The sequence below is a fragment of the Heptranchias perlo genome, chromosome 7 (genome assembly GCF_035084215.1).
Source record: "Heptranchias perlo isolate sHepPer1 chromosome 7, sHepPer1.hap1, whole genome shotgun sequence".
Taxonomy (NCBI): domain Eukaryota; kingdom Metazoa; phylum Chordata; class Chondrichthyes; order Hexanchiformes; family Hexanchidae; genus Heptranchias; species Heptranchias perlo.
Genome location: NC_090331.1, coordinates 36,754,736 through 36,876,631, shown reverse-complemented (window position 1 = coordinate 36,876,631; position 121,896 = coordinate 36,754,736). Strand labels below are relative to the sequence as shown.

The following is a 121,896-nucleotide window of genomic DNA, read 5'->3' as shown; positions in this document are numbered from 1 at the left end:
AAAAGGAGGGAGGATGCACAAGAGGCACGAGTTAGAGGAATGGAGAAAGTTGTAGGGCTGGAGGAGGCGAAAGAGGTAGGGAGGGCTGAGGCCATTAAGGGAATGAAACTTTGGATGACGTTACCAAGGGGCAGCATGTAGATGAGTAAGAGGATGGGGCCAAGGATAGATATACAGGGGACTCCAGAGGCAATGCGGTAGGAAGAGAAGCCATCGCTGGAGATGCTCTGCCTACGATCGGGTAGGTAAGATTGGAAGCAAGCATAGGTCCCACTGAATGGACAACAAAGGAGAAGAGTTGGAGGAGGATGGTGTGGTTGACCATGTCAAAGGCTGCAGTGAGAATGAGGAGGGAAAGCGCACCATGGTTACTGTCATTTGTGACTTTGATTAAAGCCATTTTAGTACTGTGGCAGGTGTGGAAACCTAATTGGAGCCATTAGAATATGCAAATATAGTATAATTATTTTTTATGTCCTGCTTTGAAAAGGAGGTTTAAATCAAAGTAAGAAACTTCCATTCTTAAGTTTATGGAATTATAATTCCTTCTAGTGCATTTTCTTTAAATATGGTAAACAGTGAGGATAGTAACAGACTTCAGGAGGACATAGACAGGTGAAATGGTCTGTCCAGAGGGCTGTGGATGCTCAATCGTTGAGGATATTCAAGACTGAGATAGATTTTTGGACACTAAGGGAATCAAGGGATATTGGGATAGGGTGGGAAAGTGGAATTGAGATCAACCATGATCTTATTGAATAGCAGAGTAGGTTCGAGGGGCCATATGGCCTACTCCTGTTCCTATTTCTTATGTTCTTATGGGCAGACACAAGGCAGATGCAATTTAATGCAGAGAAGTGTGAAGTGGTGCATTTTGATAGAAAGAGGAGAGGCAATATAAACTAAATGGTACAATTTTAAAGGGGATGAAGGAACAGGGAGACCTGGAGGTGCACATACACAAATCTTTGAAGGTGGCAGGACAGGTTGAGAAGGCTGTTAAAAAAGCATATGGTATTCTTGGCTTTATAAACAGAGGCATAGAGTACACTAGCAAGGAAGTTATGCTAAACCTTCATAAATCACTGGTTAGGCCCTAGCTGGAGTACTGTGTCCAATTCTGGGCACCACACTTTAGGAAGGATGTCAGGGCCTTAGAGAGGGTGCAGAAGAGATTTACTAGAATGTTTCCAGGGATGAGGGACTTCAGTTGTGTGGAGAGACTAGAGAAGCTGGGTTTGTTCTCCTTGGAGCAGAGAAGATTAAGGGGAAATTTAATAGAGGTGTTCAAAATCGTGAATTCTTTTGATAGAGTAAATGAGAAACTGTTTCCAGTGGTAGAAGAGTCAATAACCAGAGGACACAGATTTAAAGTAATTAGGAAAAGAACCAGAGGTGAGATGAGGAGAATTTTTTTTTATGTAGAGAGTTATTATGATCTGGAAAGCAATGACTGACAGGGTTGTGGAAGCAGATTCAATAGTAACTTTCAAAAGGGAATTGGATTAAATACTTGAAGGGGAAAATTTTGCTGGGCTATGGGGAAAGGGCAGGGGAATGGGATTAATTGGATAGCTCTTTCAAAGAGCCAGCACAGGCACGATGGGCTGAATGGCCTCCTTCTTTGCTGTATCATTCTATGATTCTATGATACTATTGCTTAATATATTTATCAGTTTGCCTAGTGGAACATGCCACATTGAGCTTCGTACCATTCAATAGTATGTTTCAGGACAGAAGCAAGCTTTTGCATTTTATTTTTGGCAACTACTGTTCCAGTATAATGTTTGATGCACCTTTAGCTGAGTTATTATTCTTAGGAATATGAATTATTATTCTGTAGGAAATGCAACAGATTGTTGCAAATCAGTCTCTAAGACTTTGATATTTTACTGACAGAGCTGAATGCCTTCTGTTGCTAGTCAGTGTTTTGTCTGCTTTCTAGTACAGGTACAGCATCACTGCTGTAAACCATCCAGCTACACTGACAGAATGATACTTGATTTTTGCAGAATTATAAAATTAACAGCCAAAAGGAAGCTTTCAAGTATAAGCGAGAGAATGGGAAATGGGATTAGGACGGAGTGCCCTAGGTAAGGGAAAAGGGCGGGCGCAAACAGATGTTCCCTATTGAAATACTGTATCATACATGTCAGAAAGCTAAACAATTAGTACCATTAACCTGTGGAAATCTTTGTTCTCCAGCTTGTAATGAACACAATAAACATCATACAAACAGTTTTTAATAATATTGCTCTGCTTTATTATTTATTTTCCAGAGAATTTCAGTTATTTGGTAATGGAGATATTGTACTTAGAGGTGATGCAAAACTTCATACATTTGTAGCCACTCCCATTCATTTAATGTGGACTTTCTCTGTGGTGCCCACACAATAAAATGAAAAGGATTTTTTGAAACATAACATCCACAGTTAATAGTTTCACTGCAATTCTGAAATGTATTCTCTCTATGTACAATGCAAAAGTAAATATTTTTACATGGTATAGATTTTTAAAAATTAATTCTTTCGCAAGCTGTTCAAAGCATTTGTTGAGTCTTGTGGTGTCAATAGCCTCCAGTCACTTCCTCCCTGTAGCATATCAATACTATTTTTTCCAAAATGTAATAAAGTAAAGGGAATTTTCTGAGAGGAGCATATTAGAGATTATTGCTGAAGAAAAATAGTTACATTTCCAACTTCATCTAGTCTTCAGTTCCAAGTGTAAAGAACCTATTTGAATATTTTCTTTTGTGGCATCAGATATTCTCACATCGGAGAGGAAAAATATTGCTAACAGGTCACGAAAGAGGAGAGCCAGCCCAGGAGCAATGTACAGGCAGAAAAACATTTTGACAGGAAGGGTTCCCTGCGCCCAAACTGGCATGAATACATGTTGCTAGAGCCCCACCCCAAATGACATGAATTCAGACATTTTTGTAAAAAAGAATTCTTGAAACTGCAATACTAAGATCTGCTTTATTTTGGCTCCCATCATTGCACTAAATTTCAACCCAGGAAATCAGGAGTGGCCAGCAATCCCGCTAAAATTCCCCAAATTAACGTAATGCGCCCACTTTAGCAGTATGTCGACTTCCACTCATAGCATAGTAGGCAGAGACCATAGAAAAATATCACATAGTGTTTCGATTCATATCATTCCAAATATCTTAGCAAAAACCTTAATTTAATTACAATAGTATATTGTTTTTTTAAGGAAAACCCCATGTAAAATAACATATAAAAACATTCATACGTTCACAGTTGTTAAAAGATTTACAAATAGCTGCTTTTCCTATGTAATCATTTTGTAGCTAATCTAATATTTTTATTTATTCTGTTCTTACTCATGTTACTTGAGAAAATTGTACTTCCACATTTTTAATTTGTGCAAGCTTTCAGAAAGGTTTTACAGTAGGATTTTAATGGCCTTCAAGACCTGTTGGTCAAAGATAGAGTTAACAAAAGTACACAGTTAAATGAAAGCCAATATTCAGCGCAATTGATGACTGAGATCTTCTCTACTTATAATTGAGGAATGGTGGTAGCGGTCTCGTGAGGCAAAGTCAGCATTCTCTTCAGTTAGTTGGGTTGTTGCCATGCCAACTGTTGTAAATGAGGGTGTCACTATAATCTGTTTTTCATGTGCTGGTCCTTTCCTAAAACCATGAAAGAAGTTGTATTAAACATTTGATTATAAAATGTAAACACAATACTCCAAACTACAAAGTAAAATCTGATTGAACTGATTTATATACAGGGTGAGGAACAGCAATCTGGCCTCGAATAATAAAAAAAAAGCTGCAAAGGAGTGACCACATTTTACCATGGTGGTTGAGGAGATAGGGTCAACCCTTCAGGTATTTAAGTTACCAATTTTAATGTGCACTTCATAACATCCCACAGAGGGAGGGAAAAATCAGAGGGAATGTTGCGCCCATGAGCATTGTAGCAGCCATTTTAAAGTGGCATTAGCAGAGGCTTGAAAATAGGTCATCCACCTGCTTGCTTGCTTGGTGGTTCATAGCTCAAGGAAACCAAGATAACGGAGGAGAAAATGGAAACAATAAACAAGGGAAACATTTTAAAATTATTTTTAGAAATAGCGACACAATAAGTATCCAGTAAAGAGACCAATCTATTAACAGAGGTCAATAACCCTCAGTGATCAAAATAGGCACATGAATAAGTTTCAGACATTTGAAGCCCAGTGGCCTATTTATGTTTTATAAACACACAGAGATGAATACTGTATTGTACATGTTCTGACGGCCACACAGCAAAAAAAAATGTCAAAACTGTTTCACCTTATAAGGGAGGGAGATTGGATGGAATAGGGTTTTGTGATTCCGGCTACAATTTCTTTTTAACTAGGAGATATCCTGTGGCGTTGAGTCGGAGGATACACAGTTTTATGACAATAGGGTGTTTATGCCACAAGAATAAAACGCATTGATTTCTAGTGACAGAATAAGTCAAAAAATTCAATATTTATTAAATGCTATTCTGGGATTTTTGCTGGTGCTTTGGAGATTGAATTCCACAACTCTCTCCATTATTCTGTGAAAACTGTAAATGCCTTTACCTATGTATTTAGCTTTCAGCCCTTGCCAGTTTTAAAGATGAGAATACACAGCAAGATATAATAGTTGGAGTTAGATATCTGGGGGTCAAAAAATCTGCAGTGGCTGTATCCTGGCATAAGTAGGCCTTAAACTGCAGTACTGGTTGCCAGTTTTAGGAGAGGGTACCAGATGTCTTTTCACTACAGGGATGAAGGAGGAAGTGATCTCTTATCCCCCAAAATTTGTCGCTTCTTTGGATTCAGGCAATGACCCAGGCCTGGATCCCCCAGGTGAGGCGCACATTTGCCATTCGTCAGCCTGATACTTGGTTTCACTGGTTGCCAATGATCTGCGTAGCTATCGAAAGGCCGGAGACACAGGAACTCCCTTTATTGGGAGTTCCCGGCTCTGACCCTGGCCCTGTCCCCTACTACATTAATGGCCTCGTTTGAGACTGGGCAGGCTCCAATCCTATTAGTGTCCAGAGGATACATCCGAGAATGGTTGGGACCCAGCATATCTGGGTCCTGGTCTACATTCCAGCCCTTCCACTACACTCCCATCAGAGTTACAGTAGGTGTGCTGTAGAGTTCCTGGTATGGGTCAGTACTGGGTGGGGCAGTGGGTTTAGCTGCACTGTAGATAGTACTGCACTTTGGGAGGAGGTCGTGGGCTTTGCAAAAATGGGATAGGGGGTCCAGCATTCGGGTGGGGCTGCTGAGGCTTTGCAACATGAATGGATCCTTTGGTCTGGCAATACTGTGGGGGGGGTACCTGAAATTTGACAGAACTGGGGGCTGGTATATGGGGTTTGACTCACTGGTGGACATCTGGTCAGGAAGTGTGCACCATATACAAGGTTTAATAATATACTTATCAGCATTGGGGATGGTCCTGGGGTGTGGTAGTACTGGGATGGGATCTCAGGATTTAGCAGTACTAAAATTTGTGAGCACTGAGAGGGGGTCCTGGGATCTGGGAGTAGGGGGAGGGCAGAGAAAGGGATGTCTAAGGAAGGGAGAGTGGGAGGGAGGGAGGGAGGGTTCCTGAGACCTGGTAATATTGGGGATGCAGGCTTTAACAATTTTTGGAAAGGGGTGCCCAGAAGAATGGACCCAAACTGCCCTTGGCCCCTTTTGAACCATTGTTGCCACCATTTTGAAATCCATCAGCAGCCCCCTTTTGTGTCTCTACCGCTTTCACCATTGTCAGTAGTTGCTCTCTTTAAGTTTCTTCCTTAAAGCATTTAAAAGGTAAATTTTCTGCTTCTGTGCTCCAAGTACACAAAAAGAATGGATATTAGGAAATTGTGTGCCTGCAACCTTTGATTTGCCATCTATTAAAATTAATAGGCAAAATGTTTACCTTGAAAACTGTAACATCTTTTATAGGGGTTTCCCATTATAAATGTTTACACGATGGTTTGCAATGTTAAGCATTGACATAAAAAAGTGTGATTCAAAATTGTGACAAAGGAAGTAAGGTTTGAGGACAGGAAGTGTGTTCCATATGAAAGATGTTTTAATATAGGTTGATATTCAACCAAATTTCATGGGCAGATAGTGCAATTAGCTAACTCAAAAATTAAAAATTCTCACCCTGTATCAGGACTACACTCTCGTTGATGGAATACAGTATTTTTTAAACTTTGGGTTTCAGCATACTTGGTGATTTGTTGTTTGAAAATTGCACCCATCATCAAATATGTGTTTTTGATTATGTGCATCAGAGTGTGGGGAAGTATTTCAACAACTAACAGAATTGTGCAAATACTCAATATTTGTGGTGTTCAAAATATGTAAATTTTCTGATGAATGAATCTCACCAAATCAAACTGTGTTTGATTTCAATTAAGCCACAGGGTAATCTGTCGAAAAGACTTGGCAAGATAATAAATATGCAATGACAGCATTCTGTAGGGGTTACTATGCATTGGAAAATCCTACAGGAAATCTTCACATTAAAGTCCAAATTCTAATCAATTCAGTGTGTATTTTAATGAAGCTGTGGCATAATTTATTTATCAGCTGATACCTGCTGCAGCACCATCTGGCACATAGAAATGGCAGAATGAGAAGTTATAGGGAGGTAAAGTGATTAACTCGCATTGTGAAAATGCTCAGGAACGCAATCACTGCATATTATCATTGCTGGATGATTTGAAGTCTAAAAATCCAGACTAACTCCAAAGGAGCCAATGATGATGATCTATGGTGCCCAGTTGTTCATGTGCACCTCTCTTTTAATCTACACATCGGCTGGAAAGGCTAGAGAATTTAACAGCAAAATGTGGTGCAGTATTTGAAGTGTAAAATAAGATTCAACATAGTCTGAGTTGGGTCACAGTATGTTCTGAGTAGGTTCAGTTGTCATATGATTATTATGAAAATATTACAAACCTCCTTGAGTCACTGAAGACTGTCCGAATCCAACGTAAAAAGTTGAAGTTATTGGCCAGCCCTGTGGGGAAAACATGTAAGTATTGTTATCCAGAAAAACTATTACAACTGCAGAGGAGATTAGATGAAAAAATTATCAAAAGCTGAAAAATTATAAAGGTTAAGATTACTCTCAGCAGAAATAAAAATGGATGTTAGTTCAATCTTAAGAAATTCCTCTCTGCCATTTCACCACATTCATTTAAAGTAACCAGATTAACAAATGCGTTAAAATAGTACACAGAGAATTTCATGCAAATAACCTCATTAACTTCATTATTAAGGCTAAGAGTAATTTCAACCTTATAGTCAATGTAACTTTATTGCAGACTAATTAATTTAGGAAGATAATGAATATAGAATAACAGCTGCGGTGCATGCAAGACAGAAACACATCCCTTGAGTTCAGAACAAACCACAAGAACAAAACTCAAGTGTTATCTCAACTATAGGTTGTGTTACATCCTTCAAACTCCCTCCAGTTTGAGTTATTTGAGGTAATACATGAAAGTCAAGGGGAGATGTGCTCAGTCTATTTTGCAAGCTTCTTTTCCTGATGCTGGTGGTGGATCTCACAGGGGGTCAATGATACAAACAGCAGGATTTCAATCCTAGACACATCAAATTCATTAGTAGAATTTGAAAATGAATTGGAGGTGGTGGGGGGGAGGTGTGATTACAAACCAATCGGCATGATTCTTTGCGAATATAACCAGTTATTACTAAGCCCCAGTCTTGCTAATCTTGTTTATTCAGCAGGGTAAAAGGTAATCTTCTGATCTAATTTTATGTGTTACAATTTAGTCTGAGATCATATCAGAATTTTACATTTTTTTTTACAGGCAACAAACTGCACATACACAGCAGGTTATTACAGGGCCACTCATGCTGGTTAAACAAGGTCATAAGGATGTAAGCACAGCAGTTAATACATGATTTGTTATATGCAGGTGGCCATTCAAGAGAGGCAATAATCTTTTATAATATTTTTCTGTTATTAATTGGACTAAGAAGCACCAAAAGCAAATGCCACATTTGCTGACTGTTTCCATCTACTTATTTGGTAATTTCTAGCAATCAAGCTTACAGTTTTGATTGAATGTATTTCTAACGCAGTTTGAAAGTTCCAAATGTTATCTTAGTTAAGTACTTAAATAGCATTAGCCTGCAGTATAGTTTAAAATTTTACTAGATGTGAAATTTCAACGTTATAGAAAATGTTGGTTATATTTTCCCTTTTTTTTTGCTCACATTTATATTCAGTGGAAAATATATTATTTAGGTTTTCATGTTTTACGCCCCTAGTATGAAATGATCATGTGATTTCTTTCAAAGTCTTTTGAATGCAGGTACAGGCTCTGGTTTTAAAGCAATTGGCACATCTGAATCTAGACTGCTCTGAAATGAGCTCATTTCATTTCATATATTCCTTGTGTTTTATATCTCTGTCACATCAATTGTTGCCAGATTTGGGGGCGGGTAGGTGTCCTTCCACTACAGGAATGAAGGGGGAAGTGCTCTTTCAGTCCCCAAGATTTGCCCCTTTGCCTTTCTATAGTAACACAGCTGAGATTGGGAACTCAATAGTATGGGAATAAATAACAACATCAACAACTTGCATTTATATAGTGCCTTTAATATAGTAAAACATCCCAAGGCACTTCACAGGACCGTTATCAAACAAAATTTGACACCAAGCCACATGAGGAGGTATTAGGACGGGTGAGTAGGAATAAACGGGTCATTTTCGGGTTGGCAGGTTGTAACTAGTGGAGTGCCGCAGGGATCGGTGCTTGGGCCTCAGCTATTTACAATCTACATTAATGACTTAGATGAAGGGACCGAGTGTAATGTATCCAAGTTTGCTGATGATACAAAGCTAGGTGGGAAAGTAAACTGTGAGGAGGACGCAACGGTCTGCAACGGGATATCAACAGGTTAAATGAGTGGGCAAGAAGGTGGCAGATGGAGTATAATGTGGGGAAATGTGAGGTTATTCACTATGGTAGGAAAAAATGGAAAAACTGAATATTTTTTAAATGTTAGTGTTCAGGGGGATTTAGATGTCCTTGTACACGAAACACAGAAAGTTAACATGCAGGTACAGCAAGCAATTATGAAGGCAAATGGTATGTTGGCCTTAATTGCAAGGGGGTTGGAGTACAAGAGTAAGGAAGTCTTGCTCCAACTGAACAGGGCTTTAGTGAGACCACACCTGGAGTACTGTGTGCAGTTTTGGTCTCCTTACCTAAGGAAGGATATACTTGCCACAGAGGAGGTGCAACAAAGGTTCACTAGATTAATTCCTGGGATAAGAGGGTTGTCCTATGAAGAGAGGTTGAGTAGATTGCGCCTATACTCTCTGGAGTTTAGAAGAATGAAAGGTGATGTCATTGAAACATACAAGATTCTAAGAGGGCTTGACAGCATAGATGCTGAGAGGTCGTTTCCCCTTGCTGGTGAGTCTAGAACTAGGGGACATAATCTCAGAATAAGGGGTCGGACACTTAGGACTGAGATGAGGAGGAACTTCTTCACTCAGGAGGGTCATGAATATTTGGAATTCTCCATGAGAGAGGGCTGTGGATGCTCTGTCGTTGAGTATATTCAAGACTGAAATCGATAGATTTTTGGACTCTAAGGGAATCAGGGATTTGGGTAAGAGGAGTTGAGGTCAAAGATCAGCCATGATCTTATTGAATGGCAGAGCAGGCTCAAGGGGCCATATGGCCTACACCTTCTCCTATTTCTTATGTCCTTATGTGACCAAAAGCTTGGTCAAAGAGGTAGGCTTTAAGGAACGTCTTAAAGGAGGAGAGGTAGAGAGGCGGAGAGGTTTAGGGAGGGAATTTCAGAGCATAGGGCCTAGGCACCTGAAAGCAGGGCCGCCAACGATGGAGCAATTAAAATCGCAGCTGCACAAGACGCAAGAATTGGGGGAACGTAGAGATCTTGGAGGGTTGTAGGGCTGGAGGACGTTACAGAGATCGGGAGGGGCGAAGCATGGAGGGATTTGAAAACAAGGATGAGAATTTTAAAATCAAGGCGTTCCCAGACCGGGAGCCAATGTAGGTCAGCGAGCACGGAGTGATGGCTGAATGGGACTTGGTGCGAGTTAGGAAACAGGCAGCAGAGTTTTGGATGAGCTCAAGTTTATGGAGGGTGGAAGAGCACTGGAATAGTCATGTCTAGAGGTAACAGAGGCATGGTCGAGGGTTTCAGCAGCAGATGAGCTGAGACAGGGGCGGAGACGGGCAATGTTATGGAGGTGGAAGTAGGCAGTCTTGGTGATAGAGTGGATATGTGATCAGAAGCTCATCTCACGGTCAAATAGTATGCTACGGTTACGAACTGTCTGGTTCAGCCTCAGACAGTAGCTAGGGAGAGGGATGGAGTCGGAGGCTAGGGATCGAAGTTTGTGGCTGGGAAAAAGACAATGGCTTCGGTCTTCCCAATATTTAGTTGTAGGAAAATTTTGCTCATCGTACAAGCAGTGTGCCAAATGAGAGACAGTGGGTGTGGGTCGAGAGCAGTGGTGGTGAGGTAGAGCTGGGTGGCATCAGCGTACATGTGGAACCTGACATTGTGTTTTCCGATGATGTCGCCAAGGGGCAGCATGTAGATGAGAAATAGGAGGGGGCCAAGGATAGATCCTTGGGGGACTTCAGCGGTAATGGTGCGGGAGCAGGAAGAGAAGCCATTGCAGGTGATTCTCTGGCTAGGACTGGATAAATAAGAATGGAACCAGGCCTGCACAGTCCCACCCAGCTGGACGATGGAGGAGAGGCATTGTAGGAGGATGGTGTGGTCAACCGTGTCAAAGGCTGCAGACAGGTTGAGAAGGATGAGGAGGGATAGTTTACCATGGTCACATCACAGTTTGAATCGCACACTGCTGAGTTCCCAATCTCAACTTTGCCAGTATAGATAGGCAATGAGCAGAGGCCAGGTACTTCCTCACAAGAAAGAGGGAAAGTTAGGCATAGAGCTAATCTTTCTTCCCAGCAATCTGTTGTGTCTCTATGCAGCCTGTTCAAAGTGGTAGTGGCAGAGGCCTGAAACAATACTTGCCTTTCACCTCTAATATCTTGGGCTACTTCCATTTTACCTCTAATACTTAGAATCATAGAAAGGTTACAGCACGGAAGGAGGCCATTCAGCCCATCGGGACCGCGCCGGCTCTATGCAAGAGCAATCCAGCTAGTCCCCCTCCCCCCCCCCCCAACCCCATAGCCCTGCAAATTTTTTCCTTTCAAGTACTTATCCAGTTCCCTTTTGAAGACCATGATTGAATCTGCCTCCACCACCCCCTCAGGCAGTGCATTCCAGATCCTAACCACTCGCTGTGTTAAAAAGCTTTTCCTCATGTCATTTTTGGTTCTTTTGCCAATCACCTTAAATTTATGCCCTCTGGTTCTTGAACCTTCCACCAATGGGAACAGTTTCTCTCTATCTACTCTGTCTGGACCCTTCATGATTTTGAATAACTTTATCAAATCTCCTCTCAACCTTCTCTGTTCCAAGGAGAACAACCACAGCTTCTCCAGTCTATCCACATAACTAAAGTCCTTCATCCCAGGAATCATTCTAGTAAATCTCTGCTGCACCTTCTCTAAGGCCTTCACATCTTTCCTAAAGTCCGGTGCCCAGAACTGGACATAATACTCCAGCTTTGGCCGAGCCATTGTTTTATAAAGGTTCATCATGACTTCCTTGCTTTTGTACTTTATTAATAAAGCCCAGGATCCCGTATGCTTTTTTAACCACTTTCTCAACCTGCCCTGTCATCTTCAACAATTTGTGTACATATACCCCCTGATCGCTCTGTTCCTTTACCCCTTTTAGAATTGTGAGCTTTAGTTTATATTGCCTCTCCTCATTCTTCCTACCGAAATATATCACCTCGCATTTTTCTGTGTTAAATTTCATCTGCCATGTGTCCACCCATGCCACCAGCCTGTCTATATCCTCTTGAATGCTACTTCTCTTTCACCTCTAATAACCAAGTCCTGCCTGGTCCAAAGAGATGAAAGTCTCCTTTCTGCTGGCTGTAAAGAGTCTTACAAGAAATGAGATTGAAGCAGTCTCAACCTACTTTCTTGTGGGATCAGGTTCACAATCACAACACAAAACTGTGCACAACTCAATACAGAAATGCTGCTATGGGAAAAATCAAAAAATTCATACTGATGCAGTTAGGGTTTCTCCTGTGTGGTTGGGCTAAAGCACATTGATAACGCAAAGTAGAAGGAGTTTCACTTTGCAAATGGCCACATTTCTTCCATCACGGGAATGCTTGACTTTGGGGGTTACACCGAGTGTAATGTGAAAAAGTTTTCCATTCTCCAGCATGGACAATCCCTACCTTGATGCACCCAAAAATTTCCACCTTAAACATAAATTTTAAAATATTTTCACTGGTTCAAAATATTGTTGCATATAGAGTTCAGTTCTTACAGTGGCAGAATGATTAGTTACAAATGGGGTCAATTTTCAGATGTCCGAGTAGGTGCGTTCATGGCGGGGGGGCTGCTAAAATTGGGGATTCCCGGGGCGGGTCCGGAGCCCGGCTCCAACCCGCCCACTTCCGGGTTAGATGCGCGCGCAGCCCCCGCATGCGGGACTCCCACCGGCAATTACAGCCGGCGGGATCCCACTTAAACCAATTCATTAAATAGTTCAGGTCATTTGCAGATCTGATTGGGAGGATATTTTAGGAGGGGTGGGATTTTCATCTCAACTGAGCATGTTTCCCGTACTGGGGGAAACACTCCCAGTTGAAACACACGTGTTGCAGCCACCAGCCTGTGGGAGCTGCAAAGATCCATTTGACAGGTGGGGGGACGGGGTGGGGAGACCCTCACTCATTGCAGGAGGCCACTCTGTCACTTTGGACAAATGTACGGAGTCGTACAACACCAGGTTATAGTCCAACAGCTTTATTTGAAATCACAAGCTTTCAGAGCTTTGCTCCTTCGTCAAAGCTCCGAAAGCTTGTGATTTCAAATAAAGCTGTTGGACTATAACCTGGTGTTGTACGACTCCGTACATTTGTCCACCCCAGTCCATCACCGGCATCTCCGCACCTTGGACAAAGTTTGGCCTGCACCACCCTCCTCCTAACAATAAAATTCACAAACTTGGAACCTCAACTCCGGTGTGCAGACACATTTGTACATCTTGCGGATGGGGGCCGCCATAGCTGCAGTCATGACTTCATCGGAGGATGAACAGCATCACCAGCCTTGCCGGCCACGCCGTCCACCTCTGACACGTGGAGCTCCACAACACAGTGTTGTGACACATCCACCTGCACAGCAGGAGGGAGGGCAACTGCAGAGAGAGATGCATCGCAGAAGGCACTACCCTCGCCACAGGGTCTACAGACTGAGGCTCAGCTTCCTGGACCTCTCTGAGGAGCAGTGCATATGGAGGCTCAGAGTCACTCGACATGTAGTCGTGGACATCTGCAGCCTCCTTGATGCCGAGCTGCTCCCGACTGTCACCACTGCCCTCAACAACTTCTCCTACAGATCCTTCCAGGGTGCCACCGGGGACATCGCCTGCGTCGCTCAGTCGTCTGCACAAAAGAGCCCTGCAAATACACCTACACTCACTCTGCAGTGACACAATGGGTGGCATCAGGTGTGGGTCTTCATGGTGATCCTCAGGAAAGGGAATTATTGCACAAATCAGACAAGATTTGCAAAGACGTGGCAGTAGTGGTGATAACAAATTTTAATCTGCTTGGCAAAACAAACAAAACTAAATGAAAAACATGACATTCTGTCATACACCCTTGTGCATTCCCTTTGTGCTCACAAAAACTTAGCCTTATGTTTACGGGAACCCTTATGTGGTGTTACCCCTGTGGCTTCAGCAGAGGTGGTGGCAGGTTGCTCTTGTCCATGCCCTGACCGATGAGATGCTTTGCGCAGACACCCTCTGGGTTTCGGTGACCGTGAGGGCCCCTCCAAAGACTGCTCCACCTGCACCTGTGCAGGGGCAGACTCGGCCACCTGGAGAGGAGGCAGCATTGCGGGTACTGATCGAGAGGGGGGCAATGGGCGAGACGCAGGAGTGCTTTGAGTGGCATCCCCACTTCCATGTCCCATTTTGCATTCATCCCTCTCTTGGGCCTTCTGGCATCTCTTCTCCTATCAAGGCAAAACACAGAGAGGCATGATTGAGTGATGGTTGTATAGTGACCCGCTGCATGCATTGGTGTGGGTGGGGATGACCGTGAGGGAGATGCATGGGAGGGTCCGTGTGAGACATAGCCATGAGATTGTATGAGGATTGGGTTGCGTGGTAGTGTTCGAATGGGAACTGGGGTGACGAGTACTTGCAGGCAAGGTGAGGATGATGGTTGAGTGGATGTGAGGAGTGATGCGAGAGTGTTGTGTTGGCAGTGCAGAAGGAGTTGTGTGGTGGTGGAGGTGATGTGGAAGACGGAGTGTGGGAGAATGCGTAAGTATACTCATTTTGGCTGACCTGGTGAGGTCATTAAAGCACTTCCTGCACTAGACCCAGGTTCGGGAGATGTTACTGCTGCTGCTGACCTCCTCTGCCACCTCAAGCCAGACCTTCTTGGTGACAGAGGCAGGCCACTTCCTCCCGTCCACTGGGAAAAACATTTCCCTCCACATCCTGGCCCCATCGAGCAGCACCTGGAGTGAGGAGTCTGAGAACCTTGCAGCAGCCATGCCTCTGGGCTGCTCCATGCTGCCAATTTGGTTCTTTGCTGCAGGAGGAGCATTGGAGGACTGCCCCTTTAAATAGGGCACCTCCTGCTGACAGCCTGTGGTGCAGGTACGCAGTGCGCCCGCTGCGCAGGTCTGGAACGGGAAACCCGGAAGCACACGTAAGTACATTCAATTAGGCTGCGATCGCGTGCGGAGCACCCCGATTTCACTGGGCGCGTTACCCACGTGCCCAGTCGACCCCCCGCTGCCAACCTGCCTCCCTCCTAATATCGGGCCCAATATTTCTTTGCTTGGATTAGAATTTCTATGAACTCCTGTTAAAAAGACACAATTTCCAAAGGTTTATACCATAATCCATTAAATAATTTACTCAACCATCAATATAAACAGAAGCATTTAAAAAAGCAGGTATTTTACACAAAAGTAATTGGACTGTAAAACATGCTGTGATCTAAGCTGAAACTTGAGTCAATTTATTGTATTAGTATGCAGAGTACTGAATAAAATGGACAATTGAGTGGATCACTTTTTTATCTAAAGTTATTTACATTATGAATTTTATATAATGGAAGTAAATGGGTTTGTATCTTAAACTTAGATTATATGCTTATTCAGAGTCAACTGCAATCATTTATAGGACATGTCGCCTCAGAACTGTAGAAATATTTTCATATATTGGCCAAAATATTTTAGCTTCAGGAGTGACACAACTTTTCTGTTGTTTCTCAGCCCCATAACTAGAGCCCCTCCTTTGTGGTAACGATTATAGATGGAGCTTCCTCAGCCTCAATTACAGTTTGTTCCAGAAGTGAGTTAACAGAACTTGCACATCTCTACTATTATATACTATAAAGCCACTGCACATAAAAACTATACTTATCCCTTCAATTCTACAGGACGAACAATTTTGTGATAAGATGAAATTTGAGGGTGTACACTTTGTAGCATGGGGGAGCATGTGGATCAAATTTTGCAATACAAGACCATCCCTTATTTGCCTAGGCTCTTTGCACATGGAAAACATGCATAGGGGGCCAGTAGCTATATTTAAAGGGAGGATGCTCGCCTTTTAAGGGGAGACATGTTTCAGCTGCGTTGAAGCTTCAGAATCATGGCTGTAACTAGCAACAATGGATAAAACTGTCCCATTCAGTGAAGAAGTGCTGGGGGTCCTACTACAAGAGGTGCAGCAAAAGAGTTTGGCTTTCTTTGAGTCAAAGGATTGTCATCCTCCACCAAAAGGTCAAGCTGTATGGAAGGAAGTGGCAGAGCAGGTCAACACAGCCTCCCTGGGCCAGTGGATCGGAAAACAGATATGGAAAAAGTTTTCAGGAATCCATTCTCTTTTACATGCCTTCAAGCAAGAGTTAATGTAAGAGCGCAAGGTGTCCACCATGAGTAACATGCAGCACTTGTCCAAGACTAAGTTGCAGAGCACATCAGACGTTGATGCGGGAGGATTTTCTCACATGCAGAGTTCTCTGGAGCAAGTGGCATCTTCATAGCCGTCCACAGGGGAGTCCCAAAGCAGTGAGTCAGCAAGTCAGAGCAACTTTCTTTCACAGCCACTGCCATTGAGACATTGGACACCGACTTATGAGAGTCTGTCTGTCAGATTGAAAAGATTAGATCATCTAGAAACAGTGGGCTTCATCAACATTGGAGAAATCCTATGGATTGTTCTCATGTAGCCCACAGGGCCTCCACCTGCATTGCCTATCACCAGTGACATGATTACAGAAAGTTGCAATGAGGTAGCTTCCTCTCAAAGTAACTGCACATCGTCCCACTGCAGCCTGACTCCACCAAGGAATGAGCAAGTGCCTGAGTGAGGGATGGTGATGGCAGATGCAGCATTGTGACATGTGGCTCCAGCTGTTGCAGGGATATCTGTGGCCCCTGCATCCAGAGGATCACAGCCATGACCGTCCCAACAGGCTTGCAGCACCTACCTCCCCTTCCACCACAGTTGGGGAGCACTTTAAATACAAGTGCAGTAGTGTCAGAAATAGAATAATGCAGGAGGTCAGCATTATGGAGCATAAAAAAATGATGCAGAAAAGTATACAACTTTGCAAGTGCTTGTAGTTAAAATCCAGCATTTTAATGCAGCCAAAACTACAACATGGCAGCTTTAAGAAGGCCTACTAAGCAGGCCTCACTGGCTACAGCCCCAGTGCACATAGTTTTAATGGGCAAGCCTAGTGCTATGGGCAGAGCCTTGCCCAAACTTATGAAATTTGGTATGGTTCATTTACTATGTAAGAGGCCTGCATTTGCTGGTAGTGCAACGTCCTCGAAATAGCCCAAATTGTACCTCATAATTGGATGTGGATAGTATAAGGCACATGAGGTCCAGCATCTGATTTTACAACCTTCATCCCAGAATGGAAGACCCCAGTGGCAGAATGGGGCCTCACAAAATGTATCCTAATAACTTCAGTGCCATTGGAAATCTGCTCTACTCAACACTTTTAAACAGTAGTCGGTACTGTGGCAGAGATCAGGTACGGAGGGTCCATCATGTAACAGGACATGTGACTCAGATTCTAATGCGCTTTAAGGTAAGAGCATTTGAAGAGATTATAATGCAGTTATTCATGGGCCAAAATTAACTAGAATGTTTCACAATAAACTAACTGTTGCAGCTAACCGTTTAATAGTTTTAACAAGCAATTACACACTTGTGGTAGATCGTAATCCTCTATTTTCTGGAAGTTAAATCAGTTTTATCGACTGAAACAATGACAATTGTTCTTTGCATGCACATTTTGGTAAAACAACATCCTCCCCCTAAATCCTACAAAATAAATAAAACCTTAATTTGAAGTCACCTTGAATTGATTTGGTGATAAAAGGAGGAACAAAGAAAAAAATGTAAAGAAAATGAAGGTGATATAAGCTTAGCCATTTAACCTCATTAATAAATAATAACACTTTATGTTAAATGCATCAACTTGGCATAATAAATGTTATGATACTTTCCATATAGAAGGATAATTTTAGCGAGGAACTTTGTGTGCAAGGAGCACATATGGGAAATTCCGCACATGATTTTCCAACCATTTAAAATTAGCACGTGCCTAAATTTCTGATGCGTGTTCCCAGCAGGTGAGGCTTTCCACCGAGAGTGCCAAGTCGGAAAATAACCCCAAGCATATTGACACGAGCAAGGCTATCTGCATCGTTGCTTCTGATCATGTAATTTTTTAACTTACTGTAGCATATTTTTGGTTGTGTAACAGACCCAATTACACTCAGAACATAGCCTAGCTTTTGTTATAATGCCATGAGAAACACAAAAAGTAAGAAGATATACATAAGAAAATAACAAACCTGTAATATGTTACAAAACAATGCATACAATTTATTAAATATACTCACCAGGGGGGAGTCCTGGACTCATTTGTCCAATGTAAAAGTAGGTGAACAATGCCACAGCAATATTAATTAAGGCATAAATCCAGTGAATCACAAACATGATTACAATAGATACCATTGCCTATGAAAAAAAAGAAATTAATCAGTTAAGAAAATGTTATGTTTTAAGCTGAATTTGGCTAATTCTGTACTCAAAGAGCAATCTTGGTATATCTTGTACAATTTTCCTTGGAGGTATTTCCAGAGGCATCACTAGTATTGACCAGAAACTTAACTGGACCAGCCATATAAATACTGTGGCTACAAGAGCAGGTCAGAGGCTGGGTATTCTGCGGCAAGTGACTCACCTCCTGACTCCACAAAGCCTTTCCACCATCTACAAGGCACAAGTCAGGAGTGTGATGGAATACTCTCCACTTGCCTGGATGAGTGCAGCTCCAACAACACTCAAGAAGCTCGACACCATCCAGGACAAAGCAGCCCGCTTGATTGGCACCCCATCCACCACACTAAACATTCACTCCCTTCACCACCGGCGCACAGTGGCTGCAGTGTGTAGCATCCACAGGATGCACTGCAGCAACTCGCCAAGGCTTCTTCGACAGCACCTCCCAAACCCGCGACCTCTACCACCTAGAAGGACAAGGGCAGCAGGTACATGGGAACAACACCACCTGCACGTTCCCCTCCAAGTCACACACCATCCCGGCTTGGAAATATATCACCGTTCCTTCATCGTCGCTGGGTCAAAATCCTGGAACTCCCTTCCTAACAGCACTGTGGGAGAACCTTCACCACACGGACTGCAGCGGTTCAAGAAGGTGGCTCACCACCACCACCACCTTCTCAAGGGCAATTAGGGATGGGCAATAAATGCCAGCCTCGCCAGCGACGCCCACATCCCACGAATGAATAAAAAAAATTTCTGTGGATATTGAAATTATGTGTGGATACTAAACACGTGATTATAATTTTTGTTCAAATTAATCCTCGATAGCAACAGATGAGCCAATTAAGCAATGCTTTTTGTTGGGAATAATTATAAAAGAATTGAAGATATGCAAAAGCTGTATTCAAATAAAAATGAGACTGATCTTTTTTATATTCAATGCAGTGCATTTTCAGAGAAAGTATATAAATACAGAGTTTATAAATAAAATCACTTTAACAAGGCCAAATCCCAACAAAAACAGTCCTCCTGGTATTGATGGGAATACGCCTTTTTATATTTAACCAAGTTAGTTTAGATTTTGTGTTGCAACACTTCTAAATGTTAACAATAACAATGCACATGACAAGATCAATATTCAATTAACACCCAGCACTGAAATTGGGTATGCAAGTAATTTTATATTATTTTCTTTGAAAGGATTATACCAACAGAACTTGTTCAGCAGACATACAAAATAAATCTAAAAATTTCTGATCGACTTTGTACATGACATAATGGGTGTAATTTCCAGGACAGGCTGGGGGTCGGGGGTGGGGGGGAGGTAAAAAATTTTAAAATGGGAAACCCGTCTCCAACGCACCCACTTCCGGTTTTAACGGAGGTGGGTTGGGCGACGAACCTGCTCTCTAGAGGCGGGCCCGTTATTTAAATATTTTAATGAGGCTGCTTGGCTCAAATTTTAACCTTTGTTTCAGGTTTAACTCCTGCTAGCCAGGTTTCCCAGGCTTCAGGAAACCCGTCAGCTGAAGGGAGATGAGAACGTCTGGATCCAACAGGTAATGCCTTCCCGGCACTGTTTGTGGGCCAGGAGGGGCAGGAGTGCTTCCCCCCAGCCCACCAAACAAACTTGTTAACATCCCCACGATTGGTCGGAACCATCACTCACAGCCCCACCCCACCCCCCACCGGCAATCGAACCACCCTCCAACGATCAGACGCCCAACCGATCTCGTCAGCACCCCAATCCCCCCTGCCCAGTCCACCCCGACCCACAATCTCTCCACACTCCTCCCCCCACCACCGATGTTCTCTCCGGATGGGGCCTTACCAGATCTCTGTACAGCTGTAATATAACTTCCAACCCTTTGTATTCCAACCCTCTTGCAAAAAAGGGCAACATTCCATTAACCTTTCAAATAATTTTTTGTACCTGTCCACTAGCTTTTAGTAGTTTTGGTACTTGGAACTCTAACTCTCTGCCCATCCACAGTTCCTAGCTTCTTGCCATTTAGAAAATACACTGATCTATCTTTCTTAGGTCCAAAGTGGATGCCCTCACACTTTCTTACATTGAACTCCACCTGCCACAGTTTTGCCCACTCATTTAGTCTATCAATGTTCCTTTGCAACTTTCTGCTCCCATTTACACTACTTATTGTGTCACCTAACTTAGTGTCATCATCAAACTTAGATATACGGCTCTCTATTCCTTCATCCAAGTCATTTATAAATATAGTGAAAAGCTGTGGCCCCAGTACAGATTCCTGGGGGACACCACTAGTCACATCCTGCCAATTTGAGTACATAGCCATTATCCCTCCTCTCTGTGTCCTACCTCCTAACCAATTCCCTATCCAAGCCAATATGTTGCCATCAATTCCATGCACTCTCATTTTTATTATGTCTCTTATGTGGAACCTTGATGAATGTCTTCTGGAAGTCCATATAAATAACATCCATAGACATTCCCTACCTACCACATTAGTTACCTCCTCAAAAAATTCAAGTGGGTTCATTAGACATGATTTACCCTTTACAAATCCATTCCGACTCTCCTTGATCAGCTCATATTTGTCCAAATGCTCAGTCACTCTGTCTCTAATAACAGATTCTAGTAACTTCCCCACAACTGACATTAGACTAAGAGGCATATAATTTCTTAGTTTATCTCTCTTACCCTTCTTAAATAGTGCAGTATAGAGATAAGTTGAAGGCAAGCAAAAATAGTCAATGAAATTAGAATTGCAGGGAATATACAAATAATATAAAAGGCTTTTATAAGTGAATCTGGAGTAACAGAGTGACAAGGGAACAGTAGGTCCTTTGTAAGGTACTGATGGGGTGTGGTATTGAGCAACTGAGAAATGGCACATATCTTGAACAATTTTGTGTTGACACAAGAAGTCAGTGATTTTGCCTTGGAAATGAGGATTGTTTTTCCAGGAAATTATGAGGAAATTTTAAGGATAATAGTAATTATTGATAAGGAAGTGATGGAAACATTGAAGGCACCGAAAAATGCCCTGGGCAACCTGTACAAAGGGGTACTTAAGGAAATGGCTGGCAAAATTGGTCATGTTCAGATGGGGATCTTTAGAGAATCATTAATATCAGGACTTCTACCAAACAGCTGGAGAAAAGGGAACATAACACCTATCTTTAAAAAAGGACAAAAAGATTGTCCTGAAAATTACAGGCTAGTGAACCTGACATCTTTCATAGGTAAAATGCTAGAGGCTATCCTGAAGAAGTGCATCATGAAACATCTGGGGAAGTAGAAAGTCATTAGTGCAAGATCATGCTTGACAAACCTACTGGAATTGTTTGAGGAGTTATCAGAGTTTGTGAATAAAGGAAACTAGCTGGATATTGTTTATCTAGACTTCTGCAAAACTTTTGATACAGGACCACGTGGGAGGTTGATCCATAAGATAGAAAAGCATAGAATACAAGGCAGTTGTTGGAATGGTTTGGCATCTGGCTACAAAGGAGATGGAAGATGGACAAGCATGGAGCTATGGCAGAGTGGCAGAATATGTCTAATGGGGTGCCCCAAGGATCAGCGCTGGGACCTTTGCTATTCAATACAAATCAATGGTTTGGAGATGGGGTCAGAGATAAAACTGTCAAAATGTGCTAATAACACCAAGGTAGGGGGTAAGAGGGATCTAGATAGATTGGGAAGTTGATCTGGAAAATGGCAAAGTAAATAAGTCAAATTGAATTTTGGGTTGTATAGCGCATGGAATAAAACACAAATCACAGGATACGATACTAAGTCTATACATGGCATTGGTTCATCCCTATCTGGAGTACTGTGTGCAGTTCTGGTCATCGTGTTACAAGAAGGACATACTGGCACTGGAAAAGTTGCAGCAAAAGCCTACCCATCTGATATTTTGCAACTCCCCATTAAAATGAATAGTTGAAAATTGTAGGCAGTGCACACCCGAATTTTCGACATGCACTCCCAGCAGGTGAGGCTCCTCGCCAATAGCGCAGACTTGTAAAATTTCCCCCATAAGCTAAACCTCCCCTTGTTTGACCCCAACAAGGCACCTTCATCATGCAGTTTTACCAGAACGCTAGAACAGCATCCCTCACTGAACCATCATGGTATTTCTATTCATGAATAATATTTCTATTTGTTATATTAGTCATCTTTGTGACTAACAATTGCTGCAGAGCTATTAGTAATTTTATGTCATGACTCACACCCTGAGGCGAGCCTACCAAAAGGCATACTATTTAGGAAACTTTCATCCCAATCTGGGCTGGATTCAAACTGAGGTCCCTAAGGTGAAAAGGGTAGTGTGCTGGCTAAGCCATTGAACCACCAAAGACAATTATACATATTTTTCAAAAAAGGTTCATAAAAAGATTTTGAAAGATTTGACCCTGTGAACAATCTTGCAGAAGTAAAATAAAGGTTAAAGTTAGCCATTAATCTACCTAACAAATTAAAATCTAAGAGCACCAGCTTGTTCAAAATCTATGGACAAGGATGGGCATTAAAATAGCTAACTTTGGAATGTATAAAAAGAACATTCAACAGAAACACAGCTCCAACATTCAACAAGAAGGTAGCCGACATGCTTTTGAGATTTTGCGGGGTGATAAATACGCTTGATATAAACAGGCAAATGTGCCTTCCATAAAAGTGAAATTTGCATATAAACCGTTTGTTAACAATGTTACATAAGTGCTGTTGTACTGCACCATAGAACAGTTTCTATCAATTACTTACACCAATAAATGAAAGCCAGCGGTTGCAGAGTTTGGAATAAAATGACCTTGGCATTGTGTAAATTTCTGCTTCCTGAGACTTTTGCCTTTCAATGGAACCTGCAGATGGGGAGTAACAATATAAAGATAATATTTTACAAGGTCGTAATTACTGATATGCAGCATCTGTAGTTAGTCTCTAACATTAGTAATTCAATTTAACTGCATGTATAACCTTCAGTATAATAAAGCATAATATTTTCATTTACCCACTGTAAAATAAATAGTTCTTCCTTTTTCAATTACAGGAATAGACAAAAGCTATAACATTATCATTTTCATTTTCAATGAGAAACAGGTGTCAGGATTGTCAACCAGTTAATAAAAATCAGGAAACTTAATTTTTATTGTCATATAAACATGATTTCCAAAATATAACTGCATTGAAGTATTTTCTTTTTTTTAACCATTTGTGCTGATCAGTACAGGTCAGTTGCATTGTTCAGTTTGCACTAGGGTCCCTATTAGTTCTGTATCTCTTTATCTAATAATTCTGTCATTAATGACAACTGGAACTATAAAGCAGCAGTTCCCCCATACTCTGCACCAGCCTGTCAGTGAGCTCTTAGTGTCAGATCATTTTCCACAGTAGCTCTACACATAAACAGCGCCAAGCTGAGAAACACTGTAACAAGCCCGAGCAGCGAGGAGTGCGTTATCGACCCTGAGTGACCATAGTGCATTCTGAATGGCTTCTGTTACCTCTTGATGCTATGCTGCCAATCTTCCACTTCTGTGATTCAGTGCCCAAATCAAAAATGGCCCCATCACTAAGGCTAATGCCAAGTGACAAAGAAACATTATGAGAGCGGATTCAACTGGTTCAAAACTGCTTGAAATTTTCAGATACCTTCCAAACTGGAGTTGGGTACACCATGAAATGAAATGTGAACCATGAAACAACACATCAGGAAGTCACCTTCTGCTCTACTGATCATTATCAACCACAACTTACATTTATTATAACGCCTTTAACACTTAAATTGTCTAAAGGCATTTTACAGAATCGTAGTAAAAGGAACAGAGCTGGGAAGAAAGTTTAGGAGGGGTGATTGAAGGCATGGGTGAAAAGGGTTTTTTTTAAAAAGAAGTTCCAGAGAGCAGGACCTGGGTGGCTGAAAGCTCTGTCACCAGCGGTTGGGAAAAGGGAGTATTGATGCACAGGAAGCCAGAGTCTGAAGACCAGTGGATATGACAAGGAAAGTAATCATGAGGTTACAGAGATTGCAGAGGTAGATGAGAATGACGACAGGATTTTTAATTTATTACACTGGGGACAGGGAGCCAATGTAGTCCACAATGTCAGGAATGATAGACAGATGGATCTTAGTATGGGACTGGATAAGGACAGTTACATTTTACACATATTGGAGTTTATGGAAGTGGATGAAGCATTGGAATAATAAAGTCTATTGGTGACAAAGGCATGGGTTTTCATGGCAAAGCAACTAAGGTTAGGGGAGGGGAGGACAGAGGAGAAAGGCAATTCTGCATAGGTTAAAGTGATCATTTGGGATACTGTCTGAATCATCACTAGGACTGGATTCCATTGCATTGTGAATCTTGAGAACCCCAACTCAATATTAAGCTCGAATTTCCACATCGTTCCACAACGAATTTCCACATCGTTCACCTGAGGAAGGAGGTAGCCTCCGAAAGCTTGTGAATTTAAAATAAAATTGCTGGACTATAACTTGGTGTTGTAAAATTGTTTACAATATTAAGCTATAACTACTGGAGGATAATGACCTAGGTCTCAATGCACAGAAACTGAATTTGATTAATCAGTCACCTGCTGCATACTCAATGCACTGAGTTGCTCAGTCTAGGAATGGGAAGGAGAAGAGAAGTTTTTACGAAAGTGTTGATTATATATTGTATTTATTAGTAACCACTGGAAGTCTACAAGAGGATTTAGTATAGTTCACTAGATGGAAAGGAAGAGTCATTAATCTCCTTAGCAATGGAATAAACTGAACCAAACTGACCACTATTCACCACAAGTATTCTAACATAAATTCAAAACCAAATTTAAAAAAAGGACACTTAGGGGGTATCCCAATGGTCCCAGTAGTAGTGGGACACGGATTTATATCCATGACTCTTCAGATGAACTTCGAATGTCAATGTCCATCACCAAGAGTGGCTCGGTAGCACCACTACTGACCGAGCTGGCCGAGTCCTGAAGGAAATAGCTGCCAGACTGGGCCTGCGGCAGTTGGTCAGTGAAACAACACGAGGGAAAAACCTACTTGACCTCGTCCTCACCAATCTACCTGTCGCAGATGCATCTGTTCATGACAGTATTGGGAGTGACCACCGTATAGTCCTCGTGGAGACGAAGTCCCGTCTTCACACTGAGGACACCATCCAACATGTTGTGTGGCACTATCACCATGCTAAATGGGATGGATACAGAACAGATCTAGCAGCTCAAAACTGGGATCCATGAGGCGCTGTGGGCCATCAGCAGCAGTAGAATTGTATTCCAGCACAATCTGTAACCTCATGGCCTGGCATATTCCTCACTCTACCATTACCAACAAGCCATGGGAGCAACCCTGCTTCAATGAGGAGTATAGAAGAGCATGCCAGGAGCAGCACCAGGCATACCTCAAAATGAGGTGCCAACCTGGTGAAGCTACAACTCAGGACTACATGCATGCTAAACAGCGGAAGCAACATGCAATAGACAGAGCTAAGCGATTCCACAACCAACAGATCAGATCAAAGCTCTGCAGTCCTGCCACATCCAGTCGTGAATGGTGGTGGACAATTAAACAACTAACAGGAGAAGACGACTCTGTAAACAACCCCATCCTCAATGATGGCGGAGTCCAGCATGTGAGTGCAAAAGACAAGACTGAAGCATTTGCAACCATCTTCAGCCAGAAGTGCCGAGTGGATGATCCATCTCGGCCTCCTCCCGATATCCCCACCATCACAGAAGCCAGTCTTCAGCCAATTCGATTCACTCCATATGATATCAAGAAACGGCTGAGTGCACAGAATACAGCAAAGGCTATGGGCCCTGACAACATCCCGGCTGCACTGTTGAAGACTTGTGCTCCAGAACTAGCCGGACCTCTAGCCAAAATGTTCCAGTACAGCTACAACACTGGCATCTATCCGACAATGTGGAAAATTGCGCATGTACGTCCTGTCCACAAAAAGCAGGACAAATCCAATCCAGCCAATTACCGCCCCATAAGTCTACTCTCAATCATCAGCAAAGTGATGGAAGGTGTCGTCGACAGTGCTATCAAGCGGCACTTACTCACCAATAACCGATGCTCAGTTTGGGTTCCGCCAGGACCACTCGGCTCCAGACCTCATTACAGCCTTGGTCCAAACATGGACGAAGAGCTGAATTCCAGAGGTGAGATGAGAGTGACTGCCCTCAACATCAAGGCAGCATTTGACCGAGTGTGGCACCAAGGAGCCCTAGTAAAATTGAAGTCAATGGGAATCAGGGGGAAAACTCTCCAGTGGCTGGAGTCATACCTAGCACAAAGGAAGATGGTAGTGGTTGTTGGAGGCCAATCATCTCAGCCCCAGCACATTGCTGCAGGAGTTCCTCAGGGCAGTGTCCTAGGCCCAACCATCTTCAGCTACTTCATCAATTACTTTCCCTCCATCATAAGGTCAGAAATGGGGATGATCGCTAATGATTGCACAGTGTTCAGTTCCATTCGCAACCCCTCAGATAATGAAGCAGTCCAAGCCCGCATGCAGCAAGACCTGGACAACAACCAGGCTTGGGCTCATAAGTGGCAAGTAACATTCGCGCCAAACATGTGCCAGGCAATGACCATCTCCAATAAGAGAGAGTCTAACCACCTCCCCTTGACATTCAAAGGCATTACCATTGCCGAAACCCCCACCATCAACATCCTGTGGGTCACCAGTGACCAGAAACTTAACCAGACCAGCCATATAAATACAGTGGCTACAAAAGCAGGTCAGAGGCTGGGTATTCTGTGGCGAGTAACTCAGCTCCTGACTCCCCAAAGCCTTTCCACCATCTACAAGGCACAAGTCAGGAATGTAATGGAATACTTTCCACTTGCCTGGATGATTGCAGCTCCAACAACACTCAAGAAGCTTGACACCATCCAGGACAAAGCAGCCCGCTTGATTGGCACCCCATCCACCACCCTAAACATTCACTCCCTTCACCACCACGCACTGTGGCTGCAGTGTTTACCATCCACAGGATGCACTGCAGCGACTCGCCAAGGCTTCTTCGACAGCACCTCCCAAACCCGCGACCTCTACCACCTAGATGGACAAGGGCAGCAGGCACATGGGAACACCACCAACTACATGTTCCCCTCCAAGTCACACACCTTCCCGAATTGGAAATATATCGGCGTTCCTTCATCGTCGATGGGTCAAAATCCTGGAATTCCCTCCCTAACTGCACTGTGGGAGAACCTTCACCACATGGACTGCAGCGGTTCAAGAAGGCGGCTCACCACCACCTTCTCAAGGGCGATTATGGATGAGCAATAAATGCCGGCCTCGCCAGCGACGCCCACATCCCTTAAACGAATAAAAAAAGAATTGGTTTGTCAGAGGAAAGTGTGAAGCAAAGGGTTCAACCTAGGAAGGGAGACAGAAATATCAAAAATATGTCAACTCATGCACTGCTTGGTAGCTGGCATAAGAGCAGCTTTAACAGAGATCTAGGAGCAAATCACCTGCCCACCTTTTATTCTTGAAAATGCTGCATGGAATGTGGCAGAAATTTAAGAAAGTGGGGCAAAATCTCAATTTAAAATTGAAGAACGGAAGAGATCGGAACAGGAGTAGGCCATTCGGCCACTCGAGCCTGCTCCGCCGTTCAATAAGATCATGGCTGATCTTTTACCTCAACTCCACTTTCCCGCCCTATCCCCATTATCCCTTGATTCCCTTAGTGTTCAAAAATCTATCGATCTCAGTCTTGAATATACTCAACGACTCAGCATCCACAGCCCTTTGGGGTGAGAATTCCAAAGATTCACAACCCTCTAAGTGAAGAAATTTCCCACCCTCCTCCAATTTTCTCTCCTGAAAGCAGAGTCTCTTGTACTTGGTAAGCTTCTGCGAGTGCAAGCTGACTTTTGTTAAGCTGACCTTCGTTATATCACCCAATTGGTTATTCCTCATGTGTGAGCCTAGACAATAGTGTGAGCAAGCTATTTAACTATGGGGGCATTACAGCTGATGCTATCCTTACCTGACATCCACACATCACTGGAGTCACTGTATAGTAATCAGGAGTCGGAACCCCAGCCCACTTTCTCTCCCCCTACCCCAGGGGCATTGAAGCCAACTGTGACACTCCTACCACCACACTGGCTGAAATCAGTTAACACGGCACAAACCAGAGATCCCACAAACCTGGCATTTTCTGGACCATATGGCTCAGTTTGACTTTAAGCAACTGAAGCTCCAACATTCCTCCTCCAACCAGCACTACCAAAAGAGATTAACTGATCATTTATCTTACTTGATGCTCATAGGACCTTGCTTTGTAAACTAGCTGCCATATTTGCCTACATACAAGAGTGACTGCATTCAAAAAGTAATTGACTGTTAAGGGATATGGGCCAAAGGCATGTATATGGAGTTAGATCACAGATCAGCCATGATCTTATCAAATGGCGGAGCAGGCACGAGGGGCTGAATGGCCTACTCCTGTTCCTATGTTCCTAAGTGCTTTGAGAGGTCCTGAGGATATAAGGTGCTACATAAATGTAAGTTTTTTCTTTTCCATCTTGTAGCATATTTGACTTCTACAAACAAAAATTCACTGGAGCCATGTGTAATAACCTCTGTCCACAACCTTACTTTGGGCAGCAGCTAGATGACTAAAATCAATCATTCATTGATGCAGCCATTAGAGAAGCTTTAATTGATCTGAACCAAGAGAAGGCAGAGGTTATTCAGAACACAAGAAAAACTGAAAGATCAACTACTCCAATAACAATTACCATATCCTCTTGCTTCTGTTGAATCCTCCGTGTCTGTAAACTGGTGTTCTGTAGATTCAATTATTCCGTTGTCATCATTGTGATGGGCTTCCACAGATTGAGGTACAAAAGGATTTTCAAGGTGCTGATGGACTCCTACATCCTGTTCTAACAGATCACCTGCAAGCCCAGTCTCTGAGACCTGACTGATGTCCTCTTTAAACTTTGTATTTGAGTTGTCAAGATTCAACATAAAACTGTCCTGCAGTGTCTGCTTTGCGGGTTTTTTCACCTTTTTTCCTTTTTTCTTATTTTTTTTCACCTCTTCTTCCCTGTCATGAGGCATTGTTTGAAAGATCTGGTTCATGTCCTTGGTGAACTCAAGCAAAGAACCATTTGTTCTGCCTTTAATTGGGCCATCAGTCCCATATTTAAGTGGGTCATCTAAATTCAGCAGTTGTGAAGATTTAGAAGTTCTAGCATTTTCTTTACTCCTGTTTTTTTCACTCTGCTGAATATCATAGCTCATACAAACTGAGAAGTAGGAGTAATCTACAACACTGTATGTCAACATAAAGTTTATGGTGACTATTGGGGCAAGAACGTTCACTTGCCCAACGAAGATAAATGCCATAGTCACAAGTCCCACAAGACATATTGCAGCCACTGGGGTTTTGTTTGGCCCTTTCTGAGAAGAAAAATGTATAATGACAGAATTAGTTTTGTACATAACAAGGAAAGCAGCACTTCATACTTATCATGTGAAAAGACACCAAGAATAACATACAGCAGTTAAGGTTATATTGATTAACACTTTTAAAAATAAGAAAGTATGGAGAACACCTCTAAAGATGGAGGTTTATCATTCTGACATCTCAGAAGGGTAATACCACCCTCCCACAGGAAGGCAAAACAACTAGTTCATCCACGCCAGTTAATAAGGACAGGTTGTGTAAGTTCTGGAAACATTACTAACTATAATCATATAGACTTTAATCTATTCAACAGACAAATGAGCATAGGAACTGTTAACCTTTCAGCTATCTAAGGAGTGTAATCCCAAAATATTCTCACCAATTTTTATCAATCTCAGCCACTGATCTCAACAGTAAATTTTTAATTAGCATGCAGTTATTGAACGTAAGAAATAGGAACAGGAACAAGCTATTCGGCCCCTCGAGCCTGCTGCGCCATTCAATAAGATCATGGCTGATCTTTGACCTCAACTCCACTTTCCCGCCCAATCCCCATATGCCTTGATTCCCCTAGAGTCCAAAAATCTACCGATCTCTGTCTTGAATATATTCAACCACTGAGCATCCACAGCCCTCTAGGGTAGAGAATTCCAAAGATTCACAACCCTCTGAGTGAAGGAATTCCTTATCTCAGTCCTAAATGGCCAACCCCTTATCCTGAGGCCAAGTCCCCTAGTTCTAGACTCTCCAGCCAGGGGAAACAGCCTCTCAGCATCTACCCTGTCAAGTCCTCTCAGAATCTTATATGTTTTAATGAGATCACCTCTCATTCCTCGAAACACCAGAGAATATAGGCCCACTCTACTCAATCTCTCCTCACAGGACAACCCTTTCATCCCAGGAACCAATCAAGTGAATCTTCGTTGCACCCCCTCTAAGGCAAGTATATCATTCCTTAGGTAAGGAGACCAAAACAGTATACAGTACGGTACTTAATGTTGAATTACTGCGACATAACTGAACTGCCTTTGAAACCATTTATTTATTTTGTTAAGTAACCGTGTCCACTAACTATTTACATACTCATGTTTCAGTGGTGCTAACTATAATTCTAAGATTAATAAGCAATTGCTAGTTCATGACTTTGTTGTCTGACGACTTCTTTGATAATTGGCAAGAAAGGGTTCGTTCATTCATTCAGTAGGTTGTGCGGATCCTGATGGGAGGTTGGCAGTGTAAATGCTAATATAATTTGACCTGGTTACTGTAAGACAGTTCGGCGAGCCAAGATCTTTGACGAGGGTTTACAAAAGGTGCCCTTGATGAATATTCTTGTCAGGGTATTCATCCCACTGTTCTTAAAACACTGAGATGAGAAGTGACTGCTAAAATAGAGTGAACAATCCTAATGTGTGATTTTATGACTACCAATGTCAAATAAATTTAGGAGTCATACATTTGGAAATTTAAAAAGTGCATTGGAACCGACAGCAGTGTAACGAGGGTGGTGTCTTTCTAAAGAAAATCACTTCATTGCAATTATTTTCACTGTAATCTCAGTGTTTGGAAGGAACTATCGTTTAAAATTTTAAAAGTGCATCAACATGCAGCTTTACCATTTAATGTTGAATTATACAGACTCAGATTTATCGAATTGTAACTTTTAAACCTGGAAAGAAATTAGTCCTGCTGGGGCACAGTTGATGCTTATTGGGTGATTAACAAATACCCAATGTCATTAACCATGAAATTATGGGATCATCATCTTAGACTCTTCATTAAATGAACTATACAGAGCCTCGATTCTGAATGTCCAAGGATAGATATTTGATTTTAGTTAATTAGTTCCTTTTATGATGATCCTGACCTAAATACTAATGGTTTCTGCAGACTAAGTAGAAGTAGATCAATAATTATGATTCATATGTCAAGAGATTTAAATAATAAACATTAGCATGTTTTACTGTATTAGTTACAAAGGCAAATTACATTGCGTTATAATGAATTGAGATTCAACCAGGTCATTTCCAGGTAAGATCAGCCTTCTTGATATATATTAATGACTTGGACTTGGGTGTACAGGGCACAATTTCCAAATTTGCAGATGACACAAAACTTGGAAGTGTAGTAAACAGTGAGGAGGATAGTGATAGACTTCAAGAGGATATAGACAGGCTGGTGGCATGGGTGGACATGTGCCAGATGAAATTTAACGCAGAAAAATGCGAGTTGATACGTTTTGGTAGGAAGAATGAGGAGAGGCAATATAAACTAGAGAGCACAATTCTAAAAGGGGTAAAGGAACAAAGAGATCTAAGAGTACATGTACACAAATCGGTGAAGGTGGCAGGGCAAGTTGAGAAAGCGGTTAAAAAAGTATATGGGATCCTGGGCTTTAAAAATAGAGGCATAAAGTACAAAAGCAAGGAAGTCATGATGAACCTTTATAAAACACTGGTTCGGCCACAACTGGAGTATTGTGTCCAGTTCTGGGCACCGCACTTTAGGAAAGATGTGAAGGCCTTCGAGAGATTGCAGAAGAGATTTACTGGAATGATTCCAGGGATGAGGGACTTTAGTTATGTGGATAGACTGGAGGAGCTGGGCTTGTTCTGCTTGGAACAGAGAAATTTGAGAGGAGATTTGATAGAGGTATTCAAAATCATGAAGGGTCTAGACAGAGTAGATGGAGAGAAACTGTTCCCATTGGCAGAAGGGTCAAGAACCAGAGGACATAGATTTAAGGTGATTGGCAAAAGAACCAAAATTGACATGAGGAAAAACTTTTTTACACAGCGAGTGGTTAGGATCTAGAATGCACTGCCAGAGGGGGTGGTGGAGGCAGATTCAATCATGGCCTTCAAAAGGGAACTGGATAAGTACTTGAAAGTAAAAAATTTACAGGGCTACAGGGATAGGGCGGGGGAGTGGGACCAGCTGGATTGTTGTTGTATAGAGCTGGAACGGACTCAATGGGCCAAATGTCCTCCTCCTTTTTTTTTATTCGTTCACGGGATGTGGGCGTCGCTGGCAAGGCCGGCATTTATTGCCCATCCCTAATTGCCCTCGAGAAGGTGGTGGTGAGCCGCCTTCTTGAACCGCTGCAGTCCGTGTGGTGACGGTTCTCCCACAGTGCTGTTAGGAAGGGAGTTCCAGGATTTTGACCCAGCGACAATGAAGGAACGGCGATATATTTCCAAGTCGGGATGGTGTGTGACTTGGAGGGGAACGTGCAGGTGGTGTTGTTCCCATGCGCCTGCTGCCCTTGTCATTCTAGGTAGTAGAGGTCGCGGGTTTGGGAGGTGCTGTCGAAGAAGCCTTGGCGAGTTGCTGCAGTGCATCCTGTGGATGGTGCACACTGCAGCCACAGTGCGCCGGTGGTGAAGGGAGTGAATGTTTAGGGTGGTGGATGGGGTGCCAATCAAGCGGGCTGCTTTATCTTGGATGGTGTCGAGCTTCTTGAGTGTTGTTGGAGCTGCACTCATCCAGGCAAGTGGAGAGTATTCCATCACACTCCTGACTTGTGCCTTGTAGATGGTGGAAAGGCTTTGGGGAGTCAGGAGGTGAGTCACTCGCCGCAGAATACCCAGCCTCTGACCTGCTCTCGTAGCCACAGTATTTATATGGCTGGTCCAGTTAAGTTTCTGGTCAATGGTGACCCCCAGGATGTTGATGGTGGGGGATTCGGCGATGGTAATGCCGTTGAATGTCAAGGGGAGGTGTTTGGACTCTCTCTTGTTGGAGATGGTCATTGCCTGGCACTTATCTGGCGCGAATGTTACTTGCCACTTATGAGCCCAAGCCTGGATGTTGTCCAGGTCTTGCTGCATGCAGGCTCAGACTGCTTCATTATCTGAGGGGTTGCGAATGGAACTGAACACTGTGCAGTCATCAGCGAACATCCCCATTTCTGACCTTATGATGGAGGGAAGGTCATTGATGAAGCAGCTGAAGATGGTTGGGCCTAGGACACTGCCCTGAGGAACTCCTGCAGCAATGCCCTGGGGCTGAGATGATTGGCCTCCAACAACCACTACCATCTTCCTTTGTGCTAGGTATGATTCCAGCCACTGGAGAGTTTTCCCCCTGATTCCCATTGACTTCAATTTTACTCGGGCTCCTTGGTGCCACACTCGGTCAAATGCTGCCTTGATGTCAAGGGCAGTCACTCTCACCTCACCTCTGGAATTCAGCTCTTTTGTCCATGTTTGGACCAAGGCTGTAATGAGGTCTGGAGCCGAGTGGTCCTGGCGGAACCCAAACTGAGCGTCGGTGAGCAGGTTATTGGTGAGTAAGTGCCGCTTGATAGCACTGTCGACGACACCTTCCATCACTTTGCTGATGATTGAGAGTAGACTGATGGGGCGGTAATTGGCCGGATTGGATTTGTCCTGCTTTTTGTGGACAGGACATACCTGGGCAATTTTCCACATTGTCGGGTGGATGCCAGTGTTGTAGCTGTACTGGAACAGCTTGGCTAGAGGCGCAGCTAGTTCTGGAGCACAAGTCTTCAGCACTACAGCTGGGATGTTGTCGGGGCCCATAGCCTTTGCTGTATCCAGTGCACTCAGCCGTTTCTTGATATCACGTGGAGTGAATCGAATTGGCCGAAGACTGGCTTCCGTGATGGTGGGGATATCGGGAGGAGGCTGAGATGGATTATCCACTCGGCACTTCTGGCTGAAGATGGTTGCAAACGCTTCAGCCTTGTCTTTTGCACTCATGTGCTGGACTCCGCCATCATTGAGAATGGGGATGTTTGCAGAGCCTCCTCCTCCCGTTAGTTGTTTAATTGTCCACCACCATTCACGACTGGATGTGTCAGGACTGCAGAGCTTTGATCTGATCCGTTGGTTGTGGAATCGCTTAGCTCTGCCTATAGCATGTTGCTTCCGCTGTTTAGCATGCATGTAGTCCTGAGTTGTAGCTTCACCAGGTTGGCACCTCATTTTCAGGTACGCCTGGTGCTGCTCCTGGCATGCTCTTCTACACTCCTCATTGAACCAGGGTTGATCCCCTGGCTTGTTGGTAATGGTAGAGTGAGGAATATGCCGGGCCATGAGGTTACAGATTGTGCTGGAATACAATTCTGCTGCTGCTGTGCTGTCAACTGTCCACGATTCTATGATTCAGTTGAAGCTTTAATTTTAAATCCACAGTTGTTTATATAATGGTTTTGAACTTATAAATGCCTTAGTCATATTGGTTAAGATTCACACCCTATTACTATATTTCCAGAAATTTGTAGAGACAATAGGCTATATTTATTTTTCTGGCAGTACCAGGAATTATTTAACATCAACCCTTACCATCAGCCTACACACCACAAATTTACATAACCAAAAATCGATGTAACCACCTTATTTAAAGAATTATCTTCTTCCAAACTTCAACTTTTGTGCAAAATATCTTCCCAATGCTGCATTAAAACATTTCCAATATTTATAACTATCATTCAAATTACTTCTAAAAGATATTTTGATTTAAAATGATGTCAACATGGGTGATTTGAATTGCAAGAATACAAACAGACATGTTAAAATCATCTGATCCATACTGCTGATTTGTTCTGATTACCATGCCTGGATATCATTGAATCATAGGATGATACAGCACAGAAGGAGGCCATTTGGCCCATCGTGTCTGTGCCAGCTCTTTGAAAGAGCTATCCAATTAGTCCCACTCCCCTTTCACCATAGCCCTGAAATGTTTTCCCCTTCAAGTGTTTATTCAATTACTTTTGGAAAGTTAATATTGAATCTGCTTCCACCACCCTTTCAGGCAGTGCATTCCAGATCATCATAACTCGCTGCGTAAAAAATATTCTCCTCATCTTGCCTCTGGTTCTTTTGCCAATTACCTTAAATCTGTGTCCTCTGGCAAACACTCCTTCTGCCACTGGAAACAGTTTCTCCTTATTTAATCTATCAAAACCATTCATGATTTTGAACACCACGATTAAATCCCCCCTTGAACCTTCTCTGCCCCAAGGAGAACAACCCCAGCTTCTCTAGTCTCTCCAAAGATAAAGACTCTTTAATGCATTGGAAGCTCTAATTTGTTGTATTTAAGACATGATGAAGGAGAATAGTATATTTTCCTCCAGACAAATGAGTTATTTTACATTTAACGGGCCTTTTGGACACTTCAACTGAAATTGGAATTGTAGTTACTATGGATATCTGATTGTCACATACTAAAAAAACTTGGTCACGTATTAAATGTTAGTTTGCTAGTTGAACTATTATTATTGCCTTATGTTTTCTCCCTTTGATTTCCTCTGCATCTTGCATGATTCCACACCAGGAGGACGTTTGTTGACCTGTTCCCAGACTTTTGCAACCAATCATTAGAGGAGAATAGATTCTCCCGATGTCTTAGTGATCAGGAAAATCCCAGGTTCAATTCAATCTGAGGCAAATTAGTTGATCTCAGCCGGGGCGATGGTTGAGCACTACAACGGGCCTCAGTCCCCCAGGATTGGGGAGAGAAAAGTATGATAGGGCTCCAGCTCTGATTGTTATTCAGTTTCCCTGCTGGAAGTGTACATGTGCATGGATGACAGGTAGGACAAGAGGGTGAGGGTCTGTACCGTCAAGTAGCCTTCTGTGACAAGCTGTTAAGGCTCACATGTGAATAATAGCCACAGTGAGTTTTTGCATGTTTTGGCACCCACTGTGAAACTGTATCCAGCAAGGGCTCAATGCCTTGAAGAGAGGAGTGAAAATTGATGAGATGAACAAAATAAAAAAAACAGGTGACGCACTCATCCTGTGAGGAAGTACCTGGTATCTGTCACTACCCCTCCCCGTTAGCATGATCAAACACTCACTGCATACTGATTTTAGCTGTAACCCAGCATCATGTTCTGCAGCTACACAGACCTTTGGCAAACAGCATTTCTTTTTAAAAGTTGCTTTTGGTCATTAAAATTAAAATGATAAAAAGTACAGCATCTTTCCAAACACTGAAACATTTCTCAGTCTGCATTACATAAATAAATTTTAAAAATAAAACAGCTAATTACACCTTAAAATATTTGAATGTGCTCAGCATGTTATATACTGCACCAGTTATTATCTTGAAAGGTAACATTAATTTGATTTCTCTCAACATTTCTTGTCTTTATAGCCGTAGTGCAGTGACATAATATGGACTCTGATCCTCTTTTATTACTTTTATGGTTGTCAGAAGTTTGCTGCATTTGTGGAAGAGAAACTGCCTGATATTTATGTATAAATATGTCAATGTGTGAGGGGATGGAAATAGTTTTATATTTTGCATTTGGTATTCATTATAGAACACTTGATCTATTATCTTAACAATCTGATCTTTTTATATTCATTTTATTGTAGAAAATTAATATCTTTTAACAGAACTCTTTTATCTTGAGTTACCTCAGGCTAAGAATAATCAGAAATGATGATTTAGTATTTTAACAATAAATATTTATTAAATATTAGTCAATCTTTCAAGGCATTCCACATAGAGTCAAGACTAAGTATAGTCTTCAGGGGAAGTGGGTTAGATGGTAGGGGATAATTGGACCAGATCATGCAGATGTAATTCAGTCCCAATTTTAAAATAAAACCTTCTGTCCTTATTTTGATATTTCCATTATAAATTCCAATGTCCAAATTTATCATGGAAACTGCCTATGTAAACTTATCACACTGTAATTACACCTTCCTACCAGTGGTGGTGTTGCAGTGCTTCTAATGACAGCAAGCTATATTTAGAGTTTGACAAAGCATTTTCCATTTTAATGTGGACAAAGGAAGTTATAATGGGAAAAAGTGACAGAAAGTGTGCACAGAAGTAAAACTTTTTAATATACTAGTAGATGTCCCATGGTGTTGCTCTATAAACAAGTGTTGCATTCTTTTGCAAATATCAGCAAAAAATCCGTGAACAGCTCTGTGTCTGTGGGTGTGCATGTTTGCCTGTGCATGTGTGCGTGCACGCGCATGTATGTAGGTAACTACACACAAATGTGCACACATGTGTTTTTTTCCCCTTCTCCTCTCCCCCTTGTTCTGTTCCTTTTTAAATGCTGTTCATCGGTAATATCTTCAAGTTTTGACAAAGGGTCTACATACCCGAAACATCGACTTGTCTGGAATCAAGTCAACCCTCTGTGGCAGACTTAGTAATCCAATACACAAGCCAGGCAGGTCCAAGTTCTCCTGGGAACTGTTGACCAGACAACCTGGCATGTTAACAGCAAGGTCACCCCTCTCACTAGGAGCTAGGATTCTTCCTACTTGGCTCCACATAACCCTGCAAGTCAATCCCTAAGGGGTAGGATTGTCCTGGTTGGACAAGTAGCAGAAAGCTTACCACTGCTCTTCACTGGTAAGCTGTGCAGTTTCAGCTGGTTATGTTCCAGCAGCACACTTCACTAGCCTGGCCCTTGCTACCCTACACCTAAGCTCTCTGTTAAATGGGGTATTTCCCTAAGGGAATAGAGTGTGTACTCCCCAATACTGGGCAAACAGAAACTACCTGCATGGACTTCTCAGTAACTCATGAATAGCTCACTAGCTCATGTGTAGAAATCTATTGCAATCTGTTAAGTTTTTTATTCTTATATAATTATTTAGAATTTCCTTCAAGTTTTATGATGGATTCTATATTATGGTGAGTTTACAGGGACATAAGGCTCAATTTTGAAATGATGGTGGGTTGGCGGGGGGTTGGTGAAGGTGCGCGTGGCAAACCTGAATTAAAAAAAACTTACTTTTTCTGACCCGATGGCAATGTAATTGATGGTGATTAAAGTTCTTTCCGAGTTTCACGCCTGGCAGCCAGCCTGATTGACAAGCTGGCTGCCAACAGGAGCTGCAACGCCGATGGTGGGGGGGGCAGAGAGAGAGCGCGAGACGGCGCTGGAACAGAGAGTGGAGGGTGCTGAAGAATCGGGGGGGGGGAAGAGTGGAAGATCGGGGGAGGGAAGAGAGTGGTAGATCGGGGGGGAGGGGGACATCGGGAGATCAGAAAGGGACATCGGGGGGGGGGGGGGAAGAGGGGGAGATCGGAGACGGTGACAATGGGGGCTGAGAGGGACTTCGGAGAGGGAGACATCGGGGGCTGAGAGGGACTTTGGAGAGGGCGACGTCAGAGAACGCGGAAGTTCCACCGGCTTTAATTGCTGGCAGAACTTCCGCATTCGTGAGGCGCGGGCGCACAGACGTGACTGTGGGGAACTCGGAAGTCGGCGGGTTGGAGCCGGCTTCCTCACCCGCTCGGGATCCAATTTTCGCAGCCCCCCAGCCCCAACGCACCCACGATTTCCTTTGAAAATCAAGGCCATGATGTCACAATGGATAAGAACATAAGAAATAGGAGCAAGAGTAGGCCATACGGTTCCTCGAGCCTGCTCCGCCATTCAATAAGGTCATGGCTGATCTTCGACCTCAACTCCGATCCCGGTATCACTTGATTCCCTTAAATATGATGAAGTCTAAAATATCTAAAATATTGTCAACAAAAATGATACAGTGGAGAAACTCTGATATTTCATGTTGTGCCTGCAGATGAAAGTGTCATAGTGAGACAGATACATACTCTATCACAACAAGATTAAAATAGACATTTTCATGAACACAATATAATAATCAATGGTGATATTTGGATTTATAACCTCTTGTAAGATTGCGTTCCTCATTTCGGACAGTATAGAAGTCACTAAATTGAAACAAATCTTATACTACAACGTGCATGGGATGGCATACGGAGAGGGTTACTTTCCTGATTAGAAAAACATCACAATAAAATTGTTTATTCTACTCATGTGAGGTACAGGCCATATAATTATTCCCCCCTACATATATAATCTATTTTTATATTGTATATAATTAATAATAGAGTGGCATTTTTGGGACAGGTAATTGGTACATTGTGAGTGTCATTTTCCAGTAAGCTCATTGGCCACTCTTCAAAGCCAACCAACTAGTGGAAATGATATTACCACAGATGATACTGCAAAGTATCTACAAAGTGATTTTTCTTGTGACATTCTTTCCAGCCTTCCGGAGTCTGCCAGAAAGCCAAAAGCCATAATGGAGTACCGACTTATTTGTGGCAAGCACTAAGGCAGGAAAGTAGGATTATAAAACACAAATTTGAATTACTGAAAAGTAAATTTAATAAGAATATTATTTACTCAAAAATTATGAATGCTTGAAATCAACTACTGGGCAGGGTGAGAGAGCCAAAAATACCCCATTAGGAATATTTAATTATGCACAGGGATACAGTAATGGGAGAGTTAGAATATTAGAACAATAAGCTTCAAAAAGCCAGACATCACTGAATAGCAATGTTAAGAACTGCATCAGCACACGTGTTTTCATGTAAAACTGAAGACAAATATGCCAAAATACTCCAAACCAACATTTTTCTAAGTGAAGAATGACGCAGAAGATTAAATAATTGAATAAATAAAATCAGCACGTCAGGAAGGAGCTGAAGCACAGAGCATCCTTTTGATTCTAGCACTCAGTGGTAAATGTGCATACTGGCATTGCTAATTATTTATATTCTTGTTGCATTTACTGTACCAATGAGTCACAAAGCTAGAGATTTAAACTAGCTACATGGCAAAACATCATCAATATGTGTGGCTGTTAGGAAATGTGAACAAGTGCAGCCCTAATAAACTTTGCACTAATGAGATTTGGCAGATGAAATCCTTCACACAACGATATGGAATGTATCAACATGCCCTTTATATTTAGAATACCCCAGAGTAAAATCATATTAATACAGAATAAAATGAACTATAACTTTCTTTTAATATCAAATTTTATTCTGTGCTTGTCATTAAATGGCAAGCTGATGAATTTAATTTTTTTCCCCTCAAAGTGCCTGCAATGCTTGCGAATTATTTGTCAAAACAATTAAACTCTGTGAGGCCAATAATGCAATGTTGGGCACTCAGGGTATCAGGGTCCCAATTTGCCAGAGGTCTGCTCAGCACCCATTGCACGTCACACAGGATAACATAAAATAATCAAGTAGGAACCACCCTTATGCTGCCTCTCATGTATAAAGGCCAAAGCAATCATGCCTAAGGCGGCCCAAAAAAGCTACACAGACTACCAATCTACAAGGAAGTTGATACCATCCTGTGGTGAGCCCAAGAAACCATTTCCATGATAAATTCAGGACATAGGTGAGAAAGCATTTACTCTTTCTGCCATCCAAACTGTTTTGGTACTGGCCTTCACTGGATGGTGACAATCACCTCCAAAAAGACCATCTTCTTTGCAGGACCTCATGGAAAAGGACCTCCAAAGCTGCTTCACTAAATGCAGCAGTTCATGTGTATGCACTGCTGTAGCCATTTTACTCCCACATCAGCAATAGAACAGCTTTAAGAGTGATCAGCAGACCTGGCGATGGATAACCCATCCCTCACTCTCTGCATGTCATGCTCAGTACACCAAGAATATTGCAATATATTAAAGAGATGACCTCAAATTATAGTGTGGAGTCAGCTTTCGGTACTACTGGTAGCTGCAGTGCCCAAAGACCAGCGATCCTGGTGCTTCTGTGCCAGAACCATACTACTAGCCTGTATATTCAATATTTTGCCTTTGAGTAATCTCTATGCTATGGTTCTGAAATAATCCCCATAATATACTTGCCTATGTAATACTGTGAATGTTCAGTTCTCATAATCTGTTATGTTGTCATAGTGATGGGTTATACTCACCCCATTTCCCAGAAACCCAAGGACAGGAATCACCCTTTCTTGCGCAATGCACTGAAGGATTCTGGGTGCACCATAAAGGCCTCCCATACAGGAAGCTAAAGAGGAAATGTACAGTCCTAATAACCAGAGAAACCCCACCAAGGCAACCTATAACACACAAAAAAGTCCATGGGGTACATTAGCAATGTAATTATTCTAAATATTTTCTGCATCTTTTTGAACTGAATTCTATTACTAATAGCTACATTATTCATATACAATTGTGTGCACAATAAATTTATACATGCTGCAAAATCCAAAGGGCTATCAACCATTTCTAGCACTTTTAGCTTCACAAGTTCATTTCACAATATAATATCATAAGCACTTTCAAGTCTTTTGATATAGGTACTTAATTCTCATTTCTTTTTAGAAACCCATGGAGATTTTAAGTGGTCTTTTTTCTAGTTTTTAATATCATGTTTATTCCTCACTTCTTCAGTAAAACTGAAAGTTCAAATTTACTCTAACAGTAACTAGAATTACCAGTAATCCATTTTCAAATTTGCAAGATAAGAAAAAGTGTATTGACAGGAAACCTGATCACACTATTTGCATTTAATCCAGTCATTTTGACATGTAACATCCCGAAAACCTAAATCTCTCCAATGCAAAAAGTCACAAATTCTGCAGATATCAGATCAAGTAGATTTTGTTTACATGACTGGATAGAAAAGCTGAAAAATCCATCACCAACAGATTCTACAAGGTTATCCTGAATGTACATATATTATCAGTGGTGTTGGTTGAGGGATAAATGTTGACCAGGACATTGGGAAAACTCCCCTACTCTTCTTTGATAAGTGCCACAGGATGTTTTACATCCATTTGAGAGGGCAGACCTCAGTTCAATGTCTCATCTGAAAGACGGTACTCCTGACAGTGCCACACGCCCTCAGTATTAAACTGAAGTGTCAGCCTAGATTGTATGTTCAAGTCTCTGGAGTGGGGCTCAAACACACGACTTTCTGAGGTGAGAGTGATATAATGAGTCAAGGCTGATACCTAGAAATGGTGCTGGTGGTCTAACAGCAATGGGGAGGAGGGGTCCCTGGGCATGAGATACTGAGACGGAGGCCATGAGACCTCGGAGTGGGCAGGTGGCCCGAGGTTGCATAAATACTGGGGACAGGAGTTCAAAAGGATTAGGAGTGGAGTCTTATGGTATAGGTGCAATGAGAGGGGTTGGTTCCGGCATTATTGGAAGCGATCTGGTATCTGGCACAATGAGGGATATAGAGCTGGGTTCTGCCTGGGTGGGAAAGAGAGGGAGAGGAGTAGGGTGGGAGGGGAAGGTGGCTGAAGGCTGTAGTATTTTGGGGGGGAGTGCAGAAGAGACACCAACTTCAAACAGGGCAGGAGGCGTAAGCAAGAACAAATGGGAAGCAGCAGTGGGAATGAACCAGGCAGCAGAAACAGGGGAGGGCTGCAAATGACCTGGGAGCTATGGCTGGGAAAAAACAAGGCTGGAGTTGATCACATGATCCACTCAGTCCATCAGAGGTATATTAAATAGATTAGTATCACATACTACTAAGATGGAGGCTCAGCTAGAAGGACTAAATCACAGCTCAATGTACTAAATAGGCAACTTGAAGTTTGACAAAACATTGTGACAAAAAAGCATGATGGAAATAGCTTGCCGGAAAAAATGTGTCAGAATGAATTGTTACAGCAACTAAGGGTTACATTTAAAGGAAGTACTATCGAATGCAAGGCTTTTGATACATTATAGATAGGTATTGTTTATTTGAAATGAATAAACAAACACTGTCAACTGAGGTGTAGGAGTTCTTCAATGCCCAAATACTACCAAAGCATTAAAATGTTAAGAGATAAAAACAGAAAATGCTGGAGAAGCTCAGCAAATCAGGCAGCATCTGTGGAGAAAGAAACAGTTAACGTTTCAGGTCAAAAGTCTTTTGTCTGAACTGGAAGATTGGTATCCAGCATTTTCTGTTTTTATTTCAGATTTCCAGCATCCGCAGTATCTTACTTTTGAAAATGTTAAGGGATATCTGTTACTAAAAGGTCAATATATCTGACAGTAGAAATTAATACTCATTTTACCCTCAAGTCTATGGTTTTCATTTTTTTAAACTGTAAGAATATAATATGAGACTTTAACATGAATTACTGATGTTGCCTAGGAAGTTATGCTGACTGTACGCTCTCATGTTAGAGGTTGAAGGAATCCACTGGAAAGAGGCCTGTGGCTTATCATGGTTAAGTAGCTAGATAATACAGAGTACCTTCTTAAATAAGTAATGTACTAGTTTGATTAACTTAATCATCTAGAATACTAAAGAAATTGAAGCACATGACAGAATGCTGGATAGCCCGCATAATCCTCTTATTTACACTGATATAATCAAAGAGCAGTCAGTAATTGCTGAAGCGAATAACAAATTGCTTTACAGAATCTTGCATTGGTGTAAGAATGTATTCTAATTTAAGCATCACCATGGTAATACCGCATTATTCAGTTATCAGACTTCATATGAAAATTTACAAAGCAGGAAGCTTAGACTAAGTGAAACAACATATATATTTACCTTTTCAGCTATCATGAAATTATATCTGAGTGCCTCCCTTGTACAAACAGCTCCCAGCAAAAAAACAAACACTAAATACAGGAACCACCTGCAATAAAGAAAATGTAGTGTACAAGTTACTTATTTTTCCTTTCAACCACTTCATTAGGTTGTATTCAGCAAAAAGGCCTCAAGTTATAATTAAATGTGGCATTTGTTTAATATTAAATTCATCACACTATATTAACTTATCAGTTCACTTGATAGAGGGCATTCATTTTACATGCTGATATTATAGTTAAATGAAGGACTAAAAGAGCATTTCTGCATCAAAACTATAATGCAATGTTTTGATTTGTAGTTTTCTCTAATTCTACTTTTATAATATTTAACTTTGGAAAATCAGATTGACAAAGTGTATATTGTTGTAAAGACAGAGCTGTTTGAAAGCAGAAAAGGTCTTTCAGTACTCAAAGTCATTTATTTTAAAAAAACACGATTATGTTTTTATCACCAAAAAGGTACTGATGAGTTTAATAAAGGCTAATGTTACTAGCACTGTTGAGTTTATTATAATATAGGGGTCAATTTTCCTGCTCTGTGTGTGTGTACCAGTTCAGGAAGTGCAATAGCACAGAAATAGGGGTAGAGACTCAGCAAAACATGCATTTCTAGTGGGCAAATGGACAGGCATTGGAAATTACTGCCTACTTCAGCATAGAGTTTGCAAATATGATAATGATGCAAGACGTGATCTTCAACGTCATTTTCCAACCTTTATGCTGGGTGCGCACCATTTCTGATTACCAGCTTTGGTAAAGATTACCAATGGCATCTACCCGACAATGTGGAAAATTGCCCAGGTACGTCCTGTCAACAAAAAGCAGGACAAATTCAATCCGGCCAATTACCGCCCCATCAGTCTTCTCTCAATCATCAGCAAAGTGATGGAATGTGTCGTCGACAGTGCTATCAAGCGGCACTTACTCATCCATAACCTGCTCACTGATGCTCAGTTTGGGTTCCGCCAGGACCGCTCGGCTGATAAATGGCAAGTAACATTCGCCCCAGACAAGTGCCAGGCAATGACCATCTCCAACAACAGAGAATCTAACCACCTCCCCTTGACATTCAACGGCATTACCATCGCCAAATCCCCCACCATTAAAATCCTGGGGGTCACCATTGACCAGAAACTTAATTGGAACAGCCACATAAATACTATGGCTACAAGAGCAGGTCAGAGGCTGGGTATTCTGCGGCAATTGACTCACTTCCTGACTCCCCAAAGCCTTTCCACCATCTACAAGGCACAAGTCAGGAGTGTGATGGAATACTCTCCACTCGCCTGAATGTTGTTGGAGCTGTACTCAATCAAGAAGCTCGACACCATCCAGGGGAAAGCAGCCTGCTCGATTGGCACCCCATCCACCACCATAAACATTCACTCCCTTCACCACTGGCGCACCATGGCTGCAGTGTGCACCATCTACAGGATGCACTGCAGCAACTCGCCAAGGCTTCTTTGACAGCACCTCCCAAACTCGCGACCTCCCCCATCTAGAAGGACAAGGGCAGAAGGTACATGGGAACAATGCCACCTGCACATTCCCCTCCAAGTCACACACCATCCTGACTTGGAAATATATCGCCGTTCCTTTATCGTCACTGGGTCAAAATCCTGGAACTCCCTACCTTACAGCACTGTGGGAGAACCGTCACCACACGGACTGCAGCAATTCAAGAAGGCGGCTCATCACCACCTTCTCAAGGGCAATTAGGGATGGCTGATAAATGCTGGCCTTGCCAGCGACACCCACATCCCAAGAACGAATAAAAAAAATTGGTTTTTGAGCCTTCTAAGGTTTTCAGAATTTTCATCACCCTACTCTGACAGTTTCCTTTTAATCGGCCTCATCCCTTTAAATTCCACATGCAAGGAGTTTTTGACTCTCACCTATCCAAATCTGCACCTGAATCAGTGAATATTTATGCAAATAAGATGACCCAGGTAATTTGAGTGCTATCATTCTGGTGGAATTAGCACAGTTCACAACCATTTACAACTGACTTATACCAGTAGATGAAAATCAGGATGCAGACATTCATCTCAAGCATGCATTTTATTTTGGAGTCAGGTTACGTCAAGGAATCAGAAATCATTCAAGTTAAACATCACTAGTTAGCCCATTGTATTTGATTTATACCCTATTTATACTATGCATTTGCTAAAGTCAGTAGCAAATTTGTAGTATTAGCGCAGTAGTGTGGAGAAAGTTTGAGGCAGTAGTTTCCACCTGAACTGATGATTTTTGGCCATGCCTTGCGTGCCAGTGCCATCTGCTCTGTAAAATTGAATGGTTGACTCTGACATGGCTACAAAGAAGGGCATGCAGGAACATAACATCATCATAGAAACTTGTCATCATGCTGTGTCCTGTGGTGATGCCACTTTCCCACATGCCTTCAATTGCTAAAAGTAAACTGGCCAGCTGTAAGGAGACAAATATCCATATATCGTTTCCTACCACTTTCTCAATGTCAGCTACAGTAATATAAAAGGGCTACTAAATGACCTTTGCAATCTAACACCACACCATTTTCAGAATACCCTCAAAATAATGAATACCCAGTTCTTACAAGATGTATACATGCCAGTTATGCAAGTAGGAACACTGGCAATATAGCTGTATGAACTTACATTGGACTAGTACAGATGTTGCTGACCTTCAAGAATAAAAGTGTAGCTGTTCAGAATATCTATCTCTGACAGGAACACAGACTGATTTTAATATCCTGTTTATACTGGCAAGTTTGTGTTGGTGTGAATCCAGCACAATCCTTGACTGCATTCTGCAACTCAGTGAACACCATGCTGAATCCCATACTCCAGTCTCAATCTAGGATTGGGGTACGAGATTCAGCATGGTGTACATGAATCTACTCCCCTCCACATAGATCTCATGTCAGTACAAATTTGGGTATAGTGCGGCATAAATTACACAGCTCGTTCGAGCCAGCATTCCCCTTGTTTGCTGACATCTGTCCATGATTAATGTCTGTTTAATACTCTAAAATCAGCCTTATGTTTTGACAGATGAGCTTTATCTTTAAGCCGTTAAAATTTCCACTGCAACTTATCCACATTTAAATTTTTTTTTAAATGGAACCCTTACTGGCACTTCCTTTGTTTTATTTTGGACATAAGATCGCACAATAATGGGGTGGAGCTGGAGACAAAGGTAACAGAAAGTCTGATGAACTTGATCCTACTTGTGGCTGAGAGCAAAGACTGACTTTGAGAAGTTGTACTGGGTTACCAGGCCAGAGATTCCACATAACCATGTGTCTGCTCTAGCAATCCTGGATTAAAAAGTAATAGTTAACTGTGTTTGAACTTCTGCATAAAAGGGAAAGAGTTTTAAGCAACAACGCCATCAGGGAGAAAGTTTTACTGCGTTGCTGATATTCTTTTTGGACTGATATAGAACTTGAACTGCAGGTGTAAAAGCTCTTGAGTCCTCGGCAATAAATGGAGGCCTGACAAACACCAGGAGCTCTTTCATGTTGCTCCAGGCATATCTCTTTGATGTTGTAAAGGGGAGACTCTGCTATATGGAGCCACTGATTTGGATTGTACTGTGTTTAGGAGCAGCAGACATGTTTTCTATGGAATCTGTTAAACTTGGCTGCAATAATCCATCATTTTACAACTGGCTTGTTTTAGATGGTTGAGAACGTGAAGGTCAAACTTTCTCAACAATTACTGATCTAGTTTCCCAGCAAGCACAGAGGTTGGAACACTATCCCATCACCTGTAGCACCCAAACCAAAGGGATAAAACAAAGGCGAAATATCATGGATGCTGGAAATCTGAAATAAAAACAGAAAATGCTAGAAACACTCAGCAGGTCAGGCAGCATCTGTGGAGAGAGAAACAGAGAAACTGGCAGTTCTGAAGAAAGGTCATCGACCTCAAACGTTAACTCTGTTTCTCTCTCCACAGATGCTGCCTGACCTGCTGAGTGTTTCCAGCATTTTCTGTTTTTATTTCAAAGGGATAAAAGATTTGCCTCTGGCCACAATGAGGTATCTATGGGAAATAAGTTTGCAAACTTTTATTCGAGTTCAAAACGGATGTGAACAAAACACAAAATTGACCATGTTTCAGCTCAAATAGGCAGTAGATTAACAGTCTTACTCGGAAAGCCCACAGGGATGGCTGCCTTGGCAAATGTGATATCTTAGACTCTCTTAAGGAACAAAATAGCTGAATATCCCCTAAAATAAGAAATGTACTGGTCCAGATTATTTCCATTTTAACTGTATCAATACAGATTCTTCTACAACTGCTGCTTCCTTTAGTTTTCTGATTATATGATAGTCAGTATTAATTAGTCAGTACCAGCATCAAGCAATACTATATCAGTTACAGCAAAGCTCTCTCCACACTGCACTCGTCACTTGAGTTAACAGCAATCTCAAAATCTACCGCCAAAATCATTGTGCCAAAATTGTATTTCAGTTCTGAATATTCCTCTATTGTACAAAATAAAACTGCATTGCACAAGTGCTCTACTGTGCAACAACAAAATACAGTTAGAAAGTCTCAATAAAGGAGCAGTGTAAATGAGGACAATATGCAGAGAACCTGCCTCTCAATAGAAATACCAGGCCACAGAGCTGGCTACAGCATAAATGGGGTAATATGTGCCAAACAACACATCAAATTCAGCAAAACGTGGAGAATCCACATACTATGTATGCGCTAAAATATTATTTCCATTTTATATACAGTCAAATCAGTCCAAAAATAGTCACTAAAAGGTGAAATTAATATATAGTCATTGTTCAAGAATTTCCATTTCTATTTTTTTCTATTGGAAATTCTTAGCTATTTTAGGCTGCTTCAATGGAGAGACGTTTTCAATATGGCCTGTACAGAATTAGTGCCGTTCAAAATTATGCCTACTTAATACACATTCTCATACAACTATAACTTACTTCAGTTCTATGATTATTATGTTGATTATATCTAGTGCTGTATGTTTGAAAAACAACGACCAGACAGTAATTCATCCACATAGCGAAGTCACAAATGCTGATTAGAATTTAAAACAGATCGATCATATCCAAGAACATGGCTCAAGTGCACACAACATTCTCTTTTTTTAAAAAAAACTATGGTTACATCAAAACTTACGAGATGCCCACGGCTGCTAGTGACCCAACAGGGATGTTGGACGCAGGTTTCTGGAGGTCTCCACTCATATTGAATCCTGCCATCACACCTGAATACAACAGAAATCAAAGTTAATAAAATAATAAAATAACAATACTAAAACTTGTATATCACCTTAAGTTTAAATGCTAAACACAGTAAATTACCTAGAAGTATTCTGACTTATTATGCAAGCAAAACTGGCAGCTATTCTGTGCCATGTGCAGTTGTTAATATGGAATCAACAGCCTTCTTGAAGTGGTTGCAATATAAATATGCTATAAGGTGCTAGCAGCAAGGCCATCGTAGACATTGCTGCAGGAGTTCCTCAGGGCAGTGTCCTAGGCCCAACCATCTTCAGCTGCTTCATCAATGACCTTCCCTCCATCATAAGGTCAGAAATGGAGATGTTCGCTGATGATTGCACAGTGTTCAGTTCCATTCGCAACCCCTCAAATAATGAAGCAGTCCGAGCCCGCATGCAGCAAGACCTGGACAACATCCAGGCTTGGGCTCATAAGTGGCAAGTAACATTCGCGCCAGACAAGTGCCAGGCAATGACCATCTCCAACAAGAGAGAGTCTAACCACCTCCCCTTGACATTCAACGGCATTACCATCGCCGAATCCCCCACCATCAACATCCTGGGGGTCACCATTGACCAGAAACTTAACTGGACCAGCCATATAAATACTGTGGCTACGAGAGCAGGTCAGAGGCTGGGTATTCTGCGGCGAGTGACTCACCTCCTGACTCCCCAAAGCCTTTCCACCATCTACAAGGCACAAGTCAGGAGTGTGATGGAATACTCTCCACTTGCCTGGATGAGTGCAGCTCCAACAACACTCAAGAAGCTCGACACCATCCAAGATAAAGCAGCCCGCTTGATTGGCACCCCATCCACCACCCTAAACATTCACTCCCTTCACCACCGGCGCACTGTGGCTGCAGTGTGCACCATCCACAGAATGCACTGCAGCAACTCGCCAAGGCTTCTTCGACAGCACCTTCCAAACCCGCGACCTCTACCACCTAGAAGGACAAGAGCAGCAGGTACATGGGAACAATACCACCTGCACGTTCCCCTCCAAGTCACACACCATCCCGACTTGGAAATATATCGCCGTTCCTTCATTGTCGCTGGGTCAAAATCCTGGAACTCCCTTCCTAACAGCACTGTGGGAGAACCGTCACCACACGGACTGCAGCGGTGGCTCACCACCACCTTCTCAAGGGCAATTAGGGATGGGCAATAAATGCTGGCCTCGCCAGCGACGCCCACATCCCGTGAACGAATAAAAAAAAAGAAAGCAACTTTTCCTAAGCTGGATTCACACACACAGACAAACCGACACACACACACACACAGACAAACCAACACACACACACACAGACAAACCAACACACACACGCGCACACACACACAGACAAACCAACACACACACACACACACACACACACAAACACACACACACAGACAAACCAACACACACACAGTGCTTGATAGTTTGCACGGCTGCCCTGCCTAAATACTGTTGGAATAAACACATGAATTTTGAAGTAAATTCTTCAACAACTGCAACATAAATGTACATTTGAAAAATTGCAGAGAAGATAAACTAAAGCAAATATGTCTGAAATGAAAATAAACAAGATCCCCTTGAAGTGCATTGGAAGTATGCAGGCAACAGCCTTGAGAATTATCTGATGTCTCTAGGTGGGATGTATTGTTATGGTAACCAGGCATTCCAAGACAAATCTTCAATCAGTACTATTTAAAGATAAAGAAAAAATACACAATGTGGTATGCTTCTGCATTTTTTGGACAAAATGCCAGACTCCAAGAAATTATTTTATTCCCTCAGTTTTATAAAAAAAACACATTTTGAGGGCAATACCCTCAGTTGCTGGAAGAGGAACTTTCCACTGGTTTTGAGAAACACACACCATTTGGCATTCTCTGTTAACTCATCCGCCATAACGACATTAAAATTTCTACCAGGTTTACTCACTGATGGAAAAATAACACATGATTACAGCCAAGTTGTAATAATTGACAATTACTACTTCAACTGCTGGAAGTAAATATCAATTTCTGTAAATAATTTCTTCCTCCCACTCCATATAGCTGCAAACAAATGCAGGTACATTAGAGGTGAAATTGGTCTTTGCCAAGTAGCGTGAAATGGGCTCATAGCAAATTCTGCACCCGTTTTACACCGTGACTGAAATCAGATAGCAAGGATACTTCCAAAGTGATCTTAAGGCCTGAAAAAAGTGAAGACTGGCACAGATATAGATGGGATACATATAGCTTGTAAGCCACATTACTGGATCGCACAGCTCCATGGTGAAAATGAGCAGAGACTTTGCCAACAAGTGGCAGATGTCCTTGATTTGCATTAATAAGGACTCGTTTCACATGCAAATCCAAGGTCTACAAAAAGTTAAATCCTTGCAAGGGCTGAAACTGAACCCATTTCAAACACCGAGGGGCTAGAGTTTCCTCTGCTATCCTTTATTCAGGGATGGCCTATTATGCTAGGGACAGAGTCAGGACTCCCCCAGTGACTCAGCAGGTTAAATTAGGGCGTGCCTCAGCTTCTCCTTCCGAATCAGTGTGGTTATAATGAATTGCATTGACAATTCTATCCAAGGTTGTGACAAATGTAAATAAGCAACACTAACATTTTAATAACTACTTATATTATCTTACCAGTAGCAGTAGGAAAGAAGACACCAAAAACTGTGAAGAAACTTTCTTCTGGGCTGTAGTCTGGGAATGTGTTGTTCCCGAGCAGTTCTTCACTGTATCCCACAAACCCAAAACCTAAGGAATCAAAGGGGAATTTTACATTTTACATTTTCTGAAAGTTATGAAATTAAAAATCAATCCTGCATCTTTATTTGTTTTACCGGTTATGTTATACAGTGTTCACAGATTGCATATCTAAAAAAAGTCACATTACCTGATGAAACTATAAAACCAAAGTCACGCCACCCCCCCCCCCCCCCCAAAAAGGTCAGGGATTGGCTGAGCCAAACATGCCAGAAAGTCCCCAGGTTCAACTCCTGGTCTGCTTAAGCATCTCAGCTGGGACGACCACCAGGGTGCTACAGTTGATCTCAGCACTCTGCGTTATGTAGGAGATAACTTCTTGCTTCTGATTGCTATCATGACCTCTGTTGGAAGTGGATGCTGGGTGAAGGAAGAATCAGGCTTAGCATTGATGCCCCAATAGTAGAATAGCCTTCCAACACTCACTGTCACTGTCATGGATCACACATGAATAATGGCCTCTATGGCAAAGTACTGGGGGGTGGGGGGGGGGGGTGGCAACTGGTGCCTATGGAACCATATCCCAGCGAGGTCAACAACTTTAGGAGAGAAGGTGGGGGGGGGGGATGGAGATGAAAATTGGCAGTACATAAATAAACCATGGTCAGTCCAATAGAAGCACATTTTCATAAATTCTTAGCCTGTATCAATAAATGTGTCAATTTACTTGAACGATTCATTATCTAATTTTTTTTTAAACAATTATCAAGAATCCTCAAGTCTTGAACACATACCCAACGTTGTCACAACATAAATTCAATATGAGAATAAATTCTCGATAACAATCTTAACTACAACATGCCGGACAACTTTTAGCCCATATGTTCTATATACTATTAAATCAGGTACTGATTAGGCCAAAGAACCTCCATTTGATTTTACTTTTTCCTCCCAAGGTAAGTAACTGGAAGACTATAATATATATATATATATAAAAAATGATTGATAACTTTAAGAAAAGTTAACTGTTACTGAAAGGTTGGGAGCAATTTTCAAGTAGCGCCAAAAACAGGGGTGAAGTCAGCAGAACGGCAGCTCCGTCTGCTTGCTGGTGCCGGCATGAGGCCAAGTCATTTTGAGGCCCAGGCCTCATTATCATGATACTGGCGAGCTGCAGGCATCAAGCAGGTGCCCCGCTACACCCCACTGGGAGGCAGGATATCAGCCAGCTCCCACGCTGGTAGGGTTAAGACAATCTTTGGAGAGGGCCCTCAAATGAACCATTTGTTTGGTCATTTTTTGAGCAGCCACAATGGTCCCTTTAAGGACCACTGGTTAGGTTGCTCAGTGCCTGGCACAGCATCCATTCCACTTTGTTTATTTGTATCTGAAAATTGCAATTGGGGTCTTACAACCAACATAGGAACCCAAATTGCATATTTAAGCAACCTCCCACCTGTTTCAAGTGGGCAGGGCTGCTTTCCCATTTACAGGCTCATCTGAAAATTGCATTAGGCGGGCCTCAGGCATTGATAATGCCACCAAAGTTTCCTCCCTCTTCCCCAGGCAAAAACAGGTGACTGCAGTTGAAAATTTCACCTGTTGGGTCTATAGACTTATATCCCTCGTGGTCTGTAATGTTTCAAATGATGGGGCTCGATGTTACCAGGGCTGTGGGTTCGCGGCGGGGGGGGGGGGGTGGCTATTGGGCGCGTGGGTAACGCGCCCGGCGAAACCAGTCTGCCCCCCGCGTGATCGCAGCCTAATTGGATCCACTTACCTGGTCTTCCGGGTTCCCCACTGCTGATCTGCGCATCAGGCGGACTGCGCATGCGCAGTAAGATCTGTCAGCTGGAGGAGCTCTATTTAAAAGGGGCAGTCCTCCACTGACAGTTGCTGCAACAAATAGGAAAAATTACAGCATGGATCAGCCCACGGGGAAGGCTGCTCCCAGTTTAATGATGCCTCACTCCAGGTATCATTAGATGGGGTGAGAAGGAGGGGGAGGACAGAGATCGTCCTCCCGACGGGCGGGAGGAAGCGGCCTGCCTCTGCCACCAGGAAGGCCTGGCTCGAGGTGGCAGAGGAGGTCACCTGCACCACCAACATATCGCCCGCCTGCATACAGTGCAGGAGGCGCTCCAATGACCTAAGTAGGACAGCCAAAGTGAGTACACTTACTCATTCCCCTACACTCCATCTGCCACATCACCGCCCCACCCCACATCTCCTTCTGCACTGCCAACACTACTCTGTCACATCACCCCTCATAACCACTCAAACCTCATCCTCATCTTACCTGCACTTACTCACCTCGCCAGTACTCATCCCGCCACTACCACTCAACCCAATCCTCATACAATCTCATGGCTCGATCTCATACCCTCTCATGCATCTCTTTCACAGTCAGCCTCACTCAACCTGCCACTACCTGTGCTGCAGCCACAGGGCATGCATCACATATATGCAGTAGGCAGCGTAAGGCAAACGTGTCGTGAGCATGAAGGGGATGCACAAGGGTGTTTGAGGGTTTGTCATGGTTTTTACTTATATTTAATTTCTGACCAACTCACATCACATATTATATTGGCACCACTACTGCCACGTCTTTGCGAATCTTGTCTGGTTTGTGCAATAATGCCCGTTCCTGAGGATCACTATGAAGACCCACACCTGATGCCACCCATTGTGTCACTGCAAAGTGGGTGTAGGTGTACTCGCAGGGCTCTTTTGTGCAGACGACTGAGAGAAGTCGGCGATGTCCCCATTGGCACCCTGGAAGGATGCGGAGGAGAAGTTATTGAGGGCAGTGGTGACGTTGACAGCGACAGGTAAGAAGATGGTGCTCGGGCCAACCGGGAGCAGCTCGGCATGAAGGAGGCTGCAGATGTCCACGACTACATGTCGAGTGACTCTGAGCCTCCGTGTGGTCCAGGAAGCTGAGCCTCGGTCTGTGGACCCTGCGACGAGGGTAGTGCCCCCTGCGACGCATCTCTCTCTGCGGTTGCCCTCCCTCCTGCTGTGCAGGTGGATGTGTCACAGCACTGTGTTGTGGAGCTCCACGTCAGAGGTGGACGGCTTCGCCGGCGAGGCTGGTGATGCTGTTCGCCCTCCGAGGAGGTCATGACTGCAGCTACGGCGGCCCCCATCCGGAAGATGTACATCTGAGGGGGTCCGCAAGGTAGGTACATGTCTCTGGACCCCGGGGTAAGTGTGCAAGTTGGTGAATTTGATTGTCAGGAGGAGGGTGGTGGAGGCCAAACTTTGTCCCAAGTGACAGAGTGGCCTCCTGCAATGAGTGAGGGTCTCCCCACCCCCACCTGTCAAATGGACCTTTGCAGCTGCCACAGGCTGATAGCTGCAACACGTCCATTTCAACTGGGAGTGTTTCCCCCAGTATGGGAAACAGTCCCAGTTGTTTCTAAAATCCCACCCCTCCTGACATATTCCCTTAATCAGGTCTGTTAATGACCTGAAATACCTAGGTAAATAGTCTCAAGTGGCACCCCGCTGGCTTTAATTGCCTGCGGGAGTCCCACATGCGGGGGCTGCGCGCGCACGTCGGCACGTCTGTGGGGAACCCGGAAGTGGGCGGGTTGGAGCCGGGCTTCCGACCCGCTCCGGGATTCCCCGATTTTCGGAGCCCCTCCCCGCCAGGAACGCACCCGATAGCGGGTGCTAAAATGGAGGCCATAGTCTTTAAAGTACTGCTAATAGCATTGGTTGTGTTATTTGTTTGGAGCCCCCATTTATAATGTATTGAGGTACTAACTTACACAGTCAACAGAAAAGGAGAATAAATATTTCTCCAGTACTTAATGCCTTGCCTCAGTCACTATCTCATCTAGACTTATTTGGATTTGGCAGATACTGTAGAGACAATTTTAACCCCACCCACCTGGCAGAAACCAGGCAGTGGGCAATTAAAATCGCCCAGTAGATTCAGCCATCAACATTCTGCTCCATTCCACAGTCTTGAATTTTAACCTGCACTTCTGAATAGGCAAGAAGGACACCTGCTGGAAAAAAGTAGGATCCTTCTTTAATTATGCGGATCAGGCAAATTATGATGATATCATCATAATTTTGGAAAGTCAACAGAATCAGAGGGACCTGTCCCACATAATAGACAACTACATAAGATCCAGGTGAATCTAGTGGAAAGAAGAGTTGGGGCCAGAAGAGGCCCAAAGAGGTCAGTTTTTAAACTTTTCTTCTTAGATTTCCTTGTGGGGCCAGGAGGAGCTGGGGGAAAGTTTAGACCCCTCCCTGCCCTGAGCTTCAACCACCCTGATCGCAAAGCCTTCCTGAAACCCCCTCCCTGCGACTCACGTGACTGTCAGGGACCGTTCCTTCGGTCACCGCTGGCAGCCTCCTGACATTCCACTCTCGCCTACCATCCAGCTGCCACTTCTCTCTGGTTTCGGGCGGGCAATTGACTGCGGTCATGTAGTTGAGTCCCGGGCCTCATGCTGCCAAGGTCAGGAAGGTTAGCCACCTCCACCCCACTCACCTGCCCGATTCCAGTGCCAAGTTAGATTTGGGGCTCATGTACCTTAAGCTGAAGAACCTCAAAATGAAAACATTTAGTGTATTTGTGTAGTGTTTGGCTGTAAAGGCTCTAAATTTATATTTGTAAAGTCTGAAACATTTTCCTTCATTACAATGGAATCATTACACATTCTGTAAAATTAACAATGTCGACTCCCACATATATAATCACCCCAAAATTCCCCTAGTGTTTCCTTTTATTTGTTTTCACTTTCACTACTATTCTTTTGTTCCAGTAACTACAGGAAAGGTCTGTGGGTGAGAGAGTGACACATTCAGAGCTGTCAGGCGAGACATCCATGTATTGCTCACAATCCCACACTTCTGAATACAACTTCTAGCTTCCAACGTTGACAAATAAGAGGACTGTCATTGTGACTTCACCATATGATTCATAACGAGATGCAATGTTAAGGTGACTATTGTGAGTATGTGGAACAAGTGACAATGATGTGTATTTTTTCAAAGATTCAATTACTGGCTTGTGCTCTTAATTCATCTTTGCTGAGGCAACAATGGGGACTATACACTTGTTACAGCATTTCTTGTTTAGAAGAGGGTTGGGTTCCTGCTCCCAACTGCTATTCAGGCACCTGTGGTGGAAAATGTATTTGTATAAATGTCAGGTGAGGGCAGAAATGGGCCTGGCTGTGAGGGCCCCATACAGTTGAATAGCTTGCCAACACTCACTGCCAAAGCTCAAATATGAAACAGGCCACTGGAGTGGGGTAGCAGAGAACTGCCAGTGCCTGTCAAATTTAATCGCACAATTCGAAGAACAGGGTAATCTCCTAACCAACATTTCTCCTTCAAACAATATTACCAAAAGCAAATAACCATTCATTTGCTGCTTGTGGGATTTTGCTGTATACAAATTGGCTGCCGTGTTTGTGTCTTCTCCACTTTTTGGTTGCCTCAAAAGTAATCCATAGGTTGTCAAGTGCTTTGGGATGTCCGGAGGATGTAGAAGGCACTACATTAATGCAAGCTCTTTCTTGGAGATTGAGACAAAGGCACATTGATGAAACAAAGTTTTATTTTCCGTACGAGCTGGAAGTGCTCAATATGAGCACTGATTTGTAAGCAGATATTTTTACATGACGCTATTTATAACCTGAAAAAGATGAAGGTAGTGATTACTGAGCTCAACATTAAGAAACTATTGGATGAAAGTGCAGCAATTTAGCTCAAGCCTTGCCTATAATTTGTTTACAATAATGGGACAATCTCCAAGTTCAGAAAATAGCTTTGAACTTGGCTTGACCAGATATATCATAAAATTAATCTAGCAAACACAGACCCTTTCAAAAGATTCAACTGCAATATGCAGAAAAGAACCCTAATTTTAGATGTTGATGTCATTCCACTAGGTTCTTTTATAGTCCTCAAAAGCAGCCTGGCAAAATATTTCAAATTGGGAAAGGCCACTGGAGCATCCCAAGAATCTGATGAATTGAATCTACCAGCTGGAATATAAGCCCAATTAAGACATAAGTTATTAAGACATAAGAAGAATTACATTATTAATGGTAATTAATTTACAGTCACATTAGGAAATTTATCGGTTTTAAATCCTGTACAAATGGTCATCTCCAAATATTTATCATTTGTACAAGATAAATATCAGCTGAGATTTTCCTCACTAATGGCAATCTGTCAAACTGTGGTGGGCTAACTTTCTACCCACCTGACTAACTCTGCAGTGATCACAATAAAGTTCATTTAAATATTTTAGACAGACCTTTTGTGGCATTCCCACCTGCACTTGAGAGTTAGTTATTGTGAGGGAGGGGGGGGCGGGGAGGGGAAAGACAGAAGGGAACAGGAATGGGCCACTGCTGCAGAAACGGGACACCTGGAGCTGCTTAAAAAGGGACAGATGTCCCTGAAAATTAAAAAAAAATTCCTGGCTCACTGAAGTGGCAAAAATCTATCAATATAGAGCTACCAATCCAATGCACCCCAATCCTTGGGCTTTTATATTGTTTATGACATTGTACTTCTCCTAGCCTGTTAAATAATGCCATTCTGAGCAGCCAGTGTTGCTGAGGTGATAATGATGGAAAATGTGACACTCGGTCAGTATCACCTCATTTGACTGTACTGCCCACTTCTGGTGTGATACTAGGCAATCAGAAGTGATACAAAAAGGAGTGGTGATCTGAACAGGGCATGGCCCAGTTTTCCACCTTGCCTGATCGAGTACCACTACTAAACCATCAGAGAGCAAGCGGACGATCCTGCCCATCATATTTTACATGTAATACTTTGTCTTCATCAAGCAATCCTTACTGCAAACAGCTTGTATTGATCATTCGGAACAAAACTTGAGGAGCATCCATATGAAAATAACCAGTAAGTGACAACTGTATCAGATCCTGCCTAACCAACCTCCTTTTTTGAGGAACAGTCATGCAAGTGGAAACTGGAAAGTCCCAGGAAATAATGTACCCAGGCTTCCAGAAAGCCTTCAGTAAAGTTCCACATGAAAAGCTAATACACAAGCTCAAGGGTATGGATGTCCTAGGAAAACCTGGAGGAGAATAAGGAATTGGCTAAAGAGAGGAACAGCAGGTATTATTTACAAGAACAGTGTTATATTGGGTTGATAAACTGAGTGGTGAACCCTAGGGATCAATGCTGGAGCCCCTACTGTTTCTGAACGACATAGTTTTTTTTACCCAGAGAGTGGTTAAAATAGAGTAGTTGAGGCGACTAGCATAGAAGCATTTAAGCTACATGAATACATGAGGGAGAAAGGAATAGAAGGCTATGCTGATGGGGTTAGATGAAGTAGGGAGGGAGGAGGCTCGTGTGGAGCATAAACACCGGCATGGACCTGTGGTGCCGAATGGTCTGTTTGTGCTGGACATTCTTTGTAATTCTACGTAATAAGTGATCTGGATTCAGAAATGCAATGTACGTTGTTTAGATTGATAAGATGATACCAACCTAGATGAACCATGAATTAGAATCTGCTAAGGAATTACAAAGGGTCTGCACAATATTTGCAAGTGGATAGAACTATGAAATTCAACACAGATAAGTGAAAAGTCTTGCACGTAAAAAGGGGCGTATACTTACTTAGGAAAGGGGCTGAAAGAGAACTCAACACTGACTATGTCCAGTCATTGCAGAGAAGCAATTAGCTGAGCTACATTGTCAAATCAGTGGAGTGCAAGTCCATGGTCATCATGCTAAAACTAAACAGTGCTTGTCAGGCAACACTGCATACCATGTTCAGTTCTGGTCACCAAGGCCCAAGGGAAACATCCAAATTTTGGAAGCCGAGCAGGGAATGGGCACACGGCATATCCCTAGTATCAGATGTTATGAGAAAAGGTTATAAAAATATGGATTCTTCAAACTTGAAAGGAGGGGGTGTTATAAATGTATATGTGGAATAGAAAAGCACTATTTCAAATTAAACCATGACTGCAGGACAAGAGGATGGAGGTACACACTGGTAAAAGGCAAGCAGAGGACTTATGTCAGGAAGGGTTTCTTCACACAGAGCAATTAATAGCTGGAATAGTCTTCTCGGTAAGATACTGAAGGCAAAAACTCGAGAGTCATTCAAGGGGCCGTTAGATGCGGTTATGAAGATAATCATGTTTCTCTGGAAGGATAATTTAGATGGGCCAAATAGCCTCACTCATCTGTACTTAACTTTGTGAAAAACAGAATATCCTTTCTCTTCTTTACAAACTACAACATTAAACAACATTTTTACTGCACCTGATATATTAGACTTGAAATCTGTTGTTTTAGAATTACATACAATTTAATGAAAAATTATAATTTTATAGACGGAGGGAAACCACAAAAAATGTGTTTGGAAAAGGATAGCCTTTTTGATAGAAACTACGAACAGCAACAATTTTCTTTAGTGTATGAATTCCTCTATATTTTTCCCAAACAAAGCCACATACTGAATGCAGATACGACAGCAGGCAAATGACCAGCTTTCAAACCTCAGCCAATTTATCTGCAAAAGCAACGCAGAGGTGACTCTTCCAACCCTTGAGGTACGACAAAAAGAAAAAGCTATCATAATGAAGCATCTGTTATCAAAGATACTAAAGATGCAGTTATACAGTTACTTTTCGTTGATGAGAAACAGTCTCATGTGTCCATCGGTGTGCAAATTGACAGTGTAACTTGGGTTTCAGGTTCTGATCTGACTCCTAGGCATATTGAAGTCAAGCAATACAGATGTAGAATTTCATAGAAATTACAACATGGAAACAAGCATTCAGCCCAACCAGTCCATGTTTGTGTTTATTCTCCACAGCAGCAGTAGTCCTAATTCCATGTACCCGTTCATTGCCTGTCCCCTTTGTTCCCTTTTCCTTCAATCACCGATCTAACCTATTCTTAAATGTTGACATGGTCTCTGTTTCAATCATTAACTCACTAGGTTGATTCCTGGGATGAGAGGGTCGTCCTATGAGGAGACGTTGAGTAGAATGAGCCTATATTCTCTGGAGACTGAAAGGTCATCTCATTGGAACATATAAAATTCTTAAAGAGCTTGACAGGGTAAATGCTGAGAGGCTGTTTCCCCTGGTCAGAGAGTCTAGAACAAGGGGCCTTGTCTCAAGATAAGGGGTCGGCCATTTAGGACCAAGATGATGAAAATTTTCTTCTCTCAGAGGGTGGTGATTCTTTGGAATTCTCTACCCTAGGGGGCTGTGAAGGCTCAGTCATTGAGTATAGTCAAGACTGAGATCGATGGATTTTTGGACACTAAGGGAATCAAGGGGTATGGGGACACGACGGGAAAGTGAAGTTGAGGTCGAAGATCAGCCATGTTCTTATTGAGTGGCGGAGCAGGCTCGAGGGGCTGTCTAACCTACTGCTGCTCCTATTTCTAAAAAAATCTAATGCATTCCACAGCCGCACAACACTCTGTGCAAAAAAGTTTCTACTGCTGTGTCCTAAATCTTTTACATTTAATCTTATATCTATGTCCCCTCATTCTAGATCCCTCAACCACTGGAAACAGTCTTTTATCTACCCTCTCCATCCCTTCATAATTTTATACACTTCTATCAATTCTCCCCATAATCTCCTCGGTTCTAACAGAAACAGCCCCATGTTTTCAAGTCTTTCTTCAGTGGAAGCCATCTTACACCAGTCTGAGTTTGTTTGGAGTGTGGTAAAACTTCAGCTTGCTTCAAAGCCTCATTTTAGAAGTGCCCATCTGATCCACTGGACCACTTTGGAAACTGCACATACCTGCAGCACTTTTGTCTGGCCTTCCACTATAAAACATGTGGTCAGCTCATTTCCATAACATGGCATTCAATGCAGGAGTTCTCCTCCTGGCCCAACAAGGAAACCTTGGGCCTCCTCTGCCGCAAGCTTCCTTCCTCCCCAATTCAGCTGCGATTGTCCCGGACGTCCCCATTCACTTGCTGGGGACCGTTTTCTTGGTCCCGGGCGATGGCCTGCAGCTGCGTGATTTCCCATTCCTGCCCACCAGCCTCTATGTCATCAGTACAGAGGCACTGAAATCAGGCTTGGGCATTATAATTGCCCGGGCCTCCACATTTCAGAGATCCGTACCGATTGCAGGTCGCTTCAGTGCCCCCCATAACCACAATTTCCACCCAGGTTAAAATCAGGGCCCTAGTCTCCACATACAAATTTCTCTTAGCATATCCAGGTATGATTACTCTGGCTTGTACACAAGAAAGGGCAGTGTACGTGTCATTCCGTCTTGAGCGCCTGAAGGTGTAAACACCTCTGCATTCCATGCATCCTCTAATTCTTCTCTTCCTTCTCCAGAACCAGCAGATAGAATGGCATGCCCAGTGGGATAACTACAAGGACTACGGAGGCTCTGTTATTTAAAGATTTCCCTTGGCATCACTCTCAGATGGGAAATGGCGTGCAGCTTGAGGTCGTCAGAATTGCTTCAAGTGATGAAATCAAAACAAGCGGGCAAACAGCTGGGTTAATTTATAGCAACTTGTCATAATTACTAAGCGGACTCCTTTTTAAAAAGAAGAGAACTCAACATAGCTGAATGGGTCTACTAGGCAGTGGCCATTTCATTAGCACTGGGAGACTGCAGTGCTGTTCATGCACTCTGACTGCATAATGGGTCTCGCAGATAATTTAAATATTTTTGGGGTTCTTAACGACCTGACTGCACACCAGTTCTGTGATTTTCAAATGCGAAGGATTTGAAAATTTCATTTCCACACCGTTCACCTGAGGAAGGAGGAAGCCTCTGAAAGCTTGTGGAATTTAAAATAAATTTGTTGGACTATAACTTGGTGTTGTAAAATTATTTACAATTGTCAACCCCAGTCCATCACCGGCATCTCCACATCATGATTTGCTGTATAACAAGGATCTTCCAGCTGCTCAGCACAAATGGCAGCTATTGGTCTCAGATCAGTAGCAAAGGTATAACTGGAGCTTGAGAAAATACTGTACAGATGCACATTACCAAACATGAAGAGTTTTGATTTTCTTTCCCTGTTGTAAAAATGTCCAGTCTAAAAATACCCATAGACTATAAGGGCTCAATTTTGAAATGGTGGCGGGTTGGCAGCAGGTGGGGGGGAGGGGGGGGTTGGGGTGAGAAGGTGCACATGGCAAACCCAAATAAAAAAAACTTACCATTTCTAACGCGATCGTAATGTGTAATTGATGGTGATTAAAGTTCTTTCCAGGTTTCGCGCCTGGCAGCCAGCTTGATTGACAGGGATGGGGGTGGTGGTGGAGAGGGGAAGATCGTTGGGGGGGGGGGGGGGGGGGGGGGGGGAGGGGAGAAAGAGGGGGCGATCGGAGAGGGAGACATCGGACCAGGGTGGAAAAGTAGGTTGATTTTGTGTTTTAACTAAGTGCAATGGTTTTTTATTTAATTTATTTAATTTCTTTTTTGCCTGATTCAGCCCTTCACGCAGAAGCTGTGGGAAAGCCATCCAGATAAGTTAAAAATCATTCTAAAAAAACACCCAAAGCAAGTATTTTGCCACTGGCACACATCACTGAAATGAAACGGTGAAGATTAACCCTTTTCAGTACTGAATGTCTTTTGGAACTTGCACGTTTGTTACCTGCCAAAAATGTCACAAGTAAAGTGTTTTAAGTATCTCAATGAGGTACATTTGGTTCTTTAACTATCATGGTGGGACTTCTGGATTCGGGATGCCCACGCGCACACAGGTGCATCAGCGGGAAACTTGGGAAGTCGGCGGGTTGGAGCCGGCTTCCAAACCCCTCTGCATTTCTGCAATTTTCGCAGCCAGACCCCCCGCCCGCCCCAACGCACCCACAATTTAGGTTTAAAATTGAGCCCAAAGTGTTTGGGCAGGATTTTCCAATGAGTAGTGAGATAACCATCCGATTTTCCTATAGGTTTTCACTGGTGGTTATTGAGCCCAACAGTCATTTTCCTGCTGGTGCCTTCATGGTAAAGGGTAATCGGGGTGAGTTCGTAGAATTACTGATCCAAGCCATTTTTTATTTTCCTTTGCAAAAATGCAGTTGACCTTGAAACCTCCTGGCTAAGTATATTTATTTATATATTATACACACATAAATTGTCCATCTCAAGTGCACACAGCTTAAGACGTAACCTCTCTAAACCAGGGCTTACCCAGCATTTGGGGAATTCAAAGGTACTGCCCAGTCAATGGAAAATCTAACCTCACCTTGGTTAGCCTGTTAACATTATCCTTTGCTGACCCAATGTGAAGTTCAAGAGGTTAAATTCAGATTGGGTCAATAAACCCAGATTAAGTCTAATCTCCTGGGTAAAAAGGATAACAAACTAGGTAATGGAATGCAGACAACTACATCCATGTACATATTCATCAGGTCAGACCTCCAACTTTGAAAATTATTCAATGTTAAAATTAATCTCTAATCTTATGGAGTTCCTAAAAAAAAACATTTGCTGGAGCAATGGATTCCCGTTAAGACTGCTCTGTAAAAATATTTATTTTACTAAAAGTCCAAGTGTAATCCTGTGCTCAGGACAGAACGTGGTTATACGGGGTCAGTCATTACATAGCTCTACAGGAGGATATAAAACTCTGGCTATATGTGTGCAAACTAGAGCTTGTTGCAGATTATTTTGCCAAATTCAATAATCCTGTTCACGAGCTCAAGCACAAGCAAATGTTGGCACTGTGCCAATATTTGAAAAGTGTTGTTTGTAATTTAATGGTATAAAAGCTGCAACCCATTGCTAAGGGGTGCTCACGCACAAGATGCTGATTTCTGCAACCAAGTTTTGTTTTTTAAAAAAAAATCTGAAAAATAGGGCGGAACAAAGCAATTCCCACCGACTTTATCACTATTTGGAAAAGAGAGTGCACTCCCAGATAAATGACGTGTTTATCCAAAAGGAAGTCACCACCCTTCTCAAACACCGTCTGTTTGTTCCTTAGCCGCTACTAACTGATTTCAGATCCTGACTAGTCTCAGAGGCCTTCTGTTAAAAGCCAGCACCCAGACCGGCTTCCTGCCTTTAGTTCAGTTTGTTTTCTCTTACAGGCGCAATGGCTATCCATAGTATCTGACCATCACTTCAAATCAGATCACTTTTAGCATTTAGACTAATGCCACTTTGGAATTGTTAACTTAATTCCTATAATGGCACTTAAGCATGATAATCATACATGTGATGGGGGCCAGCTATTCTGACTGAGTGAGTAACTGGGTAAGGCAGAGTATTTCAGAAGAAATAGACACTTTAATTTACATTATTTCAACTGACTACAGTACATTTATTTTCTGCTAGTTGAACAGGGTGAGTGTGTTTTATCGACAAAATTCAAACACATCTGAACTTCGCCAATTTGACCAATTTAGGTTTAAGTCATAGTTTCATGTAAAATGAAAGCTTTATTTTTCCACAGGAAATTGAAAACCTGAAGGTGGCACAAAATCCCCAAGGAGTATTTGCTTGTGACGTACATTTACTATTTTAAAAAGCTTTGGTTAGAAACCAAAATCTATTACAACATTTTGAGGGGACACAGTGGTACAATATTTAGAAAGAGGAAATGCCCCAGAATTATAGGACACAAGGCTGTGTCTACAATTTCCCAAAACAGTGAGTTCTTAAAATTAGCCCCAGCCTCAGAGAGAGGCCATGAAAAAAGCCCAGTCCAGGAAGGAAAGCAAAAATTGGAAAGAGAGTCATTAAGGGATAACACCTGTGTGCACCTCCTGGAAGCCAGCTCCAGAGTTCCATTGGCAGTGGTCTGGGAATAGTTAGTAAGTCTGCCCACCCTCTCAGCTCATTAATAGTGTGTGCTGCAGGGCAACGCAAAGAAGAATTAAAAACCACTGACCAAAATTTCCAGTAATTTTTCCAAACAAAACGGAAAACAATCATTTAAAACAGAACTTCTGTTTCTAATGGATAATGAATAATGAATCCAGCTCAAAACACATCTAACTGTATAGTTGCCACCACCCCTCCCAACCCTTTTAACAACATACAGGAAATGATCCTTCCACCTGTTCAAGATATACCTCCAGAAAATCGTACCAGATACTCTGGACCTTTCAACTTTCCATTTGTTCCTCATCACTTCAAGAGTATTTTCTCTTTTAATTACAAAAATAGACAGGTAAGACTTCAAACAATGAGGCGGCAAACAGCTGCATAGCTGATAAAGGCCTGAAAATAACAGATGTTGGAGAATTTAAAATGCTTGAACTAGGTTTATGCACACAACCACAAGGCAAGCTTGTGATTTTCTGAATTTGATTACACTTTCATTTTAAGGAATATTTGGGTAATGATGAAAGGCAGTAAATGAGATTTAGAGCTGATCCTTCTTAAACTGTACAAGATAGTAGACGCTTAGCATGGCAGGGCATAAATAGTGGTGATTCACTACTCCCTTAAATGACTATTCTATTTGTGAAAGATTCCTTCCAACAGTAAATATGTTAACTCTTTATCCTTGAAATTGAATAATACTTACGTTTTTATACACATTGTTTGTGCCTTTAATTCCTTAGTCATACAATTAATTGCTACATTTGAAATTCCATCAACGTGAGCGAGAAAGACAATGCAAATCAATGGAATTGTGGGATCCAGGAGGAATTATGTATGTGGAGCTCTCCCTAATGTATGGTTATATTTTCCAAAGATTAACCAAAAGTATCTGGATTAGGATTGAAGAAATTAAAAGCATCCAGCCTTGTTTAATACTGCTTCCCCCAACAAGCCATATACATTAACTCAAAAGCAAAATTCTGCGGATGCTGGAAATCTGAAATAAAAACAGAAAATGCTGGAAATACTCATCAAGCCAGGCAGCATCTGTGGAGAAAGAAACAGAGTTAACGTTTCAGGTCGATGACCCTTCGTCCGAACTGGAGGAAGTTGAAGATTAAACAGTTTTTAAGCGAGTACAGAGCCAGGGGAAGGGGAAGAGGAGGGGGAAGGAAGGAAAGAACAAAAGGGAAGGTCTGTAATAGGGTGGAGGGCAGGAGTGATTAAATGACAAAAGGGATAATAGTGCAAGGCAAGGAGGGTGGTAATGGGACAAGTAAAGAAACAAAAGATGGGTCTAGAGGAGCTGTAAATAGCAACAGCAGAACCATCACCAGCACCTGTTGTCCAAAAAAATGGGAGCAGTGGTTATGATCTGAAGTTATTGAATTCAATGTTGAGTCCAGAAGGTTGTAAAGTGCCTAATCGAAAGATGCGGTGCTGCTCCTCGAGCTTCATTGGAACAGTGTAAGAGGCCGAGGACAGAGAGGGAGTGGGACGGGGAATTAAAATGGCAAGTGACCAACAGGTCAGGGTCACAGACTCCCACAGCTATCTTGATTACATTTCCTCTCACCCCGCTTCCTGTAAGGACTCTATTCCCTTCTCCCAGTTTCTCCGTCTTTGTCGCATCTGTTCTAACGATGCCATCTTCCACACCAGTGCTTCCGATATGTCTTCCTTTTTCCTCAAACAAGGATTCCCCATCCACTGCAGTTGACAATGTCCTCAACTGTGTCCGTCCCATTTCCCACACATCTGCCCTCGCTCCATCCCCTCCCTCCCAGAACCATGATCGGGTGCCCATTGTCCTCACCTTCCACCCCACCAGCCTCCATATTCAACGTATCATCCTCCGCCATGTCCGCCACCTCCAGCACGATCCCACCACCAAACATATCTTCTCCTCCCCTCCCCTCTCCTTCCAGCATTCCGAAGGGACTGTTCCGCCCGCGATACCCTGGTCTACTCTTCCATCATCCCCAACACTCGCTCTCCCTCCTACGGCACCTTCCTGTGCAAGCTGCCCATTCACCTCTTCCCTTCCAGGGCCCCAGACGCTCCTTCCAGGTGAAACAGTGATTTACTTGTACTTCTTTCAATTTAGTATACTCTATTCGCAGTTCACGATGCAGTCTCCTCTACATTGGGGAGGCCAAACGCAGATTGAGTGATCACTTTGCTGAACACCTCCGCTCAATCGGCAAGCGTGACCCTGACCTGTCGGTCACTTGCCGCTTTAAATCCCCATCCCACTCCCCCCTCTGTCCGCGGCCTCCTACACCGTTCCAATGAAGCTCAACAGAAGCTCAAGGAACAGCACCTCATCTATCGTTTAGGCACTTTACAACCTTCTGGACTCAACACTGATTTCAATTACTTCAGATGATAACCCCTGCTCCCATTTTTTTGGACAGCAGATGCTGGTAATGGTTCTGATGTTGCCATTTACAGCTCCTGTAGACCCATCATTTGTTTCGTTACTTGTCCCATTACCACCCTCCTTGCCTTGCATAGAAACATAGAAATTAGGAGAAGGAGGAGGCCATTCGGCCCTTCGAGCCTGCTTCGCCACTCAATATGATCATGGCTGATCCTTCATCTCAATACCATATTCCCACTCTCTCCCCATACCCCTTGATACCTTTTGTATCTAGAAATCTATCTAGCTCCTTCTTAAATATATTCAGTGACTTGGCCTCCACAGCCTTCCATGGTAGAGAATTCCACAGGTTCACCACCCTCTGAGCGAAGAAATTTCTCCTCATCTCAGTCCTAAATGTCCTACCCCGTATCCTGAGACTGTGACCCCTCGTTCTGGACCCACAAGCCAGGGGAAACATCCTCCCTGCATCCAGTCTGTCCAGCCCTGTCAGAATTTTATATGTTCCAATGAGATCCCCTCTCATTCTTCTAAACTCGAGTGAATACAAGCCTAGTCGACCCAATCTCTCCTCATGCATCAGTCCTGCCATCCCAGGAATCAGTCTGGTGAACCTTCACTGCACTCCCACCATGGTAGGTATATCCTTTCTTAGGTAAGGAGACCAAAACTGCACACAATACTCCAGGTGTGGTCTCACCAAGGTCCTGTATAACTGCAGTAAAACATCCTTGCTCCTGTACTTAAATCCTCTTGCAATTAAGGCGAACATACCATTTGCCTTCCTAACTGCTTGCTGCACCTGCATGTTTGCTTTCAGTGACTGGTGTACAAGGACACCCAGGTCCCTTTGTACATCAACATTTCCCAATCTATCACCATTTAAATAATACTCTGCCTTTCTGTTTTTCCTTCCGAAGTGGATAACTTCACATTTATCCACGTTATACTGCATCTGCCATGTATTTGCCCACTCTGTCAACTTGTCTAAATTGCGTGAAGCCTCTTTACAGCCTCCTCATAACTCACAATCCCACCTAGTTTTGTGTCGTCAGCAAACTTGGAAATATTACATTGAGTTCCCTCATCCAAATCATTGATATATATTGTGAATAGCTGGGGCCCAAGCACTGATCCCTGCGGTACCCCACGAGTCACAGCTTGCCACCCCAAAAAAGACCCATTTATCCCTACTCTTTGCTTCCTGTCTGTTAACCAATTTTCAATCCATGCCACTATATTACCGCCAATCCCATGTGCTTTAATTTTGCACACTCACCTCTTATGTGGGACTTTATCAAAGGCCTTCTGAAAATCCAAATAAACCACATCCACTGATTCTCCCTTATCTATTCTACCAGTTACATCCTCAAAAAACTCCAGTAGGTTTGACTAACATGATTTCCCTTTCATAAATCCATGTTGACTTTGTCTAATCCCGTTGATATTTTCTAAGTGTCCTGTTATTACATCCCTTATAATAGAGTCTAGCATTTTCCCTACTACTATGTTAGGCTATCTGGTCTGTAGTTCCCTGTTTTCTCTCCCCCTCCTTTTTTAAATAGTGGGGTTACACTTGCCACCCTCCAATCTGCAGGAACTGTTCCTTAATTGATAGAATTTTGGAAGATGACAACTAATGCATCCACTATTTCCATGGCTACCTCTTTTAGTACTCTGGGATGCAGATTATCAGGTCCTGGGGATTTATCAGCTTTCAGTCCCATTACTTTCTCCAGCACTTTTTTTTAAACTAATACTACTTTCCTTTAATTCCTCCTTCTCACTAATCCCTTGATTCCCTAGCATTTCTGGGAAGTTATTTGTGTCTTCTTCCGTGAAGACAGAACCAAAGTATTTGTTTAATTGCTCTGCCATTTCCCTGTTCCCCATTATAAATTCTCCCGTTTCTGACTGTAAGGGACCTACATTTGTCTTCACTAATCTTTTTTTCTTTTTACGTACTTGTAGAAGCTTTTACAGTCCACTTTTATGTTCCTTGCAAGTTTACTCTCATACTCTATTTTTCCCCTCTTAAATCAATCTCTTGGTCCTTTTTTGCTGAATTCTAAACTGCTCCCAATCCTCAGGCTTGCTACTTTTTCTGGCAACTTTATATGACTCCTCTTTGGATCTAATACTATCCATAATTTCTTTTGCTAGCCATGGTTGGGCAGCTTTTCCTTTTGTGCTTTTGCGCCAGAAAGGAATGTATAACTGTTGCAATTCATGCATTCGTTCCTTAAATGTTAGCCATTGCCTATCCACCGTCATGCCTTTTAATGAAGCTTCCCAATCTATCATAGCCAACTCACTCCTCGTCCCTTCGTAGTTTCCTTTGTTTGCACCATCATCCCTTTTGTCATTTAATACTCCTGCCCTCCACCCTATCACAGACCTTCGCTTTTGTTCTTTCCTCCCTTCCCCTCCCACTTTTTCTGGCTCTGTACTTGCTCAAAAATTGTTTAATCTTCAACTTCCTCCAGTTCTGACGAAAGGTCATCGACCTGTAACGTTAACTCTGTTTCCTTCTCCACAGATGCTGCCCGACTTGCTGAGTATTTCCAGCATTTTCTGTTTTTATAAGCCGTATGCATTTATTCTCCAATTAAAATATATGAGACATTTTCTTCTAGTCAGTACATTCTGGTTCAGTTTAGTTTTTAAACTTTCATTTTATGAGAATGGTCTTACAGGAAGTGGTTTGTTCAGATAACCGGTGATTTTACTGCAGAATGCATCAAGGTTAAATCTCCTCTTCTCTGCTTTTTAGTCACTCTTCACAAAACCTATTTCCTGCAGCAGCATTGTACCCAACCACAATGTTCATGTGTTTTTACAACTGCATTGCATATAAGTTTTTCTTTTGCCAAATACTTTTGTCAACCTCTAATTATATAACCAGAAAGAAAACTTTAGCACTCTAAGCAAATTTTGAATCCATTAGTGCAGGAGGTTTCCACCTCCCAGATTTATCCACACACTCCTGTAGCAGTATTATACACCTGTTAATCCTGTCAACAAACGTCAAAATAGTCGTGCAGCAATTTCTAATTTAATATGAAGTCAGTAACTATGTTATTTACCACAAAGATGTTTATCTGTTCATCCTGACTTTACACTAATCTCTGGGTGACCTGATCATAGCATTTGGGTTTCTGACTTGCTTGTCTGCTAGCGCCTCTTGTGACTATAAAGGATTTACTGCCTGTATTGATCATTACATACAAGATTGTAAGATTGCCTACTTTGTAAGGTTTTCATTATTCTTCAAAGGACAGTATTCTTCGTACTGCACAGGAATTTGTCCAATCTTGATCAGTTCTGAGGAATACCATTTTCTTTTTGTCCTGATATCATTGGAAATGTCCCCCGTGCGACCCCCTGCTTCCACCCTTTATAAAGCACCTGTATGATAGCTCAGTTTGCTTTGACCTCTGCTGTTCTAAAAATTTCAAAATTCCCTGATCATGGAATAACAAAAAGGGACCCTAACAGAGTCCGAGGGAATGATGGAGGGATTGTAATGTGTGAGGAACGGCAAAGACTCTGCAAGGTAGTTAATCTTACTTTCCTTACTATTCAAGCACCCCTCACACAACGTAGGAGCCATACCTAAATAGTATACATTTGGAAGGGCCCCTAATCAGGATGTCCTTATTTATGCTGCCAAGACAGATATGCCAAAAATTGTGTATTGGGCATTGGTCAAATTTAAACAGTAATGTTTGTTAAATATGTGAAGGGTACTTCATATAGTTACCTTAAAGATACGGTCAATAGAAAGCTAACTAAGAGAACCCAAAGCAGCAGCTATGGTGAGTAGCATGGCCTTTGATCCAGACCGCTAGAATGTTTACCAACCAAGTGGTACAGCAGAGACCACATTCCATTTGGCTATTCACTATATGATGTTCCATCAAAGAGTTATCTAAGGTCCTCTACCCCTATAATTCAAATAGCTGCTTGGACTCCTAACGTCCTGAAGTCAGTGAACATAAGAAGAAAGCACTCTGTGTATGTTGACACAGTGAAACCTACAATGCTCATCCAACTGATGGGGTGGGGGGGGGGGGGATAGATAAAAGGGTACATAACCTCCTAAATGAAACAAAGAACACCCTGAGAAAAAACACTGGGTGAATCCAAGAACTATTCCATTGTCACATCAAATCAAATAAGACAAACCTACAATTAAGGTCTGCAGCTGATCAACCCATGTTGCTGATGATGCTGTCAAATTTTGTTTGATATCGTGCCTGGAGACGTTTTACTATGTTAAAAGAACTATATAAATGCAAGTTGATGTTGTTGGCTCAGTAAGAAACTTCAAACCACATAGCAAAGAGTTTCGATGGTGGGTCAATAACTTATTAAGGACTGCATTAAGGTCCTAGTTTGGAACTAAAGCTGGTATATTTGGATGTTCCTTCCATATAGCTTGAAGAAAGAAACAAAAAGGTTGAGAACTGATGGGACCTAATTCTTATGGTTTACGAAAAGCCACGATGGCAGCCACACGTAGAATAGAACTGAGCTTTAGATCAGCTGAAATAATCCTAGAATATAATGAACCTCACATGACAGGGAGAATATACCTGGCCATGCCCATTCTGCAACTTCCACCACTTGATATAATAAACCACCAATGAGGGAAGACCTAGATCTAGGAGTTGATATTGTTCAGTAACCATGCTATTAGCCAAATATATTTTCGTGCTGGATGCAGAATCTGGTTTCCCCAACCCCCTCCACCCCCAATTCCTATTTGCCTACAAAACAACAATGGCTATACTTCACAAGTAATTCATTGGCTGTGAAGCATTTTGGGAGGTCCAGAGGGTGTGAAAGGTAATATATAAATGTAAGTTTGTTCTTTCTTACTTTGAATCACACTGTTCACTATTTCAGTTCATTGTTTTACCTTGTCTTAATTTCAAAACTATCAAAAGGTACAGATGCCAATTGCACCTCTTTCTAATCACTAATGTTGAAAACACTGTAGTTTCAACTTTCACATAGCCGTAGGATTTGACATTAGACAGATACAGCTCAGTACACGAACTCGTGGATCTATGCAAACATGGTCCCTACAGTTATAAGGTAATCCTGAGTCAGTTTGTGTATACAAGAGACACAGACTAGATTTTTTGAAAGAGAAAGGACTTGCATTTATATAGCACCTTTCACAACTCAGAGCATCCCAAAGCACTTTAAAGTTAATGAAGTACTTTTGAAGTGTAGTCACTGTTGTAATGTACAGCCACAAACCATGTGTCTATCCCATTTAGGGTAAAATATTAATGTTGGCTAAATACAGAAATACAATTTGAACATGTGGAAAAGTGTAGTTACTTCTCACAGCTGCTCATTATTTAGACTAGAAAACATAACAGGATCAACTTGGAAATGTATTAAATATAATGGAGGATGAATGTGAAAAAGATACTAGCTTTCAGAATGGACACCAAATCCAATGTGGTCTCAATTGCATCAATTCACATATTCCCCCAAAGAATCCAAATTTGCACAAAAATCTAAATTGGATGTCCTGTCCCTTTAAGAACTTGGTGTAGATGAATGTAAGGAATCTTACAACACCAGGTTATAGTCCAACTGTTTTATTTGAAAATCACAAGCTTTCGGAGGCTATCTCCTTCGTCAGGTGAGCGAGTGTCACCTGACGAAGGAGATAGCCTCCAAAAGCTTGTGATTTTCAAATAAAACAGTTGGACTATAACCTGGTGTTGTAAGATTCCTTACATTTGTCAACCCCAGTCCATCACCGGCATCTCCACATTTGGTGTAGATAAACAGTGCAACACTATTTTCAGTCGTATCATAAGTTTCTAAAGAGGTTTGGGTCTATTCTTGTTCTTTAATGGTGCTTTAATAAATGTGTTTATATTGATTGAACTAAATATCCAAATTAAATTTACACAAACTTTGATATTTCCAATTTGTACACTCTGGATCCAAAGTCTGAATCTGTTTAAAAATCATTCCTAGTCAACACTTGCCTGAGTGGCCAAGGTAGTTACCAATTTTAGATTTGGAGGGTGGGAAATGATAATGGGAAGAAGCCTGGGGCCACAGAGTAGTTTTCTCATTGTCCTGAAATCTGGGTGAAGCAGGGTTACACCCAGATATTATAAACAAAGCTCATTATAAAGTTGAGGTGCTGATCTGCTCTCTGATAGTTTATCTAACTGAAAAAGATAAAAATACATTCACAGGGACATCTCACTGTATCTGGTAATTTCAAACTGCCTTAAGTTTTCCTGTAAAGACTAATATTCAGCCTTAATTTTCAGGCTACGTCATGAGGGGGCAACACCCTTTTCAAGAACAGATTCAAACAGACTACAATAAAGCTGTATATCATAGCGATTGTTGCAGAAAGAATACAGACATTTCCTTTCGTGACTGAAGTATAATTTACTGTAACAAGGCAGCTTTGACTGGTGTGACCCAAAAGTAAACTAATAAGCCAAAGGTTGTAGGCCTTTTCAGATTTATTTCCAACCACCCAAATTTGGCTCAATCTGGATCAAGTCAGTTTGGATGTAACTGCTACTTTAAAAGAAAAGGCATAGTCCAACAATGTAGATAATTCTTGATGGTTTGGAGAGGGTGGAGTAATAATTCGACTCTTTCCTCTTATGTGAGGTGGATTATTGCATGCAAGGTAAACTATCACACTGCACATGTAAAGAAGAACAAACTTGCATTTATATAGTGCCTTTTGCGACTCCGGGATGCCCCAAAGTGCTTTACAGCCAATTGAATACGTTTGAAGTGTTGTCACTGTTGTAATGTAGGAAACACATCAGCCAATGTGTGCACAGCAAGGTCCTACAAACAGCAGTGAGGTAATGATCAGATAATCTGTTTTAGTGATGTTTGTTGGGGGATAGATATTGGTCAGGAGAATACTGCAGTCCTTGCCCACTTGTAGAATGTGCGCAGATGAACAAAAAGCGCACGTGCACCAAAATATGACATTCTATGATTCTCGCTGTAGGTAAGAGGTAAGTAATATTTGTATTTAACTCGTGATTTAATGAGCTGGATGGTGGTATGATTACTGGTGATCAGAGAACATTTAGATCATAATAGTACACCGTCCACTTCTACACTGACAGAGTGTGACCACCCTACATTAGTACAACAGTAATACTGTGTTCACTTCTGCATCATGCATAACAATAATAGTGTGTGAAGCCTATGCCATGCAGCTCCTGGATAGTAGGATAGCATTAGCCCAGTCCCAGTCTTGATCATGATCACAGTCATGATCAATCTCACAATCTATTCACTGTTAGGTTTTGCAATATTTCCTCTTTTCCTTCCCTCCCAGAAATGATGTACTGCATTTGGTAGACTGATTTAAAATCACCAGAATTTGCCCAGTGGAGTTCCCCTATAGCTAATTGGGTAAATGCACTCTGTGTTCTAGCATTGAGCCATACAAACCTGGTTAGGTTCTATTCTTTGTCTTTGCTGAATCAATCAATTTCAGCTGTGACAATGGTAGGTCGCTACAGTTGACAAGAGTAGTTTGCTTGATCTGTACCCCATGTTACTGGACTCAATATCCATCCCCTCCACTGCTGCCACTGTGGCTGTAATAAGTGCTATCTACAGGATGCACTGCAGCAATTCAGCAATGTTACTTTGACAGCACCTCCCTCCCCTGTGACCACTACCACAAAGAAGAACAACAGCAGCAATGTAATGGGAACACCATCATCTCTAAATCATACACCATCCTGACTTGGACATATATCTCCATTCCTTCATCATCATTGGGTCAGAATCCTTTAATTCCCTACCTAACACTATTGTAGGAGCACCATCACCACAAGGACTGCAGCAGTTCAAGGGGAAGGTGCACCACCACCACCTTCTAATAGGCAACTAGGGGTGGGCAATAAATGAGCTCTTGCCCACGTAGCCCACATCCCAAGAACAATTTTTTTTTAAAAAAGTCGGTTAAGATTGGGATTCAAGCTCAGGTTCTTACCATAGGTGTCTAGCTAGCATTGTATTATGAAAACTATTGAGCCCCATAATCATTACATCCTTAATTATATGGAGTCAATCTACCTTTGGGAAATTAGACAACTGTGACTAATGTGAACTGCAATTTCCTGTTATGAGCATTTCCTGTAATTGAATCAAATACAACTGTAGAGTAAATGCTTTGAATGTGAATTTCTTGTCTCCAATTAAATTGCTAAACATGAAGACAAACTATTGCAAAAGTGCTAAAGACTTTAAACAGATGATCCGGTATTTGGATGTCAGACATGATCACCATTATGAAGCTGGAGTGACCAAGCAAAGAGCTAAACAACTTATGGATGGTTCTTCAATGTTTACCATTTGGGCTTGGCTTCCTTTTTAACGATGGTGTCGAAAAGTCATCTCATTATCATTTTTAAAAATTCTGTCCCAAACTTGTAAATTGTGGGAAGCCTCACCTATTTTTAGCAATCTATATTTTCCAAGTTATTTAATTCAAAGGTGTACTTTATCCATCTATTTTAGAATTATTATTAAGTACTTCTATCTTTAAAATGAAAGCCTGGTCAATAAATGTTTTGAGGCGTGCAATTTACCCTCTGTATGCAGTCCACTTTGTAGTGAATTATGTCCTGCCACAACATCTAACAACTATGAGACAATGGACGCTAACTGTTTCAACAAATTTCACATCTATACGTCAGTTCTGACTGGCAGATAATCAATCAGTATGCTCCTTGATACTGTTGAATGGATTGGTTCTCCTACAGGAACAATGCTATGTTATTGCAATGTGCCATAGAAAAAACACAAATTCCAATTCTGACTGCTGTACTACCCACCTTTCCCTTTTATATTTTTTTATGTGCAGCTCTCATGGCCTGATATGGTAGCCATTGATTCAATATTTCCCGTAGCCTCTCTCCAACTCCTAGTGAGTTTGGTAAATCAGAAACACACCAGCGAATTCAGACTGAATTAGCACTCAGAAAATCAGTGGAGCTCTGTGGTGGAGCTACACACTGCACACTGGAACACAGGAAGGCAGGTTCAGTTCTTTCATTACATTTCCTACCTCAGCCATTCTTGCTCTGGGGAGACACTGTGCAGAGGACTGGAAGAAAGAGAAAAATGAAAGGAAGAGTTGCCTCTGGATGACTCCTGCACTCTTAATCATTGCTCTTCAGAATGGCTTTGGAGCAGATCATCCGCCTGCTTTCACGTCCACAGATTCGGTCAGGACAATTAAAACAGGGTGAAAATGAGGAAACAATGGAAGCACACCAAACAACCATGAAGTGAAATAGCCAGGATGTGAATGTATATTGGCTATTTTTCAGTAATCCTTTATATAAACCTCAATTATGTATCAAACGATCTGACTTGAGCACAAAAATCTAGGCTAACACTCCAGTACAGTATTGAGGGAGAGCTGCACTGTCAGAGGTGCCGTCTTTGAAATGAGACATTAAACCAAGTTCCCGTCTGCGTTCTCAAGTGGACACAAAAGATCCCGTGACACTGTTCAAAGAAGAGCAGGGGAGTTCTCCCTGGTGTCCTGGCCAATATTTATCCATCAACCAACATCTCAAAAAAAATGTTTAAAAACGATTGTCTGGTCATTATTGTATTGCTGTTTGTGGGACTTTGCTGTACATTTCCTACATTACAACAGTGACTGTGCTTCAAAGTACTTAATTGGCTTTGGGGTGTCCTGAGGTTGTGAAAGGCACTATATAAATACAAGTCTGTCTTGTTTTTCTTTCAGTGCTTTACACACTTCGTAATGAGCTTGAAACAACCAACCATCCTGTTCTTCAGTATACATGGCCAAACATCAGCAGCCATTTCTGCTGGTGGATGAATTTAACCCCGGGGTCATTTCGCAAGTTCCCATGTGGAATCGTAATTAAAGTTAGATAAGTGTTTGATTTCCAGTCAGAAGTGTGTAACTTTAAGTCTCATGTTGTCCATCACTCTAACCTTCTTGTCTCAACCAGCTAAATTTAAACTATTTTTAGTTAGGCAATTGGGAGGAGCGGCATGATGAGCCTGTGGTACTCTGTTGAAGGTTTGAGGGAGGGAGATTTGCAGACCAATTCAACATATTGGGCCAGAACTTGCACAGAGCGGTGCGGCAACGATCACTGCAGCTCCTGCAAATTAAATTAACAAATGTACTTAGTGGGCTCTGTGGCTTCAACTTGCTTGACTTTGAACTTTTGAAAAACTGTGCGCAATCTACTCGGCCTCTGAGCAGTGTAAGGTGATGCGCACGGAACAGTCTGAGAGAAGAGAAGACACACCCACAAAATCTGTCAGGAAGAGAAGTCACTCCCACAAGCAGGCAAGCAGACTTCATTCATTTAAAGTTAGGATGCCGGAAGTCATTGTAAATAAAAAATTTAATTTTTTTAATTAAAAAAAACCAAAGAAATAATTGAATTAAATTAAAGAAAAGTTTTTTTTAAAATTAATTTAATTTTAAAAATTTTTTTAATGACCAAAAACTATTAAAATAAGGAGTAATGTGAGACTCCACATTTTTAAAATTTAATTTTTGGTTGTTTGACAGTCATAATGAGTTATTGCGCTTTTAAAACTTAGTTTAGACCTGGTATTTTTAAGCGTGCCTGTTTGGTGGTGTAATTAGTTACTTTCCAGCTGGGCAGATGAGCAAGTTTGCAATTTTTCAGTGATTTCAAGGATTGCAGCGTGCGGTGTCCCTTTAATTCGCAACTGTCAAATCACCGGCGAACCAATAGTTTTAGTGCATATGTGCAAATACAGGAATGTGCTCCTACAATTCGCCATTAAAAATACTGTTGAGCTCTATTTTGGGAGCAATTTCTGCCCCAATGTAGCTTAGATCACCTCATGTACCTACCTTCTGCTGGCCAGTCACAGGCTATACACTCTGTGGATCACATGATCCCACACGCCTGCATCCTGCTGACCAGTCACAGGGTGCTGCAGGTCACGCCATCCAATGTACCAATCTTCCACTGGCCAGTCACGGGCTATACACACTGCAGCTCAGGGCATCCTACCAGGTGACCAAAAGAGAATGCATAGTGGGGAGTGACACAGTTGAAAAGGAAATCAAGTTTAAAGGGTAAAGGTCAATAATTGTGAGAACGGTCACAGATGATCAGTTACTACATTTCAACCAATGACAAATTTATTAATTTAAATGTAGCTCCCAAAATAAATAGTGATACTGCAACTTTATGAATAAGTGAACTGAATGAATTTGGCAAATTGGCAAGAATTCAAGTGTGAAAAGGATAATAAAACATCAAGAATTGAAAGCAAGTTCAAAACTATCCTGTAGGTTTCATTTGATAACACTTACTGCAACTGTGCAATTACCTAACTTCATATGTGTTTTGGTGCATGAAATGAGACTCATCAGAAATATCAGTTTCTCTATGTACTTTAAACAAGGAAACCAGCACAGAAAGAACAGGACAAAGCAGACACCCTTAGGGGTCAGCAACTCATCATCAGCTGACAGCCATATCCTTCCTAACCATGTCCTAACTGAGACAGTTACTTCTCCTTCAGTGAAAACCAAGCTGACACGAGGAGAGGAAAGTATATTAGTGCTTGAAAAAATAAGGGGCCTGAGGAAAAAAGATAAATCAAAGATCTCCTCCAGGCGAGCATTTCTTTAACATAGAGGAATCACAACACAGACAGCAACAGTTTCTTAATCAGTATTTCCTGTAACCTATGTTTACCAAAAAATGAAGCAAGCACAGAAAATCAAGTTAGAGTGAAACTTCCATTCTCTAACAGTTAAGGAGAGGCATTTTAAGCACTGAACTCATTTCATTAGTGCCATAGGAAAATGCATTATATGAAAAGCAAGTGATGTCATTTCCTTTTGGTGCTTGGTTGCATTAGATAAGGCTGTTCCTGATTTTGTTCCCTCTGTAGACATAACAAAGCTCTCAAAGCAGTTAGTCACCATAGGGACGGCCTATACAACAGAGACCTCAGCTGGATTCTAAATGTATTGCTGTGCAAGTATAGGATGTGCAGCATTCAAGCTCAATTGATTGATCAACTATTGGCTCAGCATGTTCTTCCCCTCCCCCCATTTTGTAAGTTATTTTCTACTTTTCTTCACAGCCCTCCACACCATTTCCTGACCAAGGAAGCAAACAGCTGGGCTGTTTCCAAGCATCTGGTCAACCACTAGTAGATATATGAGATAATGCCTTAGAACAGGGATATTCAACCTTTTGAAGCTGCGTCCCAGATGCATAGGTCAAAACTAGTGCGTGGGCCACATATGATTGAGTATTGTGAGCCACTATACACAAAAAAATGTGAGACCCCCATACACACAAAAGGGGAGATCCCCCTTGCACAAAAAGTGCAAGACCACCATCCTTCCCCTTCCCCCAGCTCTTTAAAATTCCCAGTCTGGAGGACTTGTAAAGGCCCTTATTAGAATGCAAGCTTTTCCAGTCCTCCAGGCCCAGGAACTTTAAAGGAGCTTACGGGATGCATTTGGTCTTTGGGCCACGTCTTAACATATGAACATATGAAAAAGGACAGGGAAAGATCAACTGGTCCATCCATCCTTCCTCCCCATGCAACCCTGCAATTTCCCGGGAGAGGCAAAACGACAGAGAAAAAAAATCTTAGGCCAATTTAGGAAAAAACTCTGGGAAGTTTCTCTCCAACCCTCAAAGGTGATCATGCAAGCTCCAGGAGACATCTATGAACATAATTCATTGGCTGCAAAGTGTTTTTCGTATCCTGAGGATTTGCTATGCAAATATAACATTTTCTTTTACTGGATTCCAGGCACTGGTTCTTACATCTTGGAATCTGGTTCAGTCTAATCATTAATCTGCACTTACACACCCAGCAATCCTAGAATATAAAAACCAAAGAAAAGGAATGTGCAAAAAGAGGAAACAGTTTAAAAATGAACAGGAAGGCAAACTTAGAAAGAGATCAGCGTAAAGGATAAAGATCAGCTGCCTAATACAATCAGTCCTGCCAGAATATGCGAGTCTCTGCATTGGGTTTACCAGTTCCAGTTGGGAAGAATTTAATCAGCCCTCATGTAAGTCACAAGATGGAGTGGCTTACAAAAGCAGAGGAAAAGATACCATGGGGACAAATTCACCTCCACGCTCCCACCTGATTTCAGCAAAGAATGTCAAGAAATTTGGGCGATGAGGCCTACTGCCGGCTCACCCTCCAAGCAGGTTCTCCTTCACTCTGCCCCTGCTGGGATCACCACTGCAACTCCTTCCCCACCTGCTACATGTAAATTGTAAACAATTTTACAACACCAAGTTATAGTCCAGCAATTTTATTTTAAATTCACAAGCTTTCGGAGATTTCCTCCTTCCTCAGGCAAATGTTTCAAGAGCAAACATTTGCCTGAGGAAGGAGGAAATCTCCGAAAGCTTGTGAATTTAAAATAAAATTGCTGGACTATAACTTGGTGTTGTAAAATTGTTTACAATTGTCAACCCCAGTCCATCACCGGCATCTCCACATCATGGCTACATGTAAATGGCAGTGGAGGAGAGGGGGGGGGGGGGGGGGAGTAGGGGGAAAAGAGAGGGGGGGGCGGGTTCCAACTGGTTTACTTGTTCTTCGCTACATGTACCTCCAACTTCCCGGGAGGTGGCGGTTGGCTGGGGAAATATCTGTAAATACCCAATGGAGGGAGAGGGTCTTGCATTGGCCCCTTCTCTCTACAGACAGCCAGAGAGATTTACTTGCAGAAGGCCTCAATGGAAGGAATCGTTCCAATCCTGCCCCTTTAAGCCCCTCGTTAGATCTTTGGAAGCTGCAGTGACTTCTCACTTCCAGTCCCCTCCCAAGTAGCACTGACAGGCTCACACTTGACAGCAAGGATCCAGCTGACAGCTCACTATGCATATCTAATTAGCTTTAACCCAGGAAAATGGGACAGGACTCGGGCAGACACCGTCGGGGGTGGGGGGGGGGGTGGAATTACTGCCCTGCCGGAACTCAGCCCAAAAAGCAAAATCTAGGCCCATCAGTCCAACCACCCATTAATGATATAGTGGCACTGTCAGCAGTTTAATTGACCAGGGCTAGGATCTGCTCAGTCTCCTAACAAAAGCAGGTAGCGTGGGGAACAGGATCATAACCTTGTTTGGTGATGAGCTGCCTCAATTCCACGTAACACTCCCATCTAGTGGCCAGTAAAGAAACGACAAACTCACCTGCTGCTGCAAGTCATGGGAACATCGGAATAGAAGTAGACCATTCAGACCCTCGAGCCTGCTCAGTCATTCAATTAGATTAAGGCTGCTCTGTAATGAGCTTTTACTTATGAAAAGGCTGAGTATTCTATTCTTCCCCAGTGTGCATCCTTTACTTGTGAAGCATTGATGATTGACAAAAAATATCAGAAAGACTAGGATTGCTTTACACGTTCCACAAGATGGCACTATGCTGCGAAGCTTTCCTGTACTACAAACAAATGTGAAAGAAAAGTAATGCTACAGAAAGTAAAACATAAAGGAAGTATAAAGATAAAAACAATGGGGGAAAATAATTATTTTTAAAATCCTAAGTCTACACATTCACAAGTAACTATCTAAAGCTTTGCCTTTAAAGGCAGGCAAAGTAAATTTTTAGTGCACACCAGTCCCATATTAAAGGGGAATTGTTGACCTAGCTTTCCAGTCACACTTTGTTGATGGGTTCAAAGTAAAATAGAATTTGACATATTCAGTATAAATCAGGTGCTCCGATATCACATTTTGCATAACATGGCATAACACACCTGCTATTATAAAAGAGCATATCCTGACTCATTGTAAGCAACATCACATCATATAGATATATTTAAAATAAAATCAAAATATCTTATGGTTAATAGGAATTCATAATTATATTAAGATAAAAGAAGGAATGCTAATAAATTATCTCCCTGCGTTGCTAACAGCATTTTACAAGTGCCACTGACTGGGATTGCCACAGCAAACTGTGAGACCTGTTCCTCTGAAGATGTTATCCACCTATGTAGCCAGGATTTGTTAAATTGCACACTATATTTCAACTGATCCTCACAAATCTAGTTAAATGCTGACAAATGTATTTTCTTACCAGGGTCCAGGTGTGTGAAAGTTCCAATAACAAAATCCATTGTAGAGATAGCCAGCAAAGCTAATAGCAGCAGCTGAAACCGAATGATCCATTTGACTCCTGCTAGATTAATTCCCAGTAATCCCATCAGCACAGCAATGGAAATTCCTCGGACTGCCCAGATGTTACTGAGGTTCAACAAATCAGCAATGGATTCAGCAAAGCCAGTGATATACATAGCACCTGCAACACACTGCAAGAGAGCATTATTTTACCTTTGTCATCAGAAACACTTTTTATTAACATCGTTCGATGGCTTTATGGTGGGTAGTAGTCTACTAAAGCGAACTAATCCTTGACCCATTTCATTCCTAGTTATTATTGTGTGAATTTGAATTTCCAAAGTCAGGTGACTGCAAAGAACAGCACTCCTTCATAAGCAGCTCTATCAGCAGACAACCTTATTCAAATAGAAGCGCTGTACAGACAGAACCTCGCACAGCCTTCTGCCAATAATGCTAGTCTACAATCAGTCAACAGGAGACAAGTTTCACATGGAACAAAACTTAAGTACAATCATTTTAAGCATCGCCCCTGAATTGAGCTGCCTCAATTCTACGTGACACTCCCATCTATTGGCCAGTAAAGAAATAACAAACTCACCTGCTGTTGCAAGGCGTAGGAACAAAGGAGGAGAAGTAGGGCATTCAGCCCCTCAAGCCTGCTCTGCCATTCAATTAGATCATGGCTGCTCTGTCATGAGCTTTTACTCATGAACAGGCTGAATATTTCATTCTTCCCCAGTGTGTCCTTTGCTTGTGAAGCATTGATGATTGACAAAAAAGATCAGAAAGACTAGGATTGCTTTACATGTTCCACAAGATGGCACTATGCTGCTAAACTTTCCTGTACTACAATTGATAGGCAGCCTGGGCATGTAAAGATGGATGGTCACAATGGAAGATGAAAGGAGAACTTTTATTGTTAGTTTAATTATTCCATACTACAATCCAGCTGTAAGTTCTCAGCTGTGGGTTATAGATATAAAATCACTAAACATTGATTTGCTCATTTCATTTACCTAAAAAACAGACTGTGATTTAGATTAAAATATCAAATGAGTTTGTTCCTTTCATTTAGTTAACATGACTGGCAACACAAAATGGGGCCAAAACTAAGGCCTTGTATTTTTGAACAGAACTAGGTTTAGACATGTAGCATTCAGTGTACCTTCTAAAACTATTTTGCTGTAAATAAACTTGTGGGGGATTTGGCAGTTACTGTTGGATTTTTCAATCAATGGTTCCTGGTTTGAATCCCCACACTGGCAGAGAATTCCTGTGTGAGTAATCCCCTTGCACAAAGGACTTGCCATAAGTGGACTTCAATGTATCCAGTTACTAAGTGGTTACTGGCATTGCTGGAAGTTCAATGGCAAACCTGTGTAAATGACTAGATACTGTCTTGCAGGATTTGCACACTAATGAGACTGGGCCTTCACAGAGAGGTAGGCAGTTTCATTAAAGTCTAGCTGTAGAAAACTTTGATCCAGATACATAACCTTAGTGTTGTAATGTATCAGTTATAAATCATTGCTTCCTTTTCTGTGCTTTTTTATTTCAACCTTTTTTAAAAAAAACTTGTACCTCACTTCAATTCCTCCATTCCAACCAATCTCTCTGGCCAGTAGCAGGGTCATGTGGCTGAATCCAAATTCACAACTGGTCCAGAAATGTTCCAGGCATGATCCCCAAATCCCAGATTGATCACTGCTACCATTTTGGAATATTGGGAATCACTGCTACTGTGACAAAGATAGAATTCAGTGATTTGGTGGACAAATTCAATATCCACATTTTGCATAGAATTGCCATAAAATCTCTGAACGGATGCAAACAGAATTCTAAACGGTTTATAAAAACCTTAATCTTGAAGTCTTGATTACCTGTCCAAATACGTAGAGAAATCCAAAAGTTCCTCCTACACGACCTCCCAGAACTGTCGAAAGCATAGAATACACTCCACCATTCCCAAGACTGCATCTCTCCCACACGCCAATTCCAGATAGAACTGTCACCAGAGCAACCAAGACAACCAGGGTCACCATAAACATTCCCAGTAAGACACCGGTATTCCCCTGAGGTTGAAAAACGACAATAATCAGTGATCCGATACCAATCAGAGCTCTCATGATAAATTTAACCTTTCCCCATGAGTGGATACATATTAACTTTGCCAAAATCAAATGAACATTCCTCTGGAGCTACTGGAAAATTTAGCTATTTTAGTAATGGCAGCACCTCTCTCTAGGTGCAGAATCAATGAAGATGACAAATATACAGTGAACAGTTGTAACTTGTATTTCATTGGCAGAAGAGCCCCAGAATGCATGAGCACTTCCACAAGTAAATTGTCCATTTTTTGGTTCAGGAATGAAACAAAAATGTCTGACTGGCCAGATCACTTTTATTATTAGCATTATCACAGGCGTGTAAAGGTATTTATTTCTGTTTTTATAAATGCAGCAAACGTATATTAAAGAAATGTGGGGAAGAGTAATATTTATACCCTATTACAGTTTGACAGCAGGCCAAATGACAATAAGTCTTAACTGTGAAGAGACAACATTTCACCTGACAGTACTCAGAGAGGTGAAGGACCAGCAAGCCTCGCTCTTTGCCTCCAAGGCCTCCAAGATCATCTTCCGGTCCAGAGTCCGCTCCGTGGAGCAGGACGAGACTTGCTCGTGTTTCTTCTTCCAAAAGGTGCAGAGAGAGAGCTCTGTGATCAGCAGCCTGAAGGAAGAGGATGGCTCGGTCACGTCCTCGCAGCCTGACATACTGAGGATCTGCAAATCCTTTTATGCCGGACTGTACGACGCGAAGCCCACAGACAGCGCGGCCTCCCAGTCCTTCTTGTCGTCTATCACGGAGGTTCTAGACGACAGCAAGCGGGAGAGTCTGGATCACCCGCTAACTCTGGACGAACTGACAAAGGCCGTCCGTTCCTTCGAGAAGAGTAAGACTCCCGGAAGCGACGGCTTACCGATGGAGTTGTACTCGGCTCTGTGGGACTGGATAGGCCCAGACCTGCAGGAAGCGTACGGGGGTATGCTCCTGGCAGGCAGCATGTCAGACTCCATGAGGAAAGGCATCATCACCCTCATCTACAAGCAGAAGGGGGAGAGGGAAGAAATCAAAAATTGGCGACCCATCTCACTACTTAACGTGGACTACAAAATTCTGTCCAAGGTCATCGCCAATCGGGTCAAGTCAGCCCTGGAGGTGGTGATCCACCCCGATCAGACCTGCGCCGTACCCGGCAGGAAGATCTCTGATAGCCTGGCGCTACTCAGGGATACAATCGCCTACGTATAGAACAGGGGGGTGAACACCTGCCTGATCAGCCTGGACCAGGAGAAGGCCTTTGACAGAATATCCCACACGTACATGATGGACGTGCTCTCCAAAATGGGGTTTGGGGAGGGAATCCGCAATTGGATCCAACTGCTCTACACAAACATCAGTAGCGCAGTTTCAATCAACGGGTGGGAATCAGAAAGCTTTCCGATCAAATCTGGAGTCAGGAAGGGCTGTCCTCTCTCCTCCGTCTTGTTCGTGTGTTGCATCGAACCCTTTGCCGAGTCCATCAGGAGGGATGCGGGCATAAGAGGGGTGACGATCCCAGGCAGCAGAGGTACTCAGGTCAAGGCCTCCCTGTACATGGATGACGTCGCCGTCTTTTGCTCGTTTCAGCTCTCGGTCCGCAGATTGATGAGCATCTGCGACCAGTTCGAACTGGCCTCGGGGGCCAGGGTAAATCGTAGCAAGAGCGAGGCCATGTTCTTTGGGAACTGGACCGACCGATCCTTTGTCCCCTTCACCGTCAGGTCAGATTACCTGAAGGTGCTGGGGATCTGGTTCGGGGGGGCCGGGGCGTGCACCAAAAACTGGGAGGAGCGTATTTCCAAGGTTAAGCAGAAACTGGGACTATGGAATCGACGATCCCTCTCGATCGTGGGCAAGAGCCTGGTCATCAGGTGCGAGGTGCTCTCGGTGTTGCTGTACCTGGCGCAGGTCTGGCCCATACCTCGCTCCTGCGCCGCGACAGTCACCCGAGCCATCTTCCGCTTTGTCTGGAGATCAAAAATGGACCGTGTCCGCAGGGTCACGATGTACAAATCTCCAGAGAAAGGGGGGAAAGGCGTGCCCAACGTGGCCCTCATCCTGATGGCCACCTTTGTGTGCGGCTGCATCAAGCTGTGCATAGACCCTCAGTACGCAAACACAAAGTGTCACTACGTGCTGAGGTTCTACCTGTCCCCGGTGTTGAGAAGGATGGGCCTGGCCACGCTGCCACGGAACGCTCCGTCCAGTTGGACCGTTCCGCCCCACCTGTCCTTCGTGGAAAGGTTTGTGCAGGAAAACACCTTTGACCACAAGGCGATCAGTGAGTGGTCCGCACGTAACGTCCTCGAGACCCTGCGGGAAAAGGAGATGGTGGATCCTGTCGGTTGGTTCCCCGAGCAGACTGTCAATGTCATTTGGCAGAACGCCTCATCGCCAGAGCTTTCAAACAAGCACCAAGACTTAGCTTGGCTGGTGGTGAGAAGGGCCCTTCCCGTCAGATCCTTCATGTACTCCCGGACTCTCAGCGCCACCGCGCACTGTCCCAGAGGAGGCTGCGGTGGAGACGAGACCGTCACCCATCTCCTTCTGGAATGTGCCTTTGCAAAGAAGGTCTGGAGAGAGATGCAGTGATATCTGTCCAGGTTCGTCCCAAGCAGTTCCGTAACACAGGATTCTGTGCTCTACGGGCTGTTCCCGGGGACGCACACTGAGACGGACATCAGCTGCTGCTGGAAGACCATCAACTCGGTGAAAGACGCCCTTTGGTCTGCCCGAAACTTGCTGGTCTTCCAGCACAAGGAGCTGTCCTCGACCGAGTGTTGCAGACTGGCACATTCTAAGGTCCAGGACTACGTGCTGAGGGACGCACTGAGGATGGGTGCGGCCGCCGCAAAGGCTCTGTGGGGAAAGGCAACTGTCTAGAGCCTTCCCGCCATTGTAAACCGAGGGGCTGCAATCAGGGAAAAACCCCCTCGGGCAGAATGTAAAATTCAAATTGCTGTAATGTACCTGTAATGAATCTGAAATGGACCTGAAATGAATCTGTAAGCAATAATCTGTGTTGAGTATGATGCAATGAGACACCCTAGAGTGTCATGAACTGTAATTATGTCCAATGTGTTCATTGAACTGTACTTGACGTAACCTGCAAATTGTATAATCTATATTGTGGATGTTTGGAATGTGATATGACAACTGTATTGTATGTATTGCTGCAAATTTTATGAATAAAGTATATTTTTGGAAAAAAAACATTTCACCTGACAGTGCTCTACTTTTCCTCGTGAATATTTAGCCATTTTTAAACATTTTTCTACAGTGAATAATTGCGTTTGATTGGTGTGAAAAGGCAGTAAAAATACTCTGTATATAAAACATGAGGAAAAATTGTAGATAGTAATTGCAAGTAAAAAAGTTATGTTCCTTTTTTTCTTTTTAAAACATGTTATCACTTGTCTATTTCCATCATTTCAGTTTTCCAAGCACTTTGGTTCACCCTGGTCATCTTACTGCCAGCATAACTAACCCTGATACCACTGCAAACCCTCAGTCATCTGTCTATGGTACTCTATCTTTCTTTACTGGGGTCATTTGTTGAGGGAATACTTTAAAACTCTAATTTCAATTTTATCAACCCTTGTATTACTGAAGCATAACACTTCAGTGCATATTACAATACACATTTCCTGGAAAATGATTATCCCTCAACCAACACCATCAAATACAGATTATCTGGTAATTTATTTCATTGCTGTTTGAGATTTTGCTGTGTTCAAATCGGCTGCCATGTTTCCCTACATTGCAAAGTGAATACACTTTGTTGGCTGTGATGTGATCTGGGGTGTCCTGAGATTGTGAAAGGCATTAAATAAGTTCAAGTTCAATACACTATTTACAGAGCTAGCCAGCTGGATCTCAAATTTTGGATATTTCATGTCCAATAAAAGCCATCACTTAACTTGATCCATCTCTATTTTTGTGACAAAATCTGGCTGCATGAAACACTTGCAAATTACCACCTGATAAAAAGTGATGAAGTATTGAAAATAATTAAGATTTTACAAAATAAGTAACATTACAAAGGAAGTGACTAAAATTATGAATATACAGACTATAGATCCAATACTACATCAGACAGATATATAATAAACCTCAAGTTCATGGTTTAATCTTGAGCACAATTTCATAGAAATTTGGGTTCATATTAAATGTCAGGAATTTTGGGAAAAGGAAGTAAATTTAAGAAAAGGACTGGGGGACACAGATGGCACTAGAGTAAGAAATAGTCCAGTATCAGGTGGGATCAGACTAAAAGAGAATACAAGAAGGTCTAAGATAGGTTTACAGTGCATGTGTGTAAACGCATGAAGCATGGTAAATAACTGGTGAACTTCAGGCACAAATAGCCACATGAGAATATGATGTTGTGCCAATAATGGAGACCTGGCTCAGAAAAGGGCAGGATCGGGTGCTGGATACAAAGTGTTCAGGAAAGATAAAGAAGGAAAGAAAGGAGGGTGGGTGGCGGTATTGATTAAGGAGAATATTGCAGAGCTGGAGAGGGTGGGGGGGGGGGGAAATTGGATAGGGGCCGTTTTTGGGCGTAGGTAGCCCAATGAACCCTGTGCAGGCAGGGCGCAAGTTTCAGCCCACCCCAGGGCTTACCTGCAATCAGCGCTCCATTCCTGGCCTTGCACGTGGAATCAGTGCAATTTGCACTTTCCACCACCATAAGGAGCTCAATCTCTTAAAGGGAGGATGTTTCTTAGAAATCTCTTAAAGGTAGCTGGTACCTGTTATTTGCTGAAAATAACAGTCTACTGTCTGCATGGAGTCTGAACAGAGATCAGACATCGCACACGTAAAACACAGATGCGGGTCCCATCCGTATGTTTACACACTGATGAGTTATGGTAAAACATTGAATAAAGGTTGCGCACTACTAAATCCCACAGCCTCCAATCTGCATGCCAGACCTCACCAATCTGAGTTGGGACCAGCCCTCCGAGAGTGCATGCACAAGGTTCTCTTCTGATGCACTAGAAACTTTGGGGCAAGAGGTGGACGGAAGGAGGGACATCCCATATCCGCAGGGGGGTGGGGGGGCAAGTAGCCCTCCGCAGGCATATATCTAAAAGGCAGTGGGAGACGAAGTCAATGCCAGGTGCACAGCATCATGAATCACTGATGCAGTGCAGGAAGAAGTTCAATGCTTTGACATGAGTGGTCAAGGTGAGTGAGGTCAACTGTCAAGTGGCGTCTCCTACCAACTGCACCACGCACTATACCTCCAATCCCCCACATACCAACAAACTCTTTCTATCAGTACTCAACTCTTCCAACCAGATGCTTCCTCTCACCGTTACACATTACCACTGTTTCAAGCCGCCCACCCACAACTCACAGGCCACACACATCGGCAGCTATTCAACAATGACAGGCACATCACCCAGACACACGTCCCACTTTCTTGCGGGAGAAGGTGGCGTATATCAAGAGGCAGCAAGTGGCAGTGGCATTTAGCCCCTGAAGCCTGTTCCACCATTCAATGAGATCATGGTGGACCTGTGACCTAACTCTATATACCCGCCTTAGCCCCATATCCCTTAATAACCTTGGTTCACAGAAATCTACCAATCTCAGATTTAACTTTCACAAGTGATCTAGCATCAACTGCCGTCTGCAGAAGAGCGTTCCAAACGTCTCCCACCCTTTGAGTGTAGAAGCATTTTCTAACTTCACTCCTGCATGTCCTGGCTCTAAATGTTATTTTAAATTCACAAGCTTTCGGAGGCTTCCTGACATTGTTCACCTGACGAAGGAGGAAGCCTCCGAAAGCTTGTGAATTTAAAATAAAATTGCTGGACTATAACTTGGTGTTGTAAAATTGTTTACAACTGGCTCTAAATGTTAGGCTATATCCCCCCGTCCTAGTATTCAAGTCTAGGAGACCTCCTAAAACAGTTACAAATGTCTCAGCAGCAGAAGCAATAATCCAGCCACTAACCTGTAAATCCTGCATGGTCCCTTTAAATAGCGCCAGTGGTGGGGGGGGGGGGGGGGGGGGGTCATCCAGGCACTCTAAGATACGTTCAGAGGTCGGGATTAAGACTGTGCTTTGAGTTGAGCGTTAGACACCATTTTGGGACTTATCACTTTAAATCAGCGTAGCACACTGATTAAAGCCATTTTCTCCCTACTTTACATGATTCCAGCGTTCGTTACCTACGCTAACTCCTATACCAAGATGGCGTCTGGCGCACGTCACGCTGGAAACGTGCGTGCGCATCCAAGACGCCATCTTGGATGTCGGAGAGGTCGTGTAGCACCAAAACAACGGGCGCCACACGGCCCAATTTAACGCCCAGTATGTCAAGGACAGAATCTATTTGGTTAGAGTTAAGAAACACTAGAGGTGCCATTACACTACTGGGTATATTCTATAGGCCACCAACTAGCGGGAAGGATATAAAGTAGCAAATTTGCAGGGAAATTACAGAGAGGTGCAAGAGCAATAGAGTAGTGATAATGGGGGACTTCAATTATCCTAATCCGGCAAAGAATTACCAGTCACTTGGACAAGTGTGGATTGATTAGGGAAAGCCAGTACGGATTTGTTAAAGGCAAATCGCGTTTAACTAACCTGATTGAGTTTTTCGATGAGGTAACAGAGAGGGTCGATGAGGGCAATGCAGTTGATGTGGTGGAGATGGATTTTCATAAGGCGGTTGATAAAGTGCCGCATAATAGGCTCGTCATCAAGACTGAAGCCCGTGGAATAAAAGGGGCAGTAGCAGCATAGATACGAAATTGGCTATGTAACAGGAAGCAGGGAGTAGTGGTGAATGGTTGTTTTTCGGACTGGAGGGAGGTATACAGTGGTGTTCCCCAGGGGTCGGTACTAGGACCACTGCTTTTCTTGATTAATATTAATGACTTGGATTTGGGTGTAGAGGGCACAATTTTCAAATTTGCAGATGACTCTAAACTTGGAAGGGTAGTGAACAGAGAGGAGGATAGTGATAGACTTCAAGAGGACATAGACAGGCTGATGGAATGAGCGGATACGTGGCAGATGAAATTTAACGCAGAGAAGTGCAAAGTGATACATTTTGGTAGGGAGAACGAGGAGAGACAATATAAACTAAATGGTATAACTTAAAGGGGTGCAGGAACAGAGAGACCTGGGGATATATGCGCACAAATCGCTGACGGTGGCAGGGCAGGTTGAGAAAACGGTTAAACAAGCAGACAGGATCCAGGGCTTTATAAAATAGAGGCATCGAGTACAAAAGCAAGGAAGTTATGATGAACCTTTATAAAACAGTGGTTCGACCACAACTGGATTATTGTGTCCAATTCTGGGCACCGCACTTTAGGAAGGATTTGAAAGCCTTGGAGAGAGTGCAGAAAAGATTTACTAAAATGGTTCCAGGGATGAGGGACTTCAGTTACGTGGATAGACTGGAGAAGCTGGGGTTGTTCTCCTTAGAGCAGAGAAGGTTGAGAGGAGATTTGATAGAGGTGTTCAAAATCATGAGGGATCTAGACAGAGATCACTGAATACTGGATGTAAAAATGTACCATCCATCCCTATCATTACATGAACTGGGGAGCTGCTATATTTATAAACGGTCAGATTAATATATTGAAGATTTTCACTATCATTCCCCCTTCATATTTGGTAACGGTCAAAAAATGGTGCTGAAGAGTCAAAAGTTACTGAAACAAGTGTGAGGAGCTCTTGGACGTCATTGTCACTAAGATTGAGACCATCTGTTCAGCTGCTTCTGCTGTATCCCTCCCTTCGCCGAGCCCACCAAGACAAACTTCCCCCGAGGTTTCTCCCTGCCCTTTCCCTGAACCCGCATCTTTCTCTAGTTTCTCTATCACCTCCCTTCATGCTCTCTCCAAGCACATCTTGTCCATGAGACCCTCTTGCTCTCTCAATCCTATACCCACTACAATGCTGACCACCCAACTTCCCTTTGTGCTAATGCTCAGTAAAGCAATAGAAAGGATGTCAACAATGTACTAAGTGCATACCAAAGAGCCATGGTCATAGCATCTGAATTATGCATAGATAGCTGACATTGTAAATGGATCCCTCTTCTCATGTACTGTCGCCCTCCCTTTCAAATTGTCACCTCCCTCCTCAAAAAACTCACCCTTGACCCCACTGTCCTTGCAAACTACCACCCAATCTCCAACCTCCCTTTCGTCTAGTTGTTACCTATCCAGTCGTTACCAGAGGATCTCCTGCAAAGGCTTCTCTTCCAACCCCAGCACCATTACCTTTGGAGACCCCCAAGGATCTATCCTTGCCCCCCTCCTATTTCTTATCTAAATGCTGCCCTTCAGCCACATCATCCGAAGACATTACATCGGATTGACAACACCCAGTTCCAGCCTCTTATGTATCCCCCAAACCCTTTGCTCCATCACTGGCGGCCGTGCCTTCAAGGCTCCAAGCTCTGGAATTCCCTCCCTGTCTGCCTCTCTACCTCTCTCTCCTCCTTTAAGACTGACCTTAAAGCCTACTTCTTCGACCAAGCTTTTAGTCACCACTCCTAATATCTCCTTCCTTGGCTCAGTGTCAATTTTTGTCTGATTACGCTCCTGTGAAGCATCTTGGGTCATTTTCCTACGTTAACAATGCTATATAAATGCAACATGATGTTTGAGTCGGACCCTTTGGAGTTTTTTGTATGTGAATTTGAATACTGGAGGAAGTAGTTGAAATTCATTATCTCTAATGGCAAACCCTCAGAATGCCCAAAGCAAATATAAGAACTAGAAATGGTTAATACCTTAATTGCCCTGACTACTGAGCAGAACCTGTTTAATCTTGGATGATGAAACCGACCTTTAGAATACAAGAAAACTGTACAAGAGGTATGAGGTTTTACTGTAATCTCTCATTCCTTGCTTTACAATGCCTGTTCCACTTTTGAGGTATGATTCTGATTGTGGAGTAAAGTTAATAGTTCACCATTCCCATTATTTACCAGCTGCCTAAAACACTACATATCCAATATGAAGACAAAACATAAAGTTAACACTAAATTTCAGAAGCATCATGTTAATTATTTATTGCAATATATAAAATATAATCATCTTTATGAAAGTCAGATTACTTCATAACTTCACATAAGTGAAAAATGATGCCAAACAAATTAAACTGGAGGGAAAAAAAGTCTAAAAATTTGATAGCATCAAACTAAGTGTCAGTCTCCTTAAAGTTATCAATTAGGTCCAAAATTCAAACCAGCTATTCAACTGACATTTTTTTTAAAACTTCCTATCTGTGGCAGGTTTCTGAAAGGGAACATAGGAACAGGAGCAAGTCATTTAGCCCCTCGAGCCTGTTTCGCCATCCAAGAGATCATGGCTAATCTGCGACCTAACTCCATATACCCACCTTAACCAAAGGTATTAAGGGATATGGGGCTAACAAAAATCTATCAATCTCAGATTTAAAATTAACAATTGAGCTAGCATCAACTGCCGTTTGTGGAAGAGAGTTCCAAACTTCTACCACCCTTTGTGTAGAAGTGTTTCCTAACGTCACTCCTGAAAGTCCTGGCTCTAATTTTTAAGATATGTCCCCTAATCCTAGACACCCCAACCAGCAGAAATAGTTTCTCCCTGTCTACCCAATCAGTTCCCCTTAATATCTTGAAAACTTTGATCAAATCACCCCTTAATCTTCTAAATTTCAGGGAATACAACCCTAGCTTGTGTAATCTTGCCTCATAATTTAACCCTTGGAGTCCAGGTGTCATTCTAGTAAAATAGAATTCTTCATCAAGATGGAGAGTGAAGTAGTCCAATCCAAAACTAGGGTCCTAAATCTAAACAAAGAAAACTATGAAGATATGAGGAGTGAATTGGCCATGATAGATTGGGAAGCTTCATTAAAAGTCATGACGGTGGATAGGCAATGGCTAACATTTAAGGAACGAATGCATGAATTGTAACAATTATACATTCCTTTCTGGCGCAAAAACACAAAAAGAAATGCGGCCCAACCATGGCTTAACAAAAGAAATTAAGGATAGTATTAGATCCAAAGAGGATAAAGTTGCCAGAAAAAGTAGCAAGCCTGAGGATTGGGAGCAGTTTAGAATTCAGCAAAAAAGGACCAAGAGATTGATTAAGAGGGGAAAAATAGAGTATGAGAGTAAACTTGCAAGGAACATAGAAGTGGACTGTAAAAGCTTCCATAAGTATGTAAAAATAAAAAGATTAGTGAAGACAAATGTAGGTCCCATACAGTTAGAAATGGGAGAATTTATAATGGGGAGCAGGGAAATGGCAGAGCAATTAAACAAATACTTTGGTTCTGTCTTCACGGAAGAGGACACAAATAACTTCCCAGAAATGCTAGGGAACCAAGGGATTAGTGAGAAGGAGGAATTAAAGGAAATTAGTATTAGTAAAAAAAAAGTGCTGGAGAAATTAATGGGACTGAAAGCCAATAAATCCCCAGGACTTGATAATCTGCATCCCAGAGTACTAAAAGAGGTAGCCATGGAAATACTGGATGCAATAGTTGTCATCTTCCAAAATTCTATAGATTTTGGAACAGTTCCTGCAGATTGGAGGGTGGCAAATGTAGCCCCACTATTTAAAAAAGGAGGGAGAGAAAACAGGGAACTACAGACCGGTTAGCCTAATATCAGTAGCAGGGAAAATGCTAGAGTCTATTATAAAGGATGTGATAACAGGATACTTAGAAAATATCAATGGGATTAGACAAAGTCAACATGGATTTATGAAAGGGAAATCATGTTTGACAAACCTACTGGAGTTTTTTGAGGATGTAACTGGTAGAATAGATAAGGGAGAACCAGTGGATGTGGTGTATTTGGATTTTCAGAAGGCCTTTGATAAAGTCCCACATAACAGGTTAGTGTGCAAAATTAAGGCACATGGGATTGGTGGTAATATACTGGCATGGATTGAAAATTGGTTAACAGACAGGAAATAGAGAGTAGGAATAAATTGATCTTTTTTGGGGTGGCAGGCAATGACTAGTGGGGTTCCGCAGGGATCAGTGCTTGGGCCCCAGCTATTCACAATATATATCAATGATTTGGATGAGGGAACCCAATATAATATTTCCAAGTTTGCTGACAACACAAAACTAGGTGGGATTGTGAGTTGTGAGGAGGATGCAAAGAGGCTTCAAGGTGATTTAGACAAGTTCAGTGAGTGGGCAGGTGCATTATAACGTGGATAAATGTGAAGTTATCCACTTCGGAAGGAAGAACAGAAAGGCAGAGTATTATTTAAATGGTGATAGATTGGAAATGTTGATGTACAAAGGGACCTGGGTGTCCTTGTACACCAATCACTGAAAGCAAACATGCAGGTGCAGCAAGCAGTTAGGAAGACAAATGGTATGTTGGCAAGAGGATTTGAGTACAGGAGCAAGGATGTCTTACTGCAGTTATACAAGGGCTTGTTGAGACCACACCTGGAGTATTGTGTGCAGTTTTGTTCTCCTTACCTAAGAAAGGATATATTTGCCATGGAGGAAGTGCAGCAAAGGTTCACCAGACTGATTCCTGGGATGGCAGGACTGTTGTATGAGGAGAGATTGGGTCGACTCGGCCTATATTCACTCGAGTTTAGAAGAACGAGAGGGGATCTCATTGAAACGTATAAAATTCTGACAGGGTTAGACAGACTGGATGCAGGGAGGATATTTCCCCTGGCTCGGGGTCCAGAACGAGGGGTCACAGTCTCAGGATAAGGGGTAGGACATTTAGGACTGAGAAGAGGAGAAATTTCTTCACTCAGAGGGTGGTGAACCTGTGGAATTCTCTACCACAGAAGGCTGTGGAGGCCAAGACACTGAATATATTTAAGAAGGAGCTAGACAGATTTCTGGACACAAATGGCATCAAGGGGTATGGGGAGAGAGCGGGAATATGGTATTGATACAGAGGATCAGCCATGATCATATTGAATGGCGAAGCAGGTTCGAAGGGCCGAATGGCCTACTCCTGCTCCTATTTTCTATGTTACTATGCTGCACTTCCTCCAAGGCCAATATATTCTTCCTAAGGTGTGGTGCCCTGAACTGTACACAGTACTCCATGTGTGGTCTAACCAGGGCTTTGTATCGCTGTAGCATAACTTCTACCCCCTTGTATTCTAGTCCTCTAGATATGAAGTCCAGCATTCCATTAGCCTTTTTGATTATTTTCTGTACCTGTCCATGACATTGTAATGATCCAGGTAACGGACCCCTAAGTCTCTTTGGACCTCAACTGTCTCGAGCTTTTCACCATTTAGAAAGTACTCTGATCTATCCTTTTTAGGTCCAAAGTGGATGACCTCACACCTGCCTACATTGAAATCCATTTACCACAGTTTTGCCCTTTCACTTAATCTATTACTATCTCTCTGTAATTTTATGTCTCCAGCTACACTGCTTACAATGCTGCCTAGCTTATGTCATCGACAAATTTGGATATGTGGCTCGCTATCCCGTCATCTAAGTCGTTAATAAATACAGTGATTAGTTGAGTACCCATCACAGATCCCTGTGGAAACAACTAGTCACATCCTGCCAATTTCACTCCCTGCCTATTATCCCTACTCTCTGTCGCCTGCCACTCAGTCAATTTCCGAATCAGGTCAATAATTTGCCCTCAATTCTATGAGCTTCAACTTTAGCTAACAATCCCTTATGAGAGACTTTAGCAACAGCCTTCTGGAAGTCCATATAAACAACATCCATAGACATTCCTCTGTCTACTACTTTAGTCACCGCTTCAAAAAATTCAATCAGGTTCGTCAGGCATGACTTACCCTTTACAAATCCATGCTGGCTCTCTCTGGTCAGCTGAAATTTTTCAAGGTGATCATTCACTCTATCCTTAATTATAGACTCTAATAATTTCCCAACAGATGCTAGGTTAGCTGGTCTATAATTCCCTGGTTTCCCTCTCTCACCTTTCTTAAATAGTGCAATTTTCCAATCTAAAGGAACGGTTCCTGAATTGAGAGAACTTTGAAAGATTATTGTTAGGGCATCTGCAATGTTCTCAACTACTTCTTTTAAAACCGTGGGATAGAAATCATCTGGTCCTGGGGATTTGTCACTCCTTAGTGCCATTATTTTCTTCATTACTGTTTATTTGCTTATGTTAATTACGGTGAGTCCCCATCCCTGATTCAAAATTAGTTTCCTTGGGGTGTCCTCTTCCTCTACTGTAAATACTGACGCAAAGTAATTATTTAACATGTCTGCCATTTCCTTATTTTCATTTAAAATACCACCATTATCAATTTTTAAGGGGTCCACATTGCTCTTGACCACCCTCTTTTTTCTAATATATTTGTAAAAAATGTGTTGATTTTGATATCGCTTGCAAGTTTCTTTTCATATTCCCTTTTTGTAGCTCTTACTGTCTATTTTGTCACCCTTTACTGACTTTGTATCTCTCCCAGTCGCCAGGCCCTGTGCTTTTTTTTTGCATTTTTGTATGCTTTTTCTTTTATTTTTATGTTGTCCCTTCCCTCTTTTGTCATCCATTGGTATTTTTTTTTGGCAAGTAGAGCTCTTGCCCCTTGGGGTATGAATCAGTTCTGTATCACGTTAAATTCTTTCTTGAACACCTCCCATTAATCTTCTGTCATTTTACCCATTAACAGATTTGCCCAGTTTACTGTGGACAATCTCTGTCGCATCCTGTTGAAGTCAGCCTTACCTAAATTTTGAATCTTAGTAGCTGTTACGGTTTTCTCCCTTTCAAACACAACGTTGAATTCGATCATATTATGGTCACTATTAGATAAATGTTCAAGTGCCATTAGGTTGTTAACTAAATCTGGCTCATTACTCATTATTAAATCTAATATGGCCTGCCCCTTTGTTGGTTCTAGGACATATTGTTTCAGAAAGCTGTCTTGAACACACTCAAGAAATTAGTTATCTTTCTGACATGAGCTCGTCTGCTTATCCCAATCAATATGAGAGTTAAAATCCCCCATTAAAACCACTCTGCCTTTGTGACATGCTTGTCTAATCTCTGCATTTATACATTCTGCACTTCACAGCTGCTACCAGGGGGCCTATATACAACTCCAATGTTAATTCATTTTCTATTTCTTAATTCTACCCATAAAGTCTCCATTGCCTGCTTACCTCTCGTTATATCCTCTCTTATCATTGAAGTAATTTCATCCTTAATCACTAAGGCTACTCCTCCCCCTGTACCAGATTCCCTTTCCTTCCTGTAGACCTTATAACCTGGTATATTCAGTTCCCAGCTCTGACCTTCTTGCAGCCACATCTCAGTAACGGCTTCTATGTCATACCCTCTAAGTTGAATTTGTGCCTGCAATTCATTCAATTTGTTCCTTATACTCTGTGCGTTTGTATAAAGAATGCTTATATGGGCCACACACCCTAACCTGTCCTTCTCATCTAATGTTGTTTTTCTCACACATTTCTTATTTCTCTCTCCTGATTTAATTAATTTACATCTTTTAGTTACCTGCAGTGCCCAAAGCATAATTTCTGACTATTACTCTACTCTCTTCCTTTTTGTTTGTTTTAGAATTATTAATTTTATTACCTTTTCCACCTGAGCCCTCCCCCCATTTACTAGTTTTAAGTCCGTGTGATCACCCTATTTATCTTTTCCACTAGGACCCTGGTCCCAGCTCGGTTCAGGTGGAGCCCATCCGCACGGTACAGTTCCTTCCTGTCCCAGTACTGGTGCTAATGTCCCATGAAAATTAGCTTTTTAAAGAGTTTTATTTCTTCTGCTCACACTGATTAACTTATTTGTGTAAAATTCCTTTGTGCACTATTTAAAAGTTGTTGCAAATCCATTTATTTTAAATAAGTTAAGAAATGCAATGTTAGCGCGCCAAGGAATTTTATACAATAGATTAAGTGCTGCACTATCAGAAGAAATTAAAACCCCTTGATTCAAAATTCAGCACCTTGGAGTTAGCATAGCTGTAAAAGTTGTGGACAATAAATATACACTTACCACAAGCCACCCTGTCCGCAAGAAGAGAACCACTCCAAAGATGTTGATCATACAAGTTGTGAATACTCCATCCCATGTCCCAAATAGCACTGGTTCCCAGACAAAAATCTTAACCTTCCACCAGGGCTCAACGTGGGACTGAGATACCTGTTTGATAAATTAACACCATTGTCCAATTAGTATCCTAGCACAGAATATACGATGATTCTAAAAGACACAAGGCTCATGTGTGGAAACTGTTCTATTTTATCCTGGTATCTACTTTATCCCTAGGCCTTCACAAATCAGATCAAAGGTATTTTGCTAATTAAAAGAGGATTCCAAGTGAAAGAGGAGTTTGAATATATCATTTTCTAACCTGAATGTAAGGCTTCACAGTAATCGAAATTATTCTATTTTAATTATGCTCATACCCAATTAATTTCTTGAAACAGAAAGTAGAATATCTTCCCTTTATTTTCAACTATGAATCAGCCCAGTGATGGAACACCAATGCATTCAATGCATAAGAGTCTACACATGGAAGTACATTTATAGCAGACTTTTATTAATGGAAGTTTTGAAATAGCTTATAACAGTGGGAAAGTAGGATATTAAATATAATTTAGTTTTTAACATCTAATTATCTAAATTAGTAATAAAGTAAATGCTTTATATCTGTGCTCACAACATATTTTATGAGATAACATTCCAGTTGCTATAAGCTGCTGAAGTGGTTGTATTAATACCTAACTGTATTAAACATCTGTTAACTGTGACCTTGCTTTGTCCCCAAGGCATTAACTTTAGACTATTACATTTAAATGGATGCATTTTTATTTGAATTTTTAATATGTGCTGTTCCATTTTTCACAAACTCTATCTCCCTAAAAAAGTGTTTACACAATTACAGTACAACTGTCCATAAAATAGATAAATCAGAAAAACATGTAGGGACAAATCTAATTGATTACACTAAGACATTGTGACTGTATTATGAGTTTTAAAATCTACATTTTAATTAATTTTAATGCAAAGTCACAGAGCATATTGCAATATGGCCAAGCATGCCGCCCCCTTTAGAACATATGTTCAATATCAAATTTAAATATGCCTTGCTTTATAGGGCCATAGTAGTTAGATCAGATTGATACTAAGGGGCTAAGTACCCTAATGCATATACTATGGGAATGCCCAAAGCTCATGTGTTTTTAGACTAAAGTGGTTAAAATCCTAAAGTCCACGACCTGAATCCACATTTCTTATTCTCAGTCAGTTCTAGGAAATACCAAAGTTCAACCTTTTCATAGAAGACATCACTAACCGCTAGCAGCAGTGAAAAATGAATTTTACTGTCTTGGAAAGCCAGATGGGATACTTGGCTTTTCCAGTGAGTGTACCTTGCTTTCTGATATGGCAATATTAGAATGTCTATCCTTGCACAAGACCAGGGCAAAATTTGTCCAGATCCCTTTTCTCTTCTTGGTTTTTCTTAATTTGGACAAGGTGCCTAACTTTGAACTCCTGGTTTCTTTCTCATGTTTTTGTAAGATGAAGCATATATGTTGTTGGCCTACTAAAATATGCATTCATTTCTCTGTCTTGAATCGTCTGTTTAATGTTAACACAACGTTTTCTGAAAAATCTTAAATAATGCAGTTGACTTTATAGCTACAATCTGTAAAAATTACTTTGATAATTTTTTTATTATTTGTTCATGGGATGTGGGCGTCGCTGGCAAGGCCGGCATTTATTGCCCATCCATAATTCATAGAAATGATTTGGATCAAAATGTTGCTGCTATATAGTACACACTTTTAGCTGCACCATCAGAAAGACAAATGCAATAATACTGGAAATATGGTTCTAAGCTAGCTCTGAAAAGAAGAGGCAATTTTATGAGTTCACACTCCCAGCAAGCGAGGCTGTGAGCCGGAAGAGCAAAATCGTAAAATTCCCCATATGCAGATATTGCTCAAAATAATTGGTCCTAAATCTGGATTTTTTTTTTAAACATGCAAGAAACTCTAGGGCAGAAATTACTGCCTGTGATATCAATGAACGAAAGCTTAACATTTTCACTTGCTATTTTAACAAAGCCATTACCCAGTTTATTTTTAATTGGTTAATGCTGTCAAATATTTGTCTCCCATTATGGCCAGCAGTAATTTTTATCCTTATATTCCATCATTTGCTGCATCAACTATTAAGCACTAACTGCAATATTCAATGCTGTAAGTTTTAATTTTTTTGGCACAATTAATTATGTTTGTTAAATGGATATAATGCAATTCAAAACTACTTGGGTCATATTACAATATTCTTCTTTCAAGAATGACCACATAAATTTTAATTGTTCCATGCCAAATACAATATTTTCTTAATGGAAAATTTATGCACTGCAGTTTTACTTAAACTAGAGATACATTTGTGCATCATGGATGTGAAAATAATGACAAATTTATTTAAATATGATCTGACGCATCAATATTTTAGGTATGCAGCCCAGAGTGGCATTTCTGATTTAATTCATCCGTAATTTTGGTCGCCATTCTACAAAAGTAAGTCAGTTTGGTTAATTGTGCTAACTCCAGGATGAAGTCAAAACCTATGGTCATTACTGTCTGAACATTTGAAACTAAATATTTTTACTGGGGTAACATACACTTTGTGAAGAAGTTCCCACCAAACGACAGTAACCAACAAAAAATTGATGGTGATGCAGTCATTTTGCTCTGAGACCCAGAAAGACTTATATAAAAAAATACTTGCATTGTTTTTTCACGTAACAATGTCTCAAAAGCATTCAATGGCTGTTGTTATGCGGACCTCAATGGCTACTGATTAAATCATATATTTCACACAAAAGGAGATTTTTTTTTAAAACTGCAACTACTGGAAATCTGAAAGAAAAACGGAAAATGTCGGAAGTACACAGTCGGTCCATCAGCATTGGAAAAGAGAAAAGGTAGATTAATGTTTTGGATGTTGGCTCAGTATCAGAATATTCTGATGTGTGGTTTCTACCTGAACTGTTAAACTGTCTTTTTTTGGATGCTGGCAAAACTCCTGCGTTTCCCCATTTTCTCTCTTATTTCAGATTAACAACATTTTTCTGTCATGGATACAACAGATTGACTAACCTTGTTTATTAAGACTCTCCCAGCCTGCAGAGACAGCCTGTTAGCCTTAGGATCTAAACCCAGGTGAAGATCCTGCTCAAAAAGGTTACATGAGAGACAATAACTACATAAACCTGTTAGTGAAATTCACCTGTGCATTTTCATGGAAAAGTTCTTGCACGTGCCCAGTACTTCTAGATCCACTGGAACTATTTAGTAGTAATGTTGCTTTATCTGTCACCTCTGAATTACACTTCAGATTCCAGTCTTCTTCCATACTGTGGAAATGCTGAAGCATTGAGCCAACCAGTAAAGGGATATATACATCAACGCCTAGGTTTGATCAAAGTGCCTTTTGTCTTCATGAAAAGAAGCCACTTCATTCTTTACCCTAAAATCACACACAAATCTTTAAATATTAGATCTATTGTTACATATTATTCAATTAAGAACTCAATTCCACAAATTTATAACAGGTGTTAATATGCATCTTTTGGTGGTGGTCATATTGACAAATATTGGCCTTATCACATCTCTCAGAAACCACTCAAAGCATTTTGCATACAGGAATTACTATTCATAGACAGTGATTGCTACTGTATAGGCAAACACCTAGATCCCAAAAAGATACTAATAGACAATTAATCTATTTTTAATGGTATTAGTTGAGGAATTAATGTTGGCCAGACATGATGGAAACTCTGCTTTTGTTCCAAAAGTGTCACAAGATCTTTAACATCCAACTGAACTATTAGAACTAGTCATTATTAGAACTAGCAGAAAGGGCATTGACTTAACAACTAGTCTGAAAGACAGCACCTCTGACAATACAGAACTCCTTCAGTACTGCATTGACGTGTCAGACTACATTGTGGATTCAAGTCCTGGAATGTACTGACCCAGAAGTGAGAATGCTACCAAATGAACCAAGCTGAATGCTACATGTTGGATTTACTGACTTTATTCTCCCAGTAGTGTTAGCCACTAAATACCACTGAACAAGTTGCTTAAACAACTGGAAAATATGATTCCTGCTTTAAAATTAGTTATTCCTATTCCCACACTGTTTATAATGCATCTTTCTCATCCAGCAGAGGAAGATTTAGTCTTCCTATAAAAGAATGGAATTCATTAAACCTTACTTTGAAATTTAAATTGGGTTGTTTTTTAAACCATTCTAAGCACATCAAAATGCTAACAATACCCTATAAGATACCGGCTAAAATCTGGCTGGAAAAAAAATGATCCTGTCCTAATCCCCCATGCTTAGATTCACAAGGCAGGGTTTGTGAGCACGCTATGTAGACTATATTCATTTGATGATTAAGAACTACCATAAGTTGGCAATCTGCCCTTCCTTTTCATTATTTAACCTTCACCTCATTGAATACTTTTCTCCCAAGGCAGCACCAAAAAAGGGAGCAACCGATCACCCGCATGTAGGCCAGAAAAAAACTCTGCTCTATGTCCTTTTTTTTAAAAAAAATGATGAATCATGTTCAACAATTGCTACTTTACAAATACCATACATCAGATGTGCTCAAACTAGAGCTTCTGGGTCACATGAAGCCATGTGAGCCACAGCTGTCTAGCCAAGAAGTCTCCTTGATTCACTTTCCTGCAGAATCTATAATCCCTCAGTTCACCAGGAGAAATCTATGCTGCAGGTAGACCGTTCCAACCACCAATCCCATCAAATTCAATTAGACAAGCCCAGCAACATTAAAAAATAGCAATTGAAATGGAGTGGCAAATCTAAATTCAGTCTGTAATTCAACTTGGGTGCAGAGGCTTTTAAATGTATTTAATTACACAAAATCATTTTTTAATTCAGCAGAGATGCTTGCTTGGTAGCAATGGTTTGCAACAGCAGTGAATTAACAATGAATGTTATGTTTATAATGTGGCCCATGGTATGCAATCAAATGACCAACTAAAGCTAAAACTATGGACAACCCTGCCAATAAGGTAACATACTTAAAAGTTTGCTCAAGCAACAGCTATTATTCTAGTGAATTGGCCCTTAATCCTGCTCATCACAAATTAAAACCAAACACCTAGAATTACATCTACACTGATAAATAACCTACCCTTTTTAGCTAGCGAAACAGGTCATTTGGATGACTACTAGGCTGAGTGATTTATTATAAAACAACAGCAACATAAAGACAGCAATTGGCAGCAAACTCATTGTCTATATTTCTTTATTAATACCAGTATCTGAGGAATCTCTTCAGGATGATTCTGAAAGAAATTCTCCTTTCATCAAAAATAGTGTTGATATAGACACCTTGTGTTTTGACATTATGAAAAGTTTGCAAGAGTGGGACCAGTTCTCATGATGGGGGGGAGGGAGATGGAGATGGGGGGGAGGGAGATGGAGATGGGGGGGAGGGAGATGGAGATGGGGGGGAGGGAGATGGAGATGGGGGGGAGGGAGATGGAGATGGGGGGGTGGAGATGGAGATGGGGGGGATGGAGATGGAGATGGGGGGGATGGAGATGGAGATGGGGGGGGATGGAGATGGAGATGGGGGGGGATGGAGATGGAGATGGGGGCGGATGATGGAGATGGGGGGGGATGATGGAGATGGGGGGGGATGATGGAGATGGGGGGGGATGATGGAGATGGGGGGATGATGGAGATGGGGGGGGATGATGGAGATGGGGGGGAGGGAGATGGAGATGGGGGGGAGGGAGATGGAGATGGGGGGGAGGGAGATGGAGATGGGGGGGAGGGAGATGGAGATGGGGGGGAGGGAGATGGAGATGGGGGGGAGGGAGATGGAGATGGGGGGGAGGGAGATGGAGATGGGGGGGAGGGAGATGGAGATGGGGGGGGAGGGAGATGGAGATGGGGGGGAGGGAGATGGAGATGGGGGGGAGGGAGATGGAGATGGGGGGGAGGGAGATGGAGATGGGGGGGGGGAGATGGAGATGGGGGGGAGGGAGATGGAGATGGGGGGGAGGGAGATGGAGATGGGGGGGAGGGAGATGGAGATGGGGGGGGAGGGAGATGGAGATGGGGGGGGAGGGAGATGGAGATGGGGGGGGAGGGAGATGGAGATGGGGGGGGAGGGAGATGGAGATGGGGGGAGGGAGATGGAGATGGGGGGGAGGGAGATGGAGATGGGGGGGAGGGAGATGGAGATGGGGGGGAGGGAGATGGAGATGGGGGGGAGGGAGATGGAGATGGGGGGGAGGGAGATGGAGATGGGGGGGAGGGAGATGGAGATGGGGGGGAGGGAGATGGAGATGGGGGGGAGGGAGATGGAGATGGGGGGGAGGGAGATGGAGATGGGGGGGAGGGAGATGGAGATGGGGGGGAGGGAGATGGAGATGGGGGGGAGGGAGATGGAGATGGGGGGGAGGGAGATGGAGATGGGGGGGTGGAGATGGAGATGGGGGGGATGGAGATGGAGATGGGGGGGAGGGAGATGGAGATGGGGGGGAGGGAGATGGAGATGGGGGGGAGGGAGATGGAGATGGGGGGGAGGGAGGGAGATGGAGATGGGGGGGAGGGAGGGAGATGGAGATGGAGGGAGGGAGATGGAGATGGGGGGGAGGGAGATGGAGATGGGGGGGAGGGAGATGGAGATGGGGGGGAGGGAGATGGAGATGGGGGGGAGGGAGATGGAGATGGGGGGGAGGGAGATGGAGATGGGGGGGAGGGAGATGGAGATGGGGGGGAGGGAGATGGAGATGGGGGGGAGGGAGATGGAGATGGGGGGGGATGGAGATGGAGATGGGGGGGGATGGAGATGGAGATGGGGGGGGATGGAGATGGAGATGGGGGGGGATGGAGATGGAGATGGGGGGGGATGGAGATGGAGATGGGGGGGGATGGAGATGGAGATGGGGGGGGATGGAGATGGAGATGGGGGGGGATGGAGATGGAGATGGGGGGGGATGGAGATGGAGATGGGGGGGGATGGAGATGGAGATGGGGGGGGATGGAGATGGAGATGGGGGGGGATGGAGATGGAGATGGGGGGGGATGGAGATGGAGATGGGGGGGGATGGAGATGGAGATGGGGGGGGATGGAGATGGAGATGGGGGGGGGTGGAGATGGAGATGGGGGGGATGGAGATGGAGATGGGGGGGGATGGAGATGGAGATGGGGGGGGAGGGGGATGGAGATGGGGGGGGAGGGGGATGGAGATGGGGGGGGAGGGGGATGGAGATGGGGGGGGAGGGAGATGGAGATGGGGGGGGAGGGAGATGGAGATGGGGGGGAGGGAGATGGAGATGGGGGGGAGGGAGATGGAGATGGGGGGGGAGGGAGATGGAGATGGGGGGGGGAGGGAGATGGAGATGGGGGGGGAGGGAGATGGAGATGGGGGGGGAGGGAGATGGAGATGGGGGGGGAGGGAGATGGAGATGGGGGGGGAGGGAGATGGAGATGGGGGGGAGGGAGATGGAGATGGGGGGGGAGGGAGATGGAGATGGGGGGGGAGCGAGATGGAGATGGGGGGGGAGGGAGATGGAGATGGGGGGGGAGGGAGATGGAGATGGGGGGGGAGGGAGATGGAGATGGGGGGGGAGGGAGATGGAGATGGGGGGGAGGGAGATGGAGATGGGGGGGGAGGGAGATGGAGATGGGGGGGGAGGGAGATGGAGATGGGGGGGGAGGGAGATGGAGATGGGGGGGGAGGGAGATGGAGATGGGGGGGGAGGGAGATGGAGATGGGGGGGGAGGGAGATGGAGATGGGGGGGGAGGGAGATGGAGATGGGGGGGAGGGAGATGGAGATGGGGGGGAGGGAGATGGAGATGGGGGGGGAGGGAGATGGGGGGGGGATGGAGATGGGGATGGGGGGGATGGAGATGGGGATGGGGGGGTTGGAGATGGGGATGGGGGGGAGGGGGATGGGGATGGGGGGGAGGGGGGATGGGGATAGGGGGGAGGGGGGATGGGGATAGGGGGGAGGGGGGATGGAGATGGGGGGGAGGGGGGATGGAGATGGGGGGGAGGGGGGATGGAGATGGGGGGGAGGGGGGATGGAGATGGGGGGGAGGGGGGATGGAGATGGGGGGAGGGGGGATGGAGATGGGGGGGAGGGGGGAGAGGGGGAGAGGGGGGAGGGGGGAACAAAAGGGAAGGTCTGAGATAGAGTGGAGGGCAGGAGTGATTAAATGACACAAGGGATGATGGTGCAAAGCAAGGACAAGTAAAGAAACAATAGATGAGTCTGGAGGAGCTGTGAATGGCAACAGCAGAGCCATTACCAGGACCTGCTGTACCTGATCGAACACGAGAAGGAAACAGAAAGCAATGAAGGTGAACAAGGTAAAAGAGACAAATGGAAATCCTGTTGGAGAGAAGAGCAGAACTTCTTCAAGGTGGGCATTCCTAGAAGAGAAGTGGCAGTGAATTAAACACTAAGTTATAAGTATTAATTTTATCATCTGATACTCTGCAAACTGCAGGTTCAAGTCACAGCACTAGTCCCTATTTGCCTCTGCCTCAAGAAGGTCCTTCCAAGGCCTTACATCAAACAAAAATCTAAAAATTTATTTTTATAAAAAGTGATTCCAGAATCAAGTTAACACATCTTTATCATCTTTGAATGAACCTGCACAACCAGAAATCACTGGCTGATTGATTTCTAAGTAACATTCCTCTGAAATTAGCACAAGAATCAATAGAAAAGTTCTACAGCAACTTTATCTGCTCTTCAAAAAGCAAGTTAAACAATGACTTTATTATAGCCCTAAAAAAGGTGGAGTAGATTTCACAGATAATGAAAGCACCTGATTCAAGCCAAATATTCAGATACAACAAAGTAATTTACATAGAATTAACAGCACATAAACAGGCCATTCAGCCCAAATAGGCTGATGCTCCACATGAGCCTCTTCCCACCTTACTTCATCTCACCCTATCAATATATCCTCCTATTCCTTTCTCCCTCATGTATTTATCTAAATTCTCCTTAAAGGCATTTTTGCTATTCACCTCAACTACAGCATGTAGTAGCAAGTTTCACACTCTAATCACTCTCTGAGTAAAGAAGTTTCTCCTGGATTTATTCATGACTATCTTATATTTATGGCCCCTAGTTTTGGACTCCCCCACAAGTGGAAACATCTTCTCTACATCTACCCTGTCAAACCCCTTCATAATTTTAAATACCTCCATCAGGTCACGGCTCAGCCTTCTCTTTTCTAGAGAAAAAGAGCCCCAGCCTGTTCAGTCTTTCCTGATATGTATATCCTCTCAGCTCTGGTATCATCTTTGTGAATCTTTTTTGCACCTTCTCTAATGCCTCTATGTCCTTTTTATAATATGGAGGTCAGAACTGTGCACAATATTCCAAGTGTGGTCTGACCAAGGTTCTACACAAGTTTAACATAACAGCTTTTCAATTCTATCACTCTAGAAATGAACACCAATGCTGTGTTTGCATTTTTTAATGGCTTTGTTAACCTGCGTTGCTACTCTTAATGATTTGTGAATCTGTACCCCTAGATCCTTTGAGTCTCTATGCCATTTAGACTCTTACTTTCCAAGTAGGAGGAGGTCTCCTTACTCCTCCTACCAAAATGCACCACCTCACACTTAGCCACATTGAAATTAATTTGCCACTTATACGCCCATTCTGCAAGTTTGTTAACATCTTCTTGTATTTTGTCAGTCTTTCTCAGTATTAACTTCACTCCCCAAATTGGTGTCGTCTGCAAATTTTGATATTCTACTTCCGATTCCAGAGTCCTAATCATTTATTTAATTATTCAGAGGAAACGACCAAATAATGCTCCCCTTGTAACAACATTGCATTAATGAAAAGAGAACCTAAACTAATGAATAAGAGCAGTTCATGTAGACACAGCAGCATACAAGAGAAACATTTTTTTTTGTTTTAAGACATCATTTTAATTAGCATATTTCTAGTCGTGGTACAGTGCTATCCAACAGGTCCCCGATATGCACACTCTAATTAGATGAAATGTAGTCCATGCTATAGATAATACCTATTTTGATTTAATGTGATTTTCTAAAACAGTTTTCTGTTTATTACCATGCTATAACAGAAGCATGCATTACATTTTTTAAAAATTGAACTATCCAAATAATGTCCACCCCTAAAATGTTAATAGACCCATTATACACCCCCTGTCTCTAAAAAAAATAGTAAACAATTTTACAACACCAAGTTATAGTCCAATAAATTTATTTTAAATTAAATTCCACAAGCTTTCGGAGGCTTCCTCCTTCGTCGGGCGGATGGTGGAAATGATATTTTCGAATCCTTCGCATTTGAAAAACATAGAACAATGCCTGGTGATTACTGCCCGTTGCCAAGGCAATCACAGTGAGCAGACAGAAAGGTGTCATCTAAAAGGCCACTGAATATACAACCCCCCAAAAAAGAGAGAGAGAGAAGGAAGACAGTCAATGACCCGTTATATTAAAAACAGATAACATTTGTTCGCTAGTGGGGTAACGTGTAGCGTGACATGAACCCAAGTTCCCGGTTGAGGCCGTCCTCATGGGTGCGGAACTTTGCTATTAATTTCTGCTCGACGATTTTGCGTTGTCGTGTGTCTCGAAGGCCGCCTTGGAGTATGCTTACCCGAAGGTCGGTGGCTGAATGTCCATGACTGCTGAAGTGTTCCCCGACAGGGAGAGAACCCTCCTGTTTGGCGATTGTTGCGCGGTGTCCGTTCATCCGTTGTCGCAGCGTCTGCATGGTCTCGCGTCTGATTGCATTGTTCTGTGTTTTTCAAATGCGAAGGATTCGAAAATATCATTTCCACCATCCGCCCGACGAAAGAGGAAGCCTCCGAAAGCTTGTGGAATTTAATTTAAAATAAATTTGTTGGACTATAACTTGGTGTTGTAAAATTGTTTACAATTGTCAACCCCAGTCCATCACCGGCATCTCCACATCTAAAAAAATAGGAGAGACAGGTGAAGTCTTAAGATGCTAACGTCAATATTCAGCGTAGAGGGCTGCAGAGTGCCCTGGAAAAAGATGAGATACTGTTCCCAAAGCTTGCATTGAGCTTGATTGCAACAGTGTAGGAGGTCAAAGATGGAGTGGGAATGGGAGGGGGAGCTGAAGTGGCAAGGCACAGGAAAATCAGGATCACACTTAGAGATAGAAGGGAGAGTAAAGCAGTCTCTCCATCATAGAGGAAATCACATTGTAAGCAGTGAATACAATATATTAAACCAAAAGCAAGATACTGCGGATGCTGGAAACCTGAAATAAAAACAGAAAATGCTGTCAATATTCAGCAGGTCAGGATGCTGCCTGACCTGCTGAATATAGACAGCATTTTCTATTTTTAATACAATGCGTTAGATTGGAGAAAGTACACTAATTGCTGTCTCACATAGAAGGAATGTCTAGGGCTCCTGGACAATGGTGTAAGACAATGTAAGTGATTAGGTGTTTTATTGGAAAGTTCCAGGGGAAGGGCAGCAAGGTGTCAGGGTGGGAATTAGGGGTTATGGGGAGCGGGCAGGAAATTGGACATGAAGCTGAGTTCGGATCGGTCAATGCCCTGTGGGTGGCGGAGAGGGCCCAGGGGCTGTGTGGCCGGGTCCTGCTCCGACTTCTTGTGTTCTTTAGATTTGTGGTTGGGATCAGATCAGCCATGATCTTATTGAATGGCGGAGCAGGCTCGAGGGGCCGATTGGCCTACTCCTGCTCCAATTTCTTATGTTCTTATGTTAAGTGTATACCAGAGGGAATGATCATGGAGGAATTTATTCCTCTGGAGAGGGAAATTTGTGCTTGGTGGTGGGATCATTTTTTTAAAATGGCAGAGCATGTGTGTGTGTGAGTGAGAGAGAAACAATTAAGAAAGCAAGTGCTGCGCAGGGTAACAAGTGAAAGCCAGCAAGCACGGGAGTGAAGTAGGCGAGACTACACGGCAAGAGGAGAGCGGCAAGTGAGTGCCACACATAGAAGGGGGAGGACGGCAAGTGAGAGAGGGAGCCAAGCAAGCAAGCAAGCTTCCCCGTTTGTAGCACAAAGTTTAAAAGCATCTGCCGGATTGCCTTTATATTTTGGAAGCAGTTCAGTAATGTATTCCTTAGTGCCAAACTATCCATTTATATGGTGAACAGGGAAGTTGGTAAGGGAGAAGATACACATGAGCCAGCGAGCTGGCAGACCCAAAACGGCACAGCTGATAGCAAGTCCCAATGTGTAAGCAATTTATCTTTCCTGCCGCTGATCCTACGAGTTGGAGACAGCCAGCGACATTCCCGCTTGAGTAGAGTTATGATATCTCTGATAGAACAGATATCCAATTATTTACATTACTGACATGCCTCTGATCATACTCTTGCTGTTAGACGAAACCTTCTAATATAAAGGGGGCTTTAACTATTTTAGTGAGTGGTTTTTAAATATGAGTCCGAAGGTTGGAATCATTAGAACTCCTCGGTTAGGCCAAATACTGTAGTTAGGTTCTTAAAATATTTATTTGCATAACCCAAAAAAATTCCAAGGAAAATGGCTCAGATGTACAGTGCTGTCTGTGATCCAGGCAGAGGATTTAAAGTTTATTTTCAAAGTTTAAAGAGATGGCTTCATGCCATTTGTAGTTATACTGAAGTGTATATGAAACCTAAGGGGTGTTTTGAGGTCACAACTGCACTGCAGTTTCTTCATCAATGCAATGCTGAAAAATATGTTTCCGCAGAATCAACAACTAGCAAACCTATAGTCTGCAGTCACTAGACTTAAGGCAAACCTTAACCAGACCAGTAATATGCATGAAAATTGGTTCGGGAAAACTCAGTCAAAAGAACAGAACACATTAGAATAGTAAGCAAGAACACACTGATTTGAGAAACAACTTTGGAGATACATTCCCTGTAAAAGCTGATTAATGTGGATGAGGCAGGCTGGAATTTCTAACCCACCAGCAGGACTTAACACTATTATTTGCTCATTTAGACAGGTCACATGAAAAAAAAATGAAATGGAATAGTTTGGATAATGTGTGTGCACAAAGAGCACCAAAAAATTCAAAAAGAACATCAACAATTTACAGATAAACAAGACAGGACTCTCTAGATGACTGGTAGCAAAATAGATTTTTAAAAATTCATTCATGGGATGTGGGCGTCACTGGCAAGGCCAGCATTTATTGCCCATCCCTCATTGCCCTTGAGAAGTGGTGGTGAGCCGCCTTCTTAAACTGCTGCAGTCCGTGTGGTGACGGTTCTCCCACACTGCTGTTAGGAAGGGAGTTCCAGGATTTTGACCCAGCGACGATGAAGGAACGGCGATACATTTCCAAGTCGGGATGGTGTGTGACTTGGAGGGGAACGTGCAGGTGGTGTTGTTCCCATGTGCCTATTGCCCTTGTCCTTCTAGGTGGTAGAGGTCGTGGGTTTGGGAGGTGCTGTCGAAGAAGCCTTGGCGAGTTGCTGCAGTGCATCCTGTAGATGGTACACACTACAGCCATGGTGCGCCGGTGGTGAAGAGAGTGAGTGTTTAGGATGGTGGATGGGGTGCCAATCAAGTAGTGTTGAGCTTCTTGAGTGTTGTTGGAGCTGCAATCATCCAGGCGAGTGGAGAGTATTCCATCACACTCCTGACTTGTGCCTTGTAGATGGTGGAAAGGCTTTGGGGAGTCAGGAGGTGAGTCACTGGCCGCAGAATACCCAGCCTCTGACCTGCTCTTGTAGCCACAGTATTTATGTGGCTGGTCCAGTTAAATTTCTGGTCAATGGTGACCCCCAGGATGTTGATGGTAGGAGATTCGGCAATGGTAATGCCATTGAATGTCAAGGGGAGGTGGTTAGACTCTCCCTTGTTGGAGATTTACAAAAATGACTTTGAATGCTTCAAAATACTCAGATTACAGAAATTTAGAATATAGTGAGTGCAAAATTCAGGTCTAAAAAAAAATCCAATTTCACCGAGATATTTTATATATGTTTTAAACAAAAAGAAATTTGAGATACTTAGAAAAGGAGAATAGAATATGTTGATAAACTGAGTATGAGACAACAACAACTTGCATTTATCCATTTTTGTAGGAAAACGTCCCAAGGCACTTCACAGAGGTATAGTTTTAAAAAAATAGAAGCCAAGCAAAAGGAGGAACTATGAGGAGGGGTGGCCAAAAGTTTAGTGAAAGAAGCGGATTTTAAGAAGGGCCTTAAAGGAGGAGAGGCATAGAGGTTTTGGGAGAGAATTCCAAAGCATGGGGCCTAGGCAGCTGAAGGCATGGCTGCCAATACTGGGAAGTTCAGAGTCAGAGGAGCAGCGAGCTCAGGACGACAGGGAAGGGATTGTAGGGCTTGTATATAGATAGGGAGGGACGAGGTTATGAAGTGATTTAAATTTAAAGGATGAGAATTTTAAACCTGAAACGTTGGGGGACAGGGAGCCAATGTAGGTAAGCAAGGATAGGGGTGATGGAAGGGTTGGACTTGGTGCGAAATAGAATAAGGACAGGAAACTTTTGAATGAGCTGAAATTTACAGAGGGTGGAGGATGGGAGACCAGCTAGGAAATCATTGGAATAGTCGCGTCAAGAGGTAACAAAAGCATGGGTTAGGGTTTCAGCAATAGGTGGGCTGAGGTAGGGGCGGAGGTGGGTGATGTTATGGAAGTGGAAGTAAGTGATCTTTGTGATAGAGAGAATATGGGGTCAGAAGCTCAGCTCAAGGTTGAACAGGAGGATACATGGAATTACATATAATCTACAGCACAGAAACTGGCTATTCGGCCAAACTGGCCTCATCCCACTCTGCCCCCAAATCCCCCTATTTTCTTCTGTGTCACGTATGCATCAAGCCTCCCCTTACATCAATCAATGCTATCTGCTTCAACCACTCCGTGTGACTGCGAGTTCCACGTTCTCACCATAGAATCATTGAATCATAGAATCATAGAATGGTTACAGCACGGAAGGAGGCCATTCGGCCTGTTGAGCATGTGCCGGGTCTCTGCAAGAGCAATCCAGACAGTCCCACTTCCCTGCCCTATCCCCGTGACTCTGCAAATCATTTCCTTCAAGTACTTATCCAATTCCCTTTTGTAAGCCACGATTGAATCTGCCTCCAGCACCCCCTCAGGTAGTGCATTCCAGATCATAACCACTCGCTGTGTAAAAAAAAGTTTTTTCTCATGTCACCTTTGGTTCCTTTGCCAATCACCTTAAATCTACGTCCTATGGTTCTAGACCCCTCCACCAATTGAAACAGTTTCTCTCTGTCTAATCTGTCCAGACCCTTCATGATTTTGAATACCTATCAAATCGCCTCTCAACCTTCTCTGCTCTAAGGCGAATAACCACATCAACCGTCTTGCCCTCATCGACCCTCTCTGTTACCTCATCAAAAAACTCAATCAAGTTGGTTAAACATGATTTGCCTTTAACAAATCCGTGCTGGCTTCCCCTAATTAATCCACACTTGTCCAAGTGACTGTTAATTTTGTCCCAGATTATCGTTTCTAAAAGTTTCCCCACTAGCGAGGTTAAACTGACTAGCCTATAGTTGCTGGGTTTATCCTTGCACCCTTTTTTGAACGAGGGCGTAACATTTGCAATTCTCCAGTCCTCTGGCACCATCCCCGTATCTAAGGATGTTTAGAAGATTATGACCAGTACCTCAGCAATTTCCACCCTTATTTCCCTCAACAACCTAAGATGCACCCCATGCAGACCAGGTGACTTATCTACTTTAAGTACAGCTAGCCTTTCTAGTACCTCCTCTTATCAATTTTTAGCCCATTCAGTATCTCAACTACCTCCTCTTTTACTGTGACTTTGGCAGCATCTTCTTCCTTGGTAAAGACAGATGGAAAGTACCTCTGCCTCCATGTGTAGATCTCCTTTTTGGTCCCCAAACAGTCCCACCCCTCCTCTTACTACCCGTTTACTGTTTATATGCCTTATAGAAGACTTTTGGATTCCCTTTTATGTTGGCCGCCAGTCTATTCTCATACTCTCTCTTTGCCCCTCTTATTTCCTTTTTTGCCTCCCCTCTGAACTTTCTATATTCAGCCTGGTTCTCACTTGTATTATCAACTTGACATTTGTCATACACCCCCTTTTTCTGCTTCATCTTACTCTCTACCTTTTTTGTCATCCAGGGAGCTCTGGTTTTAGTTGCCCTATCTTTCTCCCTCGTGGGAATGTATCTAGACTGTATCCGAACCATCTCCTCTTTAAAGGCGCCCATTGTTCAATTACAGTTTTGCTTGCCAATCTTTGATTCCAATTTACCCAGGCCAGATCCGTTCTCATCCTATTGAAATTGGCCCTCCTCCAATTGAGTATTTTTACTTTAGAGTGGTCCTTTTCCATAGCTAATCTAAACCTTATGATACCATGATCGCTGTTCCCTACATGTTCCCCCACTGACACTTGCTCCACTTGGCCCACCTCAATCCCCAGAACCAGATCCAGCAATGCCTCCTTCCTTGTTGGGCTGGAAACGTATTGGTTAAGAAAGTTCTCCTGAACACACTTCAAAAATTCCTCCCTCTCTGTGCCCCTTATGCTATTACTATCCCAGTTTATATTAGGATAGTTGAAGGCCCCCATTATCACTACTCTATAATTCTTGCACATCTCTGTAATTTCCCTGAAAATTTGCTCCTCTAGGTCTTTCCCACTAGTTGGTGGCTTATAGAATACCGCCAGTAGTTTAATGGCACCTCTATTGTTTCTTAACTCTAACCATATAGGTTTTGTCCTTGACCCCTCCAGGACATCCTCTCTCTCCAGCACTTCAACATTCTCCTTAATCAATACTGCCACAACCCCCCTCCTTTCTTTCCCTGAATACCTTGTAACCAGGAATATTTAGTACCTAATCTTGCCCCTTTTTTGAGCCAAGTCTCCGTTTTCACCACATCATATTCTCATGTGCCTGCAGCTCACCAACCTTGCTTACTACGCTTTGTGTATTTACATACACTGTAAACCAATTTTAGACCATCTTGTATTCTCTCTCAGTCTGATCCCATCACTCTCTGTGTAAAGAAATTCCTCCTAAATTCTTTACTTGATCTGTTAGTGGCTATCTTATATTTATACCCCTTGTTCTGGACTTACCCACAAGTGGAAACAGTTTCTCCACATCCACCCTATCGAACACATTCACAATTTTAAAGACCTGTCAGGTCTCTTCTTAGTCTCTTTTCCAGCGAAAAGAGTGCCAGCCTGCTCAGCATTTCCTGATCGCTGAAAGAGGAAGGTGTGATTGACCCCATCAAGGGAGGACAAGGAAAGATAATGCACCACAGTCGCCGTCGTAGAGAATATCGCTTGTGACTTTGGTTAGTGCCATTTCGGTGCTGTCAGAGGGGAAGAAATTGATTGGAGATTCAAACAGAGGGGAAAGATTGGCTGGGTCAGGATGTGTTGGAAGTGGAGCAGTTCATATCAGAAATTTTAATCTACTAAATTAACCTTTGTAAATGTGACAATGTTATTTGCCAATAATCAGGTTGATTATTCAATAAACTTAAATCATTAGCTCACAACTTTATCTGAACTGCATGGTGTACCCTGGTCATCAACATTCCTCCATCACAGCCACCCCACCAGAAAACAACTACAATAAAAATGGAATATAATCACCCCATGTGTATATTTCCTCTTTGCTGCCAATATAACATTATTTTTAAAATTATACTGTATGTAGGTCATACCTAAGATATGAAGCTCAGAATAGTATCAGATGTACAATTATTTTCCTGCCAATTGTAGATTACTTTGTTCTAAAGTAATAAGTAATTACTTTAGAACAAAGAGGAAACTTATCCTATGAAGGACTTGGCAGACTGGGCAACATTAATAGCAAGGCCAGTTTAGTTAAATTTGAACCCAAGCTTAGAGTTTATTTTTAAAAGCAACAAGATGGAAGTGCAATTAAATTGAAAGCACCATTAAACTAAAATAAAATAAATGGACAAATTATATGAAACTTGAAACCATAATAAAAAGAATACGGACATAAGTCGACATTAATCCAGAAATACTGGGAACAATTCAGCATCTCAATTTCAGGGATGGAAAGGTAAAAGCTAATTGAGTTAACTACATAAACAGAGCAAACTAATTCATTCGAATCTAAACAATCAGTTAAATTAAGCCAATAGATACACCAACACTTCAGTAAAATATTCTAGTCATAGCTTTCATGATCCTCTTCAATAATGCAACTTGCCCACAATTTCAACTTTAAACGTTGGATTCAAATTGAACATTCCATAAAATTGCTGCCTGTATTAGTAATCACATAAATAAACCATCCTTAATTGTGCTTAATATGTTGTTTGTGCTCAGTCCCAGACCTTTAACCCGGGTTTGTGCATTCAGAGGTACCACCTTCCATTTGCAAAACCACTAATTAATACTGCAACACGGTCACAGAGGGGAAAAGCAAAGCAGCTGACACCACTTCCTGCCCAGCAATGGTCTTGCCCTCCATCAGCACTGTTTTAACCTTTCTACTAGCTTCTCTTAGATTATCACAAGAAAAACTCAGTTAATGAATGCACCACTGCCTTGTATGGAACTGAACTATCCAGACCTGGAAGGTCCTAGGTTTGATTCCCAGTTTGTGCTGAGTTAGCTATCTCAACTGTGGTGGTGGTGTTACAATTGGCTTCTGGGCTAAGAAGGAAGAAAAAAATTCAGGAGTCCTATTCCTTATCAATATCAAGTGACCTCTGCTGGAGATTCCAGATAGGTGGATGTCAGGTGAGGGCAAGACCAGGCTTGGCTGCAATGTTCCCAACATTTCAGGAGCCTGCTGAGATTCATTGCTTAGGCACACAAAAAGAATGACCTCTTGAAAAAGGTATTGGGAGATCTACTAGCACCCATGAAACCACATCCCAGCAAGATTCAGGACTTTCACGAGAGGAGAAAATTGAAGAGTTTGGGCAGTAAAAAAAAATAAAATCTCAAAAGAAAAAAATAATCTGCATGTGCACAAACACGTTGCATTTTCAAACACATTCTGCACATGTAGCAAGCAAGAGATATTGATAAGATGGGGAAAATGAGCTAAAAAGTGATTGATGGAATTCAATGTCAGTAAATGTGAGGTGATAGATCCGGGTTAAAAAAAATTATACTCTGAATGGAAGCAGACTCAATGCTGTGGAACAGCAGAGGGATTTGGGGGTACAAGTTCATAGGACATTAAAGGCAGTATCTCAGGTTGATAAGGCTGTTAAAAAAAAAGCAAATGGAATTACAGACCTTATCACAAGAGGTATAGAGTATATAAATCAAGAGGTCAGGATAAGCCTATATAAAACCTTAAGACTCAGTTAGAGTACTGTATTGGGCTCCACATTATAGGGAGGATATTGAGGCATTAGAGAAGATACAACACAGATTCAGTAGGACACTGTTTGGTAGGAGGAAATACAAATATGTAAAAAAACTTGAAACATTGCGTCTTTTTTTGTTAGATCAAGCAGATTACAGAACAATATAATAGAAATGTTTAAAATTATGAAAGGGTGGGACAGGATAGATAGAAGCAGACTGTTTCCAGTAGCTATGGGGTCTAGAATGAGGGGCCGTAGATAAAAGATGAAATGTATGATGGCAGAGAGCACAGGAATCTTCTTTACACAGAGTGTTGTAAAGCTGTGGAATACCATGTTGAATGGGTGATGCCTAAACTATGTCAACATTCAAGATTGATTGTATAGCTCATAGAAACATAGAAAGGTTACAGCACGGAAGGAGGCCATTCGTCCCATCGAGTCCACACCAGCTCTATGCAAGAGCAATCCAGCTAGTCCCACTCCGCTGCCCTATCCCCATAGCCCTGCAATTTTTTACTTTCAAGTACTTATTCAGTTCCCTTTTGAAGGCCACGATTGAATCTGCCTCCACCACCCCCTCGGGCACAGCATTCCAGATCCTAACCACTCGCTGTGTAAAAAAGTTTTTCCTCATGTCACCTTTGGTTCTTTTGCCAATCACCTTAAATCTATGTCCTCTGGTTCTCGACCCTTCCGCCAATGGGAACAGTTTCTCTCTATCTACTCTGTCTAGACCCTTTATGATTTTCAATACCTCTATTAAATCTCCTCACAACCTTCTTTGTTCCAAGGAAACAACCCCAACTTCTCCAGTCTATCCACGTAACTAAGGTCCCTCATCCCAGGAATCATTCTAGTAAATCTCTTCTGCACCCTCTCTAAGGCCTTCACATCCTTTGTAAAGTGCGGTGCCCAGAACAGGACACAATACTCCAGTTGTGGCCGAACCAGTGTTTTATAAAGGTTCATCATGACATGCATACTTTCGTACTCTATGCCTCTATTTATAAAAGCCCAGGGGCAATGAAGGAAAGGGAGATAAAGGGATATGGGAAGAGGGCAGGTAAATGTGATCAGGACTATTTGCTCTACTCATGTGGTGGGTAAACACCAACACGGACTGGTTGGGGCGAATGGTCTGTTTCCATTTTGTAACTTCTGTGTGTTTCTATGCATTACTAAAGTTAGCTTAACACAAACAGGAACCAAGTGCTAACTGACACACTTTTGGTATACCAACCACAGTAGTCAAGGGCTGAAGGACACAGTTTCAAAATTAGGGTTGTGAAAAAAAAATAGGGAATTTAGGCAACTTTTAAGTAAGAGAATGATAGAATTGTGGAACAGATTACAAGCAGGAATTGGAAGGAGTTGGAGTAGCCACCACTGAGCCAAGGCTGACCCCTTGAAGAGGTTACAGCATAGATTTACCAGTATGATTCCAGGGATGGAAAACTATAGTAATGAGAGACTTGAGATATGGAACTATTTCCAATTGTGCAGAAAAGGCTAATAAGAGATTTAATAGAGATTTTTAAAATTATGAAGAGTTTTGATAGAGAAAGGCTATTTCCTCTGGTTGGGGAGTCAGCCAACAGAGGTGATCAAGTTTAAAATTGTCACTAAGAGAGTGAGATGATGTTAGGAGAAATTTCTTTATGCAGAAGGTTGCTGGAGCATGGAATACTTTGCCACATAGGGTGGCTGTGCAGGAGACCACTACATCTTTGAAGGGAAAGGTGGATAAGTATCTGAAGGATAGGAACATACAGGATTATGGGAAAGAGTGGGGCAGTGGGATTAGTTTGGGTTGCTCTCAACACGATGGGCCGAATCCCCTACTCCTGTGCTGTAAACTTCTATGGGAGTAGTGAAACAGAAGGCTATTGCAGGTTTTAAAAAGAGACTGAATAATTCCTATTAATTCCAGAATCACAATAAGGAAACTGATAGTCCCTCTAACCTTCCAAATTACCTATTAAATTCTCTTATCAAAAACATTTCTATGTAATATATTATAAACTAGTAAATTGCCTGCGGCATTGCCCACAATA

At 42.5% G+C, this 121,896-nt stretch overlaps 1 protein-coding gene and 1 long non-coding RNA gene across 3 annotated transcripts; one reads left to right on the top strand and one right to left on the bottom strand.

The window, feature by feature from the left end:
- Positions 1-2,256: 2,256 nt before the first annotated feature.
- Positions 2,257-103,940, bottom strand: slc12a8 (solute carrier family 12 member 8). Its single transcript, XM_067986772.1, has 13 exons — positions 103,714-103,940; positions 100,462-100,608; positions 85,258-85,449; positions 83,334-83,565; positions 51,931-52,044; positions 49,197-49,284; positions 44,015-44,102; positions 41,421-41,567; positions 29,028-29,694; positions 23,009-23,106; positions 18,093-18,210; positions 6,964-7,024; positions 2,257-3,658 (listed from the first exon to the last, which is right to left on the bottom strand). The coding sequence occupies exons 1-13, from the start codon at positions 103,858-103,860 to the stop codon at positions 3,493-3,495; spliced, it is 2,265 nt and encodes a 754-aa protein (XP_067842873.1). The 5' UTR covers positions 103,861-103,940; the 3' UTR covers positions 2,257-3,492.
- LOC137323283 (uncharacterized) lies at positions 56,099-62,812 on the top strand. 2 transcript variants are annotated; one of them, XR_010963334.1, is made up of 3 exons: positions 56,099-56,188; positions 56,781-56,959; positions 62,338-62,812. It is a non-coding gene; the product is annotated as an uncharacterized lncRNA (long non-coding RNA). The 2 variants fall into 2 exon arrangements; XR_010963333.1 differs by having other exon boundaries at positions 56,781-56,968.
- Positions 103,941-121,896: the final 17,956 nt, after the last annotated feature.

Coding starts and splice junctions, on each gene's coding strand:
- slc12a8 (XM_067986772.1), bottom strand. CDS start 103,860: ATGCTTCAGCATTTCCACAGTATGGAAGAAGACTGGAATCTGAAGTGT. Junction 85,450..100,461: donor TGCGGACAGGGTGGCTTGTG/GTAAGTGTATAT, acceptor TTTCAACCTCAG/GGGAATACCGGTGTCTTACT. Junction 23,107..29,027: donor AACAGAAGCAAGAGGATATG/GTAATTGTTATT, acceptor CCCCATCTGCAG/GTTCCATTGAAAGGCAAAAG.